At 34.6% G+C, this 144,179-nt stretch overlaps 1 pseudogene; it reads left to right on the top strand.

Moving 5' to 3' along the window:
* The first annotated feature begins 54,747 nt into the window (after window positions 1–54,747).
* Window positions 54,748–121,735, top strand: LOC139863965 (NADH dehydrogenase [ubiquinone] iron-sulfur protein 1, mitochondrial-like; annotated as a pseudogene).
* The last annotated feature ends 22,444 nt before the right edge of the window (window positions 121,736–144,179 follow it).

The raw sequence follows: 144,179 nt of genomic DNA, 5'->3' as shown, positions 1-144,179 counted from the left end.
GTTATAGATTGTGTCGTTATGATGCATTAGTGATGAAGTGTATGATGTGTTCATGAAGCAAGGACATACAAACTCTTCTTAAGAGATTAGCCACCAAAAAGACGGTTTACGAAGGATAATTATTGCTATTTATAGTGTGCCAAGTTTATGGGCGCTTGTTCTTAACTCTCTATGTTACTCACTAAGCATTGAGCTTACCCATATTCATCGTTGTCATGTATGTAGGTACTTGAAAAGCGGCAAGAGATCATAATGTGGAATTTCATGAATGTATTGGGACAAGTGAAGAAAACGAATCTCGCAAGTTCTTAAAAGTATATAGTAAGTGTCGAAGAATTATCGATTCCGCAAGGAATTTAAGTAAGAAGTTAGCTCAAGTAAGTAAAAGCAACTTTCTAAATCTTGCTTTTATTATGATGATCTATGTTATTGAATGCGGATGATCATGTGTTCAAATGTTTGTAATTCAAGGTTGTTTTGCTTTAGAGTTTTCAAGTATGATCAAATTGGTTTTATAAGTGGAACTGTGAGTCTCGAAAATTGAATCATGCTTTAGGTAATTACATGTGTTGACTTCTTTGGCTATGTTGTTAAACATTTTGGAGTAAACAAGTAGTCAAAGATTTTGTAATAAGGTTAATGAAAGGTTTAAGTGTGTTTAGATGAAGTGTGATAGATAATGGAATGAGTTAATTGGGTCAAGTTTGACATATAAGCCGATATGGGTTGAAACGATATGTTGATTGGTGTAATAGGTCGTGCGTGTGATGCCCCGTACTAAATCATCATGTACGGACCATCAACAACAGGATCATTACAAGATTAAGTACTATATGCGTTTTCAAAAAGAGTTTGCATTCATAATTAAAAGTGATGTCAAACCAACATCGAAAGTTTTACATTCCAAAAGTATGCTTCACTAAGTAGAAGCAATAATTAAGTGTACGTGACCCCAAATGGTCGTTACAAGTCATAATTCAAAAGTATTAATGTTTGAATGCAAAGTAAAGTAGTTCATGCGTGGACAACTCTAAGCAGCGGGTGTCTACAGCACAACAAGTAAGACAGCGGAAGCAACCTCAAGCACCTGAGAAATACATGCTTAAAAACGTCAACACAAAGGTTGGTGAGCTATAGTTTAAGTATAACAGTATGTAAGGTAGGCCACGAGATTTCAGTGCTACAAAGAGCGTTTCAAAACAGTATGATAAAGTATATGTTAACCGTGGGCACTTGGTAACTAACTTAACGTTTATACCCCCTGAAAGTACACTTGGCAAGTGTGTATGTTTACGAAGTATTAAACACCCGTTAAATGCTAGCGCTACTAGCCCGAGTGGGGATGTCAAACCCTATGGATCCATATCTAAGATTCGCGTTCACCGGTTCATAAACCAATGATTAAACGTTACCGAGCTAAAGGGAATGTTTCTACCGTTATATAACCCACACATATATAAAGTTTAAGCACTCGTGCCTAGTATGTAAAACATAAAATCCGCATGTATTCTCAGTTCCCAAAATAAGTTAAAGTAAAAAGGGAATGCTATAACTCACAATGATATGTGGCGGGAAAGTAGTAGTCGGGAAAGGTGTGCAAGTAAACGGTCCGAAGGTCCTCAACCTAAGGCAAATAGTACTAAGTCAGTAAATCGTCTTAATAGGTTTGAAAGTATGTAAATAAGGTCTTAAGGGTCATCATTATTCATCATTAAACAAAAGGCGTAAAGTAAGTTTCGTTTATGAAAGTAGTTTTCAACAAAGTCTGACTTCAGTCAGTCACCACGGCCTCTACCCTTACTGAATTAAGGTGATACCAGTGGCCATGGCTCCGTCTATGAGTTCCTTAAGTGTGGTAAAATTTACAGAAGCAAACTCATCTTGGTTTGACCGTGGCGACGGTCTAAGTGCGAGTAGGTCAGAAATTTCTGCACAACGTTAAAGGACATAGTAACGATCGGAGGGCCATAAATCCTAAACCGTAACTCGGATTAAGACGAGTCCTATATGAAAAGTTATATACTCAAAAAGATATATCTAAAAATCAAGGTTAGAACAGCCCAGGTCTACTGGTCTGTTACAGAATCACCAGACCAGTAGCTTTTGGACAGAACAGTGAGTTTAAAAGGGTTCCGGTGGTCTTGGTGCTTGATGTTCATCATGGTTCTCATCCTTGATGCATATAGCTTCAAGTGTACAACTCATTGATGTATCTACATCATCTTAACCAAGTATTGACCATCATAACCCATGTGCAAGTCTAAGACATGAAGCACAACTCACTTAAGAGTTGTATGAAGTTTGATGAACCAAAGTTGCATCAAAGTCTTAGATCTAACACATACATGGACTTTAAAGCTAATAACAAATTACAAACTTGAAAGTAAACTAACTAATCAAGATCATAAGTAGTAGAACATAGTTCTTAGTTTGATCTTGAAGATCCAAGACTCAAAAGTCTAGATCCAAAGTTATATTTAAAGAAACTTATTTGTGTGTTCTTGAACTTTCAAAGCTAACTTAATTTGTTCAAGAGATATGAGATCAAGACTAACTTGTAGTACTTGACCATATACACTAACTACATGAAATTAAAGTACATAAATTGAAGAATTAAACTTAAATAAACAAGAAAAGGTTCATGGTTGTTCATACTTTAAAGATTCAAACCAAAGTTTGATCTTTAGAAAGTAAACTTTAAAGTTTACTTCATGAGCTTCAAGTATGTCTTTAATCAACACATGGAACTTGCAACTTTTGAAACAATTGAAGTAGAATCATAAACTAGTGAGTTTATGTTCTTTTGTTCTTGAACTTACAAGATAATAGAAGAACCAAAACTAGAAAGTTAGGTTCTTGAAAGCTAGTAAGTAACTACAACAACAAGATGAAACAAGTAACAACAACAAACAAGAAATCAAACAAGCAAGTAACAAAAGATGATGATGATGATTAAGTGTGTATATAATTTGGTTTTAAGCAAGGAGAAAAGAGAGAAAAGTGTTCAAGTTACTTACAAATATTTGAAAGAAAAGAGAGAAAGTTTTAGAGAAAAATGTGAAGTGAATGAAGTGTGTGTTTGAGAATGAGATTTACAATGAACAAGTGATGTAAAAGAAAAGATTTGAATCCCATCCCCCCCATGGTACTCCACGGTTCTGCAGCAAAAAAAGGGAGGGGAGAGTTGTTTGATGGTTACATGCATGTTAAAGTTCAAAAGTTGGTTAATAGAATGGTGTACATGGGGATTAAGTGCCAACTATATTCCAAGTCTTTCAAACTAACTAGTTACTCTTGTAAGTACTACTTACATGTAATGTTGGGCTAGTTAAGTCCATTAAGGTGTAGGGTGGGTTTACAAGCCCATATTTAAGAGTCCATTACACTAATCAAAGCCCAAGTTCAATTAATAACAAGTTAATCCAATTAAAGCCCAAGTAACTAACTAATAGTCTTAGTTAATTAAAATGATTAATAAATTTAATCATGAATGTAAATAATACTTGAAAATATTATTCGTGAAAGTTCCGGGTGTCACAAAGACGTTTCGGGCACTTAAAAGTCAAGTACGGGCAATCATGGTAACATGTAAATGTAATAACATACATTCGTTTAATCACACGTATTTATAATAATAATTATTAATAAAATAACGTTGGAAATTCCAGGGTCGTTACATTACCCACCTGTTAAAGAAAATTTTGTCCCGAAATTTAAGCTGAGGTAGATGGAGGAGTCGGGAAAAGGTGAGGATACTTCAGTAACATTTGATCCTCTCGCTCCCAAGTAAACTCAGGTCCTCGTTTGGCATTCCATCGTACTAGAACGATCGGAATCTTGTTGCGTTTCAAAGTTTTGATCTCACGATCCATAATTTCAACAGGTTCCTCCACAAAGTGGAGTTCGTTATCAATTGTAAGTTCTTCCAGTGGTATGATAAGTTCTGGTGCAGCAAGACACTTCTTCAAGTTTGACACGTGGAAGGTAGGATGAACTGAGCTCAATTGTGCTGGTAGATCCAAACGGTATGCAACGGGTCCAACACGTTCCAAGATCTCAAAAGGACCAATGTATCGTGGGTTTAACTTCCCACGTTTTCTAAAACGAATCACACCTTTCCAAGGTGCAACCTTTAACATTACACGATCACCAACGTTGAATTCAAATCTTTACGTTTAAGATCGGCGTAACTCTTCTAACGATCGCGGGCAGTCTTAAATCTCGCTTGAATCTAAGCAATCTTCTCCGTTGTTTCGTGGACTACCTCGGGTCCGGTGATTTGCTTTTCACCTACTTCGGCCCAACAAATAGGAGATCGGCACTTGCGGCCATACAACGCTTCAAAAGGTGCGGCATTAATGCTCGAGTGATAACTGTTTTTGTACGAGAATTCGGCGAGTGGCAAATGCCTTTCCCAGGCCTTTCCGAAATCAATGACACATGCACGCATCATGTCTTCCAAGGTCTGAATCATTCGCTCACTTTCCGTCAGTCTGAGGATGATAAGCAGTACTCATGTCAAGACGAGTTCCCATGGCTTCTTGCAAAGAACGCCAAAATATAGAGGCAAAACGGGGATCGCGATCGGAGATGATCGATAAAGGTACACCATGACGAGATACAACCTCTTTGATGTATAATTGAGCAAGTCTCTCCATTGTATCCGTTTCCTTCATCGCTGGAAAGTGTGCAGATTTGGTAAGGCGGTCAACGATAACCCAAATAGTATCGTATCCGCCCACCGTCTTTGGTAGCTTGGTGATGAAATCCATTGTTATCCGTTCCCACTTCCATTGTAGGATTTCTAGTTGTTGAAGTAAACCAGAAGGTCTCTGATGCTCGGCTTTAAACTTCGAGCAAGTCAAACACTTACCAACATAAGTCGCAACGTCCTTCTTGAGATTCGGCCACCAATACTGCTCTTTAAGGTCGTGGTACATCTTGCTCGCACCAGGGTGAATCGAATATCTTGATTTGTGTGCTTCATCAAGTATCAGGTTTCGTAGATCTCCATAATAAGGTACCCAAATTCTTCCGGCATAACATCGGAGTCCAGACTCCCTAACCTCGAATCGAGAGACAAGTATGTTCAAATGTTCATGGGATATATTCTCCTCCTTGAGAGCCTCAACTTGGGCTACTCTGATCTGGCTGTTGAGGTTCGAATGGATGGTGATGTTCAGAGCCCTAACACGAAGAGGTGTCGTCCTCTTCTTTCGGCTTAAAGCGTCAGCTACAACATTGGCCTTGCCAGGGTGATAACGGAGTTCACAATCGTAGTCGTTGAGCGTCTCGATCCATCGACGCTGTCTCATATTTAGTTGCTTCTGATCAAAGATGTTCTGGAGACTCTTGTGGTCGGTGAAAATAGTGCTCTTAGTTCCATACAAATAATGTCTCCACAATTTGAGTGCAAAGATGAAAGGACACTTTCATATACATTATAAACGATTCACAATAGTTGATTACATCGCGAGGTATTTTGACCTCTATATGATACATTTTACAAACATTACATTCGTTTTTAAAAGACAAACTTTCTTTACAACGAAAGTTGACGGCATGCACACCATTTCATAATACATCCAACTATAATTGATATAATAATAATCTTGATGAACTCAATGACTCGAATGCATCGTCTTTCAAAATACGCCATGAATGACTCCAAGTAATATCCTTAAAATGAGCTAATGCACAGCGGAAGATTTCTTTAATACCTGAGAATAAACATGCTTTAAAGTGTCAACCAAAAGGTTGGTGAGTTCATAGGTTTATCATAACAATCATTTCAATATATTAATAGACCACAAGATTTCCGTTTATAAATATATGTACACTCGCAAGTGTATAAGAGTATTCTATAAATTGTAGGCACCCGGTAACAAGCCTTAACGTTCATGTTTTACCCTCTGAAGTACACCAGATCAGGTGTGTTTAAAATAACCTCGAAGTACTAAAGCATCCCATAGTCAGGATGGGGTTTGTCAGGCCCAATAGATCTATCTTTAGGATTCGCGCCTACCGTACATAGACAAGTAGTTTAATGTTACCAAGCTAAGGGTATATTTCTGGTTTAAACCCACATAGAATTAGTTTTAGTACTTGTGCCTATTTCGTAAAACATTTATAAAAACAGCGCATGTATTCTCAGTCCCAAAAATATATATAAAAGGGAGCAAATGAAACTCACCATACTGTATTTCGTAGTAAAAATACATATAACGTCATTTAACAAGTGCAAGGTTGGCCTCGGATTCACGAACCTATATTAATTATATATATTTATATGTTGGTCAATATTTGTCTAACAATTTTTGATCAAGTCATAGTGTACCACAATCCTAATGCTCGAGACTAATATGCAAAAGTCAACAAAAGTCAAGTTGACCCAAAATGACTTCTAAAATTTATACGTGTTTATTATATAACTTAACTATAGTCGTTTTATATATTTAAATATATTTATTAGATATTATAATAATAAAAGTCATTTATTAATAAAAATTTATATTAACGTTTATATATGATAAAATATACTTTTATATATCTTAAGTAGTAAAATTTATAAAGTTCACTTAATATCTTAAAACTATAGTGGTAAGTATTATTAATGTAATTATATTACGCGTGGTGAAAAATATCTTTGTATCCCCTATTTATTTGATAAAATAATATTGATCATAATAATAATAAGTAAAAGTTGTATTATTTTGTAATAATAATTATTATTATTCTATAAAAAAATAACAATATTTATATTTACTAAAAATGTTATTATGATAAAATGATAATACTAACATAATAGTAATAATGATATTTTATAATAACAATGATATTTCTATTAAAATAATAACGACGATAGTAATAATAATCATTTTAACAATAATACTAAAATTCAGTTGACTATAACTTCAAATCCGTTCATCGAAACCATTCGATATCTAAATGAAAAGTTCTTAATTTTTCGCTAGCTTTCCAATGACATGCATATCATATACCCTATCTCAGTAGCATATGTATCTAATTCAGGATTCAACAAACCTATCTAAGGACAATATCGAATGTACAAGCATGCATAATCCTATATACTCGAGCACTAGTCAGGGATACACTATTGATATATAAAAGTTAAGTTATGAGTGCTCACGTATCAATATTGAGATTCAATATTGCAGGAAAGTACGTAGACACAACGGAGATGATAAACACTAGATTGACCTCACGAGCATACCCATGAACTATACCCATCACCTCCATAGCTATAACCCATAATTTCCTTAGCTTCGACTCATTCAAAAAAACTATTTTGAAATCACTCGGACATCACTCCGTCGTAATATTTTATGTATACTAATAATATCTTGAAATAATATAGAGCAATATATATATATATATATATATATATATATATATATATATATATATATATATATATATATATATATATATGTAAATCGATTGAGAGAGTTTAGAGAAATATATTTTTAAGTTTCTATGAAATAATGAAACCTATTGAATTCTATTTATAATAGATTTTTGAATTATTAAAGTGAATTATTAAAGTATGAATTATTAAAGTGAATTATTAAAGTATGAATTATTAAAGTGAATTATTAAAGTTAAAGTAAAGTAAAAGTAAAGTAAAGGTAAATTTAAAGTATAGTAAAAGTATAAAAACTATGTATGTATAATACGCATATAAATATATATAATATTAATTTAAATCGTTATATATATTTAATAAAATAAAATATAAATATCGTTATATTTATTATACTGGTTAAGTAATGAGTTGTCAAAAGTGATTCTAGATATTTATAAAAGTTATATACGTTTTAATAATAAAGTTCTTTTTAAACTGAAAACGTTTTTGTACGTTTGAAAATAGATTAATAGAATATTATGGAAACCAATTCTCCACTAGCTTTTGTCTAACTTTCGTAAATGACACTTTTTATTTTTATTTATAAATAGCTTTACAAATTATTCCGAATATCGTTAAGAGGAATAGATTTCTCAAATCATAGTGGACCTCTCAACAGAGACTTGTAATCATAATTCAATGTTTCTGATAATTCAATCATTTAATATATATTTTTTTTAATTTCGTCGATAATCATATTGAAACAAATACGTTCATATAAAGCATTATACTTTTAAATACTTTGTTGACATTTTCAATTTATAACATATACACATATACATACATATTCATATATGTTCATTTAATGGTTCGTGAATTATTGGAATTTGGTCGAGGTTTAAATGAATGTATAAACATAGTTTAAAATCCTTGAGATTTAACTTAACAAACATTGTTTATCTTATCAGAATAATATAAAGATAAAGTTTAAATTTAGTCGGAAATTTCCGGGTCGTCACAAAAGACAACGGCTCCAAGTTCAAGATCATGTGTAGTGTAGTTCCGCTCGTGAATCTTCAATTGGCGGGAGGCATAGGCAATAACCTTTGATCGTTGCATCAGTACACAACCAAAACCACTCTTCGATGCATCACAATAAACAACAAAGTCGTCACTGCCTTCAAGAAGCGATAGGATAGGTGCGGAGGTTAACTTCTTCTTCAAAGTTTGAAATGCTGATTCGTGTGCGGGTTCCCAAATGAACTTCTTGCCCTTGTGAGTCAGCGCGGTCAAAGGACGCGCAATCAGAGAAAATCCTTCGATGAATCTTCGGTAGTAACCGGCGAGACCTAGGAATTGGCGAATGTGAGTTGGAGTAGTGGGGGTCTCCCACTTGCTGATGGCTTCAATCTTGGCGGGATCAACTTTGATACCCTGGTCGCTTACAACATGACCCAAAAATTGTACTTCCTTCAACCAAAATTCACACTTGGAGAATTTGGCGTAAAGTTGCTCTTGTCTTAAGAGTTCAAGCACTAATCGGAGGTGTTGCTCATGTTCTTCTTCGCTCTTAGAGTAGATGAGGATATCATCTATGAAGACGATAACAAACTTGTCCAAGTAAGGCTTGCAGACACGATTCATGAGGTCCATGAACACGGCAGGTGCATTTGTCAAACCGAATGGCATCACGAGAAACTCATAATGACCATAACGGGTCCTGAATGCAGTTTTCATCACGTCACTTTCCTTCACCCTCAGCTGGTGATATCGGGATCGCAAATCGATCTTTGAATAAACGTTCGATCCTTGTAGTTGATCAAAAAGATCGTCAATTCGTGGAAGAGGATACCGATTCTTGATTGTCAATTTGTTGAGCTCACGGTAGTCGATACACATACGAAAGGATCCATCCTTCTTCTTCATAAACAGAACCGGTGCGCCCCAAGGCGAGAAACTTGGTTGGATAAATCCTCGGTCAAGTAGCTCTTGTAGTTGACTCTGTAATTCTTGCATCTCGGAAGGTGCGAGTCTATAAGGTGCGCGAGCTACAGGTGCAGCTCCTGGCACTAAGTCAATCTGAAACTCTACTGCTCTCTGATGCGGCAATCCAGGCAATTCCTCTGGGAAGACATCGGAAAATTCGTTCACAATTCGAACGTCGTTCACGCTCTTCACCTCAGTTTCTACCGCTTTCACATGTGCTAGGACAGCAAAACGTCCCTTCTTCATAATCTTTTGCGCTTTCACGCAACGAATGAGGTTCAACTTCGAGGTACATCTCTCTCCATAAATAACCAGTGGTTCGCCATCTCCTTGTGGTATGCGAAGTGCTTTATCTCCGCAGATTATATCGGCCTTTATCTTGCTCAACCAATCCATACCAACGATCACGTCAAAGCTTCCCAGTTTGATAGGTATCAAATCAATTTCGAAATCTACACCAGCTATGTTGATAACTGCTCCTCGACTAATGTGGTCAACTTTTTCAAGTTTACCGTTGGCGACCTCGACAAGCATACTCTCTTTTAACGGGACTAATGACCAATTAATCTTATCGCAAAAATGTCTACATACATAACTTCTATCCGCACCAGTGTGAAACAAGACAGAAGCTAAAAGATTGTTGATTGTGAATATACCTGTCACCAAGTTGGGGTTATCGCGTGCATCCCTTGCATTAACATTAAAAGCTCTAGCGTGCGGTAGTCCACCATCCTTTCGCTTGTTTGGGCATGCATTTCTGAAATGGCCCGTCTGTCCACATTCGTAGCACTTCTTAGGTCCATTGGTGTTCGGCTTCCCATTCAAAGTGGTGACCTTGCAGTCCTTTCTGATATGCCCAGCCCGTTGGCACTTCTCACAGACAACATTGCAATATCCAGTATGGTGCTTGTAGCACCGCTTGCATTGTGGTAAGGTACCTTTGTAGTTCGGGTTGGTGTTGGTGTTGTTGTTGGGATTAGGGGTTTCCATCATTGTTGTGCCTCTTGGCGGGGGTTTGATCGTAGTTTCTCCCCCTGTTGTTATTGTTGTTGTTGTTGTTGTTGTTGTTGTTGTTGTTGTTGTTGTTGTTGTTGTTATTGTTGTGGTTGTTGTGGTTGTTATGGTTGTTGTCCCATTTCCTCTTTTCGCTACTACCAGCTTCAAACTTAGCCTTCTCCGGCTCATCAATAAGAATCTAATTCATGAGAGTATGCGCCATGTGCATTGCTTCGGGAACATTCGGTGGTTTGGATGAGGTGACATTTCCTTTGATGGACTTAGGGAGTCCCGAGAAGTATTTCTCCATGCGCTTGAATTCGGGGGTGACCATGGTCGGACACATTAATGCTAACTCCAAAAACCTACGATTGTAACTGTTAAGATCGTTTCCCACGGCTTTCAACTGCATAAATTCGATCTCCATCTTTTGGATTTCGGTTCTCGGACAATACTCATCAATCATAGCCGCCTTGAATTCCTCCCATGGCGTAGAATACACCTCATCGATACCTTTCGCTTGAGCTAGCGTGTTCCACCACGTTAGCGTGCCGTCAGATAGCGTGCAAGATGCAAACTTGGTCTTATTGTCCTCCGAACAGTTGCTAACTCGGAATACTGATTCAAGTTTCTCGAACCATCTGGTGAGACCAACTGGTCCCTCGGTGCCGCTGAAGTTATGCGGTTTGCAGCTCTGGAATTCCTTGTATGTACACCCATTTTGAACGGGTGGAATAATTGGTGGTGGTGGCGGTGGAGCTTCGAGATTTCTTTCTGCTACGGCTGCAGCGACCCGTTCGTTGATCATGTCCTCAATCTGGGCGGCGGTAGGTGTGGATCTTCCGTTAGCCATGGTATTCTAAACAAAAATTTTGACTCAAGTCAAAATCCAGTATGCAAGTAGTAGTAATACAGTATATAGTGACCAACATGGAATCAAACATCACATGTTATTAAATAATGCATCTAGGTACAAATACCACAGAATCATCGTACAGCAATGTAAATAGAACATCGTGCAAGAATTAAATAACGCAAAGTTCCATTCATTAATAATAATAAGTTTCATACATCTGAATAAGTTCGTACAATACATATGAAATACATGAAACTATATCTAGATTACATCATGAAATCTAAATACAAGGTCCTACGGTGGAGGCGGGTGAACTGCTCCTCGAGCCAACTGCTCCTCGAGCTCAGTGACTCGAGCTCGGAGAGTCTCAATCTCCCTCATCAGTTCCTCGTTAGAGGGAGCTGGTGGGGCAGGTGGGGCGGGTGGTGCCGGTGGTGCCGATGTAGATGGTCCAGCTCCGGATGCAGACGGTACGTCCCTAGATGTAAGTGGTTCGTATCTAAATCTAGGTGGTACGGTTTCAGGAATAGTCAATACGTAATGGGGAACCTTACGTATCTGTGGGTTGGTAGGGTATGGCACAACTCGTATACGAGCAGTAACCCTACGACGATGGCCAAATGCGTCAGTAAAAGCACGACCTCCATTCACCCCTGGAATGGCGGTGCCGTCAAAACGGTACCGCTTCTTCGGCGGGGTGGAGGGTGCCGGAATAGGTCTATCAGCAGGATCCTCATCATCGCTGGAGTTGTCTGATTATGAAGAATCGGCGGATGATGAGTCATCCGAATCGTGTGGTGGTGACACTGGTGGCTGAGCTGGTAATCCGAAGCGTCCGAAGGCGGCCAACATCTGTCTGTGTCTGCCTGGAGGAATCACGACTAAACGTCCGTCGGGAGTGCGTCGGCAAGGCGTGCACATGTGGTTACGAAACAGCCCTTCCCCGAACTCCGCGGGGATCTCAATACCACCAATGCGGGGCTGTGACCTCGAGGGTCCGGGAGCAGACACTGGGGCAGGTGCACTAGTACCAGCTTCGGAAGTGGAAGCGCCGGGATCACTAGTGGGTGTCGGGGCCGGTGTATCGGCAGTAGCAGCAGCAGGTGTAGCAGTAGGTAGGGCGACGGGGTCTGATTCTGTACTGCCCGAAATGCCAGCAGGTGGAACATCCGACATCTGAACAAGGAAAAATAAATTTTCCATGACAGTATGTCATAAAGCAAGCAAATAATAGGCCAACAGTTTAAATCATGTATAACGGTAACTAGCATGGCAATAACAGTAATTCGTACGAAAGTAGCATGCAATCGAAAGCAAGTAGCATCATGCAGTAGTGAAATCATGTAGTAGCATACGGCATATAGCAGAAAAAGTAAGCAGCAGCATGCAGTAAGTTCAGCAGAAACACGTAAACTAGCAAGTTGTAGATTAGTCCTATTAGTGAATCCTACTCGGGTCGGTCTTAGACTCACTAATGCAACCTAATTCCCTACAACCAATGCTCTGATACCAAATGTGATGCCCCGTACTAAATCATCATGTACGGACCATCAACAACAGGATCATTACAAGGTTAAGTACTATATGCGTTTTCAAAAAGAGTTTGCATTCATAATTAAAAGTGATGTCAAACCAACATCGAAAGTTTTACATTCCAAAAGTATGCTTCACTAAGTAGAAGCAATAATTAAGTGTACGTGACCCCAAATGGTCGTTACAAGTCATAATTCAAAAGTACTAATGTTTGAATGCAAAGTAAGTAGTTCATGCGTGGACAACTCTAAGCAGCGGGTGTCTACAGCACAACAAGTAAGACAGCGGAAGCAACCTCAAGAACCTGAGAAATACATGCTTAAAAACGTCAACACAAAGGTTGGTGAGCTATAGTTTAAGTATAACAGTATGTAAGGTAGGCCACGAGATTTCAGTGCTACAAAGAGCGTTTCAAAACAGTATGATAAAGTATATGTTAACCGTGGGTACTTGGTAACTAACTTAACGTTTATACCCCCTGAAAGTACACTTGGCAAGTGCGTATGTTTATGAAGTATTAAACACCCATTAAATGCTAGCGCTACTAGCCCGAGTGGGGATGTCAAACCCTATGGATCCATATCTAAGATTCGCGTTCACCGGTTCATAAACCAATGATTAAACGTTACCGAGCTAAAGGGAATGTTTCTGCCGTTATATAACCCACACATATATAAAGTTTAAGTACTCATGCCTAGTATGTAAAACATAAAATCCGCATGTATTCTCAGTTCCCAAAATAAGTTAAAGTAAAAAGGGAATGCTATAACTCACAATGATATGTGGCGGGAAAGTAGTAGTCGGGAAAGGTGTGCAAGTAAACGGTCCGAAGGTCCTCAACCTAAGGCAAATTGTACTAAGTTAGTAAATCATCTTAATAGGTTTGAAAGTATGTAAATAAGGTCTTAAGGGTCATCATCATTCATCATTAAACAAAAGGCGTAAAGTAAGTTTCGTTTATGAAAGTAGTTTTCAACAAAGTCTGAGTTCAGTCAGTCACCACGGCCTCTACCCTTACTGAATTAAGGTGAGACCAGTGGCCATGGCTCCGTCTATGAGTCCCTTAAGTGTGGTAAAATTTACAGAAGCAAACTCATCTTGGTTTGACCGTGGCGACGGTCTAAGTGCGAGTAGGTCAGAAATTTCTGCACAACGTTAAAGGACATAGTAACGATTGGAGGGCCATAAATCCTAAACCGTAACTCGGATTAAGACGAGTCCTATATGAAAAGTTATCTACTCGAAAAGATCTATCTAAAAATCTAGGTTAGAACAGCCCAGGTCTACTGGTATGTTACAGAATCACCAGACCAGTAGCTTTTGGACAGAACAGTGAGTTTAAAAGGGTTCCGGTGGTCTTGGTGCTTGATGTTCATCATGGTTCTCATCCTTGATGCATATAGCTTCAAGTGTACAACTCATTGATGTATCTACATCATATTAACCAAGTCTTGACCATCATAACCCATGTGCAAGTCTAAGACATGAAGCACAACTCACTTAAGAGTTGTATGAAGTTTGATGAACCAAAGTTGCATCAAAGTCTTAGATCTAACACATACATGGACTTTAAAGCTAATAACAAATTACAAACTTGAAAGTAAACTAACTAATCAAGATCATAAGTAGTAGAACATAGTTCTTAGTTTGATCTTGAAGATCTAAGACTCAAAAGTCTAGATCCAAAGTTATATTTAAAGAAACTTATTTGTGTGTTCTTGAACTTTCAAAGTTAACTTAATTTGTTCAAGAGATATGAGATCAAGACTAACTTGTAGTACTTGACCATATACACTAACTACATGAAATTAAAGTGCATAAATTGAAGAATTAAACTTAAATAAACAAGAAAAGGTTCATGGTTGTTCATACTTTAAAGATTCAAACCAAAGTTTGATCTTTAGAAAGTAAACTTTAAAGTTTACTTCATGAGCTTCAAGTATGTCTTTAATCAACACATGGAACTTGCAACTTTTGAAACAATTGAAGTAGAATCAAAAACTAGTGAGTTTATGTTCTTGTGTTCTTGAACTTACAAGATAATAGAAGAACCAAAACTAGAAAGTTAGGTTCTTGAAAGCTAGTAAGTAACTACAACAACAAGATGAAACAAGTAACAACAACAAACAAGAAATCAAACAAGCAAGTAACAAAAGATGATGATGATGATGATGATTAAGTGTGTATATAATTCGGTTTTAAGCAAGGAGAAAAGAGAGAAAAGTGTTCAAGTTACTTACAAATATTTGAAAGAAAAGAGAGAAAGCTTTAGAGAAAAATGTGAAGTGAATGAAGTGTGTGTTTGAGAATGAGATTTACAATGAACAAGTGATGTAAAAGAAAAGATTTGAATCCCATCCCCCCCATGGTACCCCACGGTTCTGCAGCAAAAAAAGGGAGGGGAGAGTTGTTTGATGGTTACATGCATGTTAAAGTTCAAAAGTTGGTTAATAGAATGGTGTACATGGGGATTAAGTGCCAACTATATTCCAAGTCTTTCAAACTAACTAGTTACTCTTGTAAGTACTACTTACATGTAATGTTGGGCTAGTTAAGTCCATTAAGGTGTAGGGTGGGTTTACAAGCCCATATTCAAGAGTCCATTACACTAATCAAAGCCAAAGTTCAATTAATAACAAGTTAATCCAATTAAAGCCCATGTAACTAACTAATAGTCTTAGTTAATTAAAATGATTAATAAATTTAATCTTGAATGTAAATAATACTTGAAAATATTATTCGTGAGAGTTCCGGGTGTCACAAAGACATTTCGAGCACTTAAAAGTCAAGTACGGGCAATCATGGTAACATGTAAATGTAATAATATACATTCATTTAATCACACGTATTAATAATAATAATTATTAATAAAATAACGTTGGAAATTCCAGGGTTGTTACAGTGCGTGACTGAGTGACTTTAGTGTCTCGTTTTAATATTAGAAATGATAAATTCATGTAGATAAAAGATTGATAATGTAACGTATTGGTGAAAATGTGGTTTTGATAATAAGTTGCAGATTAGTACCAGCAGCCGTGTAATGTCGCGCTGCGACACTACATGTCGCGCCGCGACATATCGAATGTTTCAAATACAGAAGGGCTGTTAAGCAGGAATGATTTCCTTTGAAATATCGCGCCGCGACTAAGGGATGCCGCGCCGCGGCATATCACTTGGTCTGGGAAGACACCTGTTTAAAAAAAAAATTCATCGATCGTTTAAAGGCGTTAAAAGTTGGTATGAGAGTGGTGGTTTAAGAGAATTAGATAATCCACCTTAGGTTTATTTAGACTTAAACCGAGGTATATTTGTGCTTAGACATGTATGATTGCATGATTATTATGAGTTGCTTACGCTAAATGAATGATGTGTGACTATATGATTATTAAATGAAATGAATTTTGAACGTATGAAGTTTAATTCGAATGGTATGCATCATATGGAATAAGTTAACAAGTATATAGTTTCGAGAAGACTATGCACTTGTGATGTGATGTATGTGAGTGGTTTGGTGCACCCGGATTGCATCCGTGCAAGAGGGTGATGATCAAACCCACTAAGTAATGAAGCTTAGATCCATGTCAATAACGATTAGCTTGGGCTTGTGCTCATGTCAATGACGATTAGCTTGGACTTGTATCCATGTCAATGACGATTAGCTTGGATTTGTGTCCATGTTGATGATGATAAGCTTGGACTTGTGTCCATGTCAATGACGATTAGCTTGGACTTGTGTCCATGTCAATGACGATTAGCTTGGATTTGTGTCCATGTTGATGATGATAAGCTTGGACTTGTGTCCATGTCGATAATGATAAGCTTGGATCCATGGTAAAGTTAATGAGCTTGGACTTGCGTCCATGGTAAAGTTAATGAGCTTGGACTTGCGTCCATGGTAAAGTTAATGAGCTTGGACTTGCGTCCATGGTAAAGTTAATGAGCTTGGACTTGCGTCCATGGTAAAGTTAGTGAGCCTGGACTTACGTCCATATTCATGATGATGAGCTTAGACTTATGTTCATGTAAATTGTGATAAGCGCGGGCCATAAGTCTATGAATGATATGATTAAATCAGATTTTAGAAGGAAACTTTCGAGTCAAAAGGTTATGATTATGTATGAAAGAATGTTCATAATTTTATCATGAACACGAAATATGATGTCATGAGTGACTTGATGCTCCCAGATTGTATCCGTGCAAGAGGGTGACGATCAAGATCACTAGGTGAAAAGCTTAGACTTATGTCTATGTTAAGGTAACGAGCTTAGACTCGACATCCATGTTAATTTTGATGAGTTTAGACCTTATGTCTATGGGTATATATGTTTAGCTTAGGCATAATCCTAGGTCATCCCTAGTAAGTTGCGTCTATGGTGTGGTATGACCGGATCCGATACAAGAAAGAAACTTGCGGGTTGACAGGTTATATTTTTGGTTATGATTATGCTAATGCTAAGAGTGCTCTTGGGTTTTCGTGACCACGAATTCTATATAGGATGATGTAAGTTGCAAGTTTAGGATGAACAAACACATGAATAGGTGTAAGACTTAGCGTGAGGCTAATAGAAACTGTCATGTAAAGTAGTTGTCAAAAGTATAATGAATGTACCCTTAAGTGATGATGACTAATAACGATGTAACAATAATGTGTTAAACAAGTTTTGACTTAGTTGAATGGTGTTTAAGAACGAGTCGATAAGAAGTGTTAAATGAGTTAAAGTTGTATGCTTGATAAAAAGTTAAAATTGTGAAAGGTAGACTTAAGTCTCTGGATGGCACCGAGCAAGGGATTCTTTATGGTTATACGAAAAAATCAGAGTTGCAAAGATATAAATGTTGATGTGGTCGTTAAATGATATTTATGTAAATGATGAAATCTAAGTTTTATATCAAAGAATATGTAATGTGTAAGGATCATAAGGTGCAGGAACTATGAAATGCATAATTGATGGAGACAACTGAACGGACTCTATCTATCAGAATATCAATGTTTGAAAGAGCTTTACTTTAAGTGTGGAAGGACATGTAATAAAGGACTACCAAATTCATGTCGTGCACACATTAAGCAAGGTTTGATTTCTTGTAAGTTATGTTAATTATTCATATGAATGATGATACGATTGAGAAGTATAGATAATGGTCATTAAAGCGCAAAGACAGGAACCTGCAACGACTAAGTGAATGTGAATTCGTACGTTTGGAACACTCAACGCGACGACAAGATAAGTAAATTTTATACTATACATGATGTTGATTATATGTATATTTTGATTTAAGAAAACCCGAGGGTTGTATTTATGATGAATATTATCACACAAGTGTTGTGGGATTACAAGTGTTAAGAAAGTTTAGCATGATTAACGATAATTTTGAGATGAAAGAACTGATCACCAGACGATGTATATAGATAGACTTTTAACTAAAGGGAATACTGAGATAGAAAGGAAGTATGGCCTTAAGGTAGAATGGACTTAGAAACGTAATAGATTATGCCAGAGAAGAATGAATATTATCCTTAAAATAAACGCGTGAGTTAACACGCCAAAATGCCATGATAGGTGCCCTTATTCTATGCTTACGCGTTTAATTTTAGGTAAATGAAGATAGCTAGCAAGATTTTCCTTGATAAATAAGAATGTTTACATTGTCACGAAAGTTATATGATGAAGCTAAAAAGAAAACGGTGATTCCAAAATTGAATATGATTAGTTGTAATTAATTGAAAACGAGTAAGAGTAGACGGGAAGTCACTTTAACGTTTCTATTTTGATAGAACGGGTTCAAAGAGGATATACCACACGGGTGTGAATAAATTTTATGCAAGTAATTGAGAAGAAATAGAGTGAGATAAATGTACACTTCCACAAATAAGAAGATAACTAAGTTATGTAGAGTCATTGAACTAAAGTCATATTGTCGTAAATTGAAAGAAGTAAGGCAATACAAAAGAACTTGACGTATTTTTCTTATGACATCCTTCGTGTATTTTCATAAGAAAATGCATTTGATAGAAATAGCTTGTAAAGTATGGTTATTGATTGAGATGTTGATTTAAGAGAAACCGTTTAAAAGAAGATAAATCATGATTAACACAGTAAAAGTTATGTTAGAGACTAGTGAACAGTGTAGTGGTATAAAGGAAAGTGATGTGAATTTACTTCGTTTATGTGTAATAAATGATGGTTAGCTATGATCGGTATTATAGAATCGGTTCGTGAGGACACGAACAATCTAACGGGGGGAGAGTTGTAACACCCCAGATTTTAAGATATTTTTCTAGTAATTAATAAGTAACTTTTATTAACGTTTTATATGTATGATCTAAGAATAAATGTAAAAGAAAGGTTAGAAGTAACTTGAAATATTATTATTTTTAATAATAATAAGTGTTGGTGGTCTTGGGCCAAAAATATTAAGTCGAAATGCTTAACGGTTAACTTTAAGACAAGTTGTCATTTTGGAGCTGTTTCGTAAAACGAGCATAACTTGCTCATATTTTCTTAGATTGAGGTGATTCAAAAACCCAGACGCCCATAATTAAATATGTGACAACTTTCGTGTTTTAAGTTTTTCAAAATTTTGCCCCGATTGACGGGAAACGGGCCAAATACGAGTTAAAGTGGGGTTTGACAGCTTTTGTATATTGAGGGACTAGTTGTGTATAAGTGCCAAAAACGTTTTTGAACACCAAAATCAGATTGTGGAGCTCATTTCCAGCTCAAAACAAATCTGGAAATTCACTCTCAAGTTCTAGAGAGAGAGTGTGATGTTTTTAGAGAGAGCAAGAGGAAGGAGGAGACCAAAAATTGGAAGTTGATACTTCATGCAAGTGCAAAATTGAACAATTAGAGGTTTATAGTTCATGTTAGAAGCAAGTATTTGATCATCTTCTTCCTAAATTCCAAGCTTAAATTAAGGGTTCATAAACCCTAGAGAAGTAAGGTATGAATCTTGTTGAAATTAGATGAAATTGATGGTTGTTTCAAGTTTAGTTAATGTTTTAATGTTATATGCACAATGGTTAAGCTTAAAAACAAAATTAATTAGTGTTAATGTGTATGTTTATGTATGAACTTGCAAAAGAACAAGTAATTTGGATAAGAAGAAGATTCTTGTGTGGTTAATGGTTAAAAATCAAGTAGTGCACACAAGGTGTTTGTTAAAATGCCTAAGAAAAGAACTAGTAATGTTTTTGAGGTTACTAGCCATGTAAGATGATTAAATTGAGTCAAGAATCATCCCTAATAGTGTTATTAGTACATGTATGTAACTTGGTTTTGTTGGAAATGCTTTTGTGTTGTTTTGAGTTGAAAATGGAGTTAAAATTGGTCAAATCCGTCACTAAGAAAACCTACACAAAATTTGATTTTGTAAAAATCATATAAAATCAACCGTAGCTCCGTTTTGGGCGTGTGATCACTTTTCAGAAAGGGCTTTGAGTGTCCTTTCCAATGAACAAGTCTTTAAATACTGAACAGAGACTTAAATGGTTCAGAATCTGCTGTGAATGTAGGGCTGTCCAAATGGTGAAATTGTGTAAAATTTGTATAAAGTATTATTGTTTGGAATTTTGGGCATGTTGTAAGTGTTCATGTTATTGGGGATTTATTTGGACATGAGTTACCACTTGAAGTGTAGTGGTTCAAGTCCCTTTCTTGAGTCAAAATCGGTCAAAAGCTTAATTGGGTTAAAATTAAGCTAGTAGCCACTTTGATGCCTAATGGTGTTATGAGCAGATTTATGTGTCAAGCAAGTTATTAATGTGATTAGCATTATGATTAGGAGCTAATCAAGGGAAGGAAAGCGGCCAAGTGTGCAAAAGAGGCCAAGGTGAGTACATAGGTAAATTTATGTTTGAGTAACGATTTAATTATGTATTCGATATTATGATGTGTTTTTTGTTGTATCATGAATATTATGATTGAGTAAACAAGTATTTTGTTTACGGTAAGTTATCAAGTTAAAGATTTTGATGAAGTTAATTTTATTAGTTTATGTTATGGTTGCTAATGGGTACTTAATGATGAATGCGGTAGATGATATTATGATGTGTTAAGTTTGCTAATACAATTTCAAGATGTTAAAGAAGTCTTTCAAGAGTTTTAGTAGTAAAGGAATTCGGGTAGAGTGACGAGATATGAGTCTTTGATAGACCAATGAAGAAGGAACTACACCGGGACAAGCCTATCATGAGGGCCACGACTGGTAAGTGGGGATATACTTGTACATACACGGGTGCGCAAGGTAAGTATTATGTGATTGATGATTTACGATTATTGTAGAGTTCTTTTTATGAATGTAATATGTTATAGATATGTGTTGTTATGATGCATTAGTGATGAAGTGTATGATGTGTTCATGAAGCAAGGACATACAAACTCTTATTAAGAGATTAGCCACCAAGAAGACGGTTTACGAAGGATAATTATTGCTATTTATAGTGTGCCAAGTTTATGGGTGCTTGTTCTTAACTCTCTATGTTACTCACTAAGCATTGAGCTTACCCATATTCATTGTTGTCATGTATGTAGGTACTTGAAAAGTGGCAAGAGATCATAAAGTGGAATTTCATGAATGTATTGGGACAAGTGAAGAAAACGGATCTCGCAAGTTCTTAAAAGTATACAGTAAGTGTCGAAGAATTAGTGATTCTGCAAGGAATTTAAGTAAGAAGTTAGCTCAAGTAAGTAAAAGCAACTTTCTAAATCTTGCTTTTATTATGATGATCTATGTTATTGAATGCGGATGATCATGTGTTCAAATGTTTGTAATTTAAGGTTGTTTTGCTTTTGAGTTTTCAAGTATGATCAAATTGGTTTTATAAGTGGAACTGTGAGTCTTGAAAATTGAATCATGCTTTAGGTAATTACATGTGTTGACATCTTTGACTATGTCGCTAAACATTTTGGAGTAAACAAGTAGTCAAAGATTTTGTAATAAGGTTAATGAAAGGTTTAAGTGTGTTTAGATGAAGTGTGATAGATAATGGAATGAGTCAATTGGGTCAAGTTTGACATATAAGCCGATATGGGTTGAAACGATATGTTGATTGGTGTAATAGGTCGTGCGTGACTGAGTGACTTTAGTGTCTCATTTTAATATTAGAAATGATAATTTCATGTAGATAAAAGATTGATAATGTAACGTATTGGTGAAAATGTGGTTTTGATAATAAGTTGCAGATCAGTACCAGCAGCCGTGTAATGTCGCGCCGCGACATATCGAATATTTCAAATACAGAAGGGCTGTTAAGCAGGAATGATTTCCTTTGAAATGTCGCGCCGTGACTAAGGGATGCCGCGCCGCGGCATATCACTTGGTCTGGGCGGACACCTGTTTAAAAAAAAAAAATCATCGATCGTTTAAAGGCGTTAAAATAATAATAATAATAATAATAATAATAATAATAATAATAATAATAATAATAATAATAATAGTATAACAACTATAATTAAACTTGTAATTACATTTAATTTATAAATATTACAATATAATAATTATTAATAGAAACCATTATATATATATATATATATATATATATATATATATATATATATATATATATATATATATATATATATATATATATATATATATATATATATACTCCTTTTAATAATAACTTAATTATTCTGTTTATCATTTTACATTTTAAATTCGAATTGGTTAAAGTGTATTTTATAAATTCATAGTAGGATATATACACTTATATTTATATATATATATATATATATATATATATATATATATATATATATATATATATATATATATATATATATATATATATATATATACATATATATTTATTTACACATATTTATTCGTGAATCGTCGGGAGTAGTCAACAGTTCAATGAATCCATGTAAATAGTTCAAAAATTTTGAGACTCAACATTACAGACTTTTCTTATCGTGTCAAAAAAATTAAATTATATCGAGAGTTTGGTTTAAAATTAGTCGAAAATTTTCGGGTCATTACAATAATACAGCTCAGTATGCACATATACGCAATTTCGCGAAAGTAATAAGCATAAATATAAGTCGAAAAAGTAGGTGAAGCTTCCCTTAGAACTGGTGGTGCTGCCCTCAGGGCCAGCCTCCGGCGTATGGGCGACGGCACAGGGCAGCCTACAAATAGGGGCATCAAAATGTTCGCAGGTTCTATTTGAATATGTAGCGAATCTGAAATATTTTGGACATTAAACCACTTTTAGACAATTAACTGTATTATGATAATTTTGGATGTCTAAAATATAAACAAATTGTTAAGAATAGTTAATTGATGTTATCAAAGAAACATACGTTCATGGATTTTGTTTAATGGCGAAAGGTATTTTGAGGATGATTCTTGAAGATGAATTGTGCAACTTACCTCTGCACCCCATTTGTTTTTTTATGAAAGTATTTCCCTAGTCATCCTTTATTATTATACAAATATTCAATATTCAATTAGACCCCTCAAGTTTTATAAGGTAATATTTTAATCCTCTGTGTAAGTTTAATAGTCCATCTTACATAGTATTAACTAGTGGAGGAGCCCTCGCTCCGCGTCGGGACTCCGTTTAAGATATAATTTGTTGTGTTTGGTTCGTAAAATTATTTCGTGTTTAACGGTTATTTAGGTTAAACCTATCCCAAGTCGTACGAAAATTTAAAGGCGGTTAAAAATTTAGGTGGATTTGTTGGGGAGTTTTATGGAAAATAAAGCAGTTACGATTTGGCCCTTGAACTTTAACGTAAGACCCCTATGGAGTTTACATTTTTTACCCTAGGAATTTACATTTAGCGCCCTAAAGTTTATAATGGTTCTCAATGTTTAGTGTCGTGTCATTGTGGATACAACTTTTTTGCTCGACGTATGAACGATTAAAGCATGGGAAAGAACTATTCATAAAGCCTTTGTCTTTCAGCGAAGTAATCAACCTTTTCGCTATCGCTATCCACCTTTCCCAGCCCAACAATCTCAATTGACCTACGATCAACCACTTCCACTCACTGGTACCCCAGTTAAGGAAAATTCCCCTACCACCCAGATTACGAAAGCAACTAACCCCACTCTCAGACCTGATGATTAGTTGACTCAGTTCATTCAAGGACAACAACAGCTAAATCAGAGAACTGCATCCAGGCATGATCAGACGGAGATACTAATGAGAAACCAATTGGCTCTGTTTAAAAGCCTGGAAACGCAGCTTGGACAGTTATCACAACCCCTTGAAACCCGACCGCATAGAAGATTGCCAAGTAATACTATCCAAAATCCCCACATAGAACATGCAAAATAAATGTATTCCGTAATCCCAGAGGAAGAACCACGAAGAAGGTCAACCAGGCTTAAGAAGAAATCAACATATACTCAGAAGCTGACACCGAAAACTCCAGTTCGTGTACCCTATCCTGGAAGGCTACAAGAAGAACCATTCAAGCTTGATTCCTTCAAACTTGATGGAAGATTCCTGGACACTATTTCCAAAGTCTCCAACCAGAAGAGATACATCCAAAGGCTTCTCTCTATAAAGGAGAGGATACCAGACTCTAACCAAATTCCACTGAGTGAAGAATGCTCTGCATTACTTAGGAACTCTCTACCACTGAAGCTAGGAGATACGTGATATTGCTCCAAAAGAACATATATTTAGTCTCAATATCATTCCAAAATGTAATGTTTTTAATTGTAATTTCCTTATTTTTAGTTGTAATTGTTTAAAATAAATAAGTGTGAAGACGAAAGACGAAGATCGCTCGAAAACGAAGATTTAAAGTCGAAAATGAAGATTTAAAAGGCGAAAACATCCAAAATGCTCAAACGTACAAGTTACACTCCAAGTGGTTTAATTTATCGAAGAAAAACGTCTAAAGATTAACATGAACGCAAGTCGCGGAACCCAAATTGCACGATATTAAATTGTACGAAAAGATGTTCAAGAACCTGGAACCGAGACATAAACCGGGCGTAAATGTACGAAACATCGGAGCCAAAATCAACTATGCACAAGAATATAATATAATATATATATAATTATATAAAATTATATATATATTATATATATTTATTAAATATGTCGACAAGCTAGTGTACAAAAAATATGTGAGCTGGATCTGGCGGCCATGCGATCGCATGGGAAATAGGCATAAAACCCATGCGATCGCATGAGTTACTGTAGCACGCCAAAATGCTATAAATACCAGGCATGTGCTCAAGCTTCAAACACACTCTTTTATATTTTCAAATTCAGTTTTTAATTTTTATTTTTTGTAATTTAGTTTTAGGAGTAGGAGTAGGTTAATTTAGTGGTTACATTTCTAAAAGTTTGGGTAGCGTAACGTTTATTTTACGGGTTTTCAAGTCGAAGTTCTGTCTGTGTAAAGCTACGCGATAAATACTTAATGTAAGTTATGTTCTCCTTTTTAAATTAATATCTTGAAACTAAGTTATTATTATGCTTTTTTAAATCGAAGTAATCATGATGTTGGGCTAAATATTAAAGATGGGGTAATTGGGGTTTGTACCATAATTGGGGTTTGAACAAAAGAACGACACTTGTGGAAATTAGACTATGGGTTATTAATGGGCTTTATATTTGTTTAATTGAATGATAGTTCGTTAATTTAATATAAAGATTTACAATTGGACGTACTTATAAATAACCATATACACTTGATCGGACACGATGGGCGGGATATTTATAAGTACTAATAATCGTTCATTTAACCGGACACGGGAATGGATTAATAGTCAATGGACTTATTAAAATAGGGGTGAATTATATACAAGGAAAATTGGTGTAATTATAGTTTAAGTCCCCAATTAGTTGGAATATTTGACTTCGGATATAAGGATAATTTGACGAGGACACTCGCACTTTATATTTATGACTGATGGACTGTTATGGACAAAAACCAGATGGACATATTGAATAATCCAGGACAAACGACAATTAACCATGGTAATAAACTAAAATCAACACGTCAAACATCATGATTACGGAAGTTTAAATAAGCATTTTATTTCATATTTCATCGTACCTTTATTTACTGTCATTTTAATTACTGCAATTTACTTTATCGCAATTTAAATTCTGTCATTTATATTATCGTCATTTATCTTTACGCTTAAAATATAAAATCGACAAACCGGTCATTAAACGGTAAAAATCCCCTTTTATAATAATATTACTATATATAATTATATATATTTTATATAAATATAGTTGTAAAAAAATATAGTGTTAAACTCAGCTAGCTCCCTGTGGAACGAACCGGACTTACTAAAAACTACACTACTCTACGATTAGGTACACTGCCTATAAGTGTTGTAGCAAGGTTTAGGTATATCACATTCAATAAATAAATAAATAACTTGTGTAAAATTGTATCATATTTAATAGTATTTCGCAATAAAAATATAACTATTTCATATACACCTCGCACAACATCAAGTTTTTGGCGCCGCTGCCGGGTAGCGGCGAAACACTATATTTTTAATATATATTTGTATAAATATATTTATTTATAATTTTTAGAAAAACAATATAAATCTTAAAAAAAAAAACTGGACTGACAGGCCATGCGGTCGCATGGCCCATCAGCCTAAACCCCATGCGATCGTATGGGGTGGTCTGACATGTCTGACCTGGTACGCCATAAATGCAGTTAGGGTTTTTATTTTATAATTATTATTAATTAGGGTTTTAATTAGTTTATAATTTTAGTTTTAATTTATAATTTGTAATTTTAAGTTTATTTATTATTATTATTAAATATATAGATTAATATTTTTATATAATAATAATATAAAAATAATATTTTTATAAAAATTGTAATTTTATCATTTTTAGTTTCTTTTTATAAATTGTATATTTATATCGCTTAATTCGTAATTTTTATATTTATCTTTCGTAATTAGTTTTAAGACTAGTATTTTGCCGTAGTTACTTTATTTTTAGCTTTTAAGACTTTGCCGTAAAATCCCTTAAGTGCCTTTTCTTTAGACTAAGATTTAGGTGCTTTAGAATTTTGCGATGCCATTTTAAAATTTCAGTACTTTTTAAGTTATTGCCGTTTTGGATATAGAATTCCTTTTAAGCTTTAATACCTTTAGACATAACTTTTAATATTTAGTTTTTAGAATACTAAGTTTCAACGCTTTATTTTCTTATTTTTATTTTTCGACTATTTGTTTTTCGACATTTATTTTTCGACCTTTTATTTTTCGACGTTTTTCGACGCGCTCTTTTTATTTCTTATTTCTCGACGCTCTAGTTTTTAGGACTTAGAATTTTTTTTCTATTTCTTCTCTAAAATTTCAAAATGAAAAATTATTTTAAGCAGTTAAATTGATAGACATCCAAATTTTCTGGTTCGTAGTAATAGTTAGATTTGTTAGTGGCGAGTTGTGGGCTTTCGATTTAAAGGGTCCTGGCTACCTGCTGCATCTATTGGCTATTCGAAACGTGGGCAAAATCAGAAAAGTCTATTAATTTGATAACTTATATAATTTTTAGTTTTATAACTAATAGGATAATTAGTAAATGCACCACATTGTAGCTAAAATTTGGTAATAAGCGCATTATGGAAAATCTCGAGAATATTTTGGAAACTTTTTATGACATCCGAAATCAATTTAATCAATACTCTCAAAAGGGTATTGATGACAATTCGTTCGGTCAATCTTAGATCACGAATGACGAAACAATAACTGGTTGTGAAATCTGTGGAGATTATCACTCAACATGGGAATGTTATTATTACGTTCCTATGAAAAATTATGCACCCATGGAACCTGAATGGAATGATTATGAGGAATACAATTCTAATTGGGATTATTCCCAAGAATATATCCAAACTCAACAACCAGAAGATGAGGAAAATTATGTGCCTGAAAATTCTTTAGATTATATGAAAATCAAACTCGAAGAACTTGATGCTCAAAATGAACAAATGAGAGAGTTTGTAAATCGGTAAGCTGAAACTCTATCAGATTACACACATGTTGATCTGAGGAGTCGTGTGCAAGAAAATCTCAAATCATCGAATTTTGATGAATTCGAGACCTCCGAAATCACCAACTATCCCGATGATACTTTTTATTCAGTCTTACCAATTTCACAACATATCGACACATTAGCCTCTACTAAGGAAATCATCGATCCATCAATGGATGAAGAAGAAGTAAGGGTGACAAATTGGTACTCTTGGGAAAATGATAACGTTGAAAATTTTACCCCCGAGACCAAAATGGTGGGACCGATAAGTACCATTAATGAAGAAGAATTTGCTTCGATCCCGAAATTCACCATTCCACAACCTTCTAACCCAATATTCTCAATAGACGAGTCATCTACCAAAGATGAACTACAAGCTGTAATAGATATTGACACCTCGAATGAAATGTCCCGTTCTTATTGATTAAAAACGTTCCATATTAATTGATTTCGTTGCGAGGTTTTGACCTCTATATGAGACGTTTTTCAAAGACTGCATTCATTTTAAAACAAACCATAACCTTTATTTCATCAATAAAGGTTTAAAAAGCTTTACGTAGATTATCAAATAATGATAATCTAAAATATCTTGTTTACACACGACCATTACATAATAGTTTACAATACAAATATGTTACAACAAAATAAGTTTCTTGAATGCAGTTTTTACACAATATCATACAAGCATGGACTCCAAATCTCGTCCTTATTTAAGTATGCGACAGCGGAAGTTCTTAATAATCACCTGAGAATAAACATGCTTAAAACGTCAACAAAAATGTTGGAGAGTTATAGGTTTAACCTATATATATCAAATCATAATAATAGACCACAAGATTTCATATTTCAATACACATCCCATACATAGAGATAAAAATCATTCATATGGTGAACACCTGGTAACCGACATTAACAAGATGCATATATAAGAATATCCCCATCATTCCGGGACACCCTTCGGATATGATATAAATTTCGAAGTACTAAAGCATCCGGTACTTTGGATGAGGCTTGTTGGGCCCAATAGATCTATCTTTAGGATTCGCGTCAATTAGGGTGTCTGTTCCCTAATTCTTAGATTACCAGACTTAATAAAAAGGGGCATATTTGATTTCGATAATTCAACCATAGAATGTAGTTTCACGTACTTGTGTCTATTTTGTAAATCATTTATAAAACCTGCATGTATTCTCATCCCAAAAATATTAGATTTTAAAAGTGGGACTATAACTCACTTTCACAGATTTTTACTTCGTCGGGAAGTAAGACTTGGCCACTGGTTGATTCACGAACCTATAACAATATATACATATATATCAAAGTATGTTCAAAATATATTTACAACACTCTTAATATATTTTGATGTTTTAAGTTTATTAAGTCAGCTGTCCTCGTTAGTAACCTACAACTAGTTGTCCACAGTTAGATGTACAGAAATAAATCGATAAATATTATCTTGAATCAATCCACGACCCAGTGTATACGTATCTCAGTATTGATCACAACTCAAACTATATATATTTTGGAATCAACCTCAACCCTGTATAGCTAACTCCAACATTCACATATAGAGTGTCTATGGTTGTTCCAAAATATATATAGATGTGTCGACATGATAGGTTGAAACATTGTATACGTGTCTATGGTATCTCAAGATTACATAATATACAATACAAGTTGATTAAGTTATGGTTGGAATAGATTTGTTACCAATTTCCACGTAGCTAAAATGAAAAAATTATCCAATCTTGTTTTACCCATAACTTCTTCATTTTAAATCCATTTTGAGTGAATCAAATTGCTATGGTTTCATATTGAACTCTATTTTATGAATCTAAACAGAAAAAGTATAGGTTTATAGTCTAAAAAATAAGTTACAAGTCGTTTTTGTAAAGGTAGTCATTTCAGTCGAAAGAACGACGTCTAGATGACCATTTTAGAAAACATACTTTCACTTTGAGTTTAACCATAATTTTTGGATATAGTTTCATGTTCATAATAAAAATCATTTTCTCAAAATAACAACTTTTAAATCAAATTTTATCATAGTTTTTAATTAACTAACCCAAAACAGCCCGCGGTGTTACTACGACGGCGTAAATCCGGTTTTACGGTGTTTTTCGTGTTTCCAGGTTTTAAATCATTAAGTTAGCATATCATATAGATATAGAACATGTGTTTAGTTGATTTTAAAAGTCAAGTTAGAAGGATTAACTTTTGTTTGCGAACAAGTTTAGAATTAACTAAACTATGTTCTAGTGATTACAAGTTTAAACCTTCGAATAAGATAGCTTTATATGTATGAATCGAATGATGTTATGAACATAATTACTACCTTAAGTTCCTTGGATAAACCTACTGGAAAAGAAAAAAATGGATCTAGCTTCAACGGATCCTTGGATGGCTCGAAGTTCTTGAAGCAGAATCATGACACGAAAACAAGTTCAAGTAAGATCATCACTTGAAATAAGATTGTTATAGTTATAGAAATTGAACCAAAGTTTGAATATGATTATTACCTTGTATTAGAATGATAACCTACTGTAAGAAACAAAGATTTCTTGAGGTTGGATGATCACCTTACAAGATTGGAAGTGAGCTAGCAAACTTGAAAGTATTCTTGATTTTATGTAACTAGAACTTGTAAAATATATGAAGAACACTTAGAACTTGAAGATAGAACTTGAGAGAGATCAATTAGATGAAGAAAATTGAAGAATGAAAGTTTTTGTAGGTGTTTTTGGTCGTTGGTGTATGGATTAGATATAAAGGATATGTAATTTTGTTTTCATGTAAATAAGTCATGAATGATTACTCATATTTTTGTAATTTTATGAGATATTTCATGCTAGTTGCCAAATGATGGTTCCCACATGTGTTAGGTGACTCACATGGGCTGCTAAGAGCTGATCATTGGAGTATATATAACAATAGTACATACATCTAAAAGCTGTGTATTGTACGAGTACGAATACGGGTGCATACGAGTAGAATTGTTGATGAAACTGAACGAGGATGTAATTGTAAGCATTTTTGTTAAGTAGAAGTATTTTGATAAGTGTCTTGAAGTCTTTCAAAAGTGTATGAATACATATTAAAACACTACATGTATATACATTTTAACTGAGTCGTTAAGTCATCGTTAGTCGTTACATGTAAATGTTGTTTTGAAACCTTTAGGTTAACGATCTTGTTGAATGTTGTTAACCCATTGTTTATTATAACAAATGAGATGTTAAATTATTATATTATCATGATATTATGATATATAATATATCTTAGTATGATGTATATACAGTTAAATGTCGTTACAACGATAATCGTTACATATATGTCTCGTTTCGAAATCATTAAGTTAGTAGTCTTATTTTTACATATGTATTTCATTGTTAATACACTTAATAATATATTTACTTATCATTTAACATAATTAACCAAGTGTATCAATATCTTAATATGATTCATATGTACCTAGTAAGACGTTGTTATAACGATAATCGTTATATATATCGTTTTCGAGTTTCTTAAATTAATAGTCTCATTTTTATGTATATAACTCATTGTTAAAATACCTAATGAGATACATACTTATAATAAAAACATGTTAACTATATATATAACCATATATATGTCATCGTATAGTTTGTACAAGTTTTAACGTTCGTGAATCACCGGTCAACTTGGGTGGTCAATTGTCTATATGAAACATATTTCAATTAATCAAGTCTTAAAAAGTTTGATTGCTTAACATGTTGGAAACATTTAATCATGTAAATATCAATCTCAATTAATATATATAAACATGGAAAAGTTCGGGTCACTACAGTACCTACCCGTTAAATAAATTTCGTCCCGAAATTTTAAGCTGTTGAAGGTGTTGACGAATCTTCTGGAAATAGATGCGGGTATTTCTTCTTCATCTGATCTTCACGCTCCCAGGTGAACTCGGGTCCTCTACGAGCATTCCAACGAACCTTAACAATTGGTATCTTGTTTTGCTTAAGTCTTTTAACCTCACGATCCATTATTTCGACGGGTTCTTCGATGAATTGAAGTTTTTCGTTGATTTGGATTTCATCTAACGGAATAGTGAGATCTTCTTTAGAAAAACATTTCTTCAAATTCGAGACGTGGAAAGTGTTATGTACAGCCGCGAGTTGTTGAGGTAACTCAAGTCGGTAAGCTACTGGTCCGACACGATCAATAATCTTGAATGGTCCAATATACCTTGGATTTAATTTCCCTCGTTTACCAAATCGAACAACGCCTTTCCAAGGTGCAACTTTAAGCATGACCATCTCTCCAATTTCAAATTCTATATCTTTTCTTTTAATGTCAGCGTAGCTCTTTTGTCGACTTTGGGCAGTTTTCAACTGTTGTTGAATTTGGATGATCTTCTCGGTAGTTTCTTGTATAATCTCCGGACCCGTAATCTGTCTATCCCCCACTTCACTCCAACAAATCGGAGACCTGCACTTTCTACCATAAAGTGCATCAAACGGCGCCATCTCAATGCTTGAATGGTAGCTGTTGTTGTAGGAAAATTCTGCTAACGGTAGATGTCGATCCCAACTGTTTCTGAAATCAATAACACATTCTCGTAGCATGTCTTCAAGTGTTTGTATCGTGCTTTCGCTCTGCCCATCAGTTTGTGGATGATAGGCAGTACTCATGTCTAGACGAGTTCCTAATGCTTGCTGTAATGTCTGCCAGAATCTTGAAATAAATCTGCCATCCCTATCAGAGATAATAGAGATTGGTATTCCATGTCTGGAGATGACTTCCTTCAAATACAGTCGTGCTAACTTCTCCATCTTGTCATCTTCTCTTATTGGTAGGAAGTGTGCGGATTTGGTGAGACGATCAACTATTACCCAAATAGTATCAAAACCACTTGCAGTCTTTGGCAATTTAGTGATGAAATCCATGGTAATGTTTTCCCATTTCCATTCCGGGATTTCGGGTTGTTGAAGTAGACCTAAGGGTTTCTGATGCTCAGCTTTGACCTTAGAACACGTCAAACATTCTCCTACGTATTTAGCAACATCGGCTTTCATACCCGGCCACCAAAAATGTTTCTTGAGATCCTTGTACATCTTCCCCGTTCCAGGATGTATTGAGTATCTAGTTTTATGAGCTTCTCTAAGTACCATTTCTCTCATATCTCCAAATTTTGGTACCCAAATCCTTTTAGCCCTATATCGGGTTCCGTCTTCCCGAATATTAAGATGCTTCTCCGATCCTTTGGGTATTTCATCCTTTAAATTTCCCTCTTTTAAAACTCCTTGTTGCGCCTCCTTTATTTGAGTAGTAAGGTTATTATGAATCATTATATTCATAGATTTTACTCGAATGGGTTCTCTGTCCTTCCTGCTCAAGGCATCGGCTACCACATTTGCCTTCCCCGGGTGGTAACGAATCTCAAAGTCGTAATCATTCAATAATTCAATCCACCTACGCTGCCTCATATTCAGTTGTTTCTGATTAAATTTGTGTTGAAGACTTTTGTGGTCGGTATATATAATACTTTTGACCCCATATAAGTAGTGCCTCCAAGTCTTTAATGCAAAAACAACCGCGCCTAATTCCAAATAATGCGTCGTATAATTTTGTTCGTGAATCTTCAATTGTCTAGACGCATAAGCAATCACCTTCGTTCGTTGCATTAATACAAAACCGAGACCTTACTTTGATGCATCACAATAAATCACAAAATCATCATTCCCTTCAGGCAATGACAATATAGGTGCCGTAGTTAGCTTTTTCTTCAATAACTGAAACGCTTTCTCTTGTTCATCATTCCATTCAAATTTCTTCCCTTTATGCGTTAATGCAGTCAAGGGTTTTGCTATTCTGGAAAAGTCTTGGATGAACCTTCTGTAGTAACCAGCTAGTCCTAAAAACTGGCGTATGTGTTTCGGAGTTTTCGGGGTTTCCCACTTTTCAACAGTTTCTATCTTTGCCGGATCCACCTTAATACCTTCTTTGTTCACTATGTGACCGAGGAATTGAACTTCTTCCAACCAAAATGCACACTTTGAAAACTTAGCGTACAATTCTTCCTTTCTCAATACTTCTAACACCTTTCTCAAATGTTCACCGTGTTCTTGGTCATTCTTTGAGTAAATAAGTATGTCATCAATGAAAACAATGACAAACTTGTCAAGGTATGGTCCACACACTTGGTTCATAAGGTCCATGAACACAGCTGGTGCATTAGTTAAGCCAAACGGCATGACCATAAACTCGTAATGACCATAACGTGTTCTGAAAGAAGTCTTTGGAATATCATCTTCTTTCACCCGCATTTGATGATACCCGGAACGTAAGTCAATCTTTGAATAAACAGACGAGCCTTGTAGTTGATCAAATAAGTCATCGATTCTCGGGAGTGGGTAGCGGTTCTTGATGGTAAGTTTGTTCAACTCTCGGTAGTCGATACACAACCTGAATGTACCATCTTTCTTCTTGACAAACAAAACAGGAGCTCCCCACGGTGATGTGCTTGGTCGAATGAAACCACGCTCTAAAAGTTCTTGTAATTGGCTTTGCAGTTCTTTCATCTCGCTGGGTGCGAGTCTGTAAGGAGCACGAGCTATTGGTGCAGCTCCTGGTACAAGATCTATTTGAAATTCAACGGATCGATGTGGGGGTAATCTCGGTAATTCTTTCGGAAATACATCGGGAAATTCTTTTGCAATGGGAACATCATTGATGCTCTTTTCTTCAGTTTGTACTTTCTCGACGTCTGCTAGAACAGCATAGCAACCTTTTCTTATTAGTTTTTGTGCCTTCAAATTACTAATAAGATGTAGCTTCGTGTTGCCCTTTTCTCCGTACACCATTAAGGGTTTTCCTTTTTCTCGTATAATGCGAATTGCATTTTTGTAACAAACGATCTCTGCTTTCACTTCTTTCAACCAGTCCATACCGATTATCACATCAAAACTCCCTAACTCTACTGGTATCAAATCAATCTTAAATGTTTCGCTAACCAGTTTAATTTCTCGATTCCGACATATATTATCTGCTGAAATTAATTTACCATTTGCTAATTCGAGTAAAAATTTACTATCCAAAGGCGTCAATGGGCAACTTAATTTAGCACAAAAATCTCTACTCATATAGCTTCTATCCGCACCCGAATCAAATAAAACGTAAGCAGATTTATTGTCAATAAGAAACGTACCCGTAACAAGCTCCGGGTCTTCCTGTGCCTCTACCGCATTAATATTGAAAACTCTTCCGCGACCTTGTCCATTCGTGTTCTCCTGGTTCGGGCAATTCCTAATAATGTGTCCCGGTTTTCCACATTTATAACAAACTACATTGGCATAACTTGCTCCGACACTACTTGCTCCGCCATTACTCGTTTCGACACCATTTGTTCCTTTCGTTCTATTAACCCCTGGTCCGTAGACCTCACACTTCACCGCGCTATGACCATTTCTTTTACACTTGTTGCAAAATTTGGTGCAAAACCCCGAGTGATTCTTTTCACACCTTTGGCATAGCTGCTTCTGATTGTTGTTGTTGTTGCGGTTATTATTGTTGTTGGGATGATTATTGTAGTTGCTGTTGTTGTTGTTGTTGTTGTTGTTGTTGTTGGGCCGTTTGTTGTAGTTGCGATTGATGTTGCGATTGTTGGGATAATTGTTGCAATTATTGTTGTAATTGCTGTTGTTGTTGTATTGGTGATTCTTATCACCGTTTTCCTCCCACTTTCTTTTGATTTGCTTCACATTGGCCTCTTCAGCAGTCTGTTCTTTAATTCTTTCTTCAATCTGGTTCACTAGTTTGTGAGCCATTCTACATGCCTGTTGTATGGAGGCGGGCTCGTGTGAACTTATATCTTCTTGGATTCTTTCCGGTAATCCTTTCACAAACGCGTCGATCTTCTCTTCCTCATCTTCGAATGCTCCCGGACACAATAGGCACAATTCTGTGAATCGTCTTTCGTACGTGGTAATATCAAATCCTTGGGTTCGTAACCCTCTAAGTTCTTTCTTGAGCTTATTGACCTCAGTTCTGGGACGGTACTTCTCATTCATCAGGTGCTTGAATGCTGACCACGGTAGTGCGTACGCATCGTCTTGTCCCACTTGCTCTAGATAGGTATTCCACCATGTTAACGCAGAACCTGTGAAGGTATGCGTAGCGTACTTCACTTTGTCCTCTTCAGTACACTTACTTATGGCAAACACCGATTCGACCTTCTCGGTCCACCGTTTCAATCCGATCGGTCCTTCGGTTCTATCAAATTCCAAAGGTTTACAGGCAGTGAATTCTTTGTAGGTGCATCCTACACGATTTCCTGTACTGCTAGATCCAAGGTTATTGTTGGTATGTAGCGCAGCCTGTACTGCGGCTATGTTTGAAGCTAGAAAAGTACGGAATTCCTCTTCATTCATATTCACGGTGTGTCGAGTAGTCGGTGCCATTTCCTTCAAAATAGTCAAATGGAACAAGTTAATCATACAGAATATTAAGAGTAGTTAATAGTATTTCGTAGCATAATATGAACTCATTTATAAAAGCTTTTTCTTCATATTAGCGTTTTATAAGTTTAAATTCGGGTAGTACCTACCCGTTAAGTTCATACTTAGTAGCTAATATACAATTCAACTACTACAATTCTATATGAAAAACTGATTATAATAATATTTCGCGTTCAAACTTTTATACAATATTTTACAAACTTACAATACCGCTTATTTTACATAAAACATGAAATATAGCACACAATAACTTTGATACAAGATGGTTGTGAAGATAATTCTAGCTAGTACACAAGTCGTTCAGCAAAGGCAATAAAGACACGTAATTCATACTTCCAGAAACAAGTCATGCATTCTGGTTTTACTAGGATTACTTCCCATCCTTGGTCTTGTGGAACATAACCGTTATGGCCGTTGATAAGACAGCGTGTTGTAACGTCGTCAAAGGGACGAGGGTTACGTAATGTCCAACAGTCCCGTAACAATCTAAAAACCTCATTTCTTACCCCAATTACCGACTCCGTCACTTGTGGGAACGTTTTGTTTAATAGTTGTAGCCCGATGTTCTTGTTCTCACTTTGGTGAGAAGCGAACATTACTAATCCGTAAGTATAACATGCTTCTTTATGTTGCATGTTAGCCGCTTTTTCTAAATCACGAAGTCCAATATTCGGATATATTGAGTCAAAATAATTTCTTAACCCGTTGCGTAAAATAGCATTTGGGTTCCCCGCAATATATGCGTCAAAGTAAACACATCGTAACTTATGGGTTTCCCAATGTGATATCCCCCATCTTTCAAACGAAAGTCTCTTATAAACCAAGACATTCTTGGAACGTTCTTCGAATGTCTTACAAACTGATCTCGCCTTAAATAGTTGTGCCGAGGAATTCTGACCGACTCTAGACAAGATTTCATCAATCATGTCTCCGGGTAGGTCTCTTAAAATATTGGGTTGTCTATCCATTTTGTGTTTTTAAACTGTAAAATAGACAAGAGTTAGATTCATAAAAAAATACTTATTAATACAAGCAATTTTTACATATATCATAAAGCATAAGCACACTATATTACATATATTACACCACACGAATACAACTATCTTATTCCGACTCGCTCGTTTCTTCTTCTTCGGTTTTGGTTCGTTTTGCCAAGTTTCTAGGGATATATGATGTTCCCATAATACGAGCCGTCGTTATCCACATTGGTTTAGAAAAAACCTGGTGGTTTAGAGGTTCCCGGGTCATTGTTACAACTTAAGGACTTCGGGGGTTGACGATACATATAAAGTTCATCGGGGTTGGAATTAGATTTCTCTATTTTTATGCCCTTTCCCTTATTATTTTCTTTTGCCTTTTTAAATTCAGTTGGGGTAATTTCTATAACATCATCGGAATTCTCGTCGGAATCTGATTCATCGGAGAATTGGTAATCCTCCCAATATTTTGCTTCCTTGGCGGAAACACCATTGATCATAATTAACCTTGGTCGGTTGGTTGAGGATTCTCTTTTACTTAACCGTTTTATTATTTCCCCCACCGGTTCTATTTCTTCTTCCGATTCCGATTCTTCTTCCGGTTCCGATTCTTCTTCCGGTTCCGATTCTTCTTCCGGTTCCTCTTCGGGAACTTGTGAATCAGTCCACGAATCATTCCAATTTACATTTGACTCTTCATTATTATTAGGTGAGTTAATGGGACTTGTTCTAGAGGTAGACATCTATCACATAATATCAAACACGTTAAGAGATTAATATATCACATAATATTCATATGTTAAAAATATATAGTTTCCAACAAAATTTGTTAAGCAATCATTTTTCAAGTAAGGGTGACACATTAGCCTCTACTAAGGAAATCATCGATCCATCAATGGATGAAGAAGAAGTAAGGGTGACAAATTGGTACTCTTGGGAAAATGATAACGTTGAAAATTTTACCCCCGAGACCAAAATGGTGGGACCGATAAGTACCATTAATGAAGAAGAATTTGCTTCGATCCCGAAATTCACCATTCCACAACCTTCTAACCCAATATTCTCAATAGACGAGTCATCTACCAAAGATGAACTACAAGCTGTAATAGATATTGACACCTCGAATGAAATGTCCCGTTCTTATTGATTAAAAACGTTCCATATTAATTGATTTCGTTGCGAGGTTTTGACCTCTATATGAGACGTTTTTCAAAGACTGCATTCATTTTAAAACAAACCATAACCTTTATTTCATCAATAAAGGTTTAAAAAGCTTTACGTAGATTATCAAATAATGATAATCTAAAATATCCTGTTTACACACGACCATTACATAATGGTTTACAATACAAATATGTTACAACAAAATAAGTTTCTTGAATGCAGTTTTTACACAATATCATACAAGCATGGACTCCAAATCTCGTCCTTATTTAAGTATGCGACAGCGGAAGTTCTTAATAATCACCTGAGAATAAACATGCTTAAAACGTCAACAAAAATGTTGGAGAGTTATAGGTTTAACCTATATATATCAAATCATAATAATAGACCACAAGATTTCATATTTCAATACACATCCCATACATAGAGATAAAAATCATTCATATGGTGAACACCTGGTAACCGACATTAACAAGATGCATATATAAGAATATCCCCATCATTCCGGGACACCCTTCGGATATGATATAAATTTCGAAGTACTAAAGCATCCGGTACTTTGGATGGGGCTTGTTGGGCCCAATAAATCTATCTTTAGGATTCGCGTCAATTAGGGTGTCTGTTCCCTAATTCTTAGATTACCAAACTTAATAAAAAGGGGCATATTTGATTTCGATAATTCAACCATAGAATGTAATTTCACGTACTTGTGTCTATTTTGTAAATCATTTATAAAACCTGCATGTATTCTCATCCCAAAAATATTAGATTTTAAAAGTGGGACTATAACTCACTTTCACAGATTTTTACTTCGTCGGGAAGTAAGACTTGGCCACTGGTTGATTCACGAACCTATAACAATATATACATATATATCAAAGTATGTTCAAAATATATTTACAACACTTTTAATATATTTTGATGTTTTAAGTTTATTAAGTCAGCTGTCCTCGTTAGTAACCTACAACTAGTTGTCCACAGTTAGATGTACAGAAATAAATCGATAAATATTATCTTGAATCAATCCACGACCCAGTGTATACGTATCTCAGTATTGATCACAACTCAAACTATATATATTTTGGAATCAACCTCAACCCTGTATAGCTAACTCCAACATTCACATATAGAGTGTCTATGGTTGTTCCGAAATATATATAGATGTGTCGACATGATAGGTCGAAACATTGTATACGTGTCTATGGTATCTCAAGATTACATAATATACAATACAAGTTGATTAAGTTATGGTTGGAATATATTTGTTACCAATTTCCACGTAGCTAAAATGAAAAAATTATCCAATCTTGTTTTACCCATAACTTCTTCATTTTAAATCCATTTTGAGTGAATCAAATTGCTATGGTTTCATATTGAACTCTATTTTATGAATCTAAACAGAAAAAGTATAGGTTTATTGTCCAAAAAATAAGTTACAAGTCTTTTTTGTAAAGGTAGTCATTTCAGTCGAAAGAACAACGTCTAGATGACCATTTTAGAAAACATACTTTCACTTTGAGTTTAACCATAATTTTTGGATATAGTTTCATGTTCATAATAAAAATAATTTTCTCAAAATAACAACTTTTAAATCAAAGTTTATCATAGTTTTTAATTAACTAACCCAAAACAGCCCGCGGTGTTACTACGACGGAGTAAATCCGGTTTTACGGTGTTTTTCGTGTTTCCAGGTTTTAAATCATTAAGTTAGCATATCATATAGATATAGAACATGTGTTTAGTTGATTTTAAAAGTCAAGTTAGAAGGATTAACTATTGTTTGCGAACAAGTTTAGAATTAACTAAACTATGTTCTAGTGATTACAAGTTTAAACCTTCGAATAAGATAGCTTTATATGTATGAATCGAATGATGTTATGAACATCATTACTACCTTAAGTTCCTTAGATAAACCTACTGGAAAAGAGAAAAATGGATCTAGCTTCAACGGATCCTTGGATGGCTCGAAGTTCATGAAGCAGAATCATGACACGAAAACAAGTTCAAGTAAGATCATCACTTGAAATAAGATTGTTATAGTTATAGAAATTGAACCAAAGTTTGAATATTATTATTACCTTGTATTAGAATGATAACCTACTGTAAGAAACAAAGATTTCTTGAGGTTGGATGATCACCTTACAAGATTGGAAGTGAGCTAGCAAACTTGAAAGTATTCTTGATTTTATGTAACTAGAACTTGTAAAATATATGAAGAACACTTAGAACTTGAGAGAGATCAATTAGATGAAGAAAATTGAAGAATGAAAGTGTTTGTAGGTGTTTTTGGTCGTTGGTGTATGGATTAGATATAAAGGATATGTAATTTTGTTTTCATGTAAATAAGTCATGAATGATTACTCATATTTTTGTAATTTTATGAGATATTTCATGCTAGTTGCCAAATGATGGTTCCCACATGTGTTAGGTGACTCACATGGGCTGCTAAGAGCTGATCATTGGAGTGTATATACCAATAGTACATACATCTAAAAGCTATGTATTGTACGAGTACGAATACGGGTGCATACGAGTAGAATTGTTGATGAAACTGAACGAGGATGTAATTGTAAGCATTTTTGTTAAGTAGAAGTATTTTGATAAGTGTCTTGAAGTCTTTCAAAAGTGTATGAATACATATTAAAACACTACATGTATATACATTTTAACTGAGTCGTTAAGTCATCGTTAGTCGTTACATGTAAATGTTGTTTTGAAACCTTTAGGTTAACGATCTTGTTGAATGTTGTTAACCCATTGTTTATTATAACAAATGAGATGTTAAATTATTATATTATCATGATATTATGATATATAATATATCTTAGTATGATGTATATACAGTTAAATGTCGTTACAACGATAATCGTTACATATATGTCTCGTTTCGAAATCATTAAGTTAGTAGTCTTATTTTTACATATGTATTTCATTGTTAATACACTTAATAATATATTTACTTATCATTTAACATAATTAACCAAGTGTATCAATATCTTAATATGATTCATATGTACCTAGTAAGACGTTGTTATAACGATAATCGTTATATATATCGTTTTCGAGTTTCTTAATTTAATAGTCTCATTTTTATGTATATAACTCATTGTTAAAATACCTAATGAGATACATACTTATAATAAAAACATGTTAACTATATATATAACCATATATATGTCATCGTATAGTTTGTACAAGTTTTAACGTTCGTGAATCACCGGTCAACTTGGGTGGTCAATTGTCTATATGAAACATATTTCAATTAATCAAGTCTTAAAAAGTTTGATTGCTTAACATGTTGGAAACATTTAATCATGTAAATATCAATCTCAATTAATATATATAAACATGGAAAAGTTCGGGTCACTACATCGAATTTCACCCAATTGGGTAATAGAGGTGAAAACCTTGATCCCGAGAATGAACGAAAGGAAATGTTAGGAATTGTCCACCCTATAGAAATATGTATGTCGGTGTATATCGATCCATTTGACCAAGAACCGGAAAAGAGACATATCCATTTACTAAAAGCTACACTTAAAAAAGAATTAAGTAATGACGATCGGGTGGGTCTAAACTTTAAACCCATTGATATATTTTATACCACCTGAGATGTAAATAACTGGCTCACTATTTTAATTCGTGGAACTTATTCTACTGACTTCACATGTCGTCAGCTAAGTATGGGGAAGTCTAACCCCACTTAACGTTAAATTCGGGGTTCGGGTTAGTGCATAACTCGTTAATAAACATGCATAATAAGTTAGGGTAAAAGACGCATTTTCAAAGATTAGCAAACAGTTCAGAAAAGCAACCGTTTTTGAAGAAAAACATGTGTGATAAAACAAGAAGGAATTAACGATGAGGCGCGCCATCTATCATTCGACGAGCTTTGTAATTACAAAATGGGTATTTTTAATCACTTTTCTACACTTATCACCCTCGTGAATTTATAATTATAGTCCGATTTCATGCAAATGAGGGCATTGCATGATCTCAAGTGTGGGGAAGGGTTATAAATTCTCTCGGGTTTGCGATTAGTTTATTTGCCAAATTTTGTGAAAATTTTAAAAATTTTCAAATAAATGAATTCAAAATCATGTTTATACATATTTATGAACGATGAAAACTAGGTGTTAACACCGGAATTATCGTTACCTCGGAAAGGACATAAATTGAGAAACACCCTAAAACACTTGAATTCATTTAAAATGGAATAAAGGAGAATAAAAAGGCAAAGAAAGAAACTAAGTGTGGGGAGAATGTACCAAGTTATTCAATTAAAGAAACTATCTATCACATGTTTCTGTAAAGTTATTGCAGGTGCTTTTGTTTTGGACTAAATTGACTGTTTTACCCGCAATATTATAATAAAGATAAAATAAAAGATGGATCTACACGATGAATCAATTACATCATTAAAAGGAAGTAAAGTCTTTCGAAAAAGACACGCGCTTCTTGATTTAGGTCAAGAAGTTGTCGTCCAGACCAGCTGTAGGTTGACGAAAAATCTAGAAAAGTCATCTCTAAAATCAGCAGGAAATCCACGGACCTCAGCATCAAACAGGGTCGCCAAGTGGTCAGACTTATCCTAACCATGAGAGGATCTGTCAAGTAAAATGGGGAGGGCGCCGTGCAAATTAGCTTGATAAGACTAATGAATCAGACCCCCAGAAAGGATAATCTCCTTAAAGATTAAAAATCAGCTTTTAAGACTGATATTACTCAATCCTTGAGATTGACTTTAAAGATTGAGAATTACAAACTCATGGAATTCGATGATATCTAAACTCGAGCTTGAACGAGAAAATATTTTGATCAAATTAAAACCGATTTATTTTCTGAAAACCCATTTTCAATGCGTTCAATACCATTGAACGTAAAATCCTAGGAATTCACCTGGAATTCATTAGGTCACCTGAACCAATTCGAGTGTCAACCGTAAGAACGGTGGTTACATAGCATGGTCGAAGACAGGACCTTGTGCCAGACCGAAAAAAATTATAGGGTGATCTTTACTATTGCTCCTACAAAGGATAGTAATTGCATCCGACACGTTGTAGACCATGAACATCTGCATGTCATTAGACATCACCCTAATAGTTACTTGTTCAACGCTTTCCTTTTCAACCGGATGGTATTTTACAAAAAGGTAATATACGGAGCAAGTATACTAGACGTGTTGCTTTCCTAATACAAGGTTAGCAAGTGGGTGACACAAAACCATAAGTTTTGAGCTAAAATTTTCAAATCTGAAACCCACCAAACCCACAAAAACATTTTGCATACACCGATGAAGGGTTATTCCGAAAAACTTATCTAGGGTAAAAGCTAGAATGAATTTTCAAAAGATCAAATGTTTTCATAAAGATCCAATTTCCTTAAGGATCTAAATTTTTATAGTCATGTGGGACTGTAAACCACATCTTTACTATCATTGTTTATACCGTCGTATCAAAATCACTAATGTATAAAGTGTGAAGAATAAAGAAGTGATTCGTGTGATTTAATTTCAAGTTCTGTATTGCTTGAGGACAAGCAACGCTCAAGTGTAGGGATAATTGATATTGCTCCAAAAGAACATATATTTAGTCGCAATATCATTCCAAAATGTAATGTTTTTAATTGTAATTTCCTTATTTTTAGTTGTAATTGTTTAAAATAAATAAGTGTGAAGACGAAAGACGAAGATCGCTCAAAAACGAAGATTTAAAGTCGAAAACGAAGATTTAAAAGGCGAAAACGTCCAAAATGCTCAAACGTACAAGTTACACTCCAAGTGGTTTAATTTATCGAAGAAAAACGTCTAAAGATTAACAAGAACGTAAGTCGCAGAACGCAAATTGCACGATATTAAATTGTACGAAAAGACGTTCGAGAAACCGGAACCGAGACATAAACCGGGCGTAAATGTACGAAACATCGGAGCCAAAATTACGAGTCAACTATGCACAAGAATATAATATAATATATATATAATTATATAAAATTATATATATATTATATATATTTATTAAATATGTCGACAAGCTAGTGCACAAAAAATATGTGAGCTGGATCTGGCGGCCATGCGATCGCATGGGAAATAGACATAAAACCCATGCGATCGCATGGGTTACTGTAGCAGGCCAAAATGCTATAAATACCAGGCCTGTGCTCGAGCTTCAAACACACTCTTTTATATTTTCAAATTCAGTTTTTAATTTTTATTTTTTGTAATTTAGTTTTAGGAGTAGGAGTAGGTTAATTTAGTGGTTACATTTCTACAAGTGTGGGTAGCGTAACGTTTATTTTACGGGTTTTCAAGTCGAAGTTCTGTCTGTGTAAAGCTACGCGATAAATACTCAATGTAAGTTATGTTCTCCTTTTTAATTTAATGTCTTGTAACTAAGTTATTATTATGCTTATTTAAATCGAAGTAATCATGATGTTGGGCTAAATATTAAAGATGGGGTAATTGGGCTTTGTACCATAATTGGGGTTTGAACAAAAGAACAACACTTGTGGAAATTAGACTATGGGTTATTAATGGGCTTTATATTTGTTTAATTGAATGATATTTCGTTAATTTAATATAAAGATTTACAATTGGACGTACCTATAAATAACCATATACACTCGATCGGACACGATGGGCGGGATATTTATAAGTACTAATAATCGTTCATTTAACCGGACACGGGAATGGATTAATAGTCAATGGACTTATTAAAACAGGGGTGAATTATATACAAGGAAAATTGGTGTAATTATAGTTTAAGTCCCCAATTAGTTGGAATATTTGACTTCGGATATAAGGATAATTTGACGAGGACACTCGCACTTTATATCTATGACTGATGAACTGTTATGGACAAAAACCAGATGGACATATTGAATAATCCAGGACAAAGGATAATTAACCATGGTAATAAACTAAAATCAACACGTCAAACATCATGATTACGGAAGTTTAAATAAGCATAATATTTTTATTTCATATTTCAGCGTACCTTTATTTACTATCATTTTAATTACTGCAATTTACTTTATCGCAATTTAAATTCTGTCATTTATATTATCGTCATTTATCTTTACGCTTAAAATATAAAATCGACAAACCGGTCATTAAACGGTAAAAACCCCCTTTTATAATAATATTACTATATATAATTATATATATATTATATAAATATAGTTGTAAAAAAAATATAGTGTTAAACTCAGCTAGCTCCCTGTGGAACGAACCGGACTTACTAAAAACTACACTACTCTACGATTAGGTACACTGCCTATAAGTGTTGTAGCAAGGTTTAGGTATATCCCATTCAATAAATAAATAAATAACTTGTGTAAAATTGTATCATATTTAATAGTATTTCGCAATAAAAATATAACTATTTCATATACACCTCGCACAACATCAATACGGGCCGATTCATTATTTCGTGTTCAATCTACCAATCTGGAACCATTCATGTGCTAGCAGATTTAGGAGCAAGTATCAACCTAATCCCCTACTCTCTCTACAAGAGATTAGAGTTAGGAGACTTGTCACCAACCAAAATGACAATCCAACTTGCTGATCACACAATTCGATATCCTAAGGGCATAGTTGAGAACGTCTTGGTGAAAGTCGACAAATTCTTGTATCCTACAGATTTCGTAGTAATGGATATCAAGGAAGACCTACACACACAAATAGTGTTACAAAGACCTTTCATGAATATGGCTAGGACTGTCATTGATGTGTACAATCAAACCTTGATCTTACGATCACATGGGGAGAGCGTTACCTTCAAAATTGACCGACCAACCGATCTTTCTGGACAGACAGAGATGTTTGCTATTTCCACCAGAAGGATCACTTCCGATGACGAGTCTTCACCACAAGCCGATGATATCGAGATGGGTGTCGAATCACAGTCTGTAGACGACCCAGAAATGGAAGAAGAGGATCCCAGCGAAGAAATAGAGGAAGAGGAGGAATCTGAAGATGTGATGGCCCCGTCAAAACACTTAACGGCTCCGTCACTTGGTCCCACAGCTTGATCGAACTTAAATGAATTTAATAAACGACATTGCATTCTTTTATTTCAAAAGTTTTCCCAAAAAGGAAAGCATACCAAAATATGTAGTTTAAATAACCCAACATATTAAATAACCAAAGTTGACATAAAACATTGTCAACAAATCCACAAGTTTAAATTATTCCAAAAACAGAATGCAAGTTCAAAGTTTCATAATTGTTTCATAAAATCTGCCCAAATGCATGCAGACTCTTCTAACACAGCGGAAGCATCAAATAAACTCAAGTACTTGTGAAAACATACGAGTAAACTATCAACACAAAGGTTGAGTGAATTATAGGTTTAAATAATTGAATAAACTTTAGACCACATGATTTAAAATGTTTGAAAACATTAAACATTATTCCATTATCAATGAGCCACCTGGTAACCACTTAACCCTTTATTTACTCTTGCCAAACACAATCAATAATATACACCGAACAGTGTATCTACAACAAAATACGAAGTACTAAACATTCCGATTATAAATTGCTAGCGCGAGTAGCTCGAAATGGGGTTGTCAAACCCGATAGATCTATCCGTAGGATTCGCGTTCACCAGTAGAAACCAGTGATTACAGTTACCAGACTCGGGAATGTTTTTGTTCAACTCATAACGAATAATTTAAATTTAATTGCCACTTGTGTCTAAACGTAAAATAAATTGCATGTAATCACATCTCAAAAATATACTTTGAAAAGTATGTAAAAACGGGACTATAACTCACCTTAATAGCAAATGAAGAAACCACACAAATAAGCGAACAACAAACGAAGTGAAGTGATCAGGATTGATCACAACGCCGACCTATAAATAAAGCAGGTCGATATAAATAACCAACTTAGGTCAAGTCTTAGTTTGATAGCTATTGTACATGTTGCAAGTAGACATAGAACAATACTTAACATGCATCGGTTTGATCGAAACAGCGTACGGACACACACTTTCTATTTTTAGAAAGTTTCTATTTTTAGCAGGTTTTCATTTTTGGAAAGTTTCTATTTTAGGAAAGTTTCTGTTTTAGGAAAGTTTCTATTTTTGGAAAGTTTCCAACTTTAGAAAGTTTCCATATTTAGAAATTTGCTATTTTTGGAAATTTTATAAGTTAGAAAAGTTTCCTTAATTAGAAAGTCAACAAAAGTCAACTGAAAGTCAAAGTCAACCGAAAGTCAACTCAAAAGTCAACCTTGGTCAAACATAGTCAACATTAATTTTAAAAGTGTAAGTTGTAATATTAATATAAGTTATATTGTTAATTAAAGTTAAATATGTATAACTATGTCATAACATAAGTTTAATTAAATTAAATTGAATTATTAAAGTTAACATAAGTTTAAATGATATAATTAATATAACATAAGTATTTAATTAATTAATTAAATATTAATCATAATATAAGTATTATTAATTAATAATAAATTTTAAATCATATCATAAGTATTATTAATTAATAATGAATTATTAATCATACCATAAGTTTCTAATTATAATTATTAATTCATAAGTATTTAATAATTATATTATAATTAAATAATAACTAAGCCTTATAATAATTAAATGATTAATTAATCCTTATTATAATTCTTATTATAATAATCTCATAATATAAGTTTAATACTTACCATAAGTATTTTTCATTAATAATAAAAGTATTATTAATCATAAGTTTAATTAAAGTTTCATTAATCATAATTAATTAATAAATGATATAATAAATATGTATATCATAAGTCTTAAATTAAATAATTACTTTTTATATCATAAGTAATTTATTAATAATGAAAATCATTATTTATATCATAAGTCATAATTAATAACCATAAGTTTTAATTAAAAGCTCATCGGATCATAACTTGAGCCCCAGGAATTAGTTTTCGGCGAGCCTTATATATATATTCGCCTAACCAACCCACCCGACACCTTAATGTGCTCAAGAACATCTCAAGAACAGTCACCAAGTCGCGACTTACAGCCCTTAATCAGTTTGGATCTTTAATCCGCTTAAAAACGTGTTTTGTCATAACGGGTGATCCGTGGCTCGGATTTCGATGACCCGAACATGAAAGTTCATCCCATAATCAATCCTAACACACTAGTACATGCTAAAGACTCTAAAAATGGTCACAAAGTCAGACCACACCTGGTTCAATTCGTTTTTATATTTTAATCTCAATAAAACACCATTTTAATCATAACTTATGTTCCAGAAATCGAAATAACATGAATCCGGGGTCTAAAATTAATGTCTTGATGAGAGGAACTCATATAGAAACTTTAATTTCACTTTTATATCAGTTATATTTCCAGAAAAAACACAATCAAACCGCTGTCCCAAAACAATCAAACCGAAAACATATATAATCGAGCATTTCTACGCATACAATCAACAATACGATAACATATAACTATCATACTATCAATATAACATCAAAATACAGAAAAATAAAGAAAAATTAAAAATCTAGGGTTAGGGTTTATACCCTAATCGAGAATCAAATGGTATAGATGTGTAGAGGAGATCGTGTAGAACGCGTTGTTGTAAATGGTTTCTTGATCCAAGCAATAAATTGATGAAGATGATGATGATGTGCGATGGCCAAAAGAGGGAGAAAAGAGGGAGAAGAGAGAAAAATGGGATAATTAGGTTACTAGTAATCTTGAGATGAAAATGAAAATGATTTAGGAAAAAGAAAAACAAAGGGGGTATACCCCTCCCCTTGTTCGGCCGAATGGGGTGAGTGGGGTGGGCCCCACTAGCCCAATTTGTGATTTGATAAACTCCTTGTGGCCCGAATGTCCGATCAAAATGCGAAAACACGACTACGCGATTGAAAATTCGGAGAGATAACAAATACGCGACGAAAAATATATATAAATACTATATATAACCATATGACATTAAAATATCATATTTAAAATAAATAGGACTTAAAAATCTCAAAAGCTCGACCGTTGGTTTGAAAACCGAAAAGATTCGCAGGATAGAAATCCGCGACACGTAGAAACGTATAACTTAAAATATGAATACAAATATTCACATAACACATAATAATTAATATATTATTACAAATATAATAATATAGGTCATAGAAATGACGTGGCACGAATAACTGTTAACAGTCATTAAATAATTAACGGTAAAAGATAACGGAAAAAGTAGGGTCGTTACAGTACCTTCCCGTTACGGAAATTTCGTCCAGAAATTTAAGCAGGTGCAGGGGTTGACTCGGCATCTGGGAACAAATGCGGGTACTTCTGCTTCATCTGATCTTCACGCTCCCAAGTGAACTCGGGACCGAGTCTGGCATTCCATCTAACCCGAACAATAGGAATTCTACTCTGCTTAAGAGTCTTAACCTCTCGGTCCATAATTTCAACAGGTTCCTCAATAAAATATAGTTGCTTATCAACATGAAGTTCTTCCAGAGGAATAGTCTTATCGGCCTCGGCCAAACACTTTTTCAAATTCGATACATGAAAAACATCGTGAACAGCACTGAGTTCTTCTGGCAATTTCGAAAGATAAGCCGCTGGTCCAACTCTCTCAGTTATCTCAAACGGTCCAACAAAACAAGGACTCAACTTTCCCCTCTTACCAAAACGTATCACACCCTTCCAAGGTGAAACCTTCAACATAACACGGTCACCAACTTGAAATTCAATATCTTTCCTTCCCTTTTCGGCATAACTCTTTTGCCGACTTCTGGCAGTTCTCAATCTTTCCTTGATCTGTACGACCTTCTCGGTAGTCTCATGAATAATTTCTGGACCTGTGAGTTGAGCATCACCAACCTCATTCCAACAGACAGGAGACCTACACTTCCTACCATACAGCGCTTCAAACGGTGTGGCTTTAATACTTGCATGGTAACTGTTGTTATAAGAAAATTCAGCTAGCGGCAAATATTTATCCCACCCATTACCAAAATCAATAACACACACTCGTAACATATCTTCTAACGTTTGAATGGTCCTTTCACTTTGACCATCCGTCAGAGGATGATAAGCGGTGCTCATATCTAACTTAGTTCCCAAAGCTTCCTGTAAGGATTGCCAAAACCTCGATACAAATCGGCTGTCTCGGTCTGATATAATAGATACGGGAACACCATGTCTAGAAACAATCTCCTTCAAATACAAACGAGTAAGCTTCTCCATCGAATCCATTTCCTTAATCGGAAAAAAGTGAGCTGACTTAGTAAGTCGATCTACAATCACCCAAATGGTGTCATAGCCACCCGCAACTCTCGGTAATTTCGTAATAAAATCCATCGTAATACCTTCCCATTTCCACTCGGGAATCTCAGGTTGCACCAACAATCCTGATGGTTTCTGATGTTCAGCTTTAACCTTGGCGCAGGTCAAGCACTTAGCCACATACGTAGCCACATCACCTTTCAAATTAGGCCACCAGTAAAGCTCCTTAAGATCATGATACATTTTTCCTGAACCAGGATGAATAGAGTACCTAGACTTATGAGCCTCATCTAAAATAAGTTGTCGGAGATCACCAAACTTCGCAACCCAAAGACGTCCCGCAAAAATATCTTGTACCATCTGCTCGTACCTCAAACTTCTTAGCCATGCCTCTGACATTCTCGTTCACAAAATTCTCCTCCTTTAAGGCTTCTTGTTGTGCCTCAAGAATCTGCCTTGCGTGGTTAGTTTGAATCGTCATATTCAAAGCTCTAAATCTGCGGGGTTCAACCCTTTGTTTACGACTTAACACATCAGCCACAACATTGGCTTTTCCCATATGGTATAAAAGTTCACAATCATAATCATTCAACATCTCAACCCATCTTCGTTGCCTCATATTCAACTGTTTCTGATCGAGGATATGTTGAAGACTTTTATGATCTGTGTACACCGTACTTTTGACCCCATAAAGATAATGTCTCCAAAATGTTAAGCGCAAACATAACAGCCCCCAACTCTAAATCATGAGTTGTATAATTCTGCTCGTGAATCTTCAATCGATGTGACGCGTACGCAATAACTTTCTTTCGTTGCATCAAAACACAACCAAAGCCTTGACGCGAAGCATCACAATAAACAACAAAATCATCATTACCCTCAGGTAGTGACAATATCGGAGCAGTAGTCAACTTCTTCTTCAAAATTTGAAAAGCAGTCTCTTGTTCATCTTTCCACTCATACTTCTTCCCCTTGTGCGTTAAAACAGTCAGAGGTTTCGCAATAGGAGAGAAATCTTGAATGAACCTTCGATAATAACCTGCCAACCCTAGAAATTGACGAACCTGAGTAGGAGTCTTCGGAATTTCCCACTTCTCAATTGCCTCTATCTTGGCAGGATCAACTTGTATTCCCTGTTTACTAACAATATGTCCAAGAAATTGAACTTCTCTTAACCAGAAAGCACACTTAGAGAACTTAGCGTACAATTCTTCTTTTCTCAATAAATCAAGCACTAACTTCAAATGTTCTTCGTGCTCTTCATCACTCTTAGAATAAATAAGGATGTCGTCGATGAAAACAATAACGAATTTGTCCAGATAGGGTCTACACACACGGTTCATGGGGTCTATGAACACAGCAGGTGCATTTGTCAATCCGAACGACATAACAAGGAATTCGTAGTGACCATAACGGGTACGGAATGCGGTTTTTGGAACATCAGATTCTTTAACACGCAGTTGATGATAACCGGAAAGAATATCGATTTTAGAATAAACATATGAAACTTGAAGCTGATCGAACAGATCAATTCTAGGAAGAGGGTAACGGTTTTTAACAGTAAGTTTGTTCAATTCACGATAATCATTGCACAAACGAAAAGAACCATCTTTCTTCTTTACAAACAGAACAGGAGCTCCCCAAGGGGACGAGCTAGGATGAATAAAACCCTTGTCTAACAACTCACGGAGTTGACTTGACAATTCTTGAAGTTCGGAAGACGCAAGTCGATAAGGAGCACATGCTATAGGAGCAGCACCGGGAAGAAGATCGATTTGAAATTCTACCGCGCGTTGCGGCAGAAGCCCAGGTAAATCTTCAGGATATACCTCGGGAAAATCTCTAACAATATGAACATCGCCAACGCTCTTCTCTTCTCTATCAGAATCAACAACATGGGCTAGAACAGCATGACAGCCTTTGCGAAGATGTTTATGAACTTTCAAACAGCTAATAAGATTTAACTGTCTGCATTTCTTTTTCACAAAAACCATCAACGGCTCTCCAACCACATTAGTAATACACATAGCTTTATCATAATACACAATCTCAGCACGATTCGCAGACAACCAATCCATTCCAATAACAACATCAAAACTACCAAGTTCAATTGGTATCAAATCTATCTCAAAGTCTCTACCAGCCAAATTAATGTTACATTTACGACACACAGTCTTAGCAGTAAGCATTTTACCATTAGCTATCTCAACAACATAAGTATTGTTTAAAGGAGTTAACGGTGTTTTGATTTTTGGACTTAATTTACTCGGCACAAAACTCAAATCAGCCCCTGAATCAAATAGTACATAAAATAATAAATCGTTGACCGAGAACGTACCCATAACCAGTTTAGGATCTTCCTCAGCATCCCTGCCGTTAATGTTGAACTTTCTTCCACGTACATTCTCGGTAGTCTTCTTGTTAGGGCAGGCATCACGAAAATGCCCCGGCTTACTGCATTCATAACAAACTCTCTTATTACCACCATTTCTCAGCTTCTCATTACCATTACCACCATTATTACCAGCATTATTACTACCACCTGCAGCAAGAGTAGCAGAACCCGGCAGAAGCATCGTACAATCTTTAGCAATGTGCCCCTGCTTGGAACACCTCTTACAAGTAACCGTACAGTAACCATCATGAGCCTTATAACATCGAGGACACACACGCTGATTACGGTTATTCGAACCAGAAGTATCTTGTTTCTTCTGCTGACCTTAGTTTTGGTTGCGGTTATTATCCCACTTCCTTTTCCCATTATCAGCCTTCTTAACAACTTCTTCACTGGCATCGGTCACAATAGCCTTACTTCTCCTCAAAATTTTATCATTAAGTTTATGAGCCATAGACATAGCAGCCTCAATAGTATGGGGCTCACTAGACTCCACCCCATGCTCAATTTTCTCAGATAACCCATCAATATAAGCTTCAATCTTAAGATTCTCATCAGCATAAACATTTGGACACAACAAAGTCAACTCGAAGAACCTTTGCTCATAGGCATCTAATTCGGTGCCCTTCATTTTCAAGTTCTTAAGTTCAGCTTCTAACTTCTTAAGTTCACCCCTAGGACGATAACGGGTGATAATTCTCTCTTTAAAGTTGTTCCAAGTCAAACCATACGCCACATCATTACCCAAACTACTCACCAAGTTGTTCCACCAAGTCAATGTACTATCCTTAAGAGTGCAGCTTGCAAAACTAACCTTCTCCTCATCACGGACTCGGCTAACCCTAAAAATAGACTCAATCTTCTCAAACCAACGAGTAAGTCCAATGCGTCCTTCAGTGCCACTAAATTCTTGTGGACGACTTGCCATGAACGTTTTGTGAGAGCACCCCACCTGGTTGTTGTTATTTGCATTAGCATTAGCGTTAGCTGCCATAGCAGCTACTATTCCTTCGGAGATAAGACGTTGTATACGGGCTTCGTTGGACTCGCGGGGAGGCATGATCTTCAAAACAGAATAGCACAACCGTTAGTACTGAGAATAATGCCAGTGTTATAAAGGAATAGATCGAACACGAAAAAAAATTAACCATTAAAATAATAGTCAACGAACACTATGAGTAATAACATGACAGTTATGATTGTTATAGAAATAACCACCACATGCATACATACTTTATGATAGAAATCATACAACATACATAGCACCAAACATACATGATCTACATTACGCATAATATAACATGCCAAGAGTCACAACATCATAAATAAAATATGATAATGATAATAGATGCTATAAAGAAATAACCATCCATACATAATGAAAATATCCCATAACAAAACCTTAATAAAATCCACGGCAAAATGCCGTACATAACCCAAAAATGTATGTATAAAAGGACATTAAGTCTTATGAAATAAATAATCAATCATGAGTCATCATATCACATCTGCTTGGAGCGGGTGTGATAAGCTGGGCCCGTATGAGGCTCGACTGGAGTCTCATACTTCCTCAACTTTCCTTTCACCTCCTCCAACTCTGCCTTCAGACCACAAACAATGCTCTCAAGAGCCTCAAACCTAGCGTCCACCTCATTCTTACGCTTCCTATTCTCGAACTCAACATTATGCTTGAAACTGACAAACGAATCCATACTAGCTCGAATCTCGTCCATCACCTCGTTATGCGGCAAGGTACGCATACAGTCGCTGAGGGCATTAATATGCGTCCTGTCGTTATAAGCTCTAGTCATGTGAGTGATGGTAGCCATGTAGTAGTTAAAAGGATCATCGATCAAAGGTTGATCAGCACGACGCCTGGCAGCAGCCGAAGGAGCAGGAACGGAGTTGTTGCTCGAAGTAAACATCTGCAAACAGTAAAACCGCAAACCATATACAACATAGAATAAATGCTTATGATATAACTCATACGAATTGAAATGCATAATAATGCTATAGCAAAAGGGTCAGGATGTAGACTAGACTCTAATGCACCCTAAAAACTACGGGTTGACCACATTAAGACCGCCTAGTTCCCTACAACCAAAGCTCTGATACCAACTGTGATGGCCCCGTCAAAACACTTAACAGCTCCGTCACTTGGTCCCACAGCTTGATCGAACTTAAATGAATTTAATAAACGACATTTCATTCTTTTATTTCAAAAGTTTTCTCAAAAAGGAAAGCATACCAAAATATGTATTTTAAATAACCCAACATATTAAATAACCAAAGTTGACATAAAACATTGTCAACAAACCCACAAGTTTAAATTATTTCAAAAACAGAATGCAAGTTCAAAGTTTTATAATTGTTTCATAAAATCTGCCCAAATGCATGCAGACTCTTCTAACACAGTGGAAGCATCAAATAAACTCAAGTACCTATGAAAACATGCGAGTAAACTGTCAACACAAAGGTTGAGTGAATTATAGGTTTAAATAATTGAATAAACTTTAGACCACATGATTTAAAATGTTTGAAAACATTAAACATTATTTCATTATTAATGAGCCACCTGGTAACCACTTAACCCTTTATTTACCCTTGCCAAACACAATCAATAATATACACCAAATAGTGTATCTACAACAAAATACGAAGTACTAAACATTCCGATTATAAATTGTTAGCGCGACTAGCTCGAAATGGGGTTGTCAAACCCGATAGATCTATCCGTAGGATTCACGTTCACCAGTAGAAACCAGTGATTACAGTTACCAGACTCGGGAATGTTTTTGTTCAACTCATAACGAATAATTTAAATTTAATTGCCACTTGCGTCTAAACGTAAAATAAATTGCATGTAATCACATCCCAAAAATATACTTTGAAAAGTATGTAGAAACGGGACTATAACTCACCTTAATAGCAAATGAAGAAACCACACAAATAAGCGAACAGCAAACGAAGTGAAGTGATCAGGATTGATCACAACGCCGACCTATAAATAAAGCAGGTCGATATAAATAACCAACTTAGGTCAAGTCTTAGTTTGATAGCTATTGTACATGTTGCAAGTAGACATAGAACAATACTTAACATGCATCGGTTTGATCAAAACAGCGTACGGACACACACTTTCTATTTTTAGAAAGTTTCTATTTTTAGCAGGTTTTCATTTTTGGAAAGTTTCTATTTTAGGAAAGTTTCTGTTTTAGGAAAGTTTCTATTTTTGGAAAGTTTCCAACTTTAGAAAGTTTCCATATTTAGAAATTTGCTATTTTTGGAAATTTTATAAGTTAGAAAAGTTTCCTTAATTAGAAAGTCAACAAAAGTCAACTGAAAGTCAAAGTCAACCGAAAGTCAACTCAAAAGTCAACTCAAAAGTTAACCTTGGTCAAACATAGTCAACATTAATTTTAAAAGTGTAAGTTGTAATATTAATATAAGTTATAATTTTTATGTTAATTAAAGTTAAATATCTATAACTATGTCATAACATAAGTTTAATTAAATTAAATTGAATTATTAAAGTTAACATAAGTTTAAATGATATAATTAATATAACATAAGTATTTAATTAATTAATTAAATATTAATCATAATATAAGTATTATTAATTAATAATAAATTTGAAATCATATCATAAGTATTATTAATTAATAATGAATTATTAATCATACCATAAGTTTCTAATTATAATTATTAAATCATAAGTATTTAATAATTAAATTATAATTAAATAATAACTAAGCCTTATAATAATTAAATGATTAATTAATGCTTATTATAAGTCTTATTATAATAATCTCATAATATAAGTTTAATACTTACCATAAGTATTTTTCATTAATAATAAAAGTATTATTAATCATAAGTTTAATTAAAGTTTCATTAATTATAATAAATTAATAAATGATATAATAAATATGTATATCATAAGTATTAAATTAAATAATTACATTTTATATCATAAGTAATTTATTAATAATGAAAATCATTATTTATATCATAAGTCATAATTAATAACCATAAGTTTTAATTAAAAGCTCATCGGGTCATAACTTGGGCCCCGGGAACCAGTGTTCGGCGAGCCTTATATATATCTTTGCCTAACCAACCCACCCGACACCTTAATGTGCTCAAGAACATCCCAAGAACAGTCACCAAGTCATGACTTACAGCCCTTAATCAGTTTGGATCTTTAATCCGTTCAAAAACGTGTTTTTGTCATAACGGGTGATCGGTGGCTCGGATTTCGATGACCCGAACATGAAAGTTCATACCATCATCAATCCTAACACACAAGTACACCCTAAAGACTCTAAAAATGGTCACAAAGTCAGACCACACCTGGTTCAATTCGTTTTTATATTTTAATCTCAATAAAACACCATTTTAATCATAACTTATGTTCCAGAAATCGAAATAACATGAATCCGGGGTCTAAAATTAATGTCTTGATGAGAGGAACTCATATAGAAACTTTAATTACACTTTTATATCAGTTATAATTCCAGAAAACAACAATCAAACCGCTATCCCAAAACAATCAAACCGAAAACATATATAATCGAGCAGTTCTACGCATACAATCAACAATAAGATAACATATAACTATCATACTATCAATATAACATCAAAATACAGAAAAATAAAGAAAAATTAAAAACTAGGGTTAGGGTTTATACCCTAATCGAGAATCAAATGGTATAGATGTGTAGAGGAGATCGTGTAGAACGCGTTGTTGTAAATGGTTTCTTGATCCAAGCAATAAATTGATGAAGATGATGATGATGTGCGACGGCCAAAAGAGGGAGAAAAGAGGGAGAAGAGAGAAAAATGGGATAATTAGGTTACTAGTAATCTTGAGATGAAAATGAAAATGATTTAGGAAAAAGAAAAACAAAGGGGGTATACCCCTCCCCTTGTTCGGCTGAATGAGGTGAGTGGGGTGGGCCCCACTAGCACAATTTGTGATTTGATAAACTCCTTGTGGCCCGAATTCCCGATCGAAACCCGAAACGCGAAAACACGAGTACGCGATTGAAAATTCGGAGAGATAACAAATACGGGACGAAAAATATATATAAATACTATATATAACCATATGACATTAAAATATCATATTTAAAATAAATAGGACTTAAAAATCCCAAAAACTCGACCGTTGGTTTGAAAACCGAAAAGATTCGCCGGATAGAAATCCGCGACACGTAGAAACGTATAACTTAAAATATGAATACAAATATTCACATAACACATAATAATTAATATATTATTAAAAATATAATAATATAGGTCATAGAAATGACGTGGCATGAATAACAGTTAACGGTCGTTAAATAATTAACGGTAAAAGATAACGGAAAAAGTAGGGTCGTTACAGAAGAGGAAGAGGAAATGGAAGACGTAAATGAAACTGCGACAATACCCGCTCCAAGCATTGAGCGTCATGAAGAAATAATGAGGCTTGAGACGGCAGATCACAGTTTAATAATTCGCTTCAAAAAGAAGACCGACAAGGCCGAGGTCAAGGATATAGAAATTGATCCTGCAAGTATCAAATTGGAGAATCAGAACACTGAAGAAATCCGTTCATCAAGCGCATCCTCGGAAGAACAATACACCGATGATGACGAGGTAGAGCAACATGAAGACATTATAAATAACTCACATTCTCCAACCGAACCAGATCAAAAGGAGCCGGACTCTTCTTCAGATCGGATTCCGGCTATATCTACACACGCAGACATGATAACTTTCATCAATGATACCGATGAATTTGAAGATATTCTCAAAGCCATCCGAAAATCAACCATTGATTTTTCACTACGCTTAACAGAACGAATTATGGCTATCCGAGAAGAACACAACCTCTATCTCCGAAGAGAAGACAATGATGTTAAAATCCTAGAAAAACGCATTCAATACTTTATCAATTCTCTTCACGATCATATCTACCAAGAAGAAAGGCAACGAGAGCACAATTCAGTGGTTCGCACTATTCTTGAGACAAGATTCTGTCGAGATCAGAAGATCATTTACTCTAAGGTCAACAATGCCTTAGCAGGATCTGAACTTCCGTTCTCACGAAACCAACGAGCACTACTGACTCTCATCCGAAAGCATATGGATCTTTCCACCGGAAGCCCGACTTATCACTCTGATTTGCAAATGATCGAGGACATTCACAGCCTTTTCGCTCTCTTGGAAAGAGATAATTTTGAAAGCACACCAGACAGACTAGTGATTTACGTAACAATTGATCACCATGCCGATCTGATTATCAAAGAGTTACGAGACGCTGTTACGAAGGAAGTAAGGCGAAACAATCCGTTCTCTCATCTTGAACCAGATCGAGTCAACATTGCCACCTATGTTACGAAGCAGATATCACGTATCTTCCACGAATCCACATATCCTAGTTTCACATTTAAAGCTGGATGTCGGGAGATATACTCAAAGGCGGTGACATTAATGCTAGGATCAGGATTGCTGTTCACTTCTTTTCAGCTTCGTCTTCTAACAAATCTGTGCAAAGCTACAAACTCTTACTGTGGAGATCACCATTTCGAAGACTTCGAGATTCTAAAGATACAGTTTCTAACATTGTTTGAAGACCTCCGAAATGAGCATCCCATCAGAGAAACAATCACCACCAGCACTGCCTCTATGATTGACATTCATGGGTAAACCAGCAGAGTCGTAGATCATATTCTCATCGGACTTCAAGACTTATCAAGAGCCGAAACTGCGCACTACTTATTGTTCAGAAGATCCTCAAGAGAAGTACCGGATCTTCTACCACTACTGGTCTGGCACTTTCTCAGGATTTACCCGCTAAGACTCACATTCCCTCGAGAAGACCAAGATCATAACCATCAGTGAGGAATGTTTGCTTTTTAGAGCATCACTACGGTCGACAAAATCTCTTCTCGGGAGGCAACCCGTGCAATAAAGTATAGTAGAAGAATAAAGGATGACAAATGAGCCAATAAAAGACGCAAGGATTGGAAGCCAGTCGCATCTGCTAGGGGAATTTCTTTCTTTCTGCTACTAGCTCAAGATTCAAACTATGCCATATCCTAGCTTATCAATAAGTGTGGGATAACACCCAAATGAACACTAAACGAATAATCCCAAATCTTCAACTAAAACTCCTAAGTGCGGGATACACTAGGAACATTGAGGACAATATTCGTTTAAGTGTGGGATGATGGTATAATCTTTTTATGCTATATTTAAATAACCCATTACAAAGATTCCAAGTTTGTAAGCCAAATTTCAAATTTTTAACAAAAGAAAGTCTTTTCAAAAAAGTGAAACGTTTGTAAATAAAAATAAGGCTTAAGTAAGGTGGAAATCTTGTTAGGACGAACCAAATCTCTAAAAGAGCATTGCATGACTAGGCATTATCGACCCAAATTGATTATGGTGAGACACCCAAATAAGACCAGTATTCATCTGTAATGCTTCGCTATTTTTCGTTGAGAGTGCCGATGTCTGTGCTCGGAATCAAAACTTGCTTTAGATCTGCATTTCCAAGTTACGAAATGTGATTCGGTTATAATCAGAAGAGCTAGCTATTTGTCAAAAACAACCCACTCACACTTCCATTTCTTTTACCTCATCCACGTCATCTTTACTATCAATCGAAAATCTAGAAAATGAGATTCCTTCCGTAAACCCGATGCTACAAACTTCTCAAGTATCACGGCAAAGGTCTTGAAAAAGTCTACCGGCAAAAAGTTTCTCGAGATGAAATCTCCATAAAAAAAAAAATTAGTTCTGAGAAAGGGAGCAGAACTTATAAAGAGAAACGCCGAAGAAGAACTTGACCACAAACGCCTATCGCTTCAAAAAGAAGTAAAGTTCAAAAGTGCTTCTCAAAAATACTAGCACTCCTATCTATCTAAAATTTTCCAAAATAAAAGTCTTTTGAGAATATGTTACCCTTTTCACCCTTTAAAACAACTTCACCACCACTCCAAAATTCCGTTCCATCACTGACAAATGACCTAGAAGCTATGGTTACTACCGTTTTCACATTAGTAGAAAGGATTTGAGTCTTTATCAAGCCTATGACAATGAGTACAACATGACAGGCTATGAGTGAAAATTTATTTCTTAGATCTATAGGGAACCCTAAACACTTGAGTGATTGAAGTGACCTGTGAAAGCTATCCTAAGTCATGTAACCTCATCGCATGCTTGCAGAGATAGTTTCAACCCTAACATAAATGACTCACCTTATCTTTCGCTCTTAGAATAAAAAGCAAACCGCTTAGGCTATTAGAAAAGAAACTCCGAAAAGATTTCTTGAAGTAAAAACGAGAAGTTCGCTTGAGGACAAGCAAAGTCTAAGTGTGGGATATTTGATATCGACAAAACAGTCACGTTTTCACCCCGATATTAAGGCCCAAAAATAAGAAAGATTCGAACTTTATCGGCAAAATACCCACTTCGTCGGTTAGAATTGAAGAACAAGTAATTACGAAGATGACGCAAAAAGAATCAAGAGAATCGGAGCTAAAACGAAGATTCTAGAGCGAAAACGGTGAAAGACAAGAAATCAAGTTACGATCCAGGGAATCAGCAGGCCAAACGGCTTGCTAAACAGCCTGCCAATGTGAAAAACGGCCTGCCAAATGGCCAGATCAAACGGTCTCAGCAAACGGGCTGCCTCAGCAAATGGGCTGGCCAAACGGCCTGCCAAATGGCCTGCCAGCCGTTTGCAGGCAAAAATCAAGCTTATTTAAAGGGCACTTGTCATTCATTTTCAACACACAGTTCAATTCACTTCTTTCTCTCTCTTGTACAATATTAGTCATACTTTCAATGTCTTCGATTCCGTGAGGGAAACCTAGTACCCGGAGAAGAACGCCGAAGATTGTATTAGGATCGGTCTGGAGTCTTGAAGTTGTCACTTTTGTATTCAAAACCCGTTTAATCTACTGGTAATTCTATCCCTTGTCTTTTTATAATGTCTTCCATTATTATGCTTTGCGATATTTTTTCCATGATTAGCGAGTAGTTATCTTTAGTGTATGTTATGACGTCATCGGTTATAATGCCGAAATTATATTATGGCTTGTGTATGTTGTCAAAATGCTTTCCTATTATGCTTTGAACTCAATCTCTTTTCCAACTACTAGAACGTAGTTATTGGCTCTCTTATTGGGAAGTCGTGAACCCCGATTCAGAGTACACTATCTGTGTCACCCCTTGGTAAGAGAAGTCTATCGGATACAACGTAAGTTTGACTGAGGCACACCGGTTGTAGTAAGTCCACGAAGCTTTGGATTCCGACTGAGGACTCTTTCGTAGTGAAATATTTGACTAAACCCCTAGTATATTGTCGGTCCTAGACCATGCTAGTGTAGTCACCAAGCATATGAACTTCGTACGTGCACGCTGAAGCACAACGGTTGTTGTAAGCTGTACCTCTTCTAAGTAAGGCCATGGAACACGGTTAGTGTTGACTAGTACACTTCACCATAACGCGGTCTCAAGCATTGCACCCCGCTTGAGGGATGCTTAGTTAATTAAGGAACTGTTTGTTTGAACACATAAAGGATTAGACTGTTAGGATAACCGAACGTTTCCTGGAAGTCAGTTTGACTTGGGCATGGTGTTCTTTATGGTTAAACTCTTTTAAGGGCCTAACTTATAAACCAATCATTAACGAAAGCATTGCGACCCATCACCTCTCTTGGATATGGAAAACCATGTATTCTATTATGCTTAAGAAAGTTTAAACCATTTCGGAATGTTAATACGTCACCCAACTGAGTCGCTCATTTGGATGAGCCGTCTGAACGTGTATGCTTGTAGTCAGACTGCACGGGAGTCGGGGGTAAGGGACGTTGCTGTCTATTCAGAATCTTCAAGCCTAGCACATTACCCAGTGACATGTCTTATGACAGGGGCGTTTAGGACAAGTGTAGTAAATACAAGGTCACTGGCTATCCATGAGCCAGCATTCCATAATACAGGCAAAGTAAATGATGAAATCATAGCATGCACTTGTTTTAGCCTTATCTGAATTACAAATTTTATCATATTTACTTTACTTTAATCTAGAAAACCCAAAATTAGGTAATCACCAACTACTCCTGCACTTTATAATTATCTTAAGTTTTAGATATAGGTTCGATTCTACTGATATCTCAAAAATACGACTCTAGGTCATACTTCCTTTACTCATAATAAGGAGTAGTACGATTGAGGCCCCGCTAAATATAAATTTAAAACAAGTGTCCCCCCTCTTGGTGGCTGGCCCTGACGCCCGCGACCTAACGACATCGCGCGAAATAAACCGTCCGTTTCGGTCATATCAGCAATCCCAAGTTTGGCCAAGTTTGACCGAGTTCTTGCCGTGTAATTCCGAGTTTTGACTGAGTAATCCCGAGTTTGATCAAGTTTTGACTAAGTTTGACCCAGTTTGGCTGAGTAATTCGAATCATGAAACACTGTGCTAGTGTTTGGCCGACAGGATATCAATGAGGAATGGATATTGGACAAAACACATTTCTGTTATGACAGTTTGAAGAGACAAAGACTAAAAGACCCGATGATCTGTGGTGGTGATGGGCAGTTTCAGCCTGTGTGCTGGTGTGATGATGTTGCTGTGGTGGCTGAAGTAATCAGCCTGATGAAATTATTAGTGTTGCTGGTAAATTAAGTGATGCAGAATCTATGATGTTACTTAATGGATTTCTTGAACAAAATGAGATCAAAAAATGTGTGAAGGAAATGGTAAGAATGTAAATGCAGATCTGCGTTCTGGTTATCTTTTAAATACCAGTATCACTGGATTATAAAAGGTCGATTGTTTTCTTCTAGTCGGTACCCAGGTAATATTCTTTAAACTCTTATACTAAAACTGTCAAGTTGAGATGGTAATCTCTACCCGTTATATGGAAACGGGTCAATTCATGTTTCATTTCATTGAGAATGGGTTAGATGTTATGTAATGTTTATTCAAATCTTGAAGTTGTGATGTGTTACAGTGGTTGGTGGTCGGCTTTGTAACGACCCGACCTTTTTCGACTTATATTTATGCTTTTTAGTTTCACGAAACTGCGTATTTGTGCGTACTGAGCTGTATTATATTCTGGGATCATTATTCATGTTAATTAATTTTGTTAATATCTTACAATGTGTTATTAAGTGCTTAATAACTTAACTTGATCGTCGAATGCTTTTACGACCGTTAGTGTCACTTGTCGTTTAAAACGAGCTACGTACTTTGTACACGTTAAACTTTTGTCATAATTGGAGTATTATGACTACTTAAAACTAATTGTTATTTTCTAATGACAATTATTTGGCTTATTGGTTGCTTAATTACGGTTAGTGTTTTACTAATGCAAACTAGTTAGCCTTAATGGACTTTTTACCTTAATGGACTAAGGCCCACCCTACTCTAGCTAATGGACTTTTAAGTTAGCCCAATTTTAATGGACTTATGACCCATTAATATGTAGGACAAAACTCATTAAGATAAGCCAACATACTAGCATATTGGTGTATCATTTCCTACACTTTGTTGCATGGGATCCCAACATACAAGCACCACCTTTGTACCACCACCCATGCAAAAGCAAAATGGTCCCCCCTTGTCCCCAAAACCATCGGCCAAAACCACCACCACCACCACTATAAATTCAAACCTCATCCTCATTTCACACTTCATTTCATTTCTCATTTCATACACTTTCTCTCTAATTTTCTCTCTAGTCTTTCTCACACTAAAAGCTAAAGAAATTGTAAGTTCTTGAATTTCTTTCTTCTTCTTTTTTTCTTCTTAGTCATGACATCATCATCATCATCATGAGATCAAGCTTTTTAGCTTTTTGATCTTGTTATATCTTGTAGATTCAAACCTTGATTTGAAATCTTCAAGAACATAAAAGATTCAAGCTTTCTAGCTTTGAATCTTCATCACTTTGTTGAATCTAAGTTTTATAGCTTAAGATCACTTTATTTTTGTTTAAAGATCAAAACTTGTGTTTATGATCTTCATAAAACTTGTAGATCTAACTTTTTGCTTTAAGGATCTACAAGAACATTAGAGATCCAAGATTTCTAGCTTAGGGTTTCATTATTTTGTTTAGATCTAAGCTTTTTAGCTTATGGTCTCATTACTTTTACTAGATCTTAGCTTTCTAGCTTATGGTCTCATTAATCTTGTAAAAATCCAAGCTTTCTAGCTTAGGGTTTCTTAATACTTGAGATGTAAGTTTTTATTTGTAGATCTCACTTACTTGGAACCTTTCTATGATCTTTATGGTAATAAAAATCAAGTCTTCATCATCTCATATGATGAAGATGCATAAACTTGTGTCAAAAGGACAAAGGTTGAAGCTTTATTGTGTTTATACAATAAATAGACAACTTTGAAGTTCAAAACTTATAGAAAGTTAGCTTTTACTTTTAGTTGTGTGTTGATGGCTAAAACTTGGTCAAAATGGTGCTAAAACATTAAAGAGTTGTACACTTGAGGCATACACGCATCAAGGATGAGAACCGTGATAAGCATGAAACACCAAGAAACCCACCGGAGCACTTGTTTCTCTTTTTCAGGGTCTGATCTGACTCCTGGAGCTTCTGGAAAATTTATTTCCAGAAATTTCGGGATGTGTAGATGACTTTTCGATTAAGACTCGCCTGAATCCGATGTACGGTTTAGGATTTATAGCCTTCCAAATTTCACTACGTCTTTGTAACAACGTGCTGAAATTTCTGACCTACTCGCGCTTTGACCATCGCCACGGTCAAACGACATCGAATTAGGATCTGAATTTTGGATATAGGTAAGAAGACTCACAAACGGAGCCTTGGCCACTGACTGCGTGTCATTTCGGTTTGTATAGAGGTCGTAATGTCTGTACGAATTCAACTATTCGTTTCGATCTCTATTCTTGTTGAAACTTTACTTTATCTTTCAAGTATGATGATAATGATGATACTTAGGACTTGACTTATTTACCTTTAAACTTTTTGGGACGATTTACTGACTTAGTAACCTTTGACTTAGGTTGACGACCTTTGGACCAACTTACTACTTGCTTACATTTTCATATCGACTTTACCGCACATTCACTGTGAGTTATAGCTCCCTTTTTACTTTAACTATTTTTGGGACTGAGAATACACGCGCTTTTTATGTTTTACATACTAGACACGAGTACTTTAACTTTATATATGTGTGGGTGATATAACGGCACAAATTTTTCCCTAAGCTCAGTAACGTTTAACTACCGGTTTTTATGAACCGGTAGACGCGAATCTTAGATATGGATCCATAAGGTTTAACATCCCCTCTCGGGGTAGTCGCGCTAGAATTTAACAGGTGTTTAATAATTCATCTGTTTTAACGCGCTCGCCAAGTGTACTTTTAGGGGGTGATATATTATTTTACGTTAAGTTAGTTACCAAGTGCCCACGGTTAAGCATAAACTTTTCATACTATTTTGAATACGAAATCTCGTGGTCTACCTTACGATATTGTTTACAATAAAACTATAGTTCACCAACATTCGTGTTGACTTTTTAAGCATGTTATTTCTCAGGTGCTTAGACGAGTTTGCTTCTGCTGTAATAGACTGCTGTTATAGACTTGATGTGTTAGACTTCCACTGCATTATTAGAGATGTCTCAATCATGGAACTTTTTACTTTGTATTCATTACTATGTTACATTTAAACTATGGTTTTGTAATGACCTTAGTGTCCCGTACTATTTTTAAATGCTTTCTATTCGTAGAAGCATGTTACTCTTGTTAAACATTTGTCGTTGGGAAAACGTTATCTTTTTATGAATGCAAAACTATATTTTAAAACAGCATGTAGTGTTATACCATGTACTGGTCCTGTTTTTGATAAACCGTGCCATTGATTTTTGGACGGGGCATCACATTTGGTATCAGAGCATTGGTTGTAGGGAATTAGGTTGCATTAGTGTGTCTTGACTGGGTCGAGTAGGATTCACTAATAGGACTAATCTACAACTTGCTCGTTTACTTGTTTCTGCAGAATTACTGCATGCTACTGCTTACTATTACTTCTATATGTTATTGTCGTATGCTACTGTTTATTCTCACTACTGCGTGCTACTATCTGCTTTTGATTGCATGATACTTCTGTATGATACTGCTATTATTGCCATGCTATGTACTGCTGTAGATGATCTAGGCTGCTGTTGTTACTATGCCTGATTACGTGCTTGTTATATGTCTTACTGACATGGAAAAGTTATTTTTCCTTGTTCGGATGTCAGACATACTGCCTTTGATCATTGACTTAGAGAGTGATTCGGACTCGTATGCTACTTCGCCGACTGTTGTTGCTAAGTCACATATTCCGTCACCGCTACCCTCCGACGACTCTGGCGACTAGACTTCTGGGGATAGTAGTCACTCGCCTGACCTGATGGTGATCTCTGAAAGTGACGAGGATCCTGAAGAGATCCCAGCTCCACCCAGCCCTAGACTTCCGGGGCCACAGTATAATTCCGATGGTACCGTGATCCCTGAAATAAACTGGGGCCGCCCATTTCTTAACGAACATGGACATTGGGTCAGACACACCGCCGACGAGCGGATTGTGCCGGTTCCACCTGGCAGACATCGGATCATGACAACCGGCCAGAAACATTCTCCCGTACGTGACGTGCCTGCACCACTTTCAGACGACTCAGACAGTTCATCACCAGACGAGACCAGCGAGGAGGATTCTGAGGAGGATTCTGAGGAGGACTCCGAGGAGCCTGTACCGCCATCTTCTACCCCGTCGAAGAAGCTTTACCACTACGATGGTACCGTTATTCCAGGGGTAAATGGAGGCAAGCCGTTCATGAACGCACAGGGTCAGTTGGTTAGGATTACCGCTCGAAAGCGGGTCATGCCGATACCTGCTGATCCATTTGTGCGTAAGGTCGCCCGTACTGTGCCTTCTACTTTTAGTACTACACCTGCACCACCTGCCCCACCGGCACCTCCCACCATCGAGGAACTGATGAGGGAAGTGTGTGCCCTACGTGCTCTGGTGACTGAGCTCGAGGACCAGGTGTCCCACATGATGGACGTCATTTATCCTCCCTCACCATAGGACTATTATATTAGATTTCATTATGTATTTTCATTAGTAGTTTCATGTTTTCGTTCGTGTACTGTACGGAAACTTATGAAGTTGTATGCAACTCTTTCTTATGAAAGGAATTTAGTGTTGCTTGATTTTTGTGTGACATTTTCTCTATGATTATTGCATGTTGTTTTTATGATATCTGTACTAGTTTGCCATGCTTAGTTAACATGTATTGTGTTGGTTGAATAGTGGATTACTATATTACTATAGCGTATTTAATTATTGGATAACGGATTTTGACTTGAGTCAAAAATTTTGATTGGAAGGTCAATGGCAAACGGAAGAGGTCCAAGAGAGATGCCCACCGCTGCACAAATTGAGGAAATGGTGGCTGCTCGAGTAGTCGCAGCTATGGCGAATGCCAACCTACAAGCTCCAATGGCTAACCGAATTGCTCAAAATGGGTGCACTTACAAGGAGGTCATGAGTTGCAAGCCACAGACCTTCAGTGGGACGGAAGGTCCCGTTGGGTTAACAAGATGGTTTGAAAAGCTAGAATCGGTATTTCAGGTTAGCAATTGCTCTGACACGAACAGGACTAAGTACGCCTCCTGCACGTTGTCGGATAGCGCTTTGACATGGTGGAACACATTCGCCCAGGCTCGGAGAATTGATGAAGCATATGCGACACCTTGGGAGGAGTTTAAAAGGGCTATGATAGAGGAGTACTGCCCCAGAGCCGAAATTCTGAAGATGGAGATGGAGTTTTGGGGATTGAAGGTTTCCGGAACTGACCTTTATGGTTATGATCGGAGATTTTTGGAGTTATCTCTAATGTGTCCCACAATGGTTAATCTTGAGTACAAACGGTTGGAGTGGTATCTGTGGGGACTTCCCAAGGACATTCAGGGAAATGTCACTTCTTCCAAACCAGGGACTGTCCAGGAAGCTATGCGCATAGCGCACACCTTGATGGATCAAGTTATCCGCCAAGAGCCAGAGAAGGTGAAATCAGAGTCTGGAGCAAGTGATGAGAAGCGCAAATGGGATGGAAGCAAGGGTAAAGGTTTTGATCAGAATCCAGTCAAGTGGCATGAGCACTTTAGGGTAAGCAATGAGGGAAGAAACCCTAACCCTAACTACAAAGGTAGTCTACCTCAGTGCAAGAGATGCTATAAACATCATACTAGGTACTGCAATGTGGTGTGTGAGAAGTGTAAGAGGACTGGACACATCGGCAAGGATTGTAAGATCAACACTTCAGCTGTGAAGGCGAACCCCAATGCGCCAAGGAAGTGCTTTGAATGCGGCTAGCAGGGTCACTTCAAGAATGAATGCCCTAATAAGAAGAAGGACGGCGGGCTTGCACATGGAAGAGTCTTCAAATCGAACACCAGAGATGCCCGCGAGGATCTTGAATTGGTTACAGGTACAATCACTGTTAATAAACTATTAGCTTCTGATATCGGCTAAAAAGTCACGTTTTCACCACGTATTAAGGTCCAAAAACAAGAAAGATTCGAACTTTGTTGGCAAAATACCACTTCGTCGGTTATAATTGAAGAACAAGTAATTACGAAGACGGTGCAAAAAGAATCAAGAGAATCAGAGCTAAAACGAAGATTCTAGAGCGAAAACGGTGAAAGACAAGAAATCAAGTTACTATCCAGGGAATCAGCAAGCCAAACGGCTTGCCAAACGGGCTGCCAAACGCCCTGCCAGTATGCCAAATGGCCTGCCAAATGCCCAGAACAAACGGACTCATTAAACAGCTTGCCTTAGCAAACGGGCCCTGCAAACGGCCTGCCAAACGGCCTGCCAGCCATTTGCAGGAAAATTTTGTGCTTATTTAAAGGGTCTTTGTCATTCATTCCAACACACACTTCAATTCACTTCTTTCTCTCTCTTGTACAATATTAGTCATACTATCAAGGCCTTCGACTCCGTGCGGGAAACCTAGTACCCGGAGAAGAACACCGAAGATTGTATTAGGAGTGGTCTGGAGTCTTGAAGTCGTCACTTTTGTATTCGGAACTCGTTTAATCTACCGGTACTTCTATCCCTTATCTTTATATAATTATTATGTTCTGTGATATTGTTGCCATGATTAGCAAGTAGTTATCTTTAGTGTATGCTATGATGTAAGCAGTTATAATGCCGAAATAATGTTATGATTTGTGTATGCTATTGAAATGCTTCCCGATTATGCATTAAACTCAGTCATTTTTCTAACTAATAGAACGTAGTTATTGGCTCTGTTATTGGGAAGTCGCGAACCCCAATTCAGAGTACACTATATGTGTCACCCCTAGGTAAGAGAAGTCTATCGGATACAACGTAAGATCGACTGAGGCACACCAGTTGTAGTAAGTCTATCGAGCTTTGTATTCTGACTGAGGACTCCTTCATAGTGAAACATCTGACTAGACCCTTAGTACATTGTCGGTCCTAGACCGTGCTAGTGTAGTCACCAAACATATAAACTTCGTACGTGCATGCTGAAGCACAGCTATTGTTGTAAGCTGTACCTCTGCTAAGTAAGGCCATGGAACCCGGTCAGTGTTGATTAGTACACTGCACCATAACACGATCTCAAGCATTAGGGATTCTTAGTTAATTAAGGAAATGTTTGTTTAGACACATAAAGGATTGGACCGTTAGGATAACCGAACGTGTTCATGGAAGTCAGCTTGACTTGGCCATGGTGTTCTTTATGGTTGAACTCTTTTTAAGGGCCTAACTATATTTTAAAACCAATCATTAACGAAAGCATTGAAACACATCACATCTCTCGGATATGGTAAACCATGTATTCTATTATGCTTAAGAAAGTTTAGAACATTGTGGAATGTTAATACGTTAGCCAATCGAGTCGCTCAATTGGATGAGCCGTCTAAACGTGTATGCCTGTAGTTAGACTGCACGGGCGTCGGGGGTAAGGGACGTTGCTGTCTATTCAAAATCTTCAAGCCTAGCGCAGTACCCAGTGACATGTCTTATGACAGGGGCATTTGGGACCAGTGTAATGAATACAAGGCCTCTGCTTATTCATGAGCCATCATTCCATAATCTCGACAGAATAACTGATGAAGTCATAGTATGCACTCACTTTAACATTATCTGAATTACGAATTTTATCGCATTTACTTTATCTGTCTTATAAGTTATAAAATCCCAAAATTAAGTAACCACTACTCCTTCCTAACTATCTTAAGCTTAAATATAGGTTCGATTCTACTGATATCTCAAAAATACGACTCTAGGTCATACTTCCCTTACTCATACTAAGGAGTATTACGATTTAGCCCCCGCTAAATATAAATTTAAAACAGTACCCACCCCCTTGGTGGTTAATTCTGACATGTTGCGGCCTGACGACACCGCACAAACAAAACCGTCCGTTTTGGCCATATCAAGGGGGAGTCTAGTTTTTGGCGCCACTGCTGAGGAAATGGTATCAGGCAATACTGCTCTTTATCAAACTTATTCACAGGCATTTAGTGGTGTCTAAGAAAGACAATTATACACGGTCTTGGTTGTTGGATTTTTCGAACAGTCGCCAATTATATTGGGACCAAAAGGATCCTGCCTCTCCGTATTCGGCCTGGCCACTTGGTTTGTTCAATAGTTCGTATGGAGCTCTGTTATCGAAATACCATGGAATCAGTAGCCAGAACCAAAAACATATTCAACTATAAGAAAGTTAATTAAGTTAAAATAGATTACCTTAAATTAGATTACCTTAGACTAAGACTACCTTAGATTAGATTACTTTAGACTAGTTTAGACTACCTTAGATTACTTTAGAAGTTTAGTTTATTTGCTAAAAATTAAAAACAAAAAGGCATACCCAGTGTATGACCCAAACCCGATCTAGACCAGGGCCGTTGTTATTCGTACCTGATCCAGACGCAATAATCTCTAAAGCACGCAAGGAAGCACGAATCAGAAATCGAATGGCATTACGAGTCACTTTAGCAGAAAATACCAAACCCTCGATTGAAGGTCGAGGAGGACAAATCAGATTTCCGGAGATTCAAGGACACTCGTTCGAGTTAAAACATCACATCATCCAGCTCATCCAGAATAACTGTCAGTTTCATGGATTACCGAATGACAATCTTAATTCTCACCTTGATAAATTCATATCTCTTTCGAACTCCTACAAACAGCCAGGGATAGGACAAGATATAGTTCAGCTATACTTTTTTCCCTACTCTCTCACTCATCATGCTCAAACCTGGTTCGAAGGACTGGAAAAAGATTCCATCACGTCATGGACGAAGATGGTGTAGTGACCCGAACTTTTCCATGTTTATATATATTAATTGAGATTGATATTTACATGATTAAATGTTTCCAACATGTTAAGCAATCAAACTTGTTAAGACTTGATTAATTGAAATATGTTTCATATAGACAATTGACCACCCAAGTTGACCGGTGATTCACGAACGTTAAAACTTGTAAAAACTATATGATGACATATATATGAATATATATATATAGTTAACATGATACTATGATAAGTAAACATATCATTAAGTATATTAACAATGAACTACATATGTAAAAACAAGACTACTAACTTAATGATTTTAAACGAGACATATATGTAACGATTATCGTTGTAAAGACATTTAATGTATATATATATCATATTAAGAGATATTCATACATGATAATATCATGATAATATAATAATTTAAAATCTCATTTGATATTATAAACATTGGGTTAACAACATTTAACAAGATCGTTAACCTAAAGGTTTCAAAACAACACTTACATGTAACGACTAACGATGACTTAATGACTCAGTCAAAATGTATATACATGTAGTGTTTTAATATGTATTTATACACTTTTGAAAGACTTCAATACACTTATCAAAATACTTCTACTTAACAAAAATGCTTACAATTACATCCTCGTTCAGTTTCATCAACAATTCTACTCGTATGCACCCGAATTCGTACTCGTACAATACACAGCTTTTAGATGTATGTACTATTGGTATATACACTCCAATGATCAGCTCTTAGCAGACCATGTGAGTCACCTAACACATGTGGGAACCATCATTTGGCAACTAGCATGAAATATCTCATAAAATTACAAAAATATGAGTAACCATTCATGACTTATTTACATGAAAACAAAATTACATATCCTTTATATCTAATCCATACACCAACGACCAAAAACACCTACAAACACTTTCATTCTTCAATTTTCTTCATCTAATTGATCTCTCTCAAGTTCTATCTTCAAGTTCTAAGTGTTCTTCATATATTCTACAAGTTCTAGTTACATAAAATCAAGAATACTTTCAAGTTTGCTAGCTCACTTCCAATCTTGTAAGGTGATCATCCAACCTCAAGAAATCTTTGTTACTTACAGTAGGTTATCATTCTAATACAAGAACTTCGAACCATCCAAGGATCCGTTGAAGCTAGATCCATTTTTCTCTTTTCCAGTAGGTTTATCCAAGGAACTTAAGGTTCGTGAATCAACCAGTGGCCAAGTCTTACTTCCCGACGAAGTAAAAATCTGTGAAAGTGAGTTATAGTCCCACTTTTAAAATCTAATATTTTTGGGATGAGAATACATGCAGGTTTTATAAATGATTTACAAAATAGACACAAGTACGTGAAACTACATTCTATGGTTGAATTATCGAAATCGAATATGCCCTTTTTTATTAAGTTTGGTAATCTAAGAATTAGGGAACAGACACCCTAATTGACGCGAATCCTAAAGATAGATCTATTGGGCCTAACAAATCCCATCCAAAGTACCGGATGCTTTAGTACTTCGAAATTTATATCATATCCGAAGGGTGTCCCGGAATGATGGGGATATTCTTATATATGCATCTTGTTAATGTCGGTTACCAGGTGTTCACCATATGAATGATTTTTATCTCTATGTATGGGATGTGTATTGAAATATGAAATCTTGTGGTCTATTATTATGATTTGATATATATAGGTTAAACCTATAACTCACCAACATTTTTGTTGACGTTTTAAGCATGTTTATTCTCAGGTGATTATTAAGAGCTTCCGCTGTCGCATACTTAAATAAGGACGAGATTTGGAGTCCATGCTTGTATGATATTGTGTAAAAACTGTATTCAAGAAACTTATTTTGTTGTAACATATTTGTATTGTAAACCATTATGTAATGGTCGTGTGTAAACAGGATATTTTAGATTATCATTATTTGATAATCTACGTAAAGCTTTTTAAACCTTTATTGATGAAATAAAGGTTATGGTTTGTTTTAAAATGAATGCAGTCTTTGAAAAACGTCTAATATAGAGGTCAAAACCTTGCAACGAAATCAATTAACATGGAACGTTTTTAATCAATAAGAACGGGACATTTCAGTTGGTATCCGAGAGTTGGTCTTAGAGAACCAGAATTTTGCATTAGTGTGTCTTATCGAGTTTGTTAGGATGCATTAGTGAGTCTGGACTTCGACCGTGTTTACTTGAAAAATGATTGCTTAACAAATTTTGTTGGAAACTATATATTTTTAACATGTGAATATTATGTGATATATTAATCTCTTAACGCGTTTGATATTATGTGATAGATGTCTACCTCTAGAACAAGTCCCATTGACTCACCTAATAATAATGAAGAGTCAAATGTAAATTGGAATGATTCGTGGACTGATTCACAAGTTCCCGAAGAGGAACCGGAAGAAGAGTCGGAACCGGAAGAAGAGTCAGAACCGGAAGAAGAATCGGAACCGGATGAAGAAATAGAACCGGTGGGGGAAATAATAAAACGGTTAAGTAAAAGAAAATCCTCAACCAACCGACCAAAGTTAATTATGGTCAATGGTGTTTCCGCCAAGGAAGCAAAATATTGGGAGGATTACCAATTCTCCGATGAATCGGATTCCGACGAGAATTCCGATGATGTTATAGAAATTACCCCAACTGAATTTAAAAAGGCAAAAGAAAATAATAAGGGAAAGGGCATAAAAATAGAGAAATCTAATTCCAACCCCGATGAACTTTATATGTATCGTCAACCCCCGAAGTCCTTAAGTTGTAACAATGACCCGGGAACCTCTAAACCACCAGGTTTTTCTAAACCAATGTGGAAAACAACGGCTCGTATTAGGGGAACATCATATATCCCTAGAAACTTGGCAAAACGAACCAAAACCGAAGAAGAAGAAACAAGCGAGTCGGAATAAGATAGTTGTATTTGTGTGGTGTAATATATGTAATATAGTGTCCTTATGCTTTATGATATATGTAAAAATTGCTTGTATTAATAAGTATTTTTTTATGAATCTAACTCTTGTCTATTTTACAGTATAAAAACACAAAATGGATAGACAACCCAATATTTTAAGAGACCTACCCTGAGACATGATTGATGAAATCTTGTCTAGAGTCGCTCAGAATTCTTCGGCACAACTATTTAAGGCGAGATCAGTTTGTAAGACATTCGAAGAACGTTCCAAGAATGCCTTGGTTTATAAAAGGCTTTCATTCGAAAGATGGGGGATATCACATTGGGAAATCCATAAGTTACGATGTGTTTACTTTGACGCATATATTGCGGGGAACCCAAATGCTATTTTACGCAATGGGTTAAGAAATTATTTTGACTCAATATATCCGAATATTGGACTTCGTGATTTAGAAAAAGAGGGTAACATGCAACATAAAGAAGCATGTTATGCTTACGGATTAGTAATGTTCGCTTCTCACGAAAGTGAGAACAAGAACATCGGGCTACAACTATTAAACAAAATGTTTCCACAAGTGACGGAGTCGGTAATTGGGGTAAGAAATGAGGTTTTTAGATTGTTACGGGACTGTTGGACATTACGTAACCCTCGTCCCTTTGACGACGTTACAACACACTGTCTTATCAACGGCCATAACGGTTATGTTCCACAAGACCAAGGATGGGAAGTAATCCTAGTAAAACCAGAATGCATGACTTGTTTCTGGACGTATGAATTACGTGTCTTTATTGCCTTTGCTGAACGACTTGTGTACTAGCTAGAATTATCTTCACAACCATCTTGTATCAAATTTATTGTGTGCTATATTTCATGCTATATGTAAAATAAGCGGTATTGTAAGTTTGTAAAATTTTGTGTAAAAGTTTGAACGCGAAATATTATTATAATCAGTTTTTCATATAGAATTGTAGTAGTTGAATTGTATATTAGCTACTAAGTATGAACTTAACGGGTAGGTACTACCCGAATTTAAACTTATAAAACGCTAATATGAAGAAAAAACTTTTATAAATGAGTTCATATTATGCTACGAAATACTATTAACTACTCTTAATATTCTGTATGATTAACTTGTTCCATTTGACTATTTTGAAGGAAATGGCACCGACTACTCGACACACCATGAATATGAATGAAGAGGAATTCCGTACTTTTCTAGCTTCAAACATAGCCGCAGTATAGGCTGCGCTACATACCAATAATAACCTTGGATCTAGCAGTACAGGAAATCGTGTAGGATGCACCTACAAAGAATTCACTGCCTGCAAACCTTTGGAATTTGATGGAACCGAAGGACCGATCGGATTGAAACGGTGGACCGAGAAGGTCGAATTGGTGTTTGCCATAAGTAAGTGTACTGAAGAGGACAAAGTGAAGTACGCTACGCATACCTTCACAGGTTCTGCGTTAACATGGTGGAATACCTATCTAGAGCAAGTGGGACAAGACGATGCGTACGCACTACAGTGGTCAGCATTCAAGCACTTGATGAACGAGAAGTACCGTCCCAGAACCGAGGTCAATAAGCTCAAGACAGAACTTAGAGGTTACGAACCCAAGGATTTGATATTACCACGTACGAAAGACGATTCACAGAATTGTGCCTATTGTGTCCGGGAGCATTCGAAGATGAGGAAGAGAAGATCAACGCGTTTGTGAAAGGATTACCGGAAAGAATCCAAGAAGATATAAGTTCACACGAGCCCGCCTCCATACAACAGGCATGTAGAATGGCTCACAAACTAGTGAACCAGATTGAAGAAAGAATTAAAGAACAGACTGCTGAAGAGGCCAATGTGAAGCAAGTCAAAAGAAAGTGGGAGGAAAACGGTGATAAGAATCACCAATACAACAACAACAGCAATTACAACAATAATCGCAACAATTATCCCAACAATCGTAACATCAATCGCAACTACAACAAACGGCCCAACAACAACAACAACAACAGCAACTACAACAATCATCCCAACAACAATAATAACTGCAACAACAACAACAACAATCAGAAGCAGCTATGCCAAAGGTGTGAAAAGTATCACTCGGGGTTCTGCACCAAATTTTGCAACAAGTGTAAAAGAAATGGTCATAGCGCGGTGAAGTGTGAGGTCTACGGACCAGGGGTTAATAGAACGAAAGGAACAAATAGTGTCGGAACGAGTAATGGCAGAGCAAATAGTGTCGGAGCAAGTTATGCCAATGTAGTTTGTTATAAATGTGGAAAACCGGGCCACATTATTAGAAATTGCCCGAACCAGGAGAACACGAATGGACAAGGACGCGGAAGAGTTTTCAATATTAATGCGGCAGAGGCACAGGAAGACCTGGAGCTTGTTACGGGTACGTTTCTTATTGACAATAAATTTGCTTACGTTTTATTTGATTCGGGTGCGGATAGAAGCTATATGAGTAGAGATTTTTGTGCTAAATTAAGTTGTCCATTGACGCCTTTGGATAGTAAATTTTTACTCGAATTAGCAAATGGTAAATTAATTTCAGCAGATAATATATGTCGGAATCGAGAAATTAAACTGGTTAGCGAAACATTTAAGATTGATTTGATACCAGTAGAGTTAGGGAGTTTTGATGTGATAATCGGTATGGACTGGTTGAAAGAAGTGAAAGCAGAGATTGTTTGTTACAAAAATGCAATTCGCATTATACGAGAAAAAGGAAAACCCTTAATGGTGTACGGAGAAAAGGGCAACACGAAGCTACATCTTATTAGTAATTTGAAGGCACAAAAACTAATAAGAAAAGGTTGCTATACTGTTCTAGCACACGTCGAGAAAGTACAAACTGAAGAAAAGAGCATCAATGATGTTCCCATTGCAAAAGAATTTCCCGATGTATTTCTGAAAGAATTACCGGGATTACCCCCACATCGATCCGTTGAATTTCAAATAGATCTTGTAGCAGGAGCTGCAACAATAGCTCGTGCTCCTTACAGACTCGCACCCAGCGAGATGAAAGAACTGCAAAGCTAATTACAAGAACTTTTAGAGCGTGGTTTCATTCAACCAAGCACATCACCGTGGGGAGCTCCTGTTTTGTTTGTCAAGAAGAAAGATGGTACATTCAGGTTGTGTATCGACTACCGAGAGTTGAACAAACTTACCATCAAGAACCGCTACCCACTACTGAGAATCGACGACTTATTTGATCAACTACAAGGCTCGTCTGTTTATTCAAAGATTGACTTACGTTCCGGGTATCATCAAATGCGGGTGAAAGAAGATGATATTCCAAAGACTACTTTCAGAACACGTTACGGTCATTACGAGTTTATGGTTATGCCGTTTGGTTTAACTAATGCACCAGCTGTGTTCATGGACCTTATGAACCGAGTGTGTGGACCATACCTTGACAAGTTTGTCATTGTTTTCATTGATGACATACTTATTTACTCAAAGAATGACCAAGAACACGGTGAACATTTGAGAAAGGTGTTAGAAGTATTGAGGAAGGAAGAATTGTACGCTAAGTTTTCAAAGTGTTCATTTTGGTTGGAAGAAGTTCAATTCCGCGGTCACATAGTGAACAAAGAAGGTATTAAGGTGGATCCGGCAAAGATAAAAACTGTTGAAAAGTGGGAGACCCCGAAAACTCCGAAACACATACGCCAATTTTTAGGACTAGCTGGTTACTACAGAAGGTTCATCCAAGACTTTTCCAGAATAGCAAAACCCTTGACTGTATTAACGCATAAAGGGAAGAAATTTGAATGGAATGATGAACAAGAGAAAGCGTTTCAGTTATTGAAGAAAAAGTTAACTACGGCACCTATATTGTCATTGCCTGAAGGGAATGATGATTTTGTGATTTATTGTGACGCATCAAAGCAAGGTCTCAGTTGTGTATTAATGCAACGAACGAAGGTGATTGCTTATGCGTCTAGACAATTGAAGATTTACGAACAAAATTATACGACGCATGATTTGGAATTAGGCGCGGTTGTTTTTGCATTAAAGACTTGGAGGCACTACTTATATGGGGTCAAAAGTATTATATATACAGACCACAAAAGTCTTCAACACATATTTAATCAGAAACAACTAAATATGAGGCAGCGTAGGTGGATTGAATTATTGAATGATTACGACTTTGAGATTCGTTACCACCCGGGGAAGGCAAATGTGGTAGCAGATGCCTTGAGCAGGAATGACAGAGAACCCATTCGAGTAAAATCTATGAATATAATGATTCATAATAACCTTACTACTCAAATAAAGGAGGCGCAACAAGGGGTTTTAAAAGAGGAAAATTTAAAGGATGAAATACCCAAAGGATCGGAGAAGCATCTTAATATTCGGAAAGATGGAACCCGGTATAGGGCTGAAAGGATTTGGGTACCAAAATTTGGAGATATGAGAGAAATGGTACTTAGAGAAGCTCATAAAACCAGATACTCAATACATCCTGGAACGGGGAAGATGTACAAGGATCTCAAGAAACATTTTTGGTGGCCGGGTATGAAAGCCGATGTTGCTAAATACGTAGGAGAATGTTTGACGTGTTCTAAGGTCAAAGCTGAGCATCAGAAACCATCAGGTCTACTTCAACAACCCAAAATCCCGGAATGGAAATGGGAAAACATTACCATGGATTTCATCACTAAATTGCCAAGGACTTCAAGTGGTTTTGATACTATTTGTGTAATAGTTGATCGTCTCACCAAATCAGCACACTTCCTGCCAATAAGAGAAGATGACAAGATGGAGAAGTTAGCACGACTGTATTTGAAGGAAGTCGTCTCCAGACATGGAATACCAATCTCTATTATCTCTGATAGGGATGGCAGATTTATTTCAAGATTCTGGCAGATGTTACAACAAGCATTAGGAACTCGTCTAGACATGAGTACTGCCTATCATCCACAAACTGATGGGCAGAGCGAAAGGACGATACAAACGCTTGAAGACATGCTACGAGCATGTGTTATTGATTTCGGAAACAGTTGGGATCGACATCTACCGTTAGCAGAATTTTCCTACAACAACAGCTACCATTCAAGCATTGAGATGGCGCTGTTTGAAGCACTTTATGGTAGAAAGTGTAGGTCTTCGATTTGTTGGAGTGAAGTGGGGGATAGACAGATTACGGGTCCGGAGAATATACAAGAAACTACCGAGAAGATCATCCAAATTCAACAACGGTTGAAAACCGCCCAAAGTCGACAAAAGAGCTACGCTGACATTAAAAGAAAAGATATAGAATTTGAAATTGGAGAGATGGTCATGCTTAAAGTTGCACCTTGAAAAGGCGTTGTTCGATTTGGTAAACGAGGGAAATTAAATCCAAGGTATATTGGACCATTCAAGATTATTGATCGTGTCGGACCAGTAGCTTACCGACTTGAGTTACCTCAACAACTCGCGGCTGTACATAACACTTTCCACGTCTCGAATTTGAAGAAATGTTTTGCTAAAGAAGATCTCACTATTCCGTTAGATGAAATCCAAATCAACGAAAAACTTCAATTCATCGAAGAACCCATCGAAATAATGGATCGTGAGGTTAAAAGACTTAAGCAAAACAAGATACCAATTGTTAAGGTTCGATGGAATGCTCGTAGAGGACCCGAGTTCACCTGGGAGCATGAATATTAGATGAAGAAGAAATACCCGCATCTATTTCCAGAAGATTCGTCAACACCTTCAACAGCTTAAAATTTCGGGACGAAATTTATTTAACGGGTAGGTACTGTAGTGACCCGAACTTTTCCATGTTTATATATATTAATTGAGATTGATATTTACATGATTAAATGTTTCCAACATGTTAAGCAATCAAACTTGTTAAGACTTGATTAATTGAAATATGTTTCATATAGACAATTGACCACCCAAGTTGACCGGTGATTCACGAACGTTAAAACTTGTAAAAACTATATGATGACATATATATGGATATATATATATATAGTTAATATGATACTATGATAAGTAAACATATCATTAAGTATATTAACAATGAACTACATATGTAAAAACAAGACTACTAACTTAATGATTTTAAACGAGACATATATGTAACGATTATCGTTGTAAAGACATTTAATGTATATATATCATATTAAGAGATATTCATACATGATAATATCATGATAATATAATAATTTAAAATCTCATTTGATATTATAAACATTGGGTTAACAACATTTAACAAGATCGTTAACCTAAAGGTTTCAAAACAACACTTACATGTAACGACTAACGATGACTTAACGACTCAGTTAAAATGTATATACATGTAGTGTTTTAATATGTATTTATAAACTTTTGAAAGACTTCAATACACTTATCAAAATACTTCTACTTAACAAAAATGCTTACAATTACATCCTGTTTCAGTTTCATCAACAATTCTACTCGTATGCACCCGTATTCGTACTCGTACAATACACAGCTTTTAGATGTATGTACTATTGGTATATACACTCCAATGATCAGCTCTTAGCAGCCCATGTGAGTCACCTAACACATGTGGGAACCATCATTTGGCAACTAGCATGAAATATCTCATAAAATTACAAAAATATGAGTAATCATTCATGACTTATTTACATGAAAACAAAATTACATATCCTTAATATCTAATCCATACACCAACGACCAAAAACACCTACAAACACTTTCATTCTTCAATTTTCTTCATCTAATTGATCTCTCTCAAGTTCTATCTTCAAGTTCTAAGTGTTCTTCATATATTCTACAAGTTCTAGTTACATAAAATCAAGAATACTTTCAAGTTTGCTAGCTCACTTCCAATCTTGTAAGGTGATCATCCAACCTCAAGAAATCTTTGTTTCTTACAGTAGGTTATCATTCTAATACAAGAACTTCGAGCCATCCAAGGACCCGTTGAAGCTAGATCCATTTTTCTCTTTTCCAGTAGGTTTATCCAAGGAACTTAAGGTTCGTGAATCAACCAGTGGCCAAGTCTTACTTCCCGACGAAGTAAAAATATGTGAAAGTGAGTTATAGTCCCACTTTTAAAATCTAATATTTTTGGGATGAGAATACATGCAGGTTTTATAAATGATTTACAAAATAGACACAAGTACGTGAAACTACATTCTATGGTTGAATTATCGAAATCGAATATGCCCCTTTTTATTAAGTTTGATAATCTAAGAATTAGGGAACAGACACCCTAATTGACGCGAATCCTAAAGATAGATCTATTGGGCCTAACAAACCCCATCTAAAGTACCGGATGCTTTAGTACTTCGAAATTCATATCATATCCGAAGGGTGTCCTGGAATGATGGGGATATTCTTATATATGCATCTTGTTAATGTCGGTTACCAGGTGTTCACCATATGAATGATTTTTATCTCTATGTATGGGATGTGTATTGAAATATGAAATCTTGTGGTCTATTATTATGATTTGATATATATAGGTTAAACCTATAACTCACCAACATTTTTGTTGACGTTTTAAGCATGTTTATTCTCAGGTGATTATTAAGAGCTTTCGCTGTCGCATACTTAAATAAGGACGAGATTTGGAGTTCATGCTTGTATGATATTGTGTAAAAACTGCATTCAAGAAACTTATTTTGTTGTAACATATTTGTATTGTATACCATTATGTAATGGTCGTGTGTAAACAGGATATTTTAGATTATCATTATTTGATAATCTACGTAAAGCTTTTTAAACCTTTATTGATGAAATAAAGGTTATGGTTTGTTTTAAAATGAATGCAGTCTTTGAAAAACGTCTAATATAGAGGTCAAAACCTTGCAACGAAATCAATTAATATGGAACGTTTTTAATCAATAAGAACGGGACATTTCAGATGGCTACTAAATTCCTAACCAAATATTTCCCTCCTTCTAAACAAACCAAACTAAAGAATGACATCATTAACTTCAAACAAAGTTATGATGAATCTCTTTACACTGCATGTGAGTGATTCAAAACCCTGCTGAAGAAATGCCCTAATCACCAGCTAGAACGGTCAGCCCAAATCTGTACCTTCTATAATGGTCTTACAATGAATCATAGGACGACGATCGATGCAGCAGCTCAAGGGAATCTGATGAACCAAACCGCAGACGAAGCATGAGAATTGCTCGAGAACATGACAATGCATCATCATGACTGGAACAGTGGCGAAAAAAACTTCATCATCCGGCCCACTCTCTGCACTTAACAATCAAACAGAGGCCATTAAATCCCTCACAGATAAGATGGAATCTCTTGCTAAACAACTCGAAGAATTAAATACGCAGCCGAAGCAGGTCAACCAAGCTCAGGCTTGTGTTAATTGTACTAACCCGCAACCTACCGAAGAATATCAAGTTGAGTACGAAAATCCTGACGGTTCAGTCTGTTACGTTCAATACCCAGCTCGTCCACCAAATCCTGGATTCAATCAACAACCTAGGGTTAATCAGTTTCAGCGAAGCAATCAACCTTTTCGCTATCGCTATCCACCTTATCCAGCCCAGCAATCTCAATTGACCTACGATCAACCACTTCCACTCACTGGTACACCAGTCGAGAAAAATTCCCCTACCACCCAGATTACAAAAGCAACTAACCCCACTTTCGGAGCTGATGATCAGTTGACTCAGTTCATTCAAGGACGACAAAAGCTAAATCAGAGAACTGCAGCCATACAAGATCAGATGGAGATACTAATGAGAAAGCAATTGGCTCTGCTCAAAAGTCTGGAAACGTAGCTCGGACAGTTATCACAACGCCTTGAAACCCGACCGCAGGGAAGGTACCAAGTAATACTATCCAAAATCCCCACATAGAAGAAGCAAAGCAAATAGATTCCATAATCCTAGAGGAAGAACCACGGAGAAGGTCAGCTAGGCTCAAGAACAAATCGACATATACTCAGAAGCTGACCCCTGAAACTCCAGTTCGTGTACCCTATCTTGGAAGGCTGCAGGAAAAACAATCCAAGCTTGATTCCTTCAAACTTGATGGAAGATTCCTGGACACTATGTCCAAAGTTCCCAACCAGAAGAGATATATCCGAAGGCTTCACTCTACAAAGGAAAGGATACCAGATTCTAACAAAATTCCACTGAGTGAAGAATGCTCTGCATTACTCAGGAACTCTCTACCACAGAAGCTAGGAGATACGGGCCGATTCATTTTCCCATGTTCAATCTACCAATCTGTAACCATTCATGCTCTAGTAGATTTAGGAGCAAGTATCAACCTAATCCCCTACTCTCTTTACTAGAGATTAGAGTTAGGAGACTTGTCACCAACTAAAATGACAATCCAACTTCCCGATCACACAATTTGATATCCTAAGGGCATAGTTGAAAATATCTTGGTGAAAGTCGACTAATTAGTAATGGATATTAAGGAAGACCTACACACACCAGTAGTGTTAGGAAGACCTTTCATGAATACGGCTAGGACTGTCATTGATGTGTACAATCAAACCTTGATCTTACTATCACATGGGGAGAGCATCACCTTCAAAATTGACCGACCAACGGATCTTTCTGAACAGGCAGAGATGTTTGCTATTTCCACCAGACGGATCACTTCCGATGACGAGTCTTCACCACCAGCTGATGATATCGAGATGGGTGTCGAATCACAGTCTGTAGACGACCCAGAAATGGAAGAAGAGGATCCCAGCGAAGAAATAGAGGAATAGGAGGAATCTAAAGTGGAAGAGAAAATGGAAGACGTAAAAGAAACTGTGACAATACCCGCTCTAAGCACTAAGCGTCATGAAGAATTAATGAGGCTTGAGACGGAAGATCAAAGTTTAATCATTCTCTTCAAGAAGAAGACCGACAAGGCTGAGGTTAAGGATATAGAAATTGATCTTGTAAGTATCAAAGTGGAGAATCAGAATACTGAAGAAACCCATTCATCAGACGCATCCTCAGAAGAACAATATACCGATGATGACGAGGAAGAGCAACATGAAGACATTTTGAATAACTCTCACTCTCCAACCGAACCAGATCAAGGGGAGCGGACTCTTCTTCAGATTGAATTCTAATCATATCTACACACGCAGACATGATAACCTTCATCAATGATATCGATGAATTTGAAGATATTCTCGAAGCCATCCGTAAATCAACAACTGATTTTTCTCTACACTTAACAGAACGAATTATGGCTATTCGAGAAGAACACAACCTCGATCTCCGAAGAGAAGACAATGATGTTGAAATCCTAGAAGAACGCATTCAAGACTTTATCAATTCTCTTCACGATCATATCTACCAAGAAGAAAGGCAATGAGAGCATAATTCAGTGGTTCACACTATTCTTGAGATAAGATTCTGTCGAGATCAGAAGATCATTTACTCTAATGTTTATAACGCCGTAGCCGGATCTGCACTTACGTTCTCAGCAAACCAATGAGCACTACTGACTCTCATCCGAAAGCACATGGATCTTTCCACCGGACGCCCGACATATCACTCTGATTTGCAAATGATCGAGGATATTCACAGCTTTTTTGCTCTCTTGGAAAGAGATAATTTCGAAAGCACACCAGACAGACTAGTGATTTACGTAACAATTGATCACCATGCTGATCTAATTATCAAAGAGTTACGAGACGCTGTTACGGAGGAAGTAAGGCGCAACAATTCGTTCTCTCATCTTGAACCAGATCGAGTCAACATTACCACCTATGTTACAAAGCAGATATCACGTATCTTCCACGAATCAACAGATCCAAGTTTCACATTTAAAGTTAGATGTCGGGAGATATACTCAAAGAGGGTGACATTAATGCTCGAATCAGGATTGTTGTTCACTTCTTTTCAACTTCGTCTTTTAACAAATCTGTGCAAAGCTACAGACTCTTACTGTGGAGATCACCATTCTGAAGACTTTGAGATTCTAAAGATACAGTTTCTAACATTGTTTGAAGACCTCCGAAATGAGCATCCCATCAGAGAAACAATTACCACCAGCACTGCTTCTATAATTGACATTCATGGGTCAACCAGCAGAGCAGTGGATCATATTCTCATTAGACTTCAAGACTTATCAAGAGCCAAAACTGCGCACTACCTATCTTTCAGAAGATCTTCAAGAAAAGTACCAGATCTTCTACCACTATTGGTCTGACACTTTTTCAGGATTCACCTGCCAAGACTCACATTCCCTCGAGAAGATCAATATTTCAACCATCAGCGAGGAACGTTTGCTTTTTAAAGCATCACTACGATCGAGCCAACGACCTTAAACAAAAGCGCTTCTCGGGAGGCAACCCGTGCAATAAAGTAGAGTAGAAGAATAAAAGATGACAAATGAGCCGATCAATAAAAGACACAAGAATTAGAAGCTAGCCGCATCTGCTAGGGGTATTTCTTTCTTCTCACTACTATCTCAAGATTCGAACTATGCCACATCCTAGCTTATCACTAAGTGTGGGATAACAACCCAATTAAAACACTAGACAAATACTCCCAACTCTTCAACTAAAACTCCTAAGTGTGGGATACACTAGGAACATTGAGGACAATGTTCGTCTAAGTGTGAGATGTTGGTATAATCTTTTTATGCTATATTAAAATAACCCATTACGAAGATTCCAAGTCCTTAAGCCAAAATTCAAAAAAAATTTGCAAAAGAAAGCCTTTTCGAAAAAGTATTTTTGAAAACCTAAAATGGTTGCCAATAATAATAAGGCTTAAGTAGGGTGGAAATCTTGTTAGGTTGAACCAAATCTCTAATAGAGCATTACATGACTAAGGCATTATCGTCCTAAATTGATTATGGTGAGGCACCCCAAATAAGACCAGCATTCATCTTTAATGCTTCGCTATTTTTTGTTGACAGTGCCGATGTCTGTGCTCAGAAACAGAACTTGCTTTAGATCTACATTTCCAAAGCAGCGAAACGTGATTCGGTTATAATCAGAAGAGCTAGCCATTTATCAAAAATAAGCCTTCCGCACCTCCACTACTTCTACTCCACCACCACACCCACATTATCTTTACTATTACTCAAAAAATCCAGAAAACGAAATTCCTTCCGAAAACCCGATGTTATAAACCCCTCAAGTATCATGGCAAAGGTCTTGAAAAAGTTTACCGGCAAAAAGTTTCTCGAGATGAAATCTCCAATATATATATATATATATATATATATATATATATATATATATATATATATATATATATATATATATATATATATATATATATATATATATATATATATATATCAAGTTCTGAAAAGGAGCAGAACTTAATAAGAGAAATGCCGAAGAAGAACTTGACCGAAAATGATTATCAAATGAAGAAAGTTCAAAAGTGCTTCTGAAACACTTCAGCACTCGTATCTATTCGAATAAAAGTCCATATAAAGACTACATTACCCTTTTATCTCACCCCTCAAAAACAACTTCACTATCACTCCAAAATTCCTTCTCCATCATTGACAAATGACCTAGAAGCTAAGATAACTACCGTTCTCGCGTTAGCAGCAAGGATTTGAGTCTTTATCAAGCCTATGACGATGGGTGCAGCATGACTGGCTATGAGTGAATTCATTTCTTAGATCTATAGGGAACCCTGAACACTTGTGTGATTTGGGTGACCCGTGAAAGCTAGCCTATGTCATGTAACCTCCTCGCATGCTTGCAGAGATAGTTTCAATCATAACATAGATAACTCACATTATCTTTTGCTCTTATAATAAAAGCAAACCACTTAGGCTATTAGAAAAGAAACTCTGAAAAGATTCTTAAGGAAATGAGAGTTTGGTTGAGGACAAGCAATGTCTAAGTGTGGGATATTTGATATCGGCTAAAAAGTCACATTTTCACCCCGGTATTAAGGCCCAAAAACAAGAAAGATTCAAACTTTGTCAGAAAAATACCTAATTCATCGGTTAGAATTGAAGAACAGGTTATTACGAAGATGGTGCAAAAAGAATCAAGAGAATCGGAGCTAAAACGAAGATTCTAGAGCGAAAACGATGAAAGACAAGAAATCAAGTTACGATCCAGGGAATCAGTAAGCCAAACGGCCTGCCAGTGTGGCAAACGGCCTGCCAAATGCCCAGATCAAACGGCCTCGTTAAACGGCTTGCCTTAGCAAATGGCCTGCCAAACGGCCTGCCAGCCGTTTGCAGGCAAATTTTGTGCTTATTTAAAGGGTCTTTGTCATTCATTCTAACACACACTTTAATTCACTTCTTTCTCTCTCTTATACTATATTAGTCATACTCTCAAGGCCTTTGACTCCGTGCGGGAAACCTAGTACCCGGAGAAGAACGCCGAAGATTGTATTAAGAGCGGTCTGGAGTCTTGCAGTTGTCACTTTTGTATTCAGAACTCGTTTAATCGACTGTTACTTCTATCCCTTATCTTTATATAATCATTATGTTCTGTGATATTGTTGCCTTGATTAGCGAGTAGTTATCTTTAGTGTATGCTATGATGTAAGCAGTTATAATGCCGAAATAATGTTATAGTTTGTGTATGCTGTTGAAATGCTTTCCGATTATACTTTAAACTCAATCGCTTTTCCAACTAATAGAACGTAGTTATTGGCTCTGTTATTGGGAAGTCACGAACCCCAATTTAGAGTACACTAACTGTGTCACCCTGTGGTAAGAGAAGTCTATTGGATACAACGTAAGATCGACTGAGGCACATCGGTTGTAGTAGGTCTATCGAGCTTTGGATTCCGACTGAGGACTCTTTCGTAGTGAAACATCTGACTAGACCTTTAGTACATTGTCTGTCCTCGACCATGCTAGTGTAGTCACCAAGCATATAAACTTCGTACGTGCACACTGAAGCACAGCGGTTATTGTAAGCTGTACCTTTGCTAAGTAAGGCCATGGAATCCGGTCAGTGTTGATTAGTACACTGCACCATAACGCGGTCTCAAGCATTGCACCCCGCTTGAGGGATTATTAGTTAATTAAGGAACTGTTTGTTTAGACACATAAAGGATTGGACCGTAAGGATAACCGAACGTGTTCATGGAAGTCAGCTTGACTTGGCCATGGTGTTCTTTATGGTTGAACTCTTTTTAAGGGCCTAACTATCTTTTAAAACCAATCATTAACGAAATCATTGAAACACATCACGTCTCTCGGATATGGTAAACCATGTATTCTATTATGCTTAAGAAAGTTTAGACCATTGTGGAATGCTAATACGTCACCCAACCGAGTCGCTCAATTAGATGAGCCGTCCAAACGTGTATGCCTGTAGTCAGACTGCCCGGGCGTCGGGGGTGAGGGACATTGCTGTCTATTCAGAATCTTCAAGCCTAGCGCAGTACCCAGTGACATGTCTTATGACAGGGGTGTTTAGGACCAGTGTAATGAATACAAGGCCTCTACCTATTCATGAGCCAGCATTCCATAATCTCGATAGAATAACTGATGAAGTCATAGTATGCACTCACTTTAACCTTGTCTGAATTATGAATTTTATCGCATTTACTTTATCTATCTTATAAATTAGAAAATCCCAAAATTAATTAACCACTACTCCTTCATAACTATCTTAGGCTTAAATATAGGTTCGATTCTACTGATATCTCAAAAATACGACTTTAGGTCATACTTCCCTTACTACGGAGTAGTACGATTTAGGCCTCGATAAATATAAATTTAAAATAGTACCCACCCCCTTGGTATGGACTGGCTGTCAAAGGTGAAAGCAGAAGTTGTCTGTGGAGAGAAGATTATTCGTATACCTCGCGAGAATGGTGAGCCATTAATAGTTTACGTGGAGAAAGGTAGCCCAAAGCTAAACCTTATTAGTTGCATGAAGGCATAAAGGGTCATAAGAAAAGGGCGTTTTGCTATTTTGGAACACGTAAAGAAATTGGAGACTAAGGAGAAAAGCGTGAACGATGTGCCGATTGTAAGCGAATTTTCCGAAGCTTTTCCAGAAGAGTTGCCAGGATTACCCCCACCGCGATCAGTGGAGTTTCAGATCGATCTAGTGCCAGGAGCTGCACCTGTAGCTCGTGCACCTTATCGACTTGCACCTTCCGAAATGCAAGAGTTGCAGAGTCAACTACAGGAACTGCTAGACCGTGGATTTATTCAACCAAGCTCTTCGCCTTGAGGCGCTCCCATTTTGTTCGTAAAGAAGAAAGACCAATCTTTCCGCATGTGTATCGACTACCGCGAGCTGAACAAGTTGATAATCAAGAACCGGTATCCCCTTCCTAGGATTGATGATCTATTTGATCAGCTACAAGGATCAAGCATTTACTCCAAGATTGATCTACGGTCAGGTTATCAACAGTTGAAGGTGAAGGAGGGCGATGTCCCCAAGACTGCGTTCCAAACTCGTTATGGTCATTATGAGTGTCTTGTGATCCCATTTGGTTTGACTAACGCACCTGCCGTGTTTATGGATCTTATGAACCGCGTGTGCAAGCCGTATCTAGAAAATATTTTTTCTTCTTCTTTTTTCTTCTTAGTCACATCATCATCATCATGAGATCAAGCTTTTTAGCTTTTTGATCTTGTTATATCTTGTAGAATGAAACCTTGATTGGAAATCTTCAAGAACATAAAAGATTCAAGATTTCTAGCTTTGAATCTTCATCACTTTGTTGGATCTAAGTTTTATAGCTTAAGATCACTTTATTTTTGTTTAAAGATCAAAACTTGTGTTTATGATCTTCATAAAACTTGTATATCTAACTTTTTACTTTAAGGATCTACAAGAACATTAGAGATCCAAGCTTTCTACCTTAGGGTTTTATTATTTTGTTTAGATCTATGCTTTTTAGCTTATGGTCTCATTACTTTTACTAGATCTTAGCTTTCTAACTTATAGCCTCATTAATCTTGTAAAAATCTAAGCTTTCTAGCTTAGGGTTTCTTAATACTTGAGATCTAAGTTTTTATTTGTAGATCTCACTTACTTGGAACCTTTCTATGATCTTTATGGTAATAAAAATCAAGTCTTCATCATCTCATATGATGAAGATGCATAAACTTGTGTCAAAAGGACAAAGGTTGAAGCTTTATTGTGTTTATACAATAAAGAGAAAACTTTGATGTTCAAAACTTATAGAAAGTTAGCTTTTACTTTTAGTTGTGTGTTGATGGTTAAAACTTGGTCAAAAGTGTGCTAAAACATCAAAGAATTATACACTTGAGGCTTACACGCATCAAGGATGAGAACCGTGATAAGCATCAAACACCAAGAAACCCACCAGAGCACTTGTTTCTGTTTTTCAGGGTCTGATCTGACTCCCGAAGCTTCTGAAAAATTGATTTCCAGAAATTTCGGCATGTGTAGATGACTTTTTGTTTAAGATTCTCCTGAATCCGATGTACGGTTTAGGATTTATATCCTTCCAAAGTTCACTACGTCTTTGTTACGACGTGCTGAAATTTCTAACCTACTGGCGCTTTGACCATCGCCACAGTCAAACGACATTGAGTTAGGATCTAAATATCTGAAAGCCGTAAGAGGACTCACAAATGGAGCCTTGGCCACTGACCGTGCGTCATTTCAGTTTGTATAGAGGTTGTAACGGCTGTACGAATTCAGCTATTCGTTTCGATCTCTATTCTTGTTGAAACTTTATTTTATCTTTCACGTATGATGATAATGATGATACTTAGGACTTGACTTATTTACCTTTAAACTTTTTGGGATGATTTACTGACTTAGTAACCTTTGACTTAGGTTGAGGACCTTTGGACCAACTTACTACTTGCTTACATTTTTCATATCGACTTTACCGCACATTCACTGTGAGTTATAGTTCCCTTTTTACTTTAACTATTTTTGGGACTGAGAATACATGCGGTTTTTATGTTTTACATACTAGACACGAGTACTTTAACTTATATATGTGTGGGTATATAACAGCACAAATTTTCTGTAGTGACCCGAACTTTTCTATCTTTATATATATTAAATGAAATTGATATTTACATGATTAAGTGTTTCCAACATGTTAAGCAATCAAACTTGTTAAGACTTGATTAATTGAAATAGGTTTCATATAGACAATTGACCACCCAAGTTGACCGGCGATTCACGAACGTTAAAACTTGTATAAACTATATGATGACATATATATGGATATATATAGATAACATGATATTATGATAAGTATATATCTCATTAGGTATTTTAACAATGAGTTATATACATAAAAATGAGACTATTGAATTAAGAAACTCGAAAACGATATATATATATAACGATTATCGTTATAACAACGTCTTACTAATTACATATGAATCATATTAAGATATTGATACACTATATATAAACATGATAAATGATAAATAAACATATCATTAAGTGTATTAACAATGAACTACATATGTAAAAACAAGACTACTAACTTAAGGATTTCAAAACGAGACATATATGTAACGATTATCGTTGTAACGACATTTAAATGTATATATATCACATTAAGATATATTAATACATCATAATATCATGATAATGTAATAATTTAACATCTCATTAGATATAATAAACAATGGGTTAACAACATTTAACAAGATCGTTAACTTAAAGGTTTCAAAACAACATTTACATGTAACGACTAACGATGACTTAACGACTCAGTTAAAATGTATATACATGTAGTGTTTTAATATGTATTCTTACACTTTTGAAAGACTTCAAGACACTTATCAAAGTACTTCTACTTAACAAAAATGCTTACAATTACATACTCGTTCATGTTCATTAACAATTCTACTCGTATGCACCCGTATTCGTACTCGTACAATACCCAGCTTCTAAATGTATTTACTATTGGTATATACACTCCAATGATTAGCTCTTAGCAGCCCTTGTGAGTCACCAACACATGTGGGAACCATCATTTAACATCTAGTATGAAATATCTAACAAAATTACAAACTAATGGAGCCTATATGACTACCCCATATTCACGTGAATGATGAGTACCACAAACACATTCACTTTGCAATTTTCTTGAATCAAATTAATCTCTCTCAAGTGTTCTTCCTTTGTTCTAAGTGTTCTTCATCATCTTTATCAAAATCTAGCTCAATCTAGTTTATAAATCCATACATAAACCAAGATACAAAACAACTACTCAAGAACACACCAACAACACTTTCAAGTTTGCTAGCTTACTTTCAATCTTGCAAATCCATTTCAAGTGATCATCCAACCTCAAGAAATATTTCTTATTTACAGTACGATATCTCTCTAATACAAGGTAGTACTCATATTCAAAATTTGATTCAATTTCTATAACAATACCAATCTTATTTCGAGTGGAAATCTTACTTGAACTTGTTTTCGTGTCATGATTTTGCTTCAAGAACTTTCAAGCCATCCAAGGATCCTTTGAAGCTAGATCTATATTTCTCATTTCTAGTAGGTTTATCCACAAAACTTGAGGTAGTAATGATGTTCATAACATCATTCGAATCATATATATAAACTATCTTATTCGAAGGTTTAAACTTGTAATCACTAGGACATAGTTTAGTTAATTCTAAACTTGTTCGCAAACAAAAGTTAATACTTCTAACTAGACTTTTAAAATCAACTAGACACATGTTCTATATCTATATGATATGCTAACTTAATGATTGAAAACCTGAAAACACGAAAAACACCGTAAAACCGGATATACGCCGTCGTAGTAACCCTGCGGGCTGTTTTGAGTTAGTTAATTAAAAACTATGATAAACTTTGATTTAAAAGTTATTCTTCTGAGAAAATTATTTTTCTTATGAACATGAAACTATATCCAAAAATCATGGTTAAACTCAAAGTGAAAGTATGTTTTTCAAAATGGTCATCAAGACGTCGTTCTTTCGATCGAAATGACTACTCTTATAATATTGACTTGTAACCTGTATTTCTGACTATAAAATTATACTTTTTCTATTTAGATTCATAAACTTAAGTTCAATATGAAACCATAGCAACTTGAATCACTCAAAACGGATTTAAAACGAAGAAGTTATGCGTAAAACAAGATTGGATAATTTTGCTTGTTGTAGCTACGTGAAAATTGGTAACAAATCTATATTAATCATATCCTAGCTAACTTATTTTGTATTATACATGTATTCTAATATATTATGTAATCTTAGGATACCATAGACACGTATACAAATGTTTTGACATATCATATCGACCCATGTATATATATTATTTAGAACAACCATAGACACTCTATATGCAGTAATGTTTGAGTTAGCTATACAGGGTTGAGGTTGATTCTAAAAATATATATACTCTGAGTTGTGATCTAGCCTGAGATGTGTATACACTGGGTCGTGGATTAATTCAAGATAATATATATCGATTTATTTCTGTACATCTAACTGTGGACAACTAGTTGTAGATTACTAACGAGGACAGCTGACTTAATAAACTTAAAACAGTAAAACGTATTAAAAATGTAATAAATATATTTTGAACATACTTTGATATATATGTACATTTTATTATAGGTTCGTGAATCGACCAGTGGCCAAGTCTTACTTCCCGACGAAGTAAAAATCTGTGAAAGTGAGTTATAGTCCCACTTTTAAAATCTAATATTTTTGGGATGATAATACATGCAGTTTTATAAATATTTTACGAAATAGACACTAGTAATTGAAACTACATTATATGGGTGAATGATCGAAGCCGAATATGCCCCTTTTGCTTGGTAGCCTAAGAATTAGTAAACCGATCTACTAATTGACGTGAATCCTAAAGATAGATCTATTGGGCCTAACGAACCCCATCCAAAGTACCGGATGCTTTAGTACTTCGAATTCGTTTTTATCATGTCCGAAGGATTTCCCGGAATGATAGGGGATATTCTTATATGCATCTTGTTAATGTCGGTTACCGGGTGTTCACCATATGAATGATTTTTATCTCTATGTATGGGATGTATATTGAAATATGAAATCTTGTGGTCTATTATTACGATTTGATAAATATATAGGTTAAACCTATAACTCACCAACATTTTTGTTGACATTCAAAGCATGTTTATTCTCAGGTAATTATTAAGAGCTTCCGCTGTTGCATGCTAAAATATGGACAAGATTTGGTCTCAGCATGCTTGTATAATATTGTTTAAAACTGCATTCGAGAATTACTTTGTTGTAACATATTAATAATGTAAACCAATATGTATTGGTAGTGTGTAAGTGTGATATTTTTAGATTATCATTTCTTGATAATCTAGGTGGTGTCCTTTTAACCTTGTCGATAAAATAAAGGTTATGGTTTGTTTTAAAAACGAGTGCAGTCTTTGAAAAGCGTCTCATATAGAGGTCGAAACCTCGCAAAGAGATCAATTAATATGAAATGTTTATAATCGATATGAACGGGACATTTCATTTTCCCCTTAGCTCGGTAACGTTTAACTATTGGTTTATGAACCGGTAGACGCGAATCTTAGATACGAATCTATAGGGTTTGATATCCCCACTCGGGCTAGTCGCGCTAGCATTTAACGAGTATTTAATACCTCGTCTGTTTTAACGCACTCGCCAAGTGTACTTTTAAGGGGTGATATATTATTTTACGTTAAGTTAGTTACCAAGTGCCCACGGTTAAGCATATACTTTTCATACTGTTTTGAATACAAAATCTCGTGGTCTACCTTACGATATTGTTTACAATAAAACTATAGCTCACCAACATTCGTGTTGACTTTTTAAGCATGTTATTTTTCAGGTGCTTAGACGAGTTTGCTTCCACTATAATAGACTGCTGTTATAGACTTGCTGTGTTAGACTTTCGCTGTATTGTTAGAGATGTCTCAATCATGGAACTTTTTACTTTGCATTCATTACTATGTTACATTTAAACTATGGTTTTGTAATGACCTTAGTGTCCCGTACTATTTTTAAATGCTTTCTATACGTAGAAGCATGTTACTCTTGTTAAACATTTATCGTTGGGAAAACGTTATCTTTTTATGAATGCAAAACTTTGTTTTAAAACAGCATGTAGTGTTATACCGTGTAATGGACCTGTTGTTGATGAACCGTGCCATTAATTTTTGGACGGGGCATCACATGCTTCCTTCAGAGGAGGTCAGGAGTTCGACCCCCGTTGGCTACATATTAAAAACACAATTTCATCCCTGTCATGAAGTATCCACCCATGACACCTTTCCCATATCGTTTGGGGGGTAAAGGGGAGGGGGTTTTACTTGTTCGTACCCTTGGATCGGTTTCAAGGTTTCCTCCTGGGTAGCGATGGGTGCGGGGTTATTATCACTGCATCGGCATAGTCGAAACGGGAGATGATTACAATGGGTGGTTTAGTCCCCCTCGGGTGATCTCAATCATTGTTCAAAAAAAAATGTTTATTCAAATCTTTGCAATATCCTAAATCATTTTATCAAGAAAAAATTATATGAGGCGCCCCTGTGGTTTTCTCCAGATTTCAAGCGGGATCCCTAAACTTTTTTTTTACGTTCGGGGTCTTTGTACCTTACACTCGTTTTGCCTGGGTTCCCTCTGAGTAACGTGCGGGTTGTGAGACCCGGAAATTTCTGACCAAATTTAAACTTAATCTTTATAAGTTTTCGACACGATAAGCAAAGTCTGTAATGTTGAGTCTCGGAAACTTTGGAACAAATTACATGAATGCAGTTAACCTTTGACTATTCTCGACGATTCACGAACAATTGTGTGTAAATAAACATGTAAATATATTATATTTGGAACAGATTACATGAATGCAGTTAACCTTTGGAACAGATTACATGAATGCAGTTAACCTTTAAAACAGATTACATGAATGCAGTTAACCTTTAAATGTATATATTATATTTTAAATTAATAAAATACACTTTAATCAATTGGAATTAAAAATATAAAATAAAATACAGAATAATTAAGTTAGTATTAAAATGAATATATATAAATATATATGTGATTTTTATATCTAATTAATATTATATGTATATTGTAATATAATAAAATATATAAAATTAATTAATCAATGTATGTTATAATTATTAAATATTACATAGTTAATGATATGTAATATCAACATATAAACTTACTTACAAATTTAAAATATTACATTATTAGTATTATTATTAAAATTATTGTTATTATTACTAATAAACATTATAATTAGTAATAAGAATATGATTTTAGTTATTATTTTGATATCATTAATATTATTATTATTCCTATTATTATTATTAGTATTTTTATTAATAATATTAAAAGTATTATTATTTTTATTAAATTCATATTTATTAAATATTAATATTAAGTATATAAATAAAATATATAGATAGATACAAAATCAGTTAGGCATCTATTCCAAATTCTGTACTGGCTGTTTAATCCTGTCTCTAATTTGATTCCATGTCAAGAATCAATTTACCATACAAGTCCAAAATCAGTTACTAATTATTATCTGCTTTATTTTTTTTCTCATCTGTTGAAAAACTTATGTACTTCTTGTCTGCCAAAATTATCAAACATCGACTTTACAAATCAATTAACATCAAAATATTGTTAAATCATGAATGTACTTACATTATATATATCCATATATGCAATTGAGAAGAATTAAACAAAAAAATAAAGAAACCCACCATTTAAACCTCTGTTCTTACACTTTGTGGTCATATATCAATTTAGAACGAATTTCCAAAATGTGTTAATACAAACTTGTTAGGAATCCTCCAAGAAATCTTTCGGCAAAATCCCAAGTTCCAATTCTTTAAAACGAGTTCGAATTATCGAGTCAAAGTTTATTTTCAAAAAGTCAAAGTTTATGTTCATCGTGAAATTCGTAATCATTTCGATGTTTTCAGTTAAATTGACGATTCTAATAGATTATAGGAGTGATTTGAAACTAATTTCGTTTTGTAACAATTGTCCAAATCTTTATAAAATTTGAAATCAATTTTTTTAAAGTTAGCGACGAACAGCAGTGACTGTTATGATTTTTTTTCGTTTCGTTTTCAATTATTTCAAGGGTTAATATAGATTGATTATATATGTGATGACCCGGAAATTTCTGATCAAATTTAAACATTAATCTTTATATGTTTCCGACACGATAAGCAAAGTCTGTAATATTGAGTCTCGAAAATTTTGAAATCTATATTCATGTAATCAATTACCCTTTGACTATGCGCAAGGATTCACGAACATTTAGGTGTATATAGATATGTGTATATAATATAGACTTATTAATTAAAAACGTTAACAAAGTATTAGATATATAATACTTTACATGAACGTATTTGTTTCAATATATATTTAATATAATTATAGACGGAATTAAAAGATAATATCAAATGATTGATTTATCATATACATTGTATGATTATAAGTCTCTGTTGAGAGGTCCACTATGATTTAAGAAATCTGTTCTTTTTAACGATATTCGAAAATTGGTAAAATGATTACAAGTAAGAACAAATGTGTCAATTAACAAAAGTTAGGCAAAAGTTAGTGGAAAATTGAATTTCATAATAATTGATTGATCTATTTTTAAACATGCGGAAACGCTTTTCGACCCAACAGAATTTGATTATGAAAATGTTTTGTTTAAATAACATAATTTGAATATATAAATAGGATACCAATTATTAGAATTAAATATATAAATAACTCGCAACGCGTATATGAATATTGAAAATATATATGATTTTAAAATAAACGGTGATCCGGAAATGAGTTCTATAAATTTTAGGCTTAATAAAAATGTATTTAGAATCTAGTTATTTAATTTTAACACTTATTATATTTTACCCATAAATGAGAGGGACAGTTGATGTAATATTTATTTAATAGTTAATGACCAAATTTTATACCATAATGACCCAAATAAATAAAGATACTTAATTTTAAATTTTGAAATTTTTCTAAACACTTTTTATCCGCCACTGATTCACAACGGGATACGATTTAGCAGTCCGTGAAAACTGTCGGTAGGATGAAAACAATTAATCTTCACGTGAATTGAATTGTTGTTAAAGTGATAGTACTATGTTTGTGTAACTCTTATATCTAAATGATATATGCTATATACTATTTGACACAGTGAATAAATAATTATTCGATTACTATGTTTAACTCTTTACCTCTAATTGATGTATGTAAATATACACTTAACGTACTTAGACAACCACCATCACCTAACATTCATTAGATCACTTTCCTTCTTCTTCAAACATTTACAACCCATTTATTTCTTGCAAGATAAATTGACAACCACCGTCTACAACCACCTTCCATCACCGGACTATCACCTTTAACCACCATCGACTTCCGTCACCATGAACCTCACCACCTTTATAAACCCATCATAACCACCTGGCCATACTAACAAGGAAACCCGGTTATTATCCTCTGTTACGATTTAAAAACTATCGAAAATGAACTTGACAAACCTTCATCAATGATCACCATTTCATTGCTATTATTCTAGTTCAACCGCCACCTCCATCATGTAAACAACACCGATCACTTTTATTTTGTTGGTTTTGCAACTCAATCAAACGGACACCTTATCACCATTACTCGATCACTGTTACGAACTTTCATCAAACTAGGAACCCTTTGTTCTACTACTATTACTTGCGAACCCACACAAACCTACATGAACACCAACCTGCTACTTTCGGTTTGGTTGAACGAAGAACCACCCGGCTAACTTTCACCAGAGAACCCACCATAATATCCACCACCACCATCGTATAACCACAACCTTCCATCTCTCTCGATATATTTCTTTTCCTACCCGAAAACCTCTGCTACTTATGTTATTTTATGTTTCCTGTTTCTTGTCGACGCTAAAACACACCAAACCACCATTTATTTCTTGCAAGATAAATTGACAACCATTTATTTCTTGCAAGATAAATCGATATATTTCTTTTCCTGCCCGAAAACCTCTGCTACTTATGTTATTTTATGTTTCCTGTTTCTTGTCGACGCTAAAACACACCAAACCACCATCATCACGAACATACACTGCTGCTACGTGTGTCTGCTGTTTTCAGCTGCAAACAACCTACTCGTTTTCTTTGTTTTGACCGGAAAACTTAACTACCACACTATCGACCACCAATCCACCATCGAGACCCACAACAAACCACTAATGTTTTGCATTCTGTTTTTCTGGGTTCATCGATGTCACCATCTCCGGTTCACAACCACACCCACTCTGGTCATTTCCCTGCAACTGTTACAATAATGCAACGAAGAAGACGATGCTACAGTAAAGATGGTATACACCGTATGATAGATGTTGAAGGCGATTTGAATGTTGCAGTATGTTAATGATATGAATATATCATGATGATAAGCAAGATTTATGATATTAAAAACTGTGATGGATATCGATCGATGATGGAAGATTTGGAATCAAACAGTCTACGAAATATTATAGTTGGACTTATTTAAATTAATATAACAGGCTCCAATATATTTAACGAATTGGGCCGTGTAATTGATTTCAGCTTTGGGCCGAGATGCAACCTATGTTTTCTGTCGGGCCGAATTATGATGATTGGGTTAGGAAAATGGAAACAGGCCGAATAATGTTAAATAAAATTAAGTTATGACTAGTATCAGAAATAAAACATTGGATGACTGGTTAGCAGTGCTTGTGTGTAACCGAGAGGTCTCGGGTTCGATCCTCACTGGGTGCATTCTTTTTATTAAAGGCTTTTAAGGTAGTTCTCATTTTTCAAACTTATTATTATTATTTTTATTATTATTATTATTACAATTATTATTGTTATTATTAAGATTATCATTATTATTATCATTAGTCTTATAATATTATTAGTATATTTATTATTATTAATTTTATCATTTAAAGTATTATTATTATTATTATTATTATTATTATTATTATTATTATTATTATTATTATTATTATTATTATTATTATTATTATTATTATTATTATTATCATTATCATTATTATTATTATTGTTACTATTAGTATTAATACAAATGTCATGAATATTAATATCATTTTAGTATTAGCCTTAAGTATTATTATTATTGTTATTAGCATTATTATGTTTATTATTATTACTAGTAATATGAGTATAATTACTAATAATATTATCTTTATTAATAATATAAATATTAGTAATGTATTATTAAACTTACTATTATTATCATTAACGGTAAAATGGATAGTTTTATATAAAAATACAATACAACAATAATAAAATTCACATACCATTATACTATTATTATTAGAATGATAATTACTAAACTATATATATAAAAGGTATCAATTAATATGTAAATATATTGTTATCATATATAAACTCTAATATATATTTTTGTAACATATTATAAATAATGGTAAATATTAGTTATATTAAATATATTAAATTGATCTAAATAACAAATGATAAAACAAGTACATTGTTAACAATAATTTATATAAACTTTCTCGGTTACAATTATGTGTATTAATAAATAAACAAATGATATAGGTTCATGAATCCAAGGCCAACCCTACATTGTTCAATATAGTCATATGTATTTTTACTACAAAATATATTAGGTGAGTTCATTTACCCCCTTTTACACTTTACATTTTTGGGACTGAGAATACATGCGCTGTTTTTACAACTGCTTTATTAAATGCTTTTGAAATATATTTTGAACTGCGAATACATGAAATGCTTTTAAAAATGTTTGACGAGATAGACACAAGTAAAACATTCCTCGAATGAATTATTATGCAGACAGAAGTTCTGCGGATTATTGTTGAATTATGTGGACATGATAATTGCCACCATTGAATTATATGGACATGATAATTTCCACCATTGAATTATGTGGACATGATAAGTGCCACCATTAAATTATGTAGATATGATAATTGCCACCAATTGAAGTGAATGTTAAGTATTGAGAGAATGATTTTATACACAGGTTATGTGTATGTTATTTTTTGTGCACAAGATATGTGTACGGTTACTAAAATTTATGAAAGATGATTTCGTACACGAGAAAGGTGTACTGTATTTAAAAGATATCTCATGTACATTACAGGTGGGTATAGGATTCGGGCCCATTTATACCATGCAGGATTTAAATCTTGTGGTCTATCAAAATGATGAATTTTATTGTTTTATGATAAACTTATGAACTCACCAACCTTTTGGTTGACACTTTAAAGCATGTTTATTCTCAGGTATGAAAGAAATCTTTCGCTGTGCATTTGCTCATATTACATGAAGTCGTTCATGGCATATAGAGGTCAGAACCTCGCAATGGGACCAACTGTTGAAGACTTCATCCAGATGGATTAGGACGGGGCATTTCAATATATTGTTTGGAAGTCCTAAATCTATTTAGTTAATTCATTGATAATTGGAATTTGGGCTCTGGTTGTTACGATCTTGAAGAAGAAAAAGGTTAAACAGAAAACTAGATAAATAAATATAGGATTCTTATATTGTCAGATAAATGAGGTAGAGTAGATGGTTAAGGTGTTTTCGGGTTTACGAAGGGTCACGGGTTCGAGCCTAGCATGGTGCAAATATCTTTTAAAGGGCTTTAGAAGGTAGTTTTCTATATCAAAATTTTTATTATTATTATTATTAATGTTATTATTATTATGATTATAATTATTATTGATATTATTATTATTATTATTATTATTATTATTATTATTATTATTATTATTATTATTATTATTATTATTATTATTATTACTATTATTAGTTTTCTATATCAAAATTTTTATTATTATTATTATTATTAATGTTATTATTATTATGATTATAATTATTATTGATATTATTATTATTATTATTATTATTATTATTATTATTATTATTATTATTATTATTATTATTATTATTATTACTATTATTATTATTATTATTATTATTATTATTATTATTATTATTATTATTGTTAATAAGTATTGTTATTAGTGTTAGGTTAATTGTTATTATTACTATCATTAATATGATTTATTATTTTTAGGATTATTATGAACATGAGTCTTATTATTAATGTTATTATTATTATTATTATCATTATTATTAATATTAATATTATTATCATTACTCTCATTATTATGATTATTAGTAAAATTATGATTTTAAGTATTATTATGATTATTATCATTATTATTGTTAATAATAATATTACTATCATTATTATTAATATTAGTATTATCATTAAGAATGTTATTAGTATTATCATTTAGAATATTATTAAGTACTATCATTATTATTAAAATTACAATTATTATCATTATTATTATTATTGGTATTAACATTATTATTAATTTTTATCATTATTACTATTATTGTCATTATTTTCATTATTATTATTATTATTACAACTATATTATTATTAAAAGAATCATTATTAGTAAAACTATCATTTTATCATTATTATTAAAAACATCAATTTTGGTAATATTATCATTATTATTAAAGTTATTAACTTATTTAAAAGTATCATTTTAAAACTTAACATTTTTATTATTATTATTACTAATATTACTACCATTATTATTATTATCCTTAACCTAGTATTATTACAATTATTAATTTAACAAATAAATGATCTTTATATAAAAATATAATTAATACCAATAACTTAACTATATTAATATCTTTACTTATTTAAAATATATATAAAATAGATATATTTAATTAAATAATGAAACCTATGAGCTATTAATATAAAAATGTTATCACTAATGAATATATATATTTGTTCGATTACAATTACGTATGTTAATATATATACAAATGATATAGGTTCGTGAATCTGAGGCCAACCTTGCATTTGTTCAATGCCGTCATATATATTTTTACTACGAAATACAGTATTGTGAGTTTCATTACTCCCTTTTATATGCTTTTGCAATATATATTTTTGGGACTGAGAATACATGCGCTACTTTTATAAATGTTTTACGGAATAGACACAAGTACTTAAAAACATTCTACGAAATGAGTTATGAGTACACCAGATATCACCCCTTTTAGTCTGGTAATCTAAGAATTAGGGAACTGGCCCCTAATTGACGTGAATCCTAAAGATAGATCTGTGGATACTAACAAGCCCCAGTCAGAGAATTTGAACTGCTTTAGTACTTCGATTTTGGTATACAACTGCCAGCTTTAAAAGATATGATCTATTTGTGAGGTGTATACAACCATCATATTTAAAAGAGTGGCATGTTTGTATGTTTTTTGCATGACCGTGCGGAATGTCGGTATGCGGGGGATATTCTAGATGCATTTTGTTAAGGTCAATTATCAGGTGTTTATATTTCGTATGAATGACTTTTATCTCTATGTCGTGCGAAATGCCTGATACGAGATGATGTTTATGAAAAATGGAATTTAAATCTTGTGGTCTATTAAAAATATGGAATTGATGGATTATGATAAACTAATGAACTCACCAACCTTTTGGTTGACACTTGAAAGCATGTTTATTCTCAGGTATGAAAGAAATCTTCTACTGTGCATTTGCTCATTTTAGAGATATTACTTGGAGTCATTCATGACATATTTCAAAAGACGTTGTATTCGAGTCGTTGAGTTCAATAAGATTATTATTAAGTCATTGATAGTTTGGATATATTATGAAATGGTGTGCATGCCTGTCAACTTTCGATGTAATGAAAGTTTGTCTTTTAAAAACGAATGCAATGTTTATAAAATGTATCATATAGAGGTCAATACCTCGCTATGTAACCAATTGTAATGTATTCGTCCAGATGGATTAGGACGGATACTTTCACGGGTCCCCATACTTTACACTCGTTAAGTTTTATCGGTAAACCACGAGGACCCCTCGCAAAACGAGTGTAAAGTGTGGGGACCCTGCACGTCAAAAAGAAGTTTAGAGACCCCAAATGAAATCTAATCTAGGGTAAACTACGGTGACGCCTCATGTAATTTTTTTGCTTTACAAAATCAGTGTTTTTCTAACAATACAATTTTGATAACTATCTTCAAGCTCAATACCTTAGATTTGTAAAAACAACACAAAAGATGAAAGGACCCGTTCATATACATTATAAACGATTCACAATAGTTGATTACATCGCGAGGTACTTGACCTCTATATGATACATTTTACAAACATTGCATTCGTTTTTGAAAAAAACAAACTTTCATTACATCGAAAGTTGATGGCATGCATACCATTTCATAATATATTCAACTATAAATGACTTGATAATATTCTTGACGAACTCAATGACTCAAATGCAACGTCTTTTGAAATATGTCATGAATGACTCCAAGTAATATCTCTAAGATGAGTAAATGCACAGCGGAAGATTTCTTTCGTACCTGAGAATAAACATGCTTTCAAGTGTCAACCAAAAAGGTTGGTGAGTTCATTAGTTTAACATAAATAATCATTTCCATCATTTTAATAGACCACAAGATTTTCATTTCTCATAAATATACGTCTCATGAATAGAGACAAAAATATCATTCATATGGATTGAACACCTGGTAACCGACATTAACAAGATGCATATAAGAATATCCCCTATTATTCCGAGAAATCCTTCGGACATGATAAAAATAACATCAAAGTACTAAAGCATCCGGTACTTTGGATGGGGTTCGTTAGGCCCAATAGATCTATCTTTAGGATTCGCGTTAATTAGACGTGCACTAATTCTCAAAATTAGTGATGTTTCCTAATTCTTAGGCTACCAAGCAAAAAGGGGCATATTCGGCTTCGATCATTCAACCATATAATGTAGTTTCGATTACTTGTGTCTATTTCGTAAAACATTTATAAAAATTGCGCATGTATTCTCAGCCCAAAAATATAAAGGGTAAAAAGGCAAATGAAACTCACCATATTGTATTTTGTAGTAAAAATACATATGACGAAACTGAACAATGCAGGGTTGGCCTCGAATTCACGAACCTATATCATTTGTATATATATATATATATATATATATATATATATATATATATATATATATATATATATATATATATATATATATTAAAACATATACTCGTAATCGACTGAATCCTTATAGTTGTTGATGTATTTTTTATAATAATTTATAAGTTTCATTATTTATTTATATATATTTATTATATATATATATATATATATATATATATATATATATATATATATATATATATATATATATATATATAGAAATATTAATATAGTTAAGTCATGTGATTTACATATATTTATGTATATCTAATCTTTATTTTTACACCAATAACCTTAACAACGTTTCTAAAACTTTTACTTTTATAGTCATAATATATTTTGTACTTTAATACATGCATAATTTATATGTAATTAATATTTCCTTAAAGTTATAATAGTCGGTATATATTAAAATTAGGTTCATAGTAATACTCAATTTGAAGTTTAAACTTTTATGATTTTTCGATACATATATATATATATATATATATATATATATATATATATATATATATATATATATATATATATATATATATATATATATATATATATATATATATATATATATATATATATATATATATATATATATATATTTATGTTACATATAGCTATATATTTTTAATCATCGCAAATCCTAATCTTCAAGCTAACTTATCATAATATTTCGTATTATATTGTAAACTTTATACACTAATCATATTACTTATCATATGTACACATATATTTTCATAATCAATTCTACTTATCTTTTATTTACATTCATATTCCTATTATAAATTCATTATATTACAATTTAGTATTCCTTATCATATTAATCTCATATTCATTTCTATATCCTAATATTGTCATTAATATTTACTATAATAATAATAATATAACAATAATAATGATAATAATAATAATAATAAATATAGAAGTAGAAATAAAAAAAATAGAATAAAATTTGCTACCTTTAGAGTAAGCCTTTAAAAAAAAATTGCCATCGCCCAGGCTCGAACCCCCGACCTTCCGCTTATACCATACACTCCTAAACCGTCCGACTACTTCTGTGAGAGGACCCGTTCATATACATTATAAATGATTCTCAATAGTTGATTACATCGCGAGGTATTTGACCTATATATGATACATTTTTCAGACATTGTATTTGTTTTTAAAAGATAAACTCTCTTTACATCGAAAATTGACAGGCATGCATACCATTTCATAAGATTCAACTATAAATGACCTAATCTGTCATTTACTTAATAATAATCTCTATTGAACTCAACGACTTAAATGCAACATCTTTTGAAATATGCCATGAATGACTCCAAGTAATATCTTTAAAATGAGCAAATACACAGCGAAAGATTTCTTTAACACCTGAGAATAAACATGCTTTAAAGTGTCAACCAAAAGGTTGGTGAGTTCATTAGTTTATCATAATCGATCATCATTTTAATAGACCACAAGAATTTCATTTCCAGTTCTCATAAATATACGTCCCATGCATAGAGACAAAAATCATTCATATGGATTGAACACCTGGTAACCGACATTAACAAGATGCATATAAGAATATCCCCTATCATTCTGGAAAATCCTTCGAACATGATAAAACAACATCGAAGTACTAAAGCATCCGGTACTTTGGATGGGGTTCGTTAGGCCCAATAGATCTATCTTTAGGATTCGCGTCAATTAGGCGTGCACTAATTCTCAAAATTAGTGATGTTCCCTAATTCTTAGGCTACCAAGCAAAAAGGGGCATATTCGGCTTCGATCATTCAACCATATAATGTAGTTTCGATTACTTGTGTTTATTTCGTAAAACATTTATAAAAATTGCGCATGTATTCTCAGCCCAAAAATATAAAGGTAAAAAGGCAAATGAAACTCACCTATTGTATTTCGTAGTAAAAATACATATAATGTCGTTGAACAAGTGCAAGGTTGGCCTTGAATTCACGAACCTAAATTAATTATATATAATTATATGTTGGTCAATATTTGTCTAACAATTAGGTCAGGTCATAGTGTACCACAATCCTAATGCTCGAGATTAATATGCAAAAGTCAACAAAAGTCAATTTGACTCAAAATGATTTCCAAAATCTATACATAATTAATATATAGTTTAAATATCGTCGTTTTATATTTTTAAATATCTTTTAAAAGATTTATTAGAGTAAATAATATAATTCATTTATTAATAAATAAAACTTTATAAAAAAATATACATTTATATATCTTAAGTAATAAAATTTATAAAGTTCATTTAATATCATAAAGATAATATGATAGGTATTATTAAAGAAATTTTATTACACGTAGTAAAAATATGTTTGTATCTCATATGTATTTGATAAAATAATATCTATAATAATAGTAAGTAAAAGTTGCATTATTTTGTAATAATAATTATTATTATTCTATTAATTAAAATATCAATATTTATAATTACTAAAATAAAATGATAATTCTAATTATGATAACATTAATATTTATGATACTTTTTAATATTATCTTTTAAAATAATAATTCTATTTAAAATGATAATAATAATGATATTTATAGTAACAATGACATTTCTATTAAAATGGTAATTTTTATTAAAATGATAGTTTTAATACTAACGATACTTTTAATAATAATAGTAATGATAAAATAATAAGAACGATAATTTTATCTAATTCAATATCTTATAATATTTTAATTTCATCATGATACTCTTACTTATTATTTCCTAATCGTTTCGTTTAATAGTTTTTAATCGTCTTTTATATCGTGTTCATAATAATGATAATAATAGTAATTAAAATAATTATGTGTTACAAATATTTGTTTTAATTACACTAATATTAATAATGATAGTTACTATAACATTATTAATGATAATACTAATAATTATCTTAATGATAATATAATAATAATAATAATAACAATAACAATAATCATTTTTAAATAATGATATATATATTAATAATGATAATAATAATAATAATACTAATAATAATAATTGGATAATAATAATAATACTAATTATAACTTTAACGATAATAACAATAGTAATAATAAAAAAATAACAATTTTTAATGATAAATCCCTTTTATTGATAAAGATAATAATAATGATAATAATAAGATAAAACTAAAATGACGATAAAAACGACGATAGTAATAATAATCATTTTAACAACAATACTAAAATTCAGTTGACTATAATTTCTAATCTGTTCATCGAAACCATTCGAGATCTAAATGAAAAGTTCTTAATTTTTTGCTAGTTTTCCAACGACATGCATATCTTATACGTTATCTCAACCGCATATGTAACTAATTCGAGATTCACATAACCTATCTAATTGCAATATCAAAAGTACAAGCATGTATAATCCTAAATACTCGAGCACTAGTCAAGGATACACTATTAATATATAAAAGTTAAGTTATGAGTGTTCACGTATCAATATTGAGATTCAATATTGCAGGAAAGTTACGTAGACGCAGCGGAGATGACAAACACTAAATTGACCTCACGAGCATACCCATAAACCATACCCATCACCTCCATAGCTATAACCTATAATTTCCTTAACCATATCCTACTCGAAAACCATTTTTTGAGAACTCGTTTTAGATCACTCGAGCAGCACTCCGTCGTAGTATTTTTTGTGTAAATAATATTAATACTAACACTAATATTACTAATAATATTATTAAGATTAATAATAATAATAATAATCTTAATAATAATAATAATTATATATAATATATGTATGTGTGTAATGAGGTCGAGAGGGATAGATAGACTGAATCATTTCGTGCGTTTTATACATCTCACCAAACCAACCATCCCATGCGATCGCATGGGATGTGTATGGTTTCTTCATGCTGTTGCATGATAGCTTAAAGTAGCTGGCATCCAGTTTGTTTCCTTGCCGACACTTCTTTTAATATATATTAATTATAAATAATTATTTAATCTATATAATTAATTATATATTATATTATATTTACGTTTATGGTAAAAATGTAATTTTTGTTCAAATGATGCGGACGTTGTCACTCGACTCATGTACCACTTTTGGTTTTTCAAGCGCACTTTCGTAAGTTTAGAAAACTAGCCTTTTACGTTACGCGACGTGTACCCTTAATAATAATTTGACTTATTTATAAATAAATTACTTTATGAAAAATGTGAATTATATAAGTGAGCGTTGTGCTTATTTGCTTCTATAAAGCAGTGGCTCGTTGTTTGTCAAAATATTTTATTTTAAATCAGGACGTTTTATGACTAAGTTAAAAATATATATATTTTTATTTAACTTTGTAAATTTGTATGATATATATATATATATATATATATATATATATATATATATATATATATTTGAAATATTTGTCTAATGATATAATATTTAGTCTTTCAAAACCAATTACATTTCAAAGTTCGTATAATATAACTCGTTTTAAATAGTAGTAGTTATTTTACCAAATAATGTTTTTATTATGAAAACTAAAGAGTTGATTTATCAAGGGTCACGAGTTAATCAAGTAAAGTATATTTTTGAAATTTTTAAACGGAAATGATTACTAACTTTTGACTAACTCTTGTAAATGACATTTTTGTAAATCACCAAATATTCCGGATAATGTTAAGAAGGAAAGGTTTTCTAAATTAAAGTGGACCTCTTAACAGGGACTCGTAATCATAATTCAATGTAACTGTTAAATCAATCATTTGATAACATCTTCTAATTCTATCAATAACTAAGTGAATATCTATTTTGAAACAAATACGTTTATGTAAAGTACTATACGTCTAATACTTTGTTAATGTTTTCAAGTTATAATATATACACATATACATATATACTCATGTTCGTTCATATAATAGTTCGTGAATTATTAGAATCCGGTCGAGGTTAAATGAATGTATGAACACAGTTTAAAAATCTTTGAGATTCAACTTACAACTTTGCTTATTATGTCGGGAATATATAAAGATTAAAGTTTAAATTTGGTCGTAAATTTCCGGGTTATCACATTCTGTTTTTCTGACTAAATATATGTTCCAATTATAGATAACCCATTTCTGTGTCCGTTCATCATCTTCTTCAATTTCAAAAATCAATTTGACCAGAAATCAACTTAATAACCATGAAATAATTTGAGACTTGTAATATACAACGAAACAAACCCAATAGCTGTGTTGCTGATCAACAAACATCAAAAGTTTTAAAAAAAATCGAATTAACAGTTATGAAAAACACCCGTATAAACACAAAATCAAATTCGATTCTTTTGAATGTTTTAGGCTAAACTTATAACATGAAAAAGTTTTCTAATCCAATATAGAAACTATTGGATTCATTAATTTAGCTTAAATCATAACAGCAACTTCGAATTTTTGGATGAACATATTAGTTGACTTTTGAAATCCAAACTTTGACTCCAAAATTGATAATCAATACGAAAAATTGAAACCTGAAAACTTGCAGATAGTTTGAGTAAGGGATTCCAAACATAACTGCATTTTTACATTGTGGAATTTGATTCGAAATCGAATTTTTGTTAAAAAGTTGAAGAGCAGGGTCTCGCTAACAGTTTTTTTTTATTATTAATTTCACTGATTTATTAGTAATGGTTTTGTTGTGAATGATATTGGTAATGAAAGATAAATTGAAATGGGTACAATATTACATGAATTGATAGATTTTATACAGATTTCAGTCGACAATTTGTACAATTTAAGAACAGTAAAAAGAAAAAATAATAAAAAAATAAAAGTGATAACGAGTTCTAACAAATTTTGGACGTTATTATGAGTTAAAGTCTGTGATTTATAATCGATCAACAACAGGAAACAATTAGATATAGTATGATAGTCACCCGTAACAGATTCCTACTAGTTTTTATAGATTTATAATTGATTTTATATATAAAACTAATTTTAAATAAAAATAAGTCTATTAATAATAAATAATAATAATACATAATATTATTAATAATAATAACCTATTAATAATGCTATTATTAATAATTAACTTAATATCAATTTTTAGGATAATAACACTAATAGTTATGACAATGTTCTTAATGATATTAATAATAATAATAATAATATTAATAATAATAATAACATTAATGATAATAATAATTTGTATTATTTTATAATAATAATATGAATAATTATAGTATTAATAATTAAAAAATTGTTAATGATAATGTCAAATAATAATATAATTAACAATTTAGATATAACAAGTTACATGTTTTCACTTTTATATAATAATATTAATAATATAGATACTGATTTTAGTAATTATAAAAGAAATGATAATATAGATATATTTCTAAATTATAATTATATATTACATGATAGCATATATTAAATATTGAATATTTATACATTTTATATTTATTACTATATAATAATAGAAATCATATAAATATATATAGATTAATAATCATTTCATATTTATGTTCATATATTTATTTTAATAATATTTAATTATTCTGATTATTTTATTTCACATTTTTAATTTCCAACTGATTTAACTGTATTTTTATTTATTTCAAAATATTACATATACCCTAAAATTTATATTTATATATATATTTACATTATTATTTACACACATTTGTTCGTGAATCGTCGGGCACAGTCAGAGGGTAATTGGTTATATGAACATAGTTCAATAACTTTCGAGACTCACCATTACAGACTTTGCTTATCGTGTCTAATGAATATAAAGATTAAGTTTAAGTTTGGTCGGAAATTTCCGGGTCATCACAGTACCTACCGGTTAAAGAAATTTCGTCCCGAAATTTTAGTGAGGTCGTCATGGTTAACGATAATAATGTTTTCATGATGAATATGAGCTGATAAATAGAGTTTTATTACTGTTGAGTAATATGGATAAGATAATTCGATTACTCGAAGAGTACGAGTGAAGTTATCACAAAAGAGCGAATTAAAGAAGTAAAGATGAATTTAGAAAATAAGGTGCGTCTTAACTTTTGACGTTGTCTTGGTTGAATTCTGGAATTCAAGGGATTAAAAGAAAATCTTCGAAATCAAAAAGATTTGATTCTTCAGCAAATAAGTAAATTAAGATCTCTATAATTAAATACGATAATCTGCCTTGATTACTCTGTCTGATATTTCCATTATAAATTAAGCTCTTCTGTTCCATTATTCTCTTCATTCCTATACTTTCTTTCTTAGTTCATACATCCAAAAGATTGTGAAAATGCTTAATCTAGTTCTAATCCTTGTCCTTATCCTTACTATCGCAACAATCATTCTCCTTTTTCACCTTCCACCTGAGGAATCTGTTTTCTTCTACTTCGCCCTTGGGGTTATAGTGTTTTTAATTCTCCCGTGTCTTTATGTTGCGATAAACATTGATCTACACAGTTTGTAATTTATGTGCTGTTATCGGGCTTTATATTTTCCCTTATATGTCAGAGTTCCACGCTTTTGTTTTCTCTTCCTGACTTCAAATCAAGCGAATAATGGTCCAGAATTTGTAAGTATGAAGTTTTGAATGAACATGACTAATGTTCTAAGAGATATATTGTAATAGCACGATCTTGATTGGTTAAATTATCAGAATCCATGAGAATAGATAGAACTGTCAAGAAAATATATTCTTGATATGTTTAGAGATTAGATAGAACGTAAGAGTCGTGTAACATGGCACATGATGACGTTATGGTTTGTGAATCATCATGTTTCATTAGAAACTCAGTATGACTTAATGTAATATAATCACGTTGATCAAGTGTCATTATATTATACTAACTCATGCATCAGTTCCCAACACTACTTTAATAACATTCATATTTTAAATTCGAATACTTTTTAGAATTTAGAAACTAAAACAGATTCCTTTTATGAGATAACACAGATAGCGCGGAGAGATAATTAATATCGGACGAGAATATTTATGAAGATATCTTCAGAAATATTGAGGATATTTATAAGGAAAGATACGATGATATCTTGGAATTTCTAATATCGAAGGATGATGAAGAGGATTTGTCCGTAAGGGTTTAGATTCAGAAGCAAGGTATTCGCTAAAGATTTCATCAGAAACAGAGTCATCAGGATTCTTTAAATACAGAGTTTGGTCCTTGTATTTGTCCTTGGTTTCCTTCATGGTTTGCTCAATCCATTTTCCAGTTCCAACATTTCTGAGCTTTGACAACATACTATTTTTTATCATCAAACTTCCGATGGTTAAGGTCATTTACGGTTGTCTACAGTTTCTGCTGCTTCATTCAGCTTTTTCAAAACTCAGAAAACTGATTCGTAAACTGGGTGCTTTTCAGAATTTCAGAATGGAAGATCATAATTCTAAGAGATAAATGTTATATGTATACATATAACTGTTGGTGTAGATATGCTGTGAAATTTCAAAATACTGATTGCCAATTCTCAGGAATTGGTATGGCAATTCTCGTTATAAGATGTGGATGAGTATATGAATAGGTTTTAACGAACAAATATAATGATTCTTCTGAGAGACTTAAGCCAATGAGTAATAAAGTTGCGGGTAAGTTTACTGCTAATGTAGTGGGATATAAACGGTTTCCCGGTATCGATGGCGAAAGGAAAACTTATATATCAAAGTTATAATAAGACTAATCCGAATGAAAGTCGAAGTTGATTTGTTGGAGCTGTGACAAAATTGGCTAATTTAAAAAGGGATTGCAAAATTATTTTCGGTGATAACAACGCCAAAGGAGCTAGCACAGATACGTGTTAAACATTTACTCAGGTTTCGAGTGTTTTTAGGTGCATATCTATACGCATAAATCTTTCCTTTCGTAGATGAAGTGCGGTTGGTTCATCCTCTCGATTGAGGTGTTTTCAGGAATCATGAAAGGTTTGAACGTAGATTGTAATCGCCAGGATACAAATGAGGTTTAAGATGAAATCAAGTGGCAAACTTGAAGAATTGTTTAGTTTCATATGTTATAGTCAATATTTTAATTCATTTTAATTGTCCACTGTTGATGGTCCATAGTTCAAAGTCCACAGTTAGCAATTCAATAATTCATATATAATTTAATATATAATATTTGAATTAATTAATACGTATCGTGACCCGTGTATATGTCTCGGACTCGATCACAACTCAAAGTATATATATTATTTGAGAATCAACCTCAACCCTGTATAGAGAACTCGATCGTTACTACATATAGAGTGTCTATGGTGATTCCAAATAATATATATAGATGTGTCGATATGATATGTCAAAACCTTGTATACGTGTCCCGATATTTAAAATGCGTAAATAACAGTATTTAAATGACGATAAATAAAATTGCGAGAATATAAATTGCGATAAATAAACTGCGATAAATAAATTGCGATAATTAAATTGCGATAAATAAATTGCGATAATTAAAATGTAATACGGAATTAACAGTTAGCTAGGAACAGTTAGCTAAGATTTCGTTAGCGTGGATTCTTAACAAAATTTCTCATAATTAATTTGTTTGTTTCTAACAAATTTTATTTTGTCCAATGTTTTCTTCATTATGCCACTTGTTGGATTCTGATAGGTCAAAATCCAAATATGAAATTGAATGAAAATGGTTATTCTGCGGTGAACGGATTCGTATCTCTGTAGATATAAGTAGGATAGTAAATGAATGTTGAATCAGATTTGAAGAATGTACAGTGTAACTTATTAATGTGAAATCTAAATATTCCTCGGGTATTACCTACCCGTTAAAACATTTTCACCATTAACAGTTTGTACAAAAGAATTTTTAATTACAATCTTTATGAAAAATATAATAAACATATATATTTTCTTCAGATGTAATCAAGGGTTTAATGAGTTAATATGATATTAATCTCATTTAATTTATCGTTAGAACAAGAATATATAATCTCTAAAACATTAGAGATTACATAATCGTCATGTCGAACAAAGATAAATAATGTAGAACGTCATGTAGAACGATGATTATACTCGAGATACATAATGAGTTGTCGAAGCTGGTGATGCAGATGTTGTTGTTGGTGGTACTAGTGTTGTTGGTGCTGAGGCTGGTGAGGTTACTGGTGTTGGTGATACTGCTGGTGCTTGCAAATTGTGTACCGTGCTCTCTAAAGTTAACACTCGGGCTCAGAGTTCTTCAACTTCTTCTACTAACCCTGGTTGGTTATCAGTGTGAGGTAGAGGTCGGATATCTTCTCTAGTTCCGTTAATGGTAGCCTCAAGACGAAAAATTCTTGCAAAAAGAGTATAAACGGTGTTACGAACAGGTTCGCTGGTGAGTGGGTCGAGTACTCCAAGGTTGGGTAGTAGATTCGGTTCATGATATGGAGTACCTTCTTCCCTTCTCCATTGGGTGAGTATGTCGTGAGCCCACCCCCATTTTATCCAGTAATCACGGTAGTTGATTGGTTGGTGTGCTCCTGTCACGCTGTCTTCAGAGTCAGAGGAACGTGGTCGATTCGTAGAGGCCATTTTACGCGATCAAAGAAAAGATTTTTGGTATGAAGAGTTTAGTGACAGCAATTTATAGTTGGATGTATTCTCAATGCATAATATGCATAGATATATATATATATATAGTACCAGGATCCCTTAAATTACGAAGAAATTTACGAGAGATATCAGGCAAGGTCTACAGTAACAGATACGCTAAGATATGAATTTTGTCTATACACTATTCATGCAGTCAATGCAGTAAAACGTGTCTAGACTAAGAATTATGAGCAGGTAATTTCCTAAGGATGATAAGCAGATGATTTCTGACAAAAATGATAAGCAAAACTTTTGACATGCAGACACGGTCGAAGTCCAGACTCACTAATGCATCCTAACGACTATCAGTTAGACACACTAATGCAAGACCTGGTTCGCTAAGACCACCGCTCTGATACCAACTAAAAGGACCCGTTCATATACATTATAAACGATTCACAATAGTTGATTACATTGCGAGGTACTTGACCTCTATATGATACATTTTACAAACATTGCATTCGTTTTTGAAAAAAAAAACTTTCATTACATCGAAAGTTGACGGCATGCATACCATTCCATAATATATTCAACTATAAATGACTTGATAATATTCTTGAAGAACTCAATGACTCGAATGCAACGTCTTTTGAAATATGTCATGAATGACTCCAAGTAATATCTCTAAGATGAGTAAATGCACAGCGAAAGATTTCTTTCGTACCTGAGAATAAACATGCTTTCAAGTGTCAACCAAAATGGTTGGTGAGTTCATTAGTTTAACATAAATAATCATTTCCACATTTTAATAGACCACAAGATTTTCATTTCTCATAAATATACGTCCCATGCATAGAGACAAAAATATCATTCATATGGATTGAACACCTGGTAACCGACATTAACAAGATGCATATAAGAATATCCCCTATCATTCCGGGAAATCCTTCAGACATGATAAAAACAACATCGAAGTACTAAAGCATCCGGTACTTTGGATGGGGTTCGTTAGGCCCAATAGATCTATCTTTAGGATTCGCGTCAATTAGGAGTGCACTAATTCTCAAAATTAGTGATGTTCCCTAATTCTTAGGCTACCAAGCAAAAAGGGGCATATTCGGCTTCGATCATTCAACCATATAATGTAGTTTCGATTACTTGTGTCTATTTCATAAAACATTTATAAAAATTGCGCATGTATTCTCAGCCCAAAAATATAAAGGGTAAAAAGGGAAATGAAACTCACCATATTGTATTTTGTAGTAAAAATACATATGACGAAACTGAACAATGCAGGGTTGGTCTCGGATTCACGAACCTATATCATTTGTATATATATTAAAACATATACTCGTAATCGACTGAATCCTTATAGTTGTTGATGTATTTGTTATAATAATTTATAAGTTTCATTATTTATTTATATATATATATTCGTTATATATATATATATATATATATATATATATATATATATATATATATATATATATATATATATATATATATATATATATAAATATTAATATAGTTAAGTCATGTGATTTACATATATTTATGTATATCTAATCTTTATTTTTACACCAATAACCTTAACAACGTTTCTAAAACTTTTACTTTTATAGTCATAATATATTTTGTACTTTAATATATGCATAATTTATATGTAATTAATATTTACACCTTAAAGTTATAATAGTCGGTATATATTAAAAGTAGGTTCATAGTAATACTCAATTTGAAGTTTAAACTTTTATGATTTTTCGATACATATATATATATATATATATATATATATATATATATATATATATATATATATATATATATATTTATGTTACATATAGCTATATATTTTTAATCATCGCAAATCCTAATCTTCAAGCTAACTTATCATAATATTTCATATTATATTGTAAACTTTATACACTAATCATATTACTTATCATATGTACACATATATTTTCATAATCAATTCTACTTATCTTTTATTTACATTCATATTCCTATTATAAATTCATTATATTACAATTTAGTATTCCTTATCATATTAATCTCGTATTCATTTCTATATCATAATATTGTCATTAATATTTACTATAATAATAATAATATAACAATAATAATGATAATAATAATAATAATAAATATAGAAGTAGAAATAAAAAAAAATAGAATAAAATTTGCTACCTTTAGAGTAACCCTTTAAAAAAAATTGCCATCGCCCAGGCTCGAACCCCCGAACTTCCGCTTATACCATACACTCCTAAACCATCCGACTACTTCTTTTTTCTGACTAAATATACGTTCCAATTATAGATAACCCATTTCTGTGTTCGTTCATCATCTTCTTCAATTTCAAAAATCAATTTAACCAGAAATCAACTTAATAACCATGAACTAATTTGAGACTTGTAATATACAATGAAACAAACCCTATAGATGTGTTGCTGATCAATAAACATCAAAAGTTTTAAAAAAAATCGAATTAACAGTTATGAAAAACACCCGTATAAACTCAAAATCAAATTCGATTCTTTTGAATGTTTTAGGCTAAACTTATAACATGAAAAAGTTTTCTAATCCAATATAGAAACTATTGGATTCATTAATTTAGCTTAAATCGTAACAGGAACTTCGAATTTTTGGATGAACATATTAGTTGACATTTGAAATCCAAACTTTGACTCCAAAATTGATAATCAATACGAAAAATTGAAACTTGAAAACTTGCAGATAGTTTGAGTAAGGGATTCCAAACATAACTACATTTTTACATTGTGGAATTTGATTCGAAATCAAATTTTTGTTAAAAAGTTGAAGAGCAGGGTCTCGCTAACAGTTTTTTTTTTATTAATTTCACTGATTTATTAGTAATGGTTTTGTTGTGAATGATATTGGTAATGAAAGATAAATCGAAATGGGTACAATATTACATGAATTGATAGATTTTATACAGATTTCAGTCAACAATTTGTACAATTTAAGAACAGCAAAAAGAAAAAAAATAATAAAAAATAAAAAATAAAAGTGATAACGAGTTCTAACAAATTTTGGACGTTATTGTGAGTTAAAGTCTGTGATTTGTACTCGATCAACAACAGGAAACAATTAGATATAGTATGATAGTCACCCGTAACAGATTCCTACTAGTTTTTATAGATTTATAATTGATTTTATATATAAAACTAATTTTAAATAAAAATAAGTCTATTAATAATAAATAATAATAATACAGAATATTATTAATAATAATAACCTAATAATAATGTTATTAATAATAATTAACTTAATATCAATTTTTAGGATAATAACACTAATAGTTATGACAATGTTCTTAATGATATTAATAATAATAATAATAATAATATTAATAATAATAATAACATTAATGATAATAATAATTTCTATTATTTTATAATAATAATATGAATAATTATAGTATTAATAATTAATAATTGTTAATGATAATGTCAAATAATAATACAATTAACAATTTAGATATAACAAGTGACATGTTTTCACTTTTATATAATAATATTAATAATATAGATACTGATTTTAGTAATTATAAAAGAAATGATAATATAGATATATTTCTAAATTATAATTATATATTACATGATAGCATATATTAAATATTGAATATTTATACATTTTATATTTATTACTATATAATAATAGAAATCATATAAATATATATAGATTAATAATCATATCATATTTATGTTCATATATTTATTTTAATAATATTTAATTATTCTGATTATTATTTCACATTTTTAATTTCCAACTGATTTAAGTGTATTTTTATTTATTTCAAAATATTACATATACCCTAATATTTATATTTTTATATATATTTACATTATTATTTACACACATTTGTTCATAAATCGTCGGGCACAGTCAGAGGGTAATTGGTTATATGAACATAGTTCAATAAATTTAGAGACTCACCGTTACAGACTTTGCTTATCGTGTCGAATGAATATAAAGATTAAGTTTAAGTTTGGTCGAAAATTTTCGGGTCGTCACAAAAGACAGCAAAGTGGTGGTGATTTGGCCGAACCTTACATGTTCTTAAAGTTACAAGGTTGCCAATCGAGCTTAGTTTTTATGTCTAAATTGGCAGCCAAGGGTGGAAGCTGCGCGCTATGGTTAACGCAAGAATTTGCAACACGGTTTGAGCTACCCAATCCAAGGTTGGCTACATTGGACCACCTATAGATTTCAATTATGAACATAGTTGAGATAGTCGAGGGCCGCCACTCCTTCAGCTCCACATTCAACAGCCAAAAACCCCGCCATCATAGTCACGGCGGGGATCTTTGAACGCAAAGTTAAAGACGTCGTTTTCTCACTTCTTCAATTAATTGCCACCAAAAACTAAAACCTAGTCAGACCCTACTGGAACGGATTCGACGTTTTGCTCCTCAACGCTGCCCAAGTCGCTGCCCTGGACCTCGGACTGGTGCCCGAATCCGATAACAGCATCGAATCGGCTAAATTTTTTATTTAATGGGTGCTGATGATGTCATCCTAGATAAGCTTCCGGAAGATGTGTTCGTTTTGTATCAAGGACATCATGGTGATAAAGGCGTTCATAGGGCAAATGTGATGCTTCCGTCAGCAGCGTTTAGTGAAAAGGAAGGGACGTATGAAAATACGGAAGGGTGTGCGCAACAAACGGTGCCAGCTGTCCCAACTGTCGGTGATGCGAGAGAAGACTGGAAGATCTTACGGGCGCTTTCGAAAGTATCTGGGGTGAGGCTGCCGTATGATACCATTAGTGGGGTTCGGTCACGAATTAGAAGTGTTGCACCGAATATTTTGCATCTGGATGAGAGAGCCTGAGAGTTGTAATAAAGTGAGTGCGACAGTGTTCGGTGTTATGATTGATAACTTTTATATGACTGATGCGATCACAAGGGCATCGAAAATAATGGCACAATGTAGTGCTTTGTTGAAGAAGTGAGTGATTACTGTTTATTTATTGAGTAGAGGAGAGGGAAAGAAAGACAGTTGTATAAATTGTGATGCAATTGCTATAAGGGGGGTTTAGGGTTTAGACACATAAATTAAATGGCTGTGGTTGACATTGATTAAAATGGTTTTTAATCTTTGTAATGAAAAGTAAGGAATAGTCAGCAATAGGGGGGGTTTAGATCCTTGGACCAATGTTTATTGTACTGGATCATTTCAAAGAAAACCATATTCAGAAGTTTGAGGAAGATCATATTTTCATTTGATGGCTTTACAAGCAGTTGAGTTGATTTTATATGTAATGCTTCAGTTCTTTTTACGGTGGGTGTTAATTTTTTTTTTTTGGAAAAATAACGAAAACTTATATAAATACGGAAAACGTTTTTGAAAAGAAAACATCTTCAACAAAAAAAGATACAAGAGAGAACCCGAAGAGGCTCGAACCTAGAAAGCGTTGATCAAACAGACTATCGATACCGAGCCTCAACTTGATTATACTGAAACCAAACTCAACAAACTAATTAGAGACAAATCACTAAACGAATAATACACTACAATAGAATGATACCTCCGAGCTCAAATATCTTTAATAAAAACGCCGAATTTACCCATTTCTTCGCCTTGAATCAATCTTTTCTTCCTCTTTTGTTGATTCTTATTTTTGACCGGACCAGCACGGTGTTAATTAATACTGTAAAGATTATATATATTGATTGAACTGTTTCAACCAATAGATGTCACTGAACAGTGACTAAGTGAGAAGGCATAACTTGATTTATGTTATTTTTATCGTTTAGTGTCTTATTCTGGATACATCTTCTGTACCGGATCTGGTAATCTAAGGTGTAGATATTTTAGTTAACTCACCTTGTTTGAGGGTGATCAAACCAAAATCATTCAGTGTAAATAGATTTCGGGTTTGAGTGCTTAATTTGGGAAAAATAGTAGGTTGATTGTTTTAACTCCAATAATTGTGCAAACCCCAATTTGGAATCTGGATTCTAAGGGTGTAAAACAATCAAGTGAATTAACCTTATTCGACCGGAATCGAATAAGTTAAAATCTTAGTGTGGATTAACTCGGATGGTGATCGAAGCACCGATTGGAATTAAGTTAACGACTGGAGTGACGTTGTCGCCATTGATTTTAGCAGAGTAACGTTTATGCATCCAGTGTTGTTTAAATGAATGATTTCACTCGTGTATTTATAGATGTTATAGAGGGAATGATGACGTGGCACATGTCCCTTTCATGGTTGTAACAAACTTTGCCAATCCCGAGGGGTGACGTGACACCTGTCCCTTTCATGAGGAATAACAGATTCTAACGAACTTGTTTGCTCCATGACCAAGTGGTCATTCCGGGACAGGGTGCCTACCTCGTGACAATGTGTTCTGTTCCGGGACAACGTGCTTGTCTCGGGAGTGCCTTCATGTCGGTTTGGAAGACCGAGATGGTGGTATCGGTGAGTTAATTCTGGTTAAGGCACCACGGTGCTCTCAGTCTAGCCGGGTGGGTCTCGCCTAAACACTTGCCAAGTGTTTCTTCACGGTCATGATTATGATGACCGGTTTTGCGGTGCCTGGTTATGATTATCTCGATCGGTTGTGCGGTACCAGTTGCGTGTATGTCATCCAGGTTCTTAGCTTTGCCATTTGTCCGTCATGATGGAATATCCGGGAAGACGTTAGACGGATGACGAGAAAAGGAGTTAGCAATCCGGGACGCGTAGTGCCGGGTATAGTTTTTGGCGAGATGCTTGCCTATTTTGAGACGAATCATTATGCGTATCATTAAGTCCCCCCAGTTTAGTAAGGTCAGCTGGGACAGTTGCGTTGCCAAACTTAAATTTTTATGACCTGTTCATGTGATTCGACGTGCAATAAATGCGCGTTGCATGCTATCTTAATCATAGTACTTCTCGTGTTCCAACGCACCTTTTTTGAGTTGAATGGGTCCCACGCGGGACTTTTTCCTATATAAAAGAGCATTTATCTTCATTTTATTCTTCCAACCTTCGATAATACTTGCTTTTTTAAATTACAGAGAAACGATTTCCGTGTCTTCTGTGGTTTGTATCTTCATCTTTTTTTTTTAATATGGCCCCCAGACCTAACATTCTTCATGATGTGTTACGTGCACCTAGCAGTGTTGACGAAGCGTATCTCGATAGGATTTGTCACATATGCCCTCAGTTGCGAGGTTTGGAGTTGATCATTCCAAGGTCACAGCAACACGCCTGTGGGCCCCCCAATCATTGTGCCATCTATTTGAGACCGTTCGAGGTTTCAAATTTGAGGTACCCCTTCACCCGCTTTTTCACGAAGGTTTTAAATTTCTATAACCTTAGCGTTGCTTGCTTACATCCGAATGGTGTTCGTGCGATCGTGTTGTTCAAGATGTATTTCAATGGTTTAGGCATGAGCCTAAGCTTGAATATTTTCAGGAGCATTTTTCGGCTATCGTCCTATCGTATGGGGTGGTACACGTTTACTGACAAAATTGATTTTCTGAAGGAGGCACCAGCGATGACAATTGGGTGCAATCATTTGTTTTTGCCAAATGTTCTGACTTTCCATTGAAGAACGAACAATTCTATCTATTTAGGTCAGTGACTGTTCAGCCGCCAAGGCAGCTCTCTAAGCTAGGTGAATCGATGGTAGACCAATTGAGGGGCCTAAGGATTCCTCAACGGTCTTATGAGGAGCAGGTGCTGGTAATGGCTAATGTTAGCAACAAATGGACTCATGCTGATAGAATCCCTGTTGCCGGAAGAGGCGGGGGAGGTAGCTTACCGTTTGATGCTTTCCGTCTTTTTAATGTTACCATGATTTATAGGATGATAATTTATAATCTGCGCAGAGTTAACCGTGTCGGAAGTTCTGAGGGCGTCGAGCCTGGATGGCTTGGTCTTTACCGATAAACTGGTTGAAGGGACCACGTGGGCTTCCTCCAGCCACTGCAGGATGGCGCCTCCTGAAGATTTGGAGTCTTCGACTGGTGGCTCTTCGGAGGGTGGACTGATCTGATGTACCAGGCGTCGAATTGAGCCGGTAGCTGAAGGTATGAGTTGGTCCTTTACTTTCTTTGACTTAACTGTATCTGATACTGATTATGTTATCTTTTTCGTGTTTTACGCAGGTAACACAGTTATGACTCCTGCAAGGGCGCAGGCGTCTGCTCGCTCGGTGCCATTGCTGGAAGGAACCGTTACCCAGGAGGGACTTGAGCCGGTTACTAGGGAGAATCGGACGACGGAAGGGTCAGCCATGGGGAGAGAGACGGCTCAAGGGCATCATCCCGGTAAAGAACCCGTCTTAGAGATCTCGGATGCTCGCCCCCGATTGACGACTAGTGCTGGGCAGAATGTTTATGTGCGGCCCGACTGTAATCTTGGGCCATTCCTTGATCTTCTCCGCTGTGAAGCTTCAGATTATCCGGTCTATAAGGAATATCTTGATTTCATTACTTTTCCGGCTTTGAAAGAGGCCGCGCTTTCCGCTACTCAGGCACAACACTTGCGTTCTAAATTCGCCGTATTTGCTCAGCATCTTGCGGCAGATGAGCTGAACCGAAGCGAGGCTGGTGCTCATCGTATTCATGAGCATTGTGTGCTGTTTGAAAATGATAACCGTCGGGTGGCGGAATTGTCGTGTACGATTTCTTGCCTTGAAGGGGAGTTGGTGTCGGCCAAGGAAACGCAGGAGTGGTTGAAGGTCGCGCTTGTCCAGGAACAGGAAAAAGTCGCCTTACTTTCTGATGACAATAAAAAGTTATCGGATAAGGTGTCGGCCATGTTAGGCGAACTTACCCGTCTTCAGCATGGCATTCCCGTGCTTTTTGCCCGCCTCCTGAAGTCATCTATTGTTCATCAGCCGTTCAGTGCCTTTATTGAGGCCATTAATAAGTTGACTACGTTTGAGGTATTAAAGGAAGTGCAGTGTTTCCTATCTCCTGGTAGCGCGGCCCAGAGGAAAAAGGCTGCTTTGAGCGTTACATGTGTGCAGGATTGCCACCGGGCACATGAGGCTCTCGGCCGGATTAGTTTTGATAAACTAGATAAAATATGTAGGGATGAGAATTCATCCGTTGATGATATTGTAAATTACCAACCGTAGAGATATGCACTCGGTTGGGTTTTTGTATAATTAATGTGATTTCGTTACATCGTGTTGCATGTTGTGTATAAACTAGTTTACTTTTCCGTTATGTTTCGTATATTTGTCATGACAAAAACGTAGATATCTAGACTACGCGTGAGTGTGGTCGAGTTGTTTATATGGTAAAACCAGGCCACCAATGATATGGTCTGACGTCCTTATTATTCGTTAAGGTTCTTCAAGGGGTGTCCTCCTACCAACGAAAGCTAGAAAGCATTTCTTCTGGCGGTAGGTCCGAAATATGCCAAAGGATTTTTGATGTTACTTGTGTCATATTCAGAGTCATTACAGTGCATAAGTATATAAAATGAAGCTTTATTGATGACTTATACATAGAAATTATTTGAATACATAAGTGTTTCTGCCGTCCAAGTGGGTGATCAGTCCTCACTGTTGCAGGTAGGTTACACATGATATTTCTTTAAATGAAAGGCGTGCCAAGGGCGTTGTATCAAAATTCCATCTGGTTTCTCCAGGTGGTATGCACCGTACTCAGTTATTCCGACAACCCTGTAGGGTCCCTCCCATCTGGGGCCTAATTTGCCGACATCTTGCTTCCAGCTAGCCTCGTTGCTGCACAATACCAAATCGTTTAATTGAAAGTCTAATGGCTTGACTTTTTTATCGTAGTGATTTGCGATTTGTTGCTTCTTTGCAGCTTGCCGGATGTGTGCTATTGTTCGCCGTTCCTCCAAGGCATCCAAATTTTCTCTCAATGCGTCGTCATTTTGCTGTTCATCAAATTCTGTTATTCGATCAGTTAGAACTAGTACTTCAGCCGGTATGACCGCTTCAGTTCCGTATACCAGACTGAAGGGTGTTTCGTTCGTACTATCTTTCGGCGTTGTCCGATGTGCCCATAGTACATGTTGGAGTTCATCCACCCATCCTTGTCGGTGTTTGCCTAATCTTGCCTTTATGCCGGCAACGATGTCTCTGTTTGTGACCTCGACTTGCCCATTGGCCTGCGGGTAAGCCACGGAGGTAAATGACTGTTGAATGTCCATGTCTGCGCACCAGTGCTTCAATGGAATATGTGCGAATTGCGTTCCATTGTCACTGACTATCTCTCGTGGTAAGCCAAAATGACAAACAATGTCCTCTCACACGAATGTTAAGATTTTCCATCCTGTGATCGTGCTTAACGGCTTCGCCTCAACCCACTTGGTAAAATAGTCAATTGCGACTGCTAAAAATTTAACATTACCAACGCCGCGTGGGAATGGGCCGACGATATTGATCCCCCATTTGCAGAATGGCCAAGTGGCGTGTATTGGAATCATGTTTTGGCGAGGGGATCTGTTGAAGGGAGCGTGTATCTGACATGATTCACAGTTGACGATTAGGTCATACGTATCCCGGTACATATGTGGCCAGAAGTAACCCATTCTCTTGATCCTGCTAACTATCGTACGATAGCCGGAATGTGTTGAACAGGCTCCTTCGTGCATTTCCCGTATTATCTCTTTGGCCTGTGACGGGCCAACACATCGTAAGTAGGGTTCCGTGAATGATTTCCTATACAAGATGCCGTTTTTGAAAAAATACATTGGTGCCCGCATTCGTATCTTGCGGGCTTGCAGTTTGTCTTTTGGGGGAGTACCGTCAGTGAAGTATCTTATGAAGGGTGTCATCCAACATTCTTCTTCTGTTGTGATTGTTGCCATGAGGGTGTCTTCGTCAGTTGACTTCCTTTCCAAAACTTCAACCATCACTTTTTTTAGTAAAATTATCGTATAGTAAAGAGGCAAGCTTGCTCAGGGAATCTGCTTTCTTGTTACGATTTCTGGGGATTTGTTTTTTTCGAATGTCGCGAAGGTGTTGGTTAGTGCTTTCGTACGTGCCAGGTTTTTTAGCATTGACGTATCTCTTGCTTCAAAGCTGCCATTTAGCTGTCTTGCGACCAGCTGAGAGTCGACATAAGCTGTGAGTTGCCGCACATCAATACTTTTGGCCAAGCGTAATCTGGCTATTAGTGCTTCATACTCGGCCTCATTGTTTGAGGCAAAGAATTTTAGCCGGATAGCGTAAGTGATATCTTCTCCGGTTGGGGAAACGAGGAGAATGCCTACTCCAGCTCCTTCCTCACTTGATGCCACATCCGTATATTGTAGTGACCCGAACTTTTCCATGTTTATATATATATTAAATGAAATTGTTATTTACATGATTAAGTGTTTCCAACATGTTAAGTAATCAAACTTGTTAAGACTTGATTAATTGAAATAGGTTTCATATAGACAATTGACCACCCAAGTTGACCGGTGATTCACGAACGTTAAAACTTGTAAAAACTATACGATGACATATATATGGTTATATATATAGTTAACATGATTTTATTATAAGTATGTATCTCATTAGGTATTTTAACAATGAGTTATATACATAAAAATGAGACTATTAATTTAAGAAACTCGAAAACGATATATATAACGATTATCGTTATAACAACGTCTTACTAGGTACATATGAATCATATTAAGATATTGATACACTTGGTTAATTATGTTAAATGATAAGTAAATATATTATTAAGTGTATTAACAATGAAATACATATGTAAAAATAAGACTACTAACTTAATGATTTCGAAACGAGACATATATGTAACGATTATCGTTGTAACGACATTTAACTGTATATATATCATACTAAGATATATTATATATCATAATATCATGATAATATAACAATTTAACATCTCATTTGTTATAATAAACAATGGGTTAACAACATTCAACAAGATCGTTAACCTAAAGGTTTCAAAACAACATTTACATGTAACGACTAACGATGACTTAACGACTCAGTTAAAATGTATATACATGTAGTGTTTTAATATGTATTCATACACTTTTGAAAGACTTCAAGACACTTATCAAAATACTTCTACTTAACAAAAATGCTTACAATTACATCCTCGTTCAGTTTCATCAACAATTCTACTCGTATGCACCCGTATTCGTACTCGTAAAATACACAGCTTTTAGATGTATGTACTATTGGTATATACACTCCAATGATCAGCTCTTAGCAGCCCATGTGAGTCACCTAACACATGTGGGAACCATCATTTGGCAACTAGCATGAAATATCTCATAAAATTACAAAAATATGAGTAATCATTCATGACTTATTTACATGAAAACAAAATTACATATCCTTTATATCTAATCCATACACCAATGATAAAAACACCTACAAACACTTTCATTCTTCAATTTTCTTCATCTAATTGATCTCTCTCAAGTTCTATCTTCAAGTTCTAAGTGTTCTTCATAAATTCCAAAAGTTCTAGTTTCATAAAATCAAGAATACTTCCAAGATTGCAAGTTTACTTCCAAGTTTTCTAAATCCATTCCAATTAATCATCCAAGATCAAGAAACCTTTGTTACTTACAGTAGGTTATCTTTCTAATACAAGTTAATAATCATATTCAAACTTTAATTCAATTTCTATAGCTATAACAATCTTATTTTGAGTGGAAATCTTACTTGAAATTGTTTTCGTGTCATGATTCTGCTTCAAGAACTTTCAAGACATCCAAGGATCCTTTGAAGCTAGATCTATTTTTTTCATTTTCAGTAGGTTTATCTAAGGAACTTGAGGTAGTAATGATGTTCATAACATCATTCGATTCATACATATAAAGCTATCTTATTCGAAGGTTTAAACTTGTAATCACTAGAACATAGTTTAGTTAATTCTAAAATTGTTCGCAAATAAAAGTTAATCCTTCTAACTTGACTTTTAAAATCAACTAAACAAATGTTATATATCTATATGATATGCTAACTTAATGATTTAAAACCTGGAAACACGAAAAATACCGTAAAACCGGATTTACGCCGTCGTAGTAACACCGCGGGCTGTTTTGGGTTAGTTAATTAAAAACTATGATAAACTTTGATTTAAAAGTTGTTATTCTGGGAAAACGATTTTTATTATGAACATGAAACTATATCCAAAAATTATGGTTAAACTCAAAGTGGAAGTATGTTTTCTAAAATGGTCATCTAGACGTCGTTCTTTCGACTGAAATGACTACCTTTACAAAAACGACTTGTAACTTATTTTTCCGACTATAAACCTATACTTTTTCTGTTTAGATTCATAAAATAGAGTTCAATATGAAACCATAGCAATTTGATTCACTCAAAACGGATTTAAAATGAAGAAGTTATGGGTAAAACAAGATTGGATAATTTTCCTCATTTTAGCTACGTGAAAATTGGTAACAAATCTATTCCAACCATAACTTAATCAACTTGTATTGTATATTATGTAATCTTGAGATACCATAGACACGTATACAAAGTTTCGACCTATCATGTCGAAACATCTATATATATTTTGGAACAACCATAGACACTCTATATGTGAATGTTGGAGTTAGCTATACAGGGTTGAGGTTGATTCCAAAATATATATAGTTTGAGTTGTGATAAATACTAAGATACGTATACACTGGGTCGTGGATTGATTCAAGATAATTTTTATCGATTTATTTCTGTACATCTAACTGTAGACAACTAGTTGTAGGTTACTAACGAGGACAGCTGACTTAATAAACTTAAAACATCAAAATATATTAAAAGTGTTGTAAATATATTTTGAACATACTTTGATATATATGTATATATTGTTATAGGTTCGTGAATCAACCAGTGGCCAAGTCTTACTTCCCGACGAAGTAAAAATCTGTGAAAGTGAGTTATAGTCCAACTTTTAAAATCTAATATTTTTGGGATGAGAATACATGCAGGTTTTATAAATGATTTACAAAATAGACACAAGTACGTGAAACTACATTCTATCGTTGAATTATCGAAATCGAATATGCTCCTTTTTATTAAGTCTGGTAATCTAAGAATTAGGGAACAGACACCCTAATTGATGCGAATCCTAAAGATAGATCTATTGGACCTAACAAACCCCATCCAAAGTACCGGATGCTTTAGTACTTCGAAATTTATATCATATCCGAAGGGTGTCCTGGAATGATGGGGATATTCTTATATATGCATCTTGTTAATGTCGGTTACCAGGTGTTCACCATATGAATGATTTTTATCTCTATGTATGGGATGTGTATTGAAATATGAAATCTTGTGGTCTATTGTTACGATTTGATATATATAGGTTAAACCTATAACTCACCAACATTTTTGTTGACGTTTAAAGCATGTTTATTCTCAGGTAAATACTAAGAGCTTCTGCTGTTGCATACTAAAATAAGGACAAGATTTGGAGTCCATGTTTGTATGATATTGTGTAAAAACTGCATTCAAGAAACTGATTTCGATGTAACATATTTGTATTGTAAACCATTATGTAATGGTCGTGTGTAAACATGATATTTTAGATTATCATTATTTGATAATCTACGTAAAGCTTTTTAAACCTTTATTTATGAAATAAAGGTTATGGTTTGTTTTAAAAATGAATGCAGACTTTGAAAAACATCTCATATAGAGGTTAAAACCTCGCAACGAAATCAATTAATATGGAACGTTTTTAATCAATAAGAACTGGACATTTCAGTTGGTATCCGAGCGTTGGTCTTAGAGAACCAGAAAATTTGCATTAGTGTGTCTTATCGAGTTTGTTAGGATGCATTAGTGAGTCTGGACTTCGACCGTTTGATATTGTGTGATAGATGTCTAGCACAAATCCCATTGACTCACCTAATAATAACGAAGAGTCGAATATATATTGGACTGATTCACAAGTTCCCGAAGAAGAACCGGAAGAAGAATCAAAACCGGAAGAAGAATCAGAACCGGAAGAGGAGGAACCGGAGGAGGAAATAGAACCGGTGGGGGAAATAATAAAACGGTTAAGTAAAATAAAATCCTCAACCAACCGACCAAGGTTAATTATGGTCAATGGTGTTTCCGCCAAGGAAGCAAAATATTGGGAGGATTACCAATTCTCCGATCAATCGGATTCCGACGAGAATTCCGATGATGTTATAGAAATTACCCCAACTGAATTTAAAAAGGCAAAAGAAAATAATAAGGGAAAGGGCATAAAAATAGAGAAATCTAATTCCAACCCCGATGAACTTTATATGTATCGTCAACCCCCGAAGCCCTTAAGTTGTAACAATGACCCGGGAACCTCTAAACCACCAGGTTTTTCTAAACCGTTGTGGAAAACGACAGCTCGTATTAGGGGAACATCATATATCCCTAGAAACTTGGCAAAACGAACCAAAACCGAAGAAGAAGAAACGAGCGAGTCGGAATAAGATAGTTGTATTCGTGTGGTGTAATATATGTAATATAGTGTGCTTATGCTTTATGATATATGTAAAAATTGCTTGTATTAATAAGTATTTTTTTTTTTATGAATCTAACTCTTGTCTATTTTACAGTATAAAAACACAAAATGGATAGACAACCCAATATTTTAAGAGACCTACCCGGAGACATGATTGATGAAATCTTGTCTAGAGTCGGTCAGAATTCTTCGGCACAACTATTTACGGCGAAATCAGTTTGTAAGACATTCAAAGAACGTTCTAAAAATGTCTTGGTTTATAAGAGACTTTCGTTTGAAAGATGGGGGATATCACATTGGGAAACCCATAAGTTACGATGTGTTTACTTTGACGCATATATTGCGGGGAACCCAAATGCTATTTTACGCAACGGGTTAAGAAATTATTTTGACTCAATGTATCCGAATATAGGACTTCATGATTTAGAAAAAGCGGCTAACATGCAACATAAAGAAGCATGCTATGCTTACGGGTTAGTAATGTTCGCTTCTCACCAAAGTGAGAAAAAGAACATCAGGCTACAACTATTAAACAAAACGTTCCCACAAGTGACGGAGTCGGTAATTGGGGTAAGAAATGAGGTTTTTAGGTTATTACGAGACTGTTGGTCATTACGTAACCCTCGTCCCTTTGACGACGTTACAACACGCTGTCTTATCAACGACCATAACGGTTATGTTCCACAAGACCAAGGATGGGAAGTAGTCCTAGTAAAACCAGAATGCATGACTTGTTTCTGGACGTATGAATTACGTGTCTTTATTGCCTTTGCTGAAAGACTTGTGTACTAGCTAGAATTATCTTCACAACTATCTTGTATCAAAGTTATTGTGTGCTATATTTCATGCTTTATGTAAAATAAGCGGTATTGTAAGTTTGTAAAATATTGTATAAAAGTTTGAACGCGAAATATTATTATAATCAGTTTTTCATATAGAATTGTAGTAGTTGAATTGTATATTAGCTACTAAGTATGAACTTAACGGGTAGGTACTACCCGAATTTAAACTTATAAAACGCTAATATGAAGAAAAAGCTTTTATAAATGAGTTCATATTATGCTACGAAATACTATTAACTACTCTTAATATTCTGTATGGTTAACTTGTTCCATTTGACTATTTTGAAGGAAATGGCACCGACTACTCGACACACCGTAAATATGAATGAAGAGGAATTCCGTACTTTTCTAGCTTCAAACATAGCCGCAGTACAGGCTGCGCTACATACCAACAATAACCTTGGATCTAGCAGTACAGGAAATCGTGTAGGATGCACCTACAAAGAATTCACTGCCTGCAAACCTTTGGAATTTGATGGAACCGAAGGACCGATCGGATTGAAATGGTGGACCGAGAAGGTTGAATCGGTGTTTGCCATAAGTAAGAGTACTGAAGAGGACAAAGTGAAGTACGCTACGCATACCTTCACAGGTTCTGTGTTAACATGGTGGAATACCTATCTAGAGCAAGTGGGACAAGATGATGCGTACACACTACCGTGGTCAGCATTCAAACACTTGATGAACGATAGGTACCGTCCCAGAACCGAGGTCAATAAGCTCAAGACAGAACTTAGAGGGTTACGAACCCAAGGATTTGATATTACCACGTACGAAAGATGATTCACAGAATTGTGCGTATTGTGTCCGGGAGCGTTCGAAGATGAGGAAGAGAAGATCGACGCGTTTGTGAAAGGATTACCGAAAAGAATCCAAGAAGATATAAGTTCACACGAGCCCGCCTCCATACAACAGGCATGTAGAATGGCTCACAAACTAGTGAACCAGATTGAGGAAAGAATTAAAGAACAGACAGTTGAAGAGGCCAATGTGAAGCAAGTCAAAAGAAAGTGGGAGGAAAACGGTGATAAGAATCACCAATACAACAACAACAGCAATTACAATAATAATCACAACAATTATCCCAACAATCGCAACATCAATCGCAACTACAAAAAATGGCCCAACAACAACAACAACAACAACAACAACAGCAACTACAACAATCATCCCAACAACAATAACAACCGCAACAACAACAACAATCAGAAGCAGCTATGCCAAAGGTGTGAAAAGTATCACTCGGGGTTCTGCACCAAATTTTGCAACAAGTGTAAAAGAAATGGTCATAGCGCGGCGAAGTGTGAGGTCTACGGACCAGGAGTTAACAGAACGAAAGGAACAAATGGTGTCGGAACGAGTAATGGTGGAGCAAGTAGTGTCGGAGCAAGTTATGCCAATGTAGTTTGTTATAAATGTGGAAAACCGGGCCACATTATTAGAAATTGCCCGAACCAGGAGAACACGAATGGACAAGGCCGCGGAAGAGTTTTCAATATTAATGCGGCAGAGGCACAGGAAGACCCGGAGCTTGTTACGGGTACGTTTCTTATTGACAATAAATCTGCTTACGTTTTATTTGATTCGGGTGCGGATAGAAGCTATATGAGTAGAGATTTTTGTGCTAAATTAAGTTGTCCATTGACGCCGTTGGATAGTAAATTTTTACTCGAATTAGCAAACGGTAAATTAATTTCAGCAGATAATATATGCCGGAATCGAGAAATTAAACTGGGTAGCGAAATATTTAAGATTGATTTGATACCAGTAGAGTTAGGGAGTTTTGATGTAATAGTTGGCATGGACTGGCTGAAGAAGGTGAAAGCAGAGATCGTATGTTATAAAAATGCAATTCACATTGTACGAGAAGAAGGAGAACCCTTAATGGCGTACGGAGAAAAGGGCAACATGAAGCTACATCTTATTAGTAATTTGAAGGCACAAAAACTAATAAGAAAAGGTTGCTATGCTGTTCTAGCACACGTCGAGAAAGTACAAACTGAAGAAAAGAGCATCAATGATGTTCCTGTCGCAAAAGAATTTCCCGATGTATTTCCGAAAGAATTACCGGGACTACCTCCACATCGATCTGTTGAATTTCAAATAGATCTTGTACCAGGAGCTGCACCAATAGCTCGTGCTCCTTATAGACTCGCACCTAGCGAGATGAAAGAACTACAAAGCCAACTGCAAGAACTATTAGAACGTGGTTTCATTCGACCAAGCACATCACCATGGGGAGCTCCTGTTTTGTTTGTCAAGAAGAAGGATGGTACATTTAGGTTGTGTATTGACTACAGAGAGTTGAACAAACTTACCATCAAAAACCGTTATCCACTGCCGAGAATTAATGACTTATTTGATCAACTACAAGGCTCGTCGGTTTATTCGAAGATCGATTTATGTTCTGGATATCATCAAATGCGAGTAAAGGAGGATGATATTCCAAAAACTGCTTTTAGGACGCGTTATGGTCATTACGAGTTTATGGTTATGCCGTTTGGATTGACTAACGCACCAGCTGTGTTCATGGACCTTATGAACCGAGTGTGTGGGCCATATCTTGACAAGTTTGTCATTGTTTTCATCGATGACATACTTATTTACTCAAAGAATGATCAAGAGCATGAAGAACATTTGAGAAAAGTGCTAGAAGTATTGAGGAAAGAAAAACTGTACGCTAAGTTTTCAAAGTGTGCATTTTGGTTGGAAGAAGTTCAATTCCTCGGTCACATAGTGAACAAAGAAGGTATCCAAGTGGACCCGGCAAAGATCGAAACCGTTGAATAGTGGGAAACCCCAAAAACTCCGAAGCATATACGTCAATTTTTAGGATTGGCTGGTTACTACAGAAGATTCATCCAAGATTTTTCCAAAATAGCAAAACCCTTGACTGCATTAACGCATAAAGGGAAGAAATTTAAATGGAAGGATGAACAAGAGAAGGCGTTTCAATTATTGAAGAAAAAGCTAACTACGACACCTATATTGTCATTGCCTGAAGGGAATGATGATTTTGTGATTTATTGTGACGCATCAAAGCAAGGTCTCGGTTGTGTATTAATGCAACGGACGAAGGTGATTGCTTATGCGTCTAGACAATTGAAGATTCACGAGCAAAATTATACGACGCATGATTTGGAATTAGGCGCGGTTGTTTTTGCATTAAAGACTTGGAGGCACTACTTATATGGGGTCAAAAGTATTATATATACCGACCACAAAAGTCTTCAACACATATTTAATCAGAAACAACTGAATATGAGGCAGCGTAGGTGGATTGAATTGTTGAATGATTATGACTTTGAGATTCGTTACCACCCGGGGAAGGCAAATGTGGTAGCCGATGCCTTGATCAGAAAGGACAGAGAACCCATTCGAGTAAAATCTATGAATATAATGATTCACACTAACCTTACTACTCAAATAAAGGAGGCGCAACAAGGAGTTTTAAAAGAGGGAAATTTAAAGGATGAAATACACAAAGGATCGGAGAAGCATCTTAATATTCGGGAAGACGGAACCCGGTATAGGGCTGAAAGAATTTGGGTACCAAAATTTGGAGATATGAGAGAAATGGTACTTAGAGAAGCTCATAAAACCAGATACTCAATACATCCTGGAACGGGGAAGATGTACAAGGATCTTAAGAAACATTTTTGGTGGCCAGGTATGAAAGCCGATATTGCTAAATATGTAGGAGAATGTTTGACGTGTTCTAAGGTCAAAGCTGAACATCAGAAACCATCAGGTCTACTACAACAACCTGAAATCCCGGAATGGAATGGGAAAATATTACCATGGATTTCATTACTAAATTGCCAAGGACTGCAAGTGGTTATGATACTATTTGGGTAATAGTTGATCGTCTCACCAAGTCAGCACACTTCCTGCCAATAAGAGAAGATGACAAGATGGAGAAGTTAGCACGACTGTATTTGAAGGAAGTCGTCTCCAGACATGGAATACCAATCTCTATTATCTCTGATAGTGATGGCAGATTTATTTCAAGATTCTGGCAGACATTACAGCAAGCATTGGGAACTCGTCTAGACATGAGTACTGCCTATCATCCACAAACTGATGGGCAGAGCGAAAGGACGATACAAACGCTTGAAGATATGCTACGAGCTTGTGTTATTGATTTCGGAAATAGTTGGGATCGACATCTACCGTTAGCAGAATTTTCCTACAACAACAGCTACCATTCAAGCATTGAGATGGCGCCGTTTGAAGCACTTTATGGTAGAAAGTGTAGGTCTCCAATTTGTTGGAGTGAAGTAGGGGATAGACAGATTACGGGTCCGGAGATAATACAAGAAACTACCGAGAAAATCATCCAAATTCAACAAAGATTGAAAACCGCCCAGAGTCGACAAAAGAGCTACGCGGACAGTAAAAGAAAAGATATAGAGTTTGAAATTGGAGAAATGGTCATGCTTAAGGTTTCACCTTGGAAAGGCGTTGTTCGATTTGGTAAACGGGGAAAACTAAATCCAAGGTACATTGGACCATTCAAGATTATAGATCGTGTCGGACCAGTAGCTTACCAACTGGAGCTACCTCAACAACTCGCGGCTGTACATAACACTTTCCACATCTAGAATTTGAAGAAATGTTTTGCTAAAGAAGATCTCACTATTCCGTTGGACGAAATCCAAATCAATGAAAAACTTCAATTCATTGAAGAACCCGTCGAAATAATGGATCGTGAGGTTAAGAGACTTAAACAAAACAAGATACCGATTGTTAAGGTTCGATGGAATGCTCGTAGAGGACCCGAGTTCACCTGGGAGCGTGAAGATCAGATGAAGAAGAAATACCCGCATTTATTTCCAGAAGATACGTCAACACCTCCAACTCCAACGGGTAGGTATTGTAGTGACCCGAACTTTTCCATGTTTATATATATATTAATTGAAATTGTTATTTACATGATTAAGTGTTTCCAACATGTTAAGCAATCAAACTTGTTAAGACTTGATTAATTGAAATAGGTTTCATATAGACAATTGACCACCCAAGTTGACCGGTGATTCACGAACGTTAAAACTTGTAAAAACTATACGATGACATATATATGGTTATATATATAGTTAACATGATTTTATTATAAGTATGTATCTCATTAGGTATTTTAACAATGAGTTATATACATAAAAATGAGACTATTAATTTAAGAAACTCGAAAACGATATATATAACGATTATCGTTATAACAACGTCTTACTAGGTACATATGAATCATATTAAGATATTGATACACTTGGTTAATTATGTTAAATGATAAGTAAATATATTATTAAGTGTATTAACAATGAAATACATATGTAAAAATAAGACTACTAACTTAATGATTTCGAAACGAGACATATATGTAACGATTATCGTTGTAACGACATTTAACTGTATATATATCATACTAAGATATATTATATATCATAATATCATGATAATATAACAATTTAACATCTCATTTGTTATAATAAACAATGGGTTAACAACATTCAACAAGATCGTTAACCTAAAGGTTTCAAAACAACATTTACATGTAACGACTAACGATGACTTAACGACTCAGTTAAAATGTACATACACTTTTTAAAGACTTCAAGACACTTATCAAAATACTTTTACTTAACAAAAATGCTTACAATTACATCCTCGTTCAGTTTCATCAACAATTCTACTCGTATGCACCCGTATTCGTACTCGTAAAATACACAGCTTTTAGATGTATGTACTATTGGTATATACACTCCAATGATCAGATCTTAGCAGCCCATGTGAGTCACCTAACACATGTGGGAACCATCATTTGGCAACTAGCATGAAATATCTCATAAAATTACAAAAATATGAGTAATCATTCATGACTTATTTACATGAAAACAAAATTACATATCCTTTATATCTAATCCATACACCAACGACCAAAAACACCTACAAACACTTTAATTCTTCAATTTTATTCATCTAATTGATCTCTCTCAAGTTCTATCTTCAAGTTCTAAGTGTTCTTCATAAATTCCAAAAGTTCTAGTTTCATAAAATCAAGAATACTTCCAAGATTGCAAGTTTACTTCCAAGTTTTCTAAATTCATTCCAAGTAATCATCCAAGATCAAGAAACCTTTGTTACTTACAGTAGGTTATCTTTCTAATACAAGGTAATAATCATATTCAAGCTTTAATTCAATTTCTATAACTATAACAATCTTATTTCGAGTGGAAATCTTACTTGAAATTGTTTTCGTGTCATGATTCTGCTTCAAGAACTTTCAAGCCATCCAAGAATCCTTTGAAGCTAGATCTATTTTTCTCATTTCCGGTAGGTTTATGCAAGGAACTTGAGGTAGTAATTATGTTCATAACATCATTCGATTCATACATATAAAGCTATCTTATTCGAAGGTTTAAACTTGTAATCACTAGAACATAGTTTAGTTAATTCTAAACTTGTTCGCAAATAAAAGTTAATCCTTCTAACTTGACTTTTAAAATCAACTAAACACATATTTTATATCTATATGATATGCTAACTTAATGATTTAAAACCTGGAAACACGAAAAACACCGTAAAACCGGATTTACGCCGTCGTAGTAACACCGCGGGCTGTTTTGGGTTAGTTAATTAAAAACTATGATAAACTTTGATTTAAAAGTTGTTATTCTGGAAAAACAATTTTTATTATGAACATGAAACTATATCCAAAAATTATGGTTAAACTCAAAGTGGAAGTATGTTTTCTAAAATGGTCATCTAGACGTCGTTCTTTCGACTGAAATGACTACCTTTACAAAAATGACTTGTAAGTTATTTTTCCGATTATAAACCTATACTTTTTCTATTTAGATTCATAAAATAGAGTTCAATATGAAACCATAGCAATTTGATTCACTCAAAACGGATTTAAAATGAAGAAGTTATGGGTAAAACAAGATTGGATAATTTTCCTCATTTTAGCTACGTGAAAATTGGTAACAAATCTATTCTAACCATAACTTAATCAACTTGTATTGTATATTATGTAATCTTGAGATACCATAGACACTTATACAAAGTTTCGACCTATCATGTCGACACATCTATATATATTTCGGAACAACCATAGACACTCTATATGTGAATGTTGGAGTTAGCTATACAGGGTTGAGGTTGATTCCGAAATATATATAGTTTGAGTTGTGATCAATACTGAGATACGTATACACTGGGTCGTGGATTGATTCAAGATAATATTTATCGATTTATTTCTGTACATCTAACTGTGGACAACTAGTTGTAGGTTACTAACGAGGACAGCTGACTTAATAAACTTAAAACATCAAAATATATTAAAAGTGTTGTAAATATATTTTGAACATACTTTGATATATATGTATATATTGTTATAGGTTCGTGAATCAACCAGTGGCCAAGTCTTACTTCCCGACGAAGTAAAAATCTGTGAAAGTGAGTTATAGTCCCACTTTTAAAATCTAATATTTTTGGGATGAGAATACATGCAGGTTTTATAAATGATTTACAAAATAGACACAAGTACGTGAAACTACATTCTATGGTTGAATTATCGAAATCGAATATGCCCCTTTTTATTAAGTCTGGTAATCTAAGAATTAGGGAACAGACACCCTAATTGACGCGAATCCTAAAGATAGATCTATTGGGCCTAACAAACCCCATCCAAAGTACCGGATGCTTTAGTACTTCGAAATTTATATCATATCCGAAGGGTGTCCCAGAATGATGGGGATATTCTTATATATGCATCTTGTTAATGTCGGTTACCAGGTGTTCACCATATGAATGATTTTTATCTCTATGTAGGGATGTGTATTGAAATATGAAATCTTGTGGTCTATTGTTACAATTTGATATATATATAGGTTAAACCTATAACTCACTAACATTTTTGTTGACGTTTAAAGCATGTTTATTCTCAGGTGAATACTAAGAGCTTCCGCTGTTGCATACTAAAATAAGGACAAGATTTGGAGTCCATGTTTGTATGATATTGTGTAAAAACTGCATTCAAGAAACTGATTTCGTTGTAACATATTTGTATTGTAAACCATTATGTAATGGTCGTGTGTAAACAGGATATTTTAGATTATCATTATTTGATAATCTACATAAAGCTTTTTAAACCTTTATTTATGAAATAAAGGTTATGGTTTGTTTTAAAAATGAATGCAGTCTTTGAAAAACGTCTCATATAGAGGTCAAAACCTCGCAACGAAATCAATTAATATGGAACGTTTTTAATCAATAAGAACTGGACATTTCATATATAGTTCCCAAAATTCGTCCACTTCCCTTCTTGTAACGGTGGTTTCGCCTTGTTTGATCATGTCGGAAGGGAGCTCTACTAAGAAGTCTGCTATGACTTGTCCCTTGACCGAATCCCTCGGAAGAAAAGTGATCTCGTGTTCTCCGAGTTCTATTGCCCATTTTGCCATTCTACCAGAGATTTCCGGCCTGGTCAGAACGTGTTTGATTGGTTTGTCTGTAAGGACTTGTATCGGATGTGCTTGGAAGTATCGCCGTAGTAGCCTGGCTGTGTGTACTAAAGCGTAAATCAGTTTTACCATGGCTCGGTAGTTTACCTCTCCATTTTACAACACTTTGCTTACAAAGTACACCGGCATTTGAGTCTTGCCTCTATCAGTGATTAGAACTGAGCTAATTGCGTTGGAGGAGGCGGCGAGATATACCATGAGAGTTTCTCCCGGTACAGGTTCCGTTAAAGCTGGTAGCTCTTTTAAGAATGCCTTCATATCCAGGAAGGCTCTCTCGGCTTCATCCGTCCATATGAAATCTTTTTTGCTCAGACACCCTTTTAACGTCTGGAAAAAAGGGAGAGCCCTGTCGGCGGCCCGTGACAGGAACCTTGTGAGTGCCGCTAGCTTCCCGTTTAAGCTCTGCACGTCCTTTTTGCTCTTGGGTGACTGCATGTTCTCGATTGCTTGGATCTTCTTCGGGTTTGCCTTGATCCCTCTCGGAGTGATCATGAAACCTAAGAAGCAACCTTCTCCCATTCTGAAAGAACATTTTGACGGATTTAGCTTAATATTAATTTTGCGCAGCGAATCGAATGTTTCGATGGTGTCCAGGATCATTTGCTCTTCCATTTTGCTCTTGATGACGATGTCGTCTACGTATGCTTCAATATTTCACCCGATTTGACCCTGGAATGCTTTGTCGATTAGCTGTTGGTATGTTGCTCCGGCATTCTTTAGCCCGAATGGCATTTTGGTATAGCAAAAGATGCCTTTGTTCGTGAAGAATGCGGTTTTTTCTTCGTCGATTTCTTCCATAGGGATTTGCTGATAGCCCCTGTATGCATCCAGGAAGCTTAGAAACTGGTAACCTGAGAGAGACTCAACTTTCCAGTCAATTTTCGACAGAGGGTAATTGTCTTTTGGGCATGCTTTGTTGATGTCTTTGTAGTCGACACACATGCGCCAAGATCCATCTGCCTTCTTTACCATCACGGGGTTCGCTACCCATGTTTGATATTTTACTTTTTTCATTATGCCGGCATCGACTAGTCGTTGTACTTCGTTATCCAGGAATTCACTTCGTTCTAACGCCGTTGCCCTTTTATTCTGGACGACTGGTGTGATATTCGGGTTTACGTTTAGCCGATGTTGGGCTATGTCACGTGGGACACCCTTCATGTCCGATGGTTCCCAGGCGAAGACGTCAATACTTGCTGCTAGGAGTTTGCAGAGCGTATTGTGAAGACCCATCCTAATCCATCCGGACTAAGTCCATATCGATTATAAACGATTCACAACAGTTGATTACATCGCGAGGTACTTGACCTCTATATGATACATTTTACAAACATTGCATTCGTTTTTGAAAAGACAATCTTTCATTACATCAAAAGTTGACGGCAGACATACCATTTCATAATATATCTAACTATAATTGACTTAATAATAATCTTGATGAACGCAATGACTCGAATGCAACGTCTTTTGAAATATGTCATAAATGACTCCAAGTATTATCTCTAAGATGAGCAAATGCACAGCGGAAGATTTCTTTAATACCTGAGAATAAACATGCTTTAAAGTGTCACCAAAAGGTTGGTGAGTTCATTAGTTTAACATAAATAATCATTTCATAATTTTTAATAGACCACAAGATTTCATATTTCCATTTCTCATAAACATACGTCCCATGCATAGAGACAAAAATATCATTCATATGGATTGAACACCTGGTAACCTACATTCACAATATGTATATAAGAATATCCCCATCATTCCGGGATCCTCCTTCGGACATGATATAAATTTCGAAGTACTAAAGCATCCGGTACTTTGGATGGGGCTTGTTGGGCCCGATAGATCTATCTTTAGAGTTCGCGTCAATTAGGGTGTCTGTTCCCTAATTCTTAGATTACCAGACTTAATAAAAAGGGGCATATTCGATTTCGATCATTCAACCATATAATGTAGTTTCGATTACTTGTGTCTATTTCGTAAAACATTTATAAAAACAGCGCATGTATTCTCAGTCCCAAAAATATATATTGCAAAAGCATTTAAAAAGGGAGCAAATGAAACTCACCATACTGTATTTTGTAGTAAAAATACATATGACAAAACTGATCAATGCAGGGTTGGACTCGGATTCACGAACCTATATCATTTGTGTATTTATTAATATACATAGTTGTAATCGAATAAATATATATATAATTCTATTAGTTATATACTTTTTATATTAATAATATATATAAATTTCATATATTCATTTTGTATATGATAATATAAATTGTATTATGTTATATGTATTAAATATATATATAGATGTATATATATTGTTTGTTTGTTAAAATATAGTAATTATAATAATACCAAGATATTATTTGTAATGTAAAAAAAAATGATAATAATGATTATACCTAATGTTACTAATAAAAGTATTAAAGTTAATAATTTTTGTTAATAATAATATTGATGATAGTTTTTGATTATAATTCTCATAATAATAATAATATTAGTAGTTTTTGGTAAAATGAATGATTTAGTAATAATGGTAGTGAAAATAATAATTTTTGACATTAGTACATAATACTAAATAATAATAACTATAACAATATTAAGAATGGTAATCTTTAATAAT

The sequence above is a fragment of the Rutidosis leptorrhynchoides genome, chromosome 8, assembly GCF_046630445.1.
Source record: "Rutidosis leptorrhynchoides isolate AG116_Rl617_1_P2 chromosome 8, CSIRO_AGI_Rlap_v1, whole genome shotgun sequence".
Taxonomy (NCBI): Eukaryota; Viridiplantae; Streptophyta; class Magnoliopsida; order Asterales; family Asteraceae; genus Rutidosis; species Rutidosis leptorrhynchoides.
This window is presented reverse-complemented; position numbering and strand designations above follow the sequence as displayed.